Below are 116,844 nucleotides of genomic sequence, written 5' to 3' on the forward strand. Positions count from 1 at the left end.
TTTAATTAATTCCATATTCTTATTAGATGCGTCAACAGCATTTGATAGATACTCTACGGAATGTTTGAATTCTTCGAACTGTTTGGAGTAACTTTTAAGTTCGGCAAAAATTTCCGTTTTTAATTCTTCCATCATCGAGACGAGGAATTCTTTCGTCAGCGTCGTGCTTGTCGCTGCAGTTTTGCTGGCTCCCGTGGATGACGTATTTTTGCCTTTCTTACACGCGTCGCAGAACCAATCTTTTTTAGCTGCATGCGTTTTTTATGTAGTCTGCCTGCGAGGATACGCACTTTATGTGGTATTGTTGTCCACATTCACCCGCACATTTAAGACTTTCAGCATTTTTATCACATGCAACATTGCACACGCTACAGATGTCTGCCATAACTATCGCTTACTTGAAAATAAAATGTATGTGTAAGTTTCTAATCATGGAGCTTATGGAGTTCGAGGGCTTTGTTTCTAATCATGACAGCCTCGCTATATTTAGAAAAATTTAATAATCTTAGGGAAATCTAAGTGATCTGATAAAAGTGTGTTGTGTCAGTTTTCGAACGTGCATTTAAAGTGATATTTTGTATGATTAATAATTTTTAAGTTATCAGTGAGTTAAAATCTGAACTTCAAATACATTAATGAATATATCACTTATTCTAAAATTACGCATCCTACTTATAGTTGTTAAGGTTTTATATTATTATACACTAATAACAAAATAAATTCATAAATCGAATGCATTAGCAAGTTTCAAATATGATTTCCATTTTTTTTTTGCAAAATTATATAAAGATTCACAGAAACGGTTCTTATGCAATATTCAACTTGTTATAGTCACCAGCGGTATTTATAGTGCATTAGCTATAAATAATTTACATTCTTCATATTACAATTTCATATTCGGCTTTAATAATGCTCGGTATAACCCGTGATATATCAGACCGTATATGGTAAGGTTTATTGTAATTGAATTCGAACGCGAACGAAGGAAAGCAGAGTCAACGCAGTCTGTCGACTCGTGAAATTTAAATTTAATGTGCTTTATCCCAGCTCGTCTCCCGAGGTAGTTGGTAAGTACTTGTTCTCAGCAGTTAGTAGTTAATGATCAATCTCCAAATGAGGAATGATAATCGCCAGAGAAGAGAGGCCCAGTCCAGTGTCGTGTAACGGACAAAATCACTAAGAGTGCGATTCATATATCAAATCCACTAATGTTATTTGACGAAGACATCATTGTAAGAAAACGAGTACAATGTTTTACATGCTCCTAATGATTCTAAGGAAGTCATTTTATCCTGTCAATGTACGAGTGAACGTATTAATCCAACTCCTTGAAGTTCACACTGCGGTAAAGCCAGAAACGCACATCCATGGAATAAACACACCAACTCCTAGAATGAAAATATGGTGGTATCTGTAAAACGTCTGAGAACTCTGTGTGCATTATTGACAACCACGTGGTAAATTCTTTGCCTATATTGATAAGTCTGCAAGCTGTTATGGTAGCCCATTATCGAGGTATAAACTAATTATTAGTGTTCTGCCATTTACTCCTGAGGTCTAGTAACATTTAATTCTCGTTGTGCGGGGTTGGTACTCCCATAACATGCAGTTCTTACTTAGCTACAAATTTAGGTTGCTCAGTGAAACCACCATTAGAGTTTAGTAAAATAGCCTTATGAACTTCGGAGTCGAGGTATAGTATGACCACTAAGGATGCAGGGACTTTAAGGATATTGTGTCAACTTATTACACTTCTGGGACTCACATAAATTACAAATAAAGAACAGGCAATTATTATAACAATAGGCACTCACCCCATCATCCCTGTCCTTTCCTGCTTACTTCCTTCCCTCAATTCACTATTTATTAACGTTATCATCAAAGTTTATAAAAATAAAATGTTCCCGACTTAGTCATAGCTTTGTGGATAAAATCTAAACTGCTCCTACTAGATTACAGGTGAACACCTGTGCTGACATTGTTATTTCCTCACGATCCACCGTTGTCATAAAACCCTTCTTAGAAATTACAAAGAAGATAAGATCATCGGTAAAGCCAAATAATTATTTTGAGCCTTTGTTTACCAATCTCCAAGACATGAACTCAACCCAATCTCAGGGCTGAATATTTAAACAAGACTATGGCAATTTCCCTGTTTCGCTCGGTTATTAAAAAACCACTGAAGTTTGACACCACAAATACGTGTAGACACTACCCAAACTAACGCAAAATGGTGCTGTTATAGATATAGTGCTATTGTTTCAATAACTACAACTATTTGTTATTAAAACTATTATAGTGGTATTTTACAAGAAGCTGTTAAATTGGTAATAATTACTTTGTGGCAATTTAATAGCTCATAGTAATTTTAATGTACGTAAACTCTGATTTAGATCTAAATAACATTATTCTACATTTCTAAACAAATCTAAATCTAAACTGTATTAACCATAATTAGACTAAAAGAAAGTTATCATCAAATGCAGGTATATTAAACTTTCACATACACATAAGCCCTTAAACTAGATAACAATTTTTAGTTATTATTGTTTATATAAAAATAAATACTTTTATATATCTCAATATTAACAGCTGCAACAGACTGTATCACGACACTAAGCAACATAGAAGGTTGTGTGTCTTCATATGTTCTTAAAAATTTTCCAGTTGAACCATGACCATCAAATATGTCATCGCCATCCCTGCCATCTGAAATATTACATTGTATTGATACAAACCGTCTAAACAAAGGGGATACTATAGATAAACGTGTAGTATCTTTAACCAACTCACGTAACAGTCACTGGATCCTGCAACCAATAAGGCTTGGAGACAACAGTTTGCCAAAAAGGTAGGAGATTCGCAGTACCTTACTAATTTTCTTTGGTGTATAGCAGAACAATTAAATTTGAAGTTTTGTTTAAAATTAATGTTCCTCTACATTATTGTATAACATTTTGAACTGACCAAATATTTTAATTAGATATAAATCGTTTTATTTATAATAAGCAAAGTTTCAACAAAAGAAATTATAGGAAAAACTACATATATTTGTAAGCAAACCATTTTTTCGTATGTGTTTTTGAAATTTAAAAATCCATATTTAATTTCACACAGGAAAAAATATTAAATAACTACATATCTAAAATATCTAACTTACAACAACAAACCTGTAAAAAGTCATCACAGTGATTCTTCTTTTTTAATTATTTTAAGCAAATGGTATAAGGCAAGACTAACTTGTTCACAACTTGTAAAACATCAAATATTTTCAAAAGGAGATACATATTATTTAAAGAGTTTACTGTTTTTATTTAAATATTCTTTGTTTAAATTTCTTGGAACAGTTTTCATGCTGCACCGGCTCTTAGCATTGTTTGCAAAGCGTTAATCACTACCACTGTCACTTGAATTGTATTCACAGTCTCTGTACAAAATTATTATAATCTTCATAAATATGCAAGTTGTCAAACAACGCAATGTAGAGTTGAGTTTCCAGCTAATGAGAAGTGAAACAGACAATCCAAATCAACATCAGCTAGATTCAAACAAATTAAACAATGTTATTGTTTGTTGAATCTAAAATCTTAGTAACGAACATTCCAACTGTAGCTAGTGGAAATATGACGAACTAAATGAACCGTACCAAATACAAACCACGTGACCAGGTTGTGTGTGTGCCCCAAACTAATATTAACAATAAAAGCATGCGAATTAAGAAATACTTGAGGAGGTAAGGAGGTAAATAAAAATGGAGGTAAAGGAACTTACCACATGAACTATTTTTAGGTTGATTTCGAAAATATTTAAAACACAAATATTCACTTGTCTGCTGTTGATTAGTAAAAGAGTTCTTTTTACCTGTAACAAAATATGTCCAATTTTATTAATTTCATAAACAATTATCAATGTTTCATACGTTGCACAGTTATACTTTAAATAACTTAACTATACAAAACTCCTCGCAATTCAAGTGGCAAAATAAAGGATGTAAAACAGAAATATATGAAATTGTTTACGGAAAATTTGCAAAATAAACACAAAACGTGAAAACGTCATAGGGAATCAAAAAAGGAATTAAAATTAATATATGTTTTTAAAATATTAGTTAGTAAAATTTAGTTAAAATATTACTATCCTTGAATTTCAAAAAAAAAAAAGAAATAGAAAACTGTAATATTTTATAGATTATGTCACACAAAAAATTAATATTAAGTCGAAACACTGTACGTTATACATTCAATAATTATTATATGAATAATATGTCAATTAAAATTAGATTAGTTAAAATATATACATACAAACATTTTAAGAAGAAAGTATGGAGATTTTCTAACAGTATTTTAATGATATAACTAAATAACAGATAATAGTCTAAACAAATAACAAAACCATCAAAGTGTAATGTGTGTTTGAAGAAGCACCACTTATGAAATAGAAGACCATAATCTTCTATTTTCAATAATATAACTAATTGGAAACTTAATGTCTTTATAAACAACATCAAGCTCCATGATGATTCATATCACTCCAAGGGATTTGGCTGAGCGTTAGTTACCATTTTTACATTGGTCTTACTGGTAAACAAGATGGGAAAGAGAAAGTCATAAAATAAACAAAGTTTTTAAGAAACTAAGGAAAATCATATGATATTTTAACGTGTGGCGTAGTAAACATGTCGCTATAGCCTTGAAAGTTTCATGTGTAGTCTCAGCGAATCCTGCATACGTGATACATGTTGTATCGTACTCCCACCTTGTATATGATACTTTTGAAAGAAATATTGTTTAGAAAATTGGTTTTCTTTATTTAAATTTCTTAAGTGAATTCCTGCGAATGAAATTCTTACTCCACCAAATTTATTTTACACTAATATATCCATCCTAACAATCCTTCTCTTTCTCTCTGTGGCTTACAAATATTTTATCATTCATTTTATCATTACAACATTATTACAGTAACTCATGTTTAATCAGCATACCTTGACTTTCCTTGAGTAAAGCCCTGCAAGATAAAAACGAGAATATAACATACTTACCATATCTCTTGAGACGGGTGGTAAGTCTAAGCTGAGATGACAGCTCAAATAGAAACTAGTCTTCTTTGCCTGCAACAAGTACTGTTGCTGAGTTTATATTTTATTAAAAACCGAGTTAGGTTTTATTGGCCAAGAATATTACGTTTTTTTTTTTACTTATGTTTTATGAACTTTGTAAGTAAATTAGTACAACATTAAGGTTTGTCAGACTTGTTATAAACTTGCATTGTTAAGGATCCTAAAGATCCTTCTGGTTATCTTGTCATTATCTGTATGTGTGATAACTTTTGATAGAAATGTCCTAAAAACTTTAAACTCGCTACAAACGATTCCTTAGTTCAATGAAACACTTTATTCATTTTGGACTGAAAAGGATAAAGAACAGCGAGATATAAACAATCAGGAAAAACATTAAAGTCAGTTTGGTATACACTTTCGTAAAGTTATCGATATTATTTAGTTCAATATCGATAAACTAATCAACTAAATTTAGCAACAAACCCTTTTAACCCATTATTTCAACATTTTTGTTTACGTACCGCTCCTGAAAATTCATTAAGTTGCCATATTTAAGTGACACATCGGTTCTTGCTGAACCCAGTACATGCTCTATTGGCAGATTTAACCCATACAGAAATAAACTATCGTGTGGACTCTAGGACCTTTCTATTAAGAGTAGCGTACGGAAGACAGATAGACAACGACACGACGTTAAGAAGGGTCTTAGGGCATCAATAAAATAGATCTATAGAAATCATAGGACTTACATGGTACGTAAGTTGGTTACAAACCCAGGCTGTCAAGACAAATTTCACAAATGAGAAGCAGAACCAACATATTCTTGCTGATAGTGTCAGATAGGACCTGTTGCTATCAGCAACCTCCTGGATGATGCGGTGGGAGTTAATCACCAGGTTCAGGAAATATAGCGTAAAGATACTAAGCAAAGGGAGCTCGAAGAATGAACAGGTATCCCTTACAGCTTCAGTGAGGAAAAAGTGAATCTCGCTGATTTCTTGCAGTGCGGTCTTTGAGTCTTCTGGAACAATACAATACATATACTGGCCGCCCAATTTTTATAAATTACAGGATATGTGTTCCCAATATTCGCAATTAAACTTAATTCTGTATTTGCAAACAGTTTTGGTTTACGTTTTACATTAGGATCATAAGTCCTATAGCAAATACAAACTATATTTTTTCCTGTTGTTACAATATTTCCAAATGTTAAACATTTTATTTCAGTTTTTTCTAATACAACTAGAGATAAAAATAAGGTTAGAGGCTGACAAATTGCCACATAAAGGGAACCAAAAAACAATTTTTTTGGACATAAATTTCCCAAAATATTTTGTAAATAAATCCCCTCTCTCAAACACTTTTTATCATAATTACAAATATTTTCCAGTCAAATAAATCTTTAAGACAATTTTAACGTATGTTTGTTTCAAATATTAAGAGAATCTGTGACATCTACACAATCACACTTACCCACCACATGTACAAGATTGTATTGTGTTAATTTGTGTTATTTTATAGGGTAATAAAAACCTTAATTACAGGTCAGAACTATTCTTTATAGGAATTCACTAGAAATAAGTCCGGGAGGGGGAAGTTGGATGTAATTGGCCCGGGGTTCTCATTTAATACGAGGATCTTCTTACTCCTCTTAGATATATATAGTAGAGGTGCCTCAGGTTTTAGGGGTATCGTATTCGACTAACTAAAGTCAATTTACATATTTGTAATTTCAAAAATGATTAAGTTTGTCTTTATACTACACTTGCATCAATTTATAAATTGTGAGTACTATACATTACTACATTACTATTACTGTATAAAAATTGGCCCGCACCTAAAACAGGTGCAAATGAGATATATACTGTTCATAGTGGAAAACCTGACGAGGCCGTATAAATTACAGGTGGTTCTATGAACATAGAAATTTACAATTTAACTTTATATTCTTACTCTTGATCAAATACTTATATACACATAGAACACTATTACATATTAGGTAACTTGTCTCTGACCTGTGGAGGGATGTTTCACCCTGAACCAGCAAGCCTTGACAAGATCGTTCAATGTCTTGAACCCCCTGGATAACATCTGAACAATTCTAATGAACATCAAGACTAGAGCAAGATCATACAGTTGGATCAAAGAAAACAACGTTATTAAAATGGGATATTTGTAGTTTATCATAATGCTCATTGGCAATATCACACAAATAAACCACAAATAACACATCCTCGTAACAATCACAACCAGCGCGCCTTTAGTGTAGAAGGTGTCGGCCTTTTTTTCAATAAAGCGTATCTCAACCGCAATCAGGTTTCTCACTATTAAATCCAGTTGTCTACTTTTGACCTTGATAACTATTGTCAAAACCATCAAAAAGGACCCGATCACTTCACAGGTACCGTTTACAGTTTTTAAGACCGTTTGTGTACTGAGGATCTTGTTGGGACTCAAGACGTACATAACTATGTAGTACAAGTAGCAGATGATTCCTGAAGTGGCCACTGTCACCATGACAACGGCACATACAGGACTCAGTACGAGTCCTGAACTGTTTACATCCACTGGTAAAACTCCTAAGCGTTTGTGGAGTGGAAAAACCAAGATGGGAACAGTTTGTGGAGTACCTCCTGGTAGTTTGATTCAGCCATCTTGATTATCCTACACCTCTCTGTAATATTTGGTAATGGAAAACTTTACAATGGGACACAAATGCACAATTACACTTGAACCTCCTGTTATTGAACACATCTAACGATATTACACAGATAAACAATGCAAGTACAAATATAACACGATAAATCGAAACTCATTTGTTCTATTGATCGCTTAAAAAAATAAATATAGTCCTCCAATTAGTAGAACCACATTTTACAATACTAATTTCGTGTGTACACGAGAATAATGCAAATATTAACAGTGCATTGATTACGTAATTAGAAGCTTAGTTTATTAGTTGAGTAGAGCTGTCAATTCCATGAAGTTGAAGAGAGTGCCAGTATCAGGAATAATAATCTATTACTTCTTTAAACGGATAATATAACGCGAAATTCTTTAATTACAGGTATTCATTAATAACGTATAACACATTCTATCGATACATAGTATACAACATAATTCTAGTTAACATAAAACTAGTTGAATTTATTACCAATAATGTATGTTAATATAATGTGGTTATAATATAAATTTAAATTGCCAAATAAATGGCACAATGTCATTAAATTCTTAAATGTTTACTAAATAACTCATATTAAATTATTTAAATTTCATTTAATTAGTTAGTACATAGTACATTTCAACTGAAGCGCATTCCACTAATATTTAATTATATGTCAAAGCATAAGTAAATACATTCCTAAACATAATTTATTATATATCAGAATCATTTCCAAATTTTTACTTTTTTACTACTAGGTAGCCACGGCTTTCCTCGCAATTCTTACTTAATAAGCACTTATAATGTAGTATGATGGAGTCCTATATGAGTTTTCGTAATTAGGTAATATTAGGTAGGTAGTTAAGTAACGTAATTAGGTATAAAAAAATGTTTAGGTACTAAATTTTATTTAAGTATTCATGGTTAAGAGAATCAGAGTTTAACCTAATCCTTGTGTCATGTTTTGAACGTGTAGAAGCATTCAAATTAATTATATTTCCAAAGTCAGATCTCAGTCTGCCTTGTACCCCTATCAAGAAAATACAAATACACAGATGTTGGGCACCTATTTCGGTCAAAAAACGTTTTACTTCTAGCCCTTGTTATGTACTTTCGGTCTAAGATATTTCCAGCAACATATTAGAGATTGCTTTGTTGTCACGACGAAGAAACAATACATACATACGTAGGACCGAGAAGCCGTCTTAGGTAAAAAGGTGCCTACCTCCAAGCGTTTAGATTCACTTACGTTACCACAGTTTAATTTACCTTATTGCTCCGATCAAAAAGCTATATACTTAATAGCAGTTACCCGCGGTTTCGCACGCAATTTCGTAGGTTTTGCACCCGTATGACCACTGATGGTTCGAGTTATCTTCAGAAGTTATATTCGAACCAAATTTCCGAAGGCAATGTTGAGGTTTCCTTGTTACCACGATAAATAAAATATATATCACAGACCAGAAAAGCCTACTTATGTCAAAAGAAAACTAAAATTGGTTTTATATCAGTCTTTAAATTTATATTAAAAGTTTTTTAAACATTTTAGAATATTTAGAACTGGAATTGGTACATAAGTTCAAAAGAACAGTCCAGAGAATTTCATATGGCATAGTTCTTCTTGGCTGCTTCAAATATAATCTTCGGAGTCAAATTCTGATCTTCTCATGTTTTAAGACTTTTTTAAGATAGATTAGGACTTTCCTAATCGTTGAAATCTAAAACAGAGTTAAACATTATGGTCACTATTTAGACAATTTACTCACTATAAATGTAAACAAATTGAAAATAATGAACAATGTCAATCCTCAGTCGGATTATGTCTTAGGAAATCTGATCATACATAATTTGTGGAAATCACAGTAACAGTACCTGTATTTGTGAAGCAATCGAAAAAATAAACTCGTATAAATATCTTGGCGTTATTTTAGATTTCCGTTTGAAATGGTCAGACCATATTGAATATCTCAAACAAAAGACCCGAAAGTATATCTTTGCCTTTAAGAACCTTAGGGATATTCTTACTGTTCAAGAAATGAAAATGGTATATTATGCATACGTGCAATCTCTTTTTGCATTTGGGATAATTTCTTGGGGGGCAGCTTATAAATCAAATCTTGATCCTCTTTTTACGGTTCAGAAAAACAATTTTGAAAGTAGCTTTTAAAAAATGTCATAGGTTTTCAACATCCATTTTATTTCAAGAAACTAAAATGTTTTACAATAAGACAACTTTTTATAAAATCTCTTTTAATACACATGTATAAAAATTTAGATGATTTATTTGTAAGAACTCAACACACCCATAACACACGTTATTCTAGATCAACAGGAATTCTACCATTGCAATTAACTAAATCTTATTCTAACACTAACTCATACTATCTTGCTCACGTGCTTTTTATAAATATGAGTAAACAGTTTCCAAATTTTAGTTTTTTCAGTGAAATTTCTACAATTATTTTTAAAAGGAAGGTTAACCAGTGGTTATTATCATTGTCTATTGAGGAGGCCGAGGCAGTGCTGTCTTCGGACTACAGACGGACAGTTTTGACATGTAAACAGCCACCACTCCTATCCCATCATCATTCATTATCAATAACCTATTATAATCTGCGGTGACCCTGCTTAATTACCATTGTTGCTAATATGTATATGTTTTAAAATTAATAATATTTAATGCTTTAAAACAGGTACAAAGCAAAATTACGCGGTTTTTTCCTTTTAATATATTCATTGCATATTCGCATGTGTATGTGCATGCATATGTATATATATATGTATATATGTATGTGTGTGTGTATGTATGTGTGTGGTGTGTAATGGTGTATTATTTTGTACTATATTTATATTCATTTTTTTTATTAATCCAGTCCGTTATTTCTTCAGGCGTGAACAACTCGAGACTGCGCACAGGCATCATAGCCCATGCAGGCTCATTTCCCGAGGACAATGTTTTTTATACATGATGCTATTTTTATGATGTTTATTTTATGTTGTTTATTCTATGATGATTATTTCTTATTCTTTCTTCACATTTCAAAATTGTTCGGTATTGTAACAATCTAGAAATTAACTGTACAGATTGTATTATAATATTGTACATATTTTTGGGAAATAAATCAATTCATCATCATCATCATCATCATGTTTACACAGAACAGTTTATTGCATTTGACACACTCATTGCATTAAAATTACACAACTTTAGAGACCATGATGAAATTTTTCTCTACTTTAAAGACCAGTAAGGTGTAGTCCGGAGGGATTTTTCAAATAATAATTTCCTAAACCTATATTCATACAAGGAACAGTAAGAATGTCCATGTAAAATTTTACCACAATCGGTTGAGCAGCGAGAAAGCCAAACAAACAAACAATAGCACTTTCGTATTTATGATGTTACTAGAATGTAGCTCTTAGAAATCTAATTCCTTTAAAAAAAAACCATCTAAATCCGGTCTGAAATATTCCCAGTACCACAGTTTACCTTGTTGGCCAAATGAAGAAAATAAATATACATAGATAGAGAGGACTATGAAGCCTATTACGAACTAGGAAAAAATCCTAACTACTTTGTATCTACTTCCGGTACAGGGGGAGGAAATCGTTATTGAGTTTTTGCAACACATTAAAATACTCGCATATACGGTTTTGCGTTAATAAAGTCTTGTTGCTCTATGGACTGTAGTCTGGGAAAGAATGGATCCTTGAGACATGTTAGTGTTCATTTCTCTGTTTTCTTATAAACCACTGTTAAAATACCATATCACAATGCCAAGGAAACACACCAAATTGGAGTACCTTACACAGCTTTCTTCATTAATGTTGGTTTGAAAGCACCGTTTCAATATTATTTACATTGCTTTAAAAGTTTTAAATTCACTTCCACAATCTGGAGTAAGATACCGGGTGTCTTAAAAGTCCCACCCCCATATAAACTTTTTTTTATAAATAGAGATAGAGCGATTTACTTTAGGGATTTTTTTATGACAACTGACGAGTTTTTTTATGTATGAAACGTTTTTGGGGGAAGTCAAAATTTTAAAACATAAACCCCTAGCAAATAACACTTTATCTTAAAGGTATTATAAAAAGCAGAATAACAGCGCAAACCAGAGGTCTCTAATGTTACTCTATTAAATTTGGTGGCCAATTAAAGTTTGAATGTTTTATAAAAAACCTCACAGTTTAAATTAAATTTAAAGTTATTGTATGGCAGATCAAACATTCATTGGCTAGTTATTTTGAGAACTTAGGACACAAAATCATAAAGTAAGTTATTATAAGAATCAACAACTATGATTAACATTGCATGTATTAGGTTTGTTTTTGTCTGACCGAAGCCCATTAAGAAGTCCTGGGAAGCTGGGTTTGCCATGTCATCTCTTGGTGTTTACCAGTATGTGAGACACATTAAGACCACTTTGACACAGTAACTGGAGCGATTGTGTCTCACATAGTAACTGATAAACAATAAGAGATGACATGGCAAAACCAGCTATTGGTATTCCTAGTACTTCCTAACTCCTAGTTAATCATGGTTCTTGACCCTTATATAACTATTAACTTTTTATTTGCTGTCTGCATTATACTACTAGTCAGGCACTGTGTAATTTAATGGTTTAAATTTAAACATAATCAGGCCTATTTTTCTCACTTCATTTTGAGTCTCTCTACTGTTAACGTGAGGCGCTCGTTTGGATCGAGCACATGGTAACAGGCAGACAGACAGACATACAGAAATTAAAATATTTGCAGGCCCTCGGATGATAGGCTTCCCTAACGCTCAGCTAACTGTATTTAATTGTTAAGAAATAACACAAGTTATTGATTTTAACGTACCGCTATTCTTAGTGTAGGATGTACTAAATTATTAGCCAGCTTTAATATTCAATGGGAATACAGATGTTACCACCTCGAATCGAAGCAGAGTTTCAATATAGCACAGAATAGCTCTGGAGATCGCGTCACTAATCTCAATCAGACAGCTTGTGTCTCATAACTCTTGTGTCAACAAGGTGGGAAATCGCAGGTCTTTGATTTACTCTCAAGTCGTACCCTCAAGTCACAGTAATGACAGACTCTTTTTGGCAAATGAATCATCCTCCATTCAGTTCATGGTGTGCATAACCGTAATTTTTAACTCAAACCTAACTGAAAACTATATGTTTTGTAAAATATTTCATATGATACTTTTTACTGGTTTGCTGAGCATTAGTGAAACTTGCCATTCAAGGGACTGGACAAAATTGTTTCTGTATACTGTAAGTCCGCACGATATGTCAAGAACGAAATGACACATAGACTTTAAATCGCAATAATGCTTGAAATGCCATTTTAAATCAGTTTCCTATAACTCCTATAACTCCTCTTCAGGAGACGCCAAAAGCAGCCAAGGGTGTTGGTTTTGAATCATTCGCTGACGCCGTTAAGAGCACAGGACACCAGCAGCATGGCAAATATATTAGAAAAACAAAATTTTTTAGGGAACCCACTACTAGTCACCAAAACAAATTGACTGACCTCAAATCGAAATTTAAAAAAAACCAAATTCGAAAAACAAATTTTTAGATAGCTTGACATTTTTGCATCAAAATGCACAAATGGCTACAAACAAGAAAATGGAACTTTCCTCTTGTGCGAAGAGCTTCTTCCCGACGTGCTAGTCATATCCGAACACGGATTTAACAGCAGCAACATTGAACACTTCAACATTCAAAATTACCAATTGGCTAACAAAATGCTGTCGCACCTCAGCCAAAAGGTGGGGGTGTTGCGGTTTTTGCTCGGAACAATCTTTCGTTTACCCCTGTTTCTGTCGAAAGCACAACTGACAAAGACTTAGAAGTCACAGGGGTAAACATTCACAGAAACAACAGCACAATCCAAGTAATTGGAGTATACAGGTCCCCAAACGGAGATGAAAAACAATTCTTTTCCAAATTGAAAAACTTCTGACTGACATGACAAGGAGGGATCGAAAATTTTTATCGTCCATGGGAGATTTTAACATTGATGTCCTAGATATCGATAGTCCCTTGACGAAACATTTCGCTGACCTTGTTGGGGTCTTCGGTCTTGTCTGTTTCATAGACACACCAACAAGGATTACCGGCACTTCAGCGACTGCGATAGATAACATCATATCAAACTTGACTGACCTCCGGGTGTCTGTGATCAACACAGCCATCTCAGACCACTATGGCCAACAGGCCATTGTCAGTGGTCCTCAAACCAGCACGGGACCCAATCATACAAACAACAATCAGAAAACACAAAGCCCTCAAACATTGCTCTTCTAAACTCTTTTCTTTCGAGAGAGAGTTGGAACTGCCTAAATTTTAGAGATCCCGTTTGAATTACAATTCAAAAACTTTGAAGAACACTTTTATTTTCCATCTGAACGTGAGCTGTCCCCTAAAAAACAATCCATCAAAAGGCTACAACTACAAAAATGTGAATGGATTACAAGAGGCATTTTGGTTTCAAGGGAGAAATTACGATTTTACTCTGAAATCAACAAGCACTCGAGTGACGAGGCTTTCAAATTTTTTTTTACAAATTACAAGCGGATTTTATAAAAAGGTGATCAGAGCTGCAAAAGCATATGACGTCACCAAAAAATTGTTCACGTCAAACAATTTTTCAAAAACGGCATGGGCTATCATTAAAAATAAAAGTCCACCAACTGAAAGACAAATTGAGCTTCAGATTGGAAACGATCAAGTCAGCGATGCAGCCAAAGTCGCGGACGCTTTCAATAATTTTTTTGTCTCCGGTTGGTGCTGACCAAGGATTCAGTCCAAAGCAGCATCAGCCACATTCCACTTTGGTACGGAGCCCATCGGCTTCTATGGCTCTGGCTCTTACTACAGAAGAGGAAATTGCCAGAGTGATGAGAGATCTTCCTTCAAAAAAATCAAACGATTTAAATCATGTTTCAATGTGGCTTCTTAAGCAATGTGCATAGCACCTGTTCAGGCCGCTTGAATATTTGATAAATCTCTCTCTCCGCTCAGGAATATTTCCATCCTCTCTGAAAAAAGCCAAAAATCACCCCGATATTCAAAAAAGGTGACCCAAAATTAGTTCAAAATTATCGTCCCATCTCAATTTTACCAGTTTTCAGTAAAGTTTTTGAAAAAGATCTTCCTCAGTCGACTCTTGAATTTTTTGGAAAAACACAACTTACTATCATCAAACCAGTTCGGTTTCCGAAGTGGGAAGTCGACAATAGACGCAGTCGTTGGGCTGGTCGAGATGATAGTAGAAGGAATTGAAAGTCATAGAGACACACTTAGTGTGTTTCTTGACTTATCTAAAGCATTTGACTGCGTTGATCACAACACCCTAATTTCACAGACTGGAGTATTGCGGGATACGAGGAGTGCCACTCTTGTGGCTTGAATCGTATCTCAGTAATAGAACACAATTCGTAAAAAATTTCTGACGTACGGTCGGAGGGGGTGAGCTGGGTTGTGGTGTTCCTCAGGGCTCCATTCTCAGTCCGCTAATCTTCCTATTGTATGTCAACGATGCTGGCTCATCTTTGCACCAAGGACGAATAGTCCAGTATGCCGATGACACGACTCTCTGTTTCAAAGAAAAATCAAACACACAACAAACTTGAAATGACAACATTCACTGAGCTCAACAACCTAATTCAACATTTCAATGAGCTCAATCTTAAAACAAACCCGTCAAAATCGGGTGTTTGTTCAATTTCGTTTGCGGCCGACCGTGTCTGATCAAAGTCCTATAGTGATGTTGGAGGAGACTGAGATCGAAGACGTCTACTCGACTAAATTCCTTGGAATACACCTTGATCAAGGGTTGACATGGGATAGTCATGTACACAACGTTTGTTCAAAATTGTCCTCAGGCATTTATGTTTTGAGGCAGCTATCCAAATATGCCCAACTCAGGTACTGATGACGGCGTACTATGGATTGATATACCCCCACCTGTCATACGGGAGTGGTCTTGTGGGGAGGCTGTGCAAATACACATTTCTCTAGAGTGTTTACACTCCACAAAAAAAAGCCGTTCGAACAATTGCAAAAACTACAATGGAGAGGAGTCGTGCAGACCAGCATTCAGAAAACTTGAAAACTGTTGACATTACCCTGCCTCTACATTCTAGAGACGTCTATGTTTTTCAAGTCAAAATGCAATCTCATCAGAGGTAGTGATATACACTCATATGAGACTAGAGGCAGGGACAACTACCGAACTGGGAGACACAGGACGGTAGTACATGAGCGCTTGCCTTCTCAGGCAGGAGCTCAGTTTGTCAACAAACTGCCAAATTTCATAAAAAGTGCCGCAATGCCTAAGGCATTTAAAACTCGTCTGAAAAGTGCATTGCTCTCAGACGCTTTTTACAATACAGACGAGTTCATGGCACATGTTTGGGTGACCACATAATTGGCTGACTGACGCTGGTGCTAGAGTGGGAAATTCGAATAAATGAGCAGTAGGATGGATGGAATAAATTGTATGTACGAAAGTAACCTAGATGTAATGTATGAATCCAAAATTTTAGCTTATTTTCTTCTTTGACAATTGCTATAACATGTACATGTTCTAAAGCAATTAAAATTATTATTATTATTATTATTATTATTATTATTATTATACTGTGGGTAAATCGTGCGTTAGCAGCCAAATTTACGCCTAAAATGTTTAATGCGTTAATTGTTTACTTCAGCAGGTAAGATAAAAAAAAGGATTGATTGCCCCAAATTAATCATGGCATTTTTAATATCTAAAAATATGAGTTGTATATACATAAAATGATTCCTTAATATATTATTATTCCTGGAGATATCATTTGTATTAAATGATAGAGTCATTTGGTAGAAGCTATTGTATTTTTATTAATCATGCCTTAAATCCAGAATTGCTTTATATTGTTTGTATTTAATCTTCTCATCGCTAACAATCAAGACGCTAAGTCAGCAGATTAGTTAGTGCATGTCTATTAACTGAAACTAATTGGCTATTTTCCAGTTCAAGGAAGTTACCCGAACTTCGGCTGGTAATTAAACATTCGGTCATTGTCCAAGGAGAAATGGGCATAGCTGATTTATTGCGTCGTTATTTTAAACTAACTTCATTCTGAACTGTTATCAAGATTTTATAAAAATATTGATGATAGCGTTGAGGTAAAATCATCAATAAATATGTATTTTTCGGGAACTCCTAAAATTAATAAAACCAAATGTTATAACTTTTTTTATCTAATTGGAATTATGTATTTAACACAAAACTTCATGTTGCTCTTTTTGTTTCAAGTAATTATTCATTCGCAACATTTTATGTACTAAGATGGTATTACAATTTATTTAATCTTACACCATATCATTCTGCATAATTATCAACATCTTAATTATTTTATAAATGTTTTATTAAATAAATAGAAAACTACTGTTCTTTCCCTCAATGTTCTAGCTTAGTCAGATATCTTGTACACCTGCAACTGTACATGGTCTTAACTTAGAAAAATATATCTTAAATTTATTAAATATTTAGAAAGTAAATGTATAGTTCAATGTCGATATAGAGTAAAAATACACTCTATTTTAATCACGCAAATTCATATATGTATAATTTTTTGCATTTGCGCTTTTGGTTTGGAAAACTAAACTACAAGAACAGCTTATCTACTTGTGGATTTCATCTAACAGTAAATTCCTTCAATAGAAATTAAGACTATTTTAAATTATGGTGTGTAAAGTTTGCCGGTTAGACTTTAAAAGCCTATGACTGCTATATAATTAACACTTTCTGTTTTAGAATTCTGCCAAAATACACGATGGTGGATTTCAAGATAACCGCTACTGAAATTTGTGTCCCACTCTCTATAGATAACACATACCAGCCTCTAACTTGTGATTTCATATATTTGTAGGGGTGTCTGGAATTTTTGCCGTACCATAGCAGTTACAGTATCTTTTACAGGTAAGATTGCAAGGAAGCTATGATCACATGACTCCCACTTGAGAAATTCTACCCAAATACATGATGGCGAATTACAATATGTCCGCCGTTGTTGCCATTGATCCTAAAAATGCGCACTTACCTACAGACACGTTATACCAGACATCATTATTCTTAGTATGATTCATAGTCACATTTTTTTTATTTTTTAATCTCTTAGGACCAGAAGCTAAGAAAATTGCACCTAGTCCCATAAGGACCTCCGCGCTCCTTCCAGAAGTGACAGGATATATATTCAGGATGGGTAAGGTTGGAGGTGGGAGCCGCGTCCTGTATAGATTCACAAAGAAAAATTTAGGGCACTAATCTCAAGTCGTGTCCCTTTGGAAGAAGGGAAAGCCATCTCTGTACCAGCCTCTCCAATCAAAGTAGGCGGTGGTGGCACACCTTATGTCTAGGCTGACAAGAACCTTTGACTCTTAGGGAACGAACTCTGCTAACTCCCAACAGTCATCTCCCGCAGTAAACCTATAGAAATACCCTTGCGCCCCAGAATCTCGACTTTTGCTGTTAGTGATTTGCCGCTCCTGGACATGCATAACGTTGCCCAGATTTATGACACATCAGTTTTTGCAGTACCCAGTATTTGTTCAACTGTAAGGTATAAACCAGCCATAAGTGAACCCTCTGGGGATTCTTAGTCACATAGGGACTAACTAACTTCTAACTTTTTTCAAGAGGTTTAGTTTATTTTATTTTTTATGAGTAAATTCGTATGTATATTTTTATGATTTACAAGTTTAGTTTAATTCCGTTTACATTAAAATATGCCCAATCAGAGTCTTTATTTTATTATTGCATTCAGGGATGTCTCCAGACTTCAGACTCAGCCTGTAGTTTGTGAGCATTACGTTAATTTTTAAATGTTCTCATATTCGTGTTGAAAATATTAGTGAAATCCATTTCTATATTGAGTGTCATACAGCAGAACTAGTTTAAACGTTAAAGTTCGTTTATTAAAATAAACATAAACGTCATCCCAAATCTACCATCAGTCGATACGGCAAAGTTATAGAGTTTTCGTCCAAACATTTCTGCCAACTCAAGCAGGGACATGTAACACTAACAATGGCGGACTCGGCCAAACTTTGTTACGGAGCAACACTTTGCGGTCTCATTCTGCTCCAATTCTTCCGCCTGATTGTCTCATTTTGACAAGGAAACTGTTCTCTCAACGAGGCAGACTTGACCGTTATAACTTGTTATCCCAGCATTTCACGGGGCTGTTATTTTCTTTTGTCGAGAGTATATTTAGGCTTCAATTATAATGGTTGTATTGTTTTGAACGATATCACAAGAATTTGATGAAACATTTTCTGTACTATTACTAGCAAACTTACTAGTACATAGAATTAGTGTTATATTTAGTTTGTACTTACCGGATATATGCTATATAACCCCATTAACCAATTAAAAATACATATAATCCTGCTTTGGAAAGAGAAACAACGTCATATAATAAGGTTGTTTAAAAAAAAATGCGAAGTATAGTATCGAAGACAAGAAATTTTGTTAAGTCAATTATTAATATTTTTCAATGTTTTACTACTTACTAAGTGGGAACGGACAATACCGCGTGACGCTTCAAAGGATACGATTTTAAGTTTATAACTCATTTAATTCTAAAATCTATGCTTTATCCCACTAATATTATAAATGCGAAAGTTTGAATGTTTGGATATTTGGATGTTTGGAGGTTTGTCCTCGAATCACGCTGAAACTGCTATACGGATTGTGCTAAAATTTTTAACAGGTTTAGCGTTTGGTCTGAATTAACATTTAGAGTGCTTTTACCACCCATAACACATTCATTTCATCAAATAAAGTCGAATTCAAATTGAAAAATTAGTTTGTTTACATTCGAATGTTATGATAAGAACGAAACGTAATGACGTTTCATAATTCAAATCAAACTGGCACTAAACCGCTGTTGATAGCTATAATTCGACAAACTTTCTGAACCATCTGATTACATTTAAATTTTTTCAATAATAAGTAAACAGTGCTTGATCGGTAGTGTAATGCAGATAGTAAATGAAACATTAATATATAAATTTTACTTCAGATTGCGCCAGTGACGAATTAAAATCATCTAATGCATTAAATACTGTTATAAAACTAACCTTAATGAACAAAGTTATGAATGTTTTCACATAAGTTACTTTAAACTGGTGGGCGTCCTTGACATTATGATATTACATTTAACAGTGGCTTACGGAAAAAACAGAGAAATGAATACTAACATACCTTAACGATTCATTCTTTCCCTGGCTACAGCCCAAAAAACAAGTGTAACGCAAAACTTTAATAACGATTATTTTGGAATGTTGCATAACCTTAATAAGGATTTCCCCCTTATACCGGAAGTACATAAGAAGTAGGTAGGACTTCCCCCTAGGTCGTAATAGGTTTTTCAGTCCTAGCAAACTCAACTATGCCAACACGATTTTGACCAAAATAGATTTCCGAGGACTATATAATCGAACGTATATAGTATTTTAATCGAGGCAATATGGCAAGCAAACCTGTGACATAGTAGGTAAGTGAATTTAAAACGATCTTAAGTAGGCACTTTTTAACCGAAGTAGGCATCTCGATCCTATGTAAGTATATATGTTTTTTCTTCGTCAGAAACAACAAGGCAAACTCTGCTATGGTACTGGAAATATCTTAGACCTGAATATATATGACAAGGACTGGAAATATACGCTTTTTGACCAAAGTAAGTTTCCGAGACCTGTGTGATCCGAGATTTGTGTTTTCTTGATCGGGATTACAAGGCAGATTCAGCTGTGACGTTATGTATATAATTAATTAGAACCAGAAATGCTCCTACACGTGCCCAACATGATATAATAATTAAGTTAAACTCTGATACTATTTACCATGAACTTAATAATATCTACCTGATGTATGCCTTGATGTAGGACTCCCATCATATTACATCATAATTGCTTTTTATAAGGACTTCGGTTCTAAAAATTGAGTGCGAAGCCGCGGGTAACAGCTAGTTTGTTTGTATGTCAGAAGTTATAATTCCATATGATAGTGAACAATTTCTTTTCAAATTTATTTATACTGTGATTTTTGTTGTTATAAAAGTAAATTGAAATTTTTTGCTAACGTTGAGCTGTATTCTATAAACTGACAACTCGATTTTTCTTTAGTAGAAATGAAGCTTCATAGAAAACTCATAGTCACCTTTGTGACTATGAGTTTTCTATGAGTTTTTCATTTCTGTCTCTACAGAAATGATGTTTTCCAGACCCTGTGGAAATAGGCCTTCCTAACGCTCAGCCAATTATTCTCTGAAATCTGTGTACTTTGGAGAGAATTTTGATTCCTTATTGTTGTCTTAATTGTAAAAAGATTATGGATGTGATTTCTCTCTGTTCTCTGTTATATTATTGCTTTGTAGATAGTTTATTATTTATGAATTTAACCCTTACGTACTAAGAGATTTTATAAGCATTTTATTTCGGTATTTATCAGTAAAAGCGACCAGGGTGTATGATAAGCAATCAATATTAAACAGAATGGAAATAACAAAGGTGTCAAAGTTTACTTAAGGTTAAAAAGGACGATAACTGTTCTCTTACACTGCTTCTTCTCTTTTTTCAACATTGATAACAACCATCGTCTAGGCTCACTCTTAGAAATTTCATAGATCGAATAAAAAAATCACTATAACCACCATATTATTAGCCAATATAATCTGAAATAAATGTACTCCAACCTGTACCTATAGAATTTAATAATGGCATTTTGTTTATCTCAATTAATTTACGATAGCAGAATATTACTTACACGATAATTGATATTACAGAACAAACTGACATCAAATAAATTGTTGCCTGAGAACAGATATCGTTACCTCAAACAGATGTGACGCCAATTCTAACATCCCCTACCTTCTACTCCGGGTTGTCGGCAGACATTAGCTGGACATTTGTCATCGAAATGGAGGCTCGTAAAACGTGTCTGTCCCTTCCACCCTAAGGTGATATCATTTTCTTTGATATAGATATGAAACTCCCTTGCAGTAACGACTGATGAAGGTTTTAAAATATGGCTCTAGAGTGTAAAAAACTGCTTTTTTATATGTTAGTAGATAATATGATAGTGTAGTTTACACTCTGGTCTGCTTGATAGTGGCAAGTTGTATGCATATTTACAGCTGCGTTATTGAACCTTTCCTTAATGTGAGGTTTGTCTGTCCACACGATATTTTGAGAACGGACTGATTGCTAGAATTGAAATTTTGCATAAAGTTTTATTACTATATAGGTAGCATCGAGTTGGATGATGGTACATTTCACTCCATGAAAATTGACTGAGCGTCATTGAACATCTTTATTAATGGCAACGAGAAAATTGCATAATATATATATGAATGTTTGTATATATTTTCTTTATAGAATCGTAAACTATTTGACCGATCATTATGAACATTTGTATGTATATGTATTTTTTGACGGAGAAGGTTTATATGCTATGCCTATTGATGTATCTCGCCACCAGGCGGCACTGCGAAAGTTATTAAAAGTTTTTAAAGCGCCTGTACACTATAAACTGCGATTACGAGACAGTTAAGTATATTAAATAGCGAAAAAATATTTGAAGGCGCTAAGCTTTGATGTATATTTGTCTTCAAAATACATTTCTGCTTGAACTTAAAGCTTGAGTGTTAGACCACTTTATAATAAAGTACATGTACGTAGACAATGGCTATAAACATACACTTTTGACAGATTTTCTTGATCGTGGCAACAATACAAACTCTACATCATCGTTGGAAATATAATTCACTTGAACCAGAAGTGCACATACACGGGCTTACGAAAAGCGTGCGAAGCCACGGGAAACACCTAGTTTAAAAATAAATTTCATGCAGTCATTTGAGATTTTAACATACATGGCATAGTAACTCATGCTGCCTAATTAAATGAGCTATTAGGTTTGCACGCAACGCCGGCAAAGCCTATAACGGCTTGTATTGATTATTAATACAAAAAATGTAGATAGTGATTTAGGAATACAAATTTAGTTTAAAATACCCTTTTATATGTACACATATATAAGTTCCTCTTTGGTCTACATTATGTTTCACATATACAATATTATTATTATACTCGTATTATGTGTATGTACAGGGTGCGCCATTGAAACGGGCGATTTGTAGACGAGTCCGGCTGCGTGATGGGAGGGGGGAGAAGTGAAGGTCACCGCTATTCTTGTCCTCCCTACTGGGAAGTTTAGTCGCTATGCAGCGTTGGTCCGGTGAAGAGCGTGCGTTCGCTGTTAAAGCCTTTTAAACTAGCGGTGAAAGTTACGTCGGTGCTCAACGTGCTTTTCGCTGTCATTTCCGCCTGCCTCCTCGTTCTCCTGTGCCATCAGCTCACGCTATTAAAGGCTGGATTCAGAATTTTGAATCGTCAGGTTCAACAACCAAATAAAAGGCGGATCAATGAAAACAGTGCGAACACCTGAGAATGTGAATGCAGTGCGCACAGCAGTGGAAAGAAGTCCACGTCGATCTGCCCGACGCCATAGCACAGCATTAGGGATTTCCTTCACTTCGGTAAGAAGAATTTTGCATAAAGATTTGAATTATCATCCCTACAAATTACAAATTGTGCAAGCTCTAAACGTACAAGATTATGGTGTTCGGTTTGCATTTTTGTGAGCAAATGTTACAGTTGATTGAGGATGAACCAGAGCTCATCCATAATCTTTGGATGAGTGATGAAGCGCACTTTAATCTGAGCGGGTTTGTAAATAAACAAAATTTCCGGTATTGTGCACCATAAAATCCTCAGTCCATGCATGAAAGGCCTCTCCACTCAGCTAAGGTCACTGTGTGGTGTGCGATATCGTCAAGAGGAATAATTGGCCCATATTTCTTTGAGGACGATAATGGGAATGCAATTACAGTTAACTCTCAGCGTTATCTTTATATGCTGCAACACTTTTTTGTTCCTACACTTCAAAACTTTCCAGTGAATGAACAAACGTTTTTCCAACAAGATGGAGCTACCAGTCATACGGCAAGAGTGGTTATGAATGAACTGTCAGCTTTGTTCCCGAATCGTGTTATCAGCAGGAATGGGGACATTTCTTGGCCACCACGATCGCCAGATCTCTCCGCATGCGATTATTTCCTGTGGGGGTTATTTAAAAGCAAAAGTTTTTGAAACCCGACCAGCATCTGTAATGGATCTGAAGCAACGAATTCTTGATGAAGTGAATGCTATTCCTTTGAGAATGCTCCGAGACACTATGGATAACTTTTGTTCAAGACTGGATCAATGTCTAAATTCTAATGGGCATCACTTAAGTGACACAATTTTTAAAAAGTAAACTGTAAATCACGTTTGGGTGAGTTTAAACTAAATTTCCAGTTGTGTAATTTAGATTTTTAGTATTAAATGATTTTTCCAATATGCAGGTCGTCATTACACCTCATTAAAAATCGCCGGTTTGACTGGCTCACCCTGTATATGATTTCTCTATAGTTGTGGAGATTTTCGTAGTTTTAATTTACGTTGACATTATTATTACGTATACTTTATATTTGTATTGTTATTGGTTGTTATTAATACTTGTACTTAAACTACACCAGGGGTTTAAATGCTTTAGAAGATGAATATTAAAAGCTACGCGAGTAAACGGTGTGAGGATTATAGAATTACAAAGATATGTTACCTCTTGTGTTCACCTCGAAACTAATACACTTGTATCGTACACAGTTTAAACTATAGCTTAAATTCTTTGCTTTATCTATTGAATTATTTAAAACCGGATAATATTACATACACAATTAAGTATTACAAGCCTTTCATACCACTTGTATTTGCAGTAATTGTTTGAAGTCAACCAAAGACATAATAATGATTATTACACTTAAACCCTTGTCTGATATTTAAAGAGTGATAAAATAGGACCGAGCTGCTGACAGTGCTGAGTCAGCAACTGCGTGTGCTGAGATGGAAAGAAAGGCAGTCTAAACCAAGCCATAAACTTGAAACTCCTGTAGCCCTTTTTCTAATACTTTTTAAATTTTCAATGTATGAAAACTGAAGTAAAAATCTGAAACATAACATTGATTTAATAACATCATATTAAAGTAGGAGAATTTAATATGGAGCAAATACTTAATCTGAAAAAATTCTCTTTGAAATTCTCGTATGCCATATTAATTAAACTTTGCCTCCCCACACACATAAAATAAACATTTTGAATAGGGTAAAATAACTATAATTCGAAAACTATAAATGCAGTACACTATGTTCTACGTCATTTTACATGTATATGTTTTTGAAAAAGACTTGTCTACATTTAAACCATTTGTATATCTTAAACTGTTTTAGTGTGATGACTAAAAATCATATTTGTATTATCAAATCAAGGGTAAATAGTATTATTAATCATAAATTTAAAAAATAATTAATTTTAAAATGAATTAAAATAATTATAATTAATTATAAATAGTACACGTTCAAACTTATTTCTAGGCCACATGATGTGTGAGCTTAAAACCCTTGAAAAAATAAACATTTCGGAGCAATTCTTCAATTAATATTTAACCGTTTCAAAATGGCGAACCAAAACGTAACAAGATTTATGGTAATAAGTATATTTTATTTTCTATGTTTTTACAGTAAAACCAAAACAAAAAATGTTGACCGCTTAATTTCCAACGAATTTTTTTTTTAAACTACTAGCTATATGAATATATTTCACAATAATTGTTTAACTCCTAAAAATTTAGCTACAATTTAAAAACTACTTATAAGTAAAGAATATATTTTACACGTAAATCATTTACCTATGTCTGACTTATTTTGTGTAATTACTTCATAACTGTTTTTGCTATTAAAAATACGTAAAGTTTATGGCGTTCAAGTTACCAATCATTACTATGCACATTACTATGTTTCTTTAAGATCAGGTTGTGTACCATTGACCATTTACGACTATTTGAAGTTTTTAACAGATTAAGGTTTAATTATTTTACTTTCAAATTTGTATAAAACATTTTATACGAAGCCACAATTTTGTAACGTTTTGTTTTTTTTTCGAAACGGTAAAATCTTTTCGAAAACAGAGGTCGCCAAAATGTGTCCGTCGACTAAAGATTTAAAACAATGTACTATATGTTACAGTTTTGAATTTATAAATATTGAGAAAAGAACCCGGGATCTCCAGTTTCGGCAAACTTTCTTATTTAAATTTAATGAAAATAATTCTATTGTATTCCCAGTATGTGAAGAAGGGGGTAGCATGTTTTCTTTGTTATAGCTCATAGTATAGCTCCTAATGTCCTTTTATTACACCTTAACTGACTCACCCTGTATATAATCGTTTAAAATATCAAATACAGCTTGTAATTTTAAAAAAACTATATTATTTGGATCTTATAAGAATACAAATAATAATCAGTTATCTTAAACATTCATCGAATAAAATTGACCTGCAGCATATTGTCAAAATCTAGGTTTACCCAAAATACATAGCATAGCACGTACACCAATTTTATTAGTAAAGGCAATAAAAACTTTAGATATGAACAATTTACTTTTATTAGATCAGCTAGAAGTTCAAAATTTTTTATTTATAAACTCAATAAAACACCACATCTTGAATTTTACAGTACACTGGAACTTATTTCCGTTCTTATTTTTGGGTATTATCTAAAATCAATCATACAGGTTATTACGTAGTACATATTACGTAGCGTACAAAACATTCTGACACGGCTTTATACATTTTGAACAGCTCTACTTATAATAGTGCCTTCCAATATTTTTCGTGTTATTAATTATCTATTAGGCACTATTACCACATCATTGTTGTTGCTGCATTATTAATATTGTTGTCTTATTGTTAATCATGTTTGTATTGTTGTTAAACATTATAAAATTACTCCTAATTGACATATAGTGCGAAGACTTGGTTTCAAATAATAAAATATTGAAATCAAGGAAGCCTTTTATGTATGAAACCGATCTTGGTTATTTCTGTTTTCAATACATCCAATACGATGTGCGACGCGTAAAATGCGTATTAATTGTATTGAGCTCCAATGGCGTCTTTTTGCAATACGATCCTGTTAATAAAATATCTCTTGTTTGTGTTTCTTTCTCTAATTTAATCGTATCCGTTCTTCTACAAAGGTATTGTTGGTACAAAAATGTTAAACCTTTAACGTAAATAACTTCAACAACAATTGAAACAATACAGTAACAATACCGGTTTGTAAACGTATAAACATAAACATTGTTCTTTATTTCTAAATGGGTTTTCAGTACGAGACATGACTGTATTGTACTGATAACTGTCCAAATAAAATAATAAGTAAAAAATAAAAATGTTATTAAGTTGAGTTTAAGTTAATGTTTATTCAAACATACTCTTACGTCGTAAGATACGTCCCTATACAGTGGGTGTTCTGCGTATTAAACATGAAAAGGGCAATTAAACTGTGGAAATTAAAAATTAATCTGTTGGAAGTTAATTAATCTGTAGTTAAAAGAAAGTTGAGAGTAATTCAAGTTGTAATGGGGCGCTCGACCAATGCCCTGTTTAGTGTTTGTGGAAAAGCTAAAAATGTTAGAATTTATAGAATACGATATAATTATATACTTTTATCGGGTCTTCCTTTTTAGGGTAAATTGAACTTATTTAAAATATAACTTCAAAAGTTTTACGGATTACAGATTTAAATATGTTATTACACTTTTAAACTTGTCCAATTTCTTTTTTAAAATTTGTTTTACAACAGGATATTATTTTCTATGTTTTTTGTAATAATATTTCACTTTTTGTTACATGTTTTATATACTCGTATATAAAAGACCGTAACCTCACAGTTTAAAAGCGCCTGACTTTGGATTTACAGATAATGTAGGTTCTATACCTGTCCATAACTGAGGCATTTTTTTAATCATTATTATGGATCTTGTACTGCACCGGCTCTGCTCATTATTCTGTCCAAGTGGTCCATGAGGATGGCCAGAATAATCTAAAAAGGTAAACGGTATTTAAGCTTTTTTAAAGAAAGCTAAGAATATTATATAACTATTTTATTTGTTCTTAGTTGTACAAACGTATAACTTGTCTGACACTTTAATGATTTTTCTAACAAGAGAGTTTGTATTTCAATGTTACTTGTTGTGTTTGAACATTTCAGTTGGCGATATTGACTTGGTTACTGCAGCGATTAGTTCGTCATAGGGCTAGATGTGACAGACCATCTGATAATACAGATTTCCAAAGTTTGTATTAAAATATTAATATCTCATTTTTGTCCTATGTAAGTGTCCAAAAAACTAAAATTTAAATCAGAAGCCGAGACACAATGTTTATTACCTAAGAACACAAACTGTTTTTTTTTTTTTTTTTTTTCTTGGAATCGATATAAGAGTTTCCCAAAAGACAGAAATAAATCACCACTCGCTCTAGTTTTTGTGAAGGTTGGAATAAAAGATTGCCAAAAGAGTTAATAATCAATACCAAAACAATATTTTTCTCAGGTCTTATTTTTCTTATCAAGAGACTTAAAATTAACCGGAAGGTACATGAATAAATGTTAAATCAGCATTAGATAACAAAATACAGACCCTTTCAGTCTCTTTATATACTTGTCTGAAGGCAATATGTCATTTATCATTTATGTGTCTGATTTTATATTTTAAATATGTCAAACCAAGAAAAATATTATGCGAGAAAATTATTATATCATTTTTTTTTCAAAATTCACATTTTGACCTCCACCATAACCAGCGTAGCTGACAAATATTTATCCTATGAAAAAACCTCTATCGATTTAAAAAAGTTTTTTGATTATACTTTGCAAAAAGATCTAGGTTCCTAGCCTAATTAGTTTAATAGCAATATATTGACTGTAGATGTACCGTACCCACTAAAGAACACTTTGTAAAGTACCGCCAAATTTGTATTCAAGCCACAGGAATTCTCTGTATCTGGTCCCTTATTGAGTGAATGCAAGAGGTGAGTTTTTCGATGGAAATATCTCTCGAATATTATATATTTCTCCGCCTACGTAGTATACAATATACACGTGGTATATACCAATATCCACAACATCTGTTGCTGACAATATCATTTGTTCACTTTATATATTATTTCTTCCAGGTCCTCAAGAGATTGGCTAGCAGTTACTGCCAACCATACTAAACTAGTTTAGAATTTATTATGTAATAAATACCGCCTCTATCTCTCTCTTAATCCTTTACCTCCTAAAAGTGTCATCAATATTCCTTTCTGAAAGGACATTTCCCATCATTATGTGTAACAAAAATAGAACATTATGTTTCAAGGATTGAAATCATCGCTCTTCCTCAGGTTTTAAAACTCCTAATACATGATTTGGGAAGAATGAATCCAAGCGATGTCTCCTTACAGAATCAATAATACACGTCACAGGGACCAGATAAAGGTGGAAGTTGACCTTCTTGGCATCTGACCAATGATCTTCCATCTTTTCTAGAAATAAAACGTCACATGCTTGTGATTTAATTATGGCAAAGAAAAATGTCCATAAACACACTGGATGGTAAAATTATTACTATAGATTTTCTTAAACAATGTTTAACTAATTAGGATATAAAACATAGTTTCGTCATTGAACTGAGACTATATAAATTGTAAAATAATGTCAGACTACCTAATGTGTAATTGAAATATATTAAACTATCCAGGATGGCGGATTCAAGAAAGCTGCCAAAACTAAAAACTAGCAAAACAACAATTAACTTTTATTTTAAAGAATTTTTATATATTCCATACAAAGTAAAATAAATAATCTTCACTAAACAAAGTCTTCTCAAAGATATTTGTTAATCACAAGTTATATCTGTTTGTTGTATGAGTACTTTAGCGATAATAATTAGAGTTATGATTACGAAAATTTCCGGTACGGACAATAAAGTCTAGTGTTTATGGAAAATGTTCTTATCCATTATTTTAATTTTCATCAATATATCACCTGCCTTTCATAATGACATTTCTCAATTATGTAACTTGGACTCTGTCATTTTTCGGATTAATTCATTAAGGATTGTTTGACATATTGACATATGGGTATATGAATATATTGACATTGATACTAATTAACATATTGTGAAACAACATATTCATACAACAGAAATGATTGAGCACCATATATACAACAGCATATTATACAAGCTATAAATTAAATGTTTTTCTTTATATTCTTTATGGGGGCATCGAAACTGAATCTCAAATTTCTAAATCTACTAAATGCAACCACCCTCAAGCAGACTTTTAATATTTATTATTTTCGCTGATCACGGCCCAAAATCTAAGACCCCTATAATTCGGTAAATATATGAAAATATGCATTAAACATTAACTTTATATATACAGTACATACTAAGAGTAAAGAAATGTAATTTGGATAGTCTAATATGTCTACCACTGTTGGGACTAACTTTTGTGGAATGTTTTTATACTTTGTATTCCAAACACAATAAAAACTCTTCTTTATTTTTTTGTCCCGTTGTAACTCAAATTATTGTACATAATTCCTCTTTGACATTACTTTTGTTGGGTACAAAAAAGTTACTTTGATTTTGTACAGCTTTTATAGACAATTAGAAGTTATTCATAAAATATCTGCTATTATTATCGTGTCCACAATGTCAAACTTTTAATACAAAATAAAGACTTACTGAAATAGTTGTCTTGTAACAAAGAGTTTTGGGTCAGGTCTGAATTCAATACAAGAAGTAACCGGATATAAACTTTGATATGAACATATTGTCAAACCTCGCCCCAACATCTGCGCTGTCAAGTTGGCAACTTTGTATATACATAACAATAGAAATCCAGTCAAAATGTGTTAGAGAGATATCTTTCTACAGTGCCAGTATTTTTACGTGTCTCCGCTATTCGTGTATTTTCTTCTATAGCCAGGGAATTTGTGTGAAAAACACTACTTCCACGGCATACTTTTGAAGTGATGTATTTTAATTTTCAGCACAGTATAACGAATTGGGCTTTAAATTCACCGATAATTTCTTGGCTGTTATTATTCGCTGAAAGCATGTAGGACTTTTCTTTAATATTCATGTGATTCTTTTATTTCCCTACTGTAAGGTTTCATATTTTAGGTAGATAGTGGCCGTTTCGAAAATGAAATTTGTTATATCTAAGTTATTACGCATCATTGAGAAAAATTCCAAAATTATTTTAAACTATTTGGCTATTTACTACGACCATTTTTAAGTATATTTTTCAGGGTGTTTTTTGGGGTTTCAAGATGGTTTTGAGAAGTATACAATAGCATAGTATATATATACGAGAACAAAAGGCAACCAAATCGGAGGGAGGCCTTCTAAAAGTTTTCAGGACTGTGTTACCAGATCTCAAAAACCAAAATACAAGAACTTAGAACTTCCCAGTCTCAGGCTCTCATTGATGCTGCTGTATGTAAATCGCTTAACCAACCAGCAGTAACCTTATCTCCCAATGCGGCTTTAGCTTTAATAACCCAGGCAAACTTGTCTAGAGGACAGTATGAAGTGATAAAAAGTTTGATCATGAACTTGGATACAAAATCATTCCTTCTTATAAAAAAGTTCCGGAAGAAAAGGAACATTGCTACCCACCAAATGTAAACATTATTGAGACATCAGCAGAGGTGCGTCTTAAAAGTATGCTGGATCACACAAAAGCAGAATCTTTGAAACTCTTGCATTAAACAGAGATATCTCAGGAAATGTTAGAGGTCTCGCTTTCTCAACTCAAAGTGGGGCTGCGATGGAGCGTCCGGTCAAGCTCAATACAAACAGAGATTTTGAGAGAAAGTGGATAGCAATTCCGATGTACACTTGTTCATTACACCAATGGTTCCATTAGAGATAACTTCAGAAATTTGCATATGGAAAATCCTCGTCATCATCAACAGACTACTGCAGGTGCTTACAATTTCAGTTAATAGCGGAGACGCCAGAACTAATAACAGCAGAAAAGTTGCGGGTTGAAGATGAAATAAAACACATACAAATATACCTCTGGGAGAAAGGTAGAAAATTTTTGACGGAAAGGTGGTCCAGGTGGTCACTGATACATCGTCTGCGAGTAACTGTGTCATTTATGGTGCGAAACCTTCAGAACTAACGACAACTAGCTTCGGGATAGAAACTAGCCAACGATGAAGTTCTCAGACTCGGTATGTCCCCTTTACATGCTCGCATACGGATCATGGAATTTATATTAAAAGTCAGCTACCATCTTGAATTTAAAGCATGGAGATCTTAATTTACAACTAAACAATTTAGGGATGAAAACCAAGAAGAGAGTTCATGACAAATTTATGGAAAAACTTGGATTAAGAGTAGATGAGGTAAAGCAAGGAACTACAACACTAAAACATCATCCTCGCTGTAAAGATCCTTAACTAAGAACTAAATGTTGGTGCAAGTGGTCACTAGCTCTACAAGCGGGTCACATAACGCTGTCCATCCATCAACCTGAACAAGCATTAAAACATCGTGCTCGCTCTAAAGGGACTTAAGTATTCACTAAATGTATGTGCAAGTGGTCACTAGCTCTACAAGCAGGTCACGTAAGGCTGTCCATCCATCAACCTGAACAAGCATTAAAACATCGTTCTCGCTCTAAAGGGACTTAAGTATTCACTAAATGTATTTTTTAGTGGTCGCTAGCGCTACAAGCAGGTCACGTAACGCTGTTCATCCATCAGCCTGAACAAGCATTAAAACATAGTTCTCGCTCTAAAGGGACTTAAGTATTCACTAAATGTATTTTTAAGTGGTCGCTAGCGCTACAAGCAGGTCACGTAACGCTGTTCATCCATCAGCCTGAACAAGCATTAAAACATCGTTCTCACTGTGAAGGGACTTAAGTATTCACTAAATGTATGTGCAAGTGGTCACTTGCTCTACAAGCAGGTCATGTAACGCTGTCCATCCACCAGCCTAAACAAGCATTAAAACATCGTTCTCGCTGTAAAGAGTCTTAACTATTCATTAAATGTAGGTGCAAGTAGTCGGTATCTCTACAAGCAGGTCACGTAACGCTGTCCATCCATCAACCTGAACAAGCATTAGAACATCGTTCTCGCTCTAAAGGGACTTAAGTATTCACTAAATGTATGTGCAAGTGGTCACTGGCTCTACAAAAAGGTCACGTAAGGCTGTCCATCCATCAGACTGAAAAAGCATTAAAAATTCGCCCTCACTTACAAATTCCATATACTTGGGTGAAAAGTCGATGGTATATCTACATCAAGTCATCTAAATGCTGTCCATCCGATCAATCTAAACAAGCATTAAAACATCGTCCTTACTTTGAAGAGGTTTATCAATTCCCTAGACTTGGATGGCAAAGTCATCAGTAGCTCTACAAGCAGGTAACTACACGCTGATCGTCCACCAGCCTTATAAAGCATTAGAACATCATTCACACTTTGAAGAGACACCAATTCCTTCAACGTGGTTGGCAAGGCCTAGGTATCTGTGCAAGCAGATCACGTAGACGCTGTCCATCCACTCAGTCTGAACAAACAATAAACCTTAGTCCTTACTTTGAAGAAACTTACCAATTTTCTAAATGTGAGTTCAAGTGGTCGGTAGCTCGGCAAGCAGATCACGTAGACGCTGTCCATCCACTCATTAAATTATCGACCTCAATTTTGTATTCTAAGAATCAACTCACAAAATCAGCTCAATGTATTTCAGCTTTATTTACACAAAACTGGAATTTAATAATAGCGAAATTCAATTTTTAGTAAACAAAATTGTATGTCACTTATGATTCCATTGACTAATAATGTAAAAATGTTCTTTATTTGTAAATATTAATTAGCCGCTTCTTAACTAATGTACATTTTGATAGGTCTGGTAGCTCGGTTACTGATGCTAGTGGACTATGAATTTGATCTGTACTACTACTTTGTATATTATAAATAGGACTAATAAGTAGTATAAAGCGTAAGTTTGGGAGTTCTCATTGGCGTAATACAACATGTAATATATTTACTTCCAGAAGTAAAGTGGTCAAAACGACACTTATATGTTTCTTTGCTTCCTCTACTGTTGAACATGGAAAAGTAAATGAACTTTGTAGCTTCAGGCAATTTAAGTCATTTGATTAGAAGGTTTTTATCATTCGTCAAAGGATGAAAGTGTTACTAAACACTTTAATTCGTGTTGAAATAACCAATTGCCAAAATATGAAATAAAGCTCTAGAATTTTATAATTTCAGTGGTCCCAAGAAGTTTTTAAAACGTTATTTTAGAGGTTTCTGAAGTACTTGACCATCCTCATCCAAAGTACCAAAGATGGTATAGTGATCCTTAGTTTATACTGGTCAGTTTTAAAAAAAAATAATGTTTCAGTTTCGTCGTGCTGGCCAGGGAAAATTTATTAATTGAAAGAAGAAGTCCACATTAAAAACATATAAACCTTAAGAATCTATATTCGTTTCTATAAAAAAGTTTTATACAATAGGTTTTGTTCCTTTGGACAGTTCTAATCATCTGATGTTATTAGGCTATACACAATTTCAATGAATTGCCATTTTTTTACTAGGTTAAGATAGAAAGTTCTAGTTTCCACTTTTCTTCTTCTTTCATTAAGATCTATAAAATGAGGTGTCACGAGTCTTTACATTTTAAAACTTTGAGCCAACCCCCCCCCCCCCACCCAATTCCATTTTGGAGACAAAGGTAATTGAGGATAGGATATGTCAGGTAATATCGTGGTGCGGTAATTCGGCGCATGCGCCAGTCCACCGATTTGGTGTTGCAGAACAGAAGCAGCGTCTGACTGCCTGTCACACATTGTTGCCACTAAAGCTATATCAGTGTCAGTGTTGCCAATGACAACAGTATTCATACATGTAAACATAATTCTATGTTTACGTGTATTCAATACAATTGGAAGATTTGTTCCAATTATTTTATAATTCAGGTTCACTATTCTTTGAATACCGTTTTTTCATACCTTTCTTTATTAATTAATAATTTTTTCTTCAACCCAAAATTTGCGCCCCTAAAATTTGGCCCCTTGCGCAGATGTCCAGTGAGTCCATTTATAGCCCGGGAACTGCGTGTTGTTATATAATATTTTATTATAAGATTATTATTTCTCTCAGTAATATTTAATTTTAAATCATCATATTTTACTATACATTCTGTAAATATTGACAACGGTATATATATCTTCAATAGTTACTTTTTTACAAAATTAACTTAAGTTAATATTAAAAATATTTATGTATTCACTCATAGATTAATCTAAACATTTTTTCACTGCTTTGAGAGATATTACTTGGTGGATGCGAGTCTCATTTTTATCTGAATGATTTGTGTAACGAAGCCAAGTACACAGTACTGACGTTGGCAATGGACTTAGTTTTTTGGATTTAATATTTGCTGTGTAATTTTCATCATCAAAAAATACAAACAAATAAACATTTATTTAATAATTCAATATTTTTGAACATGGACTGTCAGACAGCAAAGATGACTGAAAAGAGGCTGAAGTGTTGAGCAGATTACCTTATCTGATAGTAGATTGTTATCTGCAGAGCCAAGTAGCTTAGTCAGAAGCTCTCTGGACTCTGATCTACAGTAATAACTGTGGTCTACCATACACTGACCTCAGTTTAAATATCAGTGAAGACCTTTACTCTTTGCTGTTACTGGAATATAAACATAGAACGTGCTCACAGAGAATTCCATCTTCTTAAGGTTGGGACACACATAACCGCACCGCGCCCGACACGTCAGTCGGCCGTATGCTGGCCGTCATACGGTTAAAGAATTGCAGCGCAGTTTTCAACCTGCAAGTCCACACATGTCCGCACCGACACCAGACCGTCGTGGCCGCACCGTGCCCGCACCGTCACCGATATGTTTAGTTTGAATTTTGACGGGCACGGTGCGGTCTACGAGCGGCATCATATGTTGTTTACTGTTGCGTTCTTCTTTTTAAAACTATTTAAGTAGTCTACACGTTCTATTTTAGTGAATTATTTAGTATAGCCTACTAACGCTACATCCTGTGTTCGCGTACAAAATCATATTTATTATTAAAAGTATTACATTTTCTTACCTTAGAGTACACTAGTCATATTTTCTTATTGTGCATATTTTCTTATTACAACAAATTTTAAAACCATGTTGTACCTTAAATGATTTTAAACAACTAAATTCGAATTATGAAAAATCTATAAACATTTTTCATTAATTAAAAAATAACAAGCATGTAATTATTTGCGCGAAAATCTATTTTTCTTTGATGTATTGAAGTTACTTGACAAATTTATTCCGGTATTTTGTAATGGTCATATTTAGAATATTTCTATAACATTTTTTTTATTCTTTTCAGTTCAATAAAGTAAAAATAAAAATATTTTATTTACAATAAGATTTTCAAGCAATAAAAACCCATGTTAAAAATAAATAATAATAATAAATCATTTATTTCCCCATAATAACAAACTGAATATTACAAATAAATATTATTGCCAGTGCTTAGTAATAAAGAAAGAAAGAAAGAAAATATTTATTTCCCAAAAATAAAACATAGTTAATACATAATAAACAATAACAGATATGTATACAATAAAGTCCTTGACCTGCCAGGGTGTCGACCAGAAAAAATATGCTATAAGATTTACACTAAGATAATTGAAGCTCACAAAATTAAAATATTAATATTTACATAGACATCAATATAATCTAAAAGTTTAACTTAACTGTTTTCCTAGAATGTACTAAAATTAAAATAAAAAATAAAAAAACACGTTTTGGTTAACTAACATACTTAAAATACTCTCCCCCAGCTCTAAATAATTCATCTTTTTTTTATATTTTGGGAAATATAATATACCTCTAAAGGCAAGCCTGTGCAGAGGTACATCTTCTACATTGACAAAATATTATAAGTCGAGCATAATAATTAAATAAATAATATAGTAGCTTACTCATTATATAATTAATAGACTACAAATAATGATAGGAAAATATTCTTTTTAGGTGCTGATCATATGTCCCTAACTTTGGCCGTAAAAGTTTAAATGTGTCAAGAAAAAAACTAAAAAAGAAAAAAAAAATGACTTTGTCTGTCTGTAGGTTTTCGTGATTTGAGCAGCGTTTTGTGTGTGTGAGTGTGTGTCGGTTTATGTGTTGGTATGGGTGCATTCTTTACTTAGATAATATTGTATGTAGGTGTAAGTGTACGAATTGTTGTGAATGTTGCTGCAAGGTCGCCACTCAGACTGAAGGCATCCTCGCCACTTGCTCCATCATGCGGCTCTGAGCGGAGACACTCCGCCCGTCAAAGCTCAGTCCATGCATGGAAGGCAGTAATGCGAGGCGCCCCAGCCACAAGTCACGCCTTAGCCCACTACATTGAATAGGTAGTCTATACTGTCTTGTTTGAACAACCAGCTTCTTAGACTGCGTAAAAATAACTTTAAACTTGGTAAAGCTTTTATATTTCCAGGAATAATGTTATATATACGAGGAGCTATAAAATTAAATGTTTTTCTATAAATAATACTATAACATAACGTATTTACAATAGCAGTAAATAACAAATACAAAAAGATGTTTTCTACTTACTTTATTTCTAATTTACTCGTATTTACTTAGAGTAATAAAATATAAAAAAGTAGGTTACATCCTTTTAGATTTTTCTTTCTTTTCTTTAAACTAATAATTAGGCCAATAGATTTACAAAATAATGGAAATTTGGGTACCCCATAAGAGGTACCTGTGCCTGTGTTGGGGATACTATATACAAAAAGGGTAAAAAATAAAAATAGCGGAATCGAGTAAGAATGAAATGATAAAAATGAGTTATTGTAGCTTATGTAGTAAATAATGTAATATTACGTTTCAAAGTTTAAATTTAGTATAACTAGTGTGCTGTATTAAACAAAAAGGATTTATGCATGATTTAAAATTAATTCAAATATTAGGCTTTACACATGTAACATTAAATATTATAGTATAAATAATTATTTTATAATGCTCTAATGTGTCTATTTAAATATTATTATAACTTAGCAGACAAGACTAACCATACACTAATTTATTATCTTAAAACATATACTCAAACAAACATATACATAAACATATACTCAATATCATTTTGACCGATCAACCATACTCTAATTTTTTTAGAAAATATATTTAGGTTTCTACTATTTTTGACTAATTCTGGCAATAAATTATTTGTCCTCGGAGCTATAAAAGAAAAACATTTGGTAAAATCTGTTTTTTGTATGTTCTCCAGTATATATTTTACAAATATTTACTATGTTTTACAAATTATTATAAACGGGCTTGCAACATGGCAAACTCTATAGCTTTTGGGTTTAATACAAAAAAACACCAAATATATTGTTTATAGTGTATTTGACCAAAATTCACTGCAATGAAACACAATGAACAAGAATTATAGGGATAAAAAATATAACCAAGATAAAGATATTTACAAATTTTACATACTAGCTGATTGTACAAAGCTTTACTGAAGCATTGCAATATTTCATTCACCACAGCGATTAATAAAAATAACAACAATGAAATTAACAATTATCTCAAGCAATACTTAATCTTCCGAATATTTTTTAAGTATCTGTCACTTCGAATTCAAAAGAAACATGCTCTAGTACAAACAGTGAGATTGTTGCGCTCGGACTGCATACGGAAATATGTGGCCTCACGGTAACCGAGCCGAGCCCGCACCGACACTCGGCCGACTCACGTGTCGGGCACGGTGCGGTTATGTGTGTCCCAACCTTTAGGCAACTAGGCATTTCAAGTGACCATGGGGACTTAAAATTATGTATAATACTAAAACCACTACTTGACATTGCATCCTGTTTTCGATAAATGCACTATCACTCCCCAGTTGTTTTACTTAACCTAATTAATTATTTTTTAAGTAAAATTACAGCTACTAGTAGCTGGTTTATGAAAATAAAAATTTTAAACAAGATTAATATTAAATTGCTGATTTATAGTAAATATTGAAATGTACTTTCTTAAAATGAATGCAAATTGAATGTTGCCTGCTTACATTGCTGTCCTGCTTAACATTTAAAATATCTTATATTGGATTTGCTGTTCTCAATAATTGAAGATGACAAATAAAAATACGAGTAAAGGTTGGGACACACATATCCGCACCGCGCCCGATACGTGAGTCGGCCGATTGTTGGCCGTCATACGGTGAAAGAATCGCAGCGCAGTATTCAACCTGCAAGTCCACACATGTCCGCACCGACAATCGGCCGACTCACGTGTCGGGCGCGGTGCGGATATGTGTGTCCCAACCTTAAAAAGGAAAAACAAGCCCATTTAATAATTCCATGAGAAACATTTTTACTAGACAGAGAAGTAATCCTATTATATCTAATACATCACTATTGAAAAAGGCAGCAAAAGAAAAACTAAAGGACAACCTGTGGTTGATAAGAGTACTATCTTACAAAAAAAGAAATATTATCATTGTTTCAGATGACACAACGCGGTGCCAAAGAAAGAGCCGACATCGATTTTTGTGTTAGTATCCCACTTTCATTCTTGCTGGTGTGATGTGTGATTGTGACTTGTACCGAATGGACAATACACATGGGGTTGGATACCGCTGAGGTCGTAGTAATGAAAATTCTAAGTTTACATATATGTTTGATATTGGCAAATAAACATAAATATCACCACTTCTAGTTGGTAAAATAAAATAAAGTATTGCCACGTTGCTGCTAAATAGAGTATGAACGAACTAAAATATGATACCTTGGGATGGACCTAAATATTCCAATGTTCTATGGATTGTACCTTCGAAATTTATAATTACTAAAACTTTAAAAATAACTTCCCTTTACGACGAACTCGACTCACAAACGTAGGCGTCAGCATTCTTGGCTCGACAATGCAGCTGTAATCGGAAAAGGGGAAGATTAGTAGACTGGAAGTCTAAAACATGAAGTAATTGGGCTTGAACTCGCCTAAAACAAAATCGCGACAGTATTAGCCATTTATCGAGACAACTTGTAATCATGACAACGTGGTCTCGTCAGAAGGACATCGCCACAAATATTATCCAAGTTGATCTGGCAAATAAAACACATTCAAGGTAAGTTACTTTGCAAGTTATAATTTATTTTACATTACATTTAAATTAGATGTCTCGCATGAAAGGGCTAACTTATGATACGAAAATATAAAGTTTTACTTACGGACAAGGCGCGCGAGATGTAGCTTCGGTAGCAAGGTTCGGCAGCTACAAAGTTCCTGAGAGAAAAAATTAATACGCGTGCCAGTTAGTTTATCAATCCGCCAAGAATTTAGTTCCAAGAACATCGGATGTAACTTATAACCAGTAAGCCAGTGGCGTAATACATACCCCCGCAACCCCCGCAATGCGGGGGGCGCGGCGTGTCAAGGGGCGCCACACGAAGGAATGAAAAAAATAAAAAAAATTATACCGATTTTACCAAATTTCTTAAGGTTGAATATCACTATTTTCATTGTAATTCCTTATAATTTTTTTTGTATAAATGAGCTAGCGAGGAATATCGTAGGCCTATTATCATTTCTTGTTTTAGTTAAACGCCTTCAAAACTAAAGCAGGCAAACTATTTGCTGAACCGCCACGGAAGTGTATTTTAAGGCGCTTTAGGACCGTGTGTGTGAGCGTGGGGGTGTGCGTGCGTGTACTGCCTTGTTTCATGTTGCGACTTGAATACTCCCCTCCCTCCCTCCACACTACCAAGTACCAATTATTGTTAGGTAGTTCCTTCACAGTATACTGTGGTTCCTTGTCACTCAGTCATATATTCATTACTCGTTACGTTTACTGCATTTTCGAAAGTTGTGATTTATTCAGTAGCCTACAACTGTGGTGGCGGTGAAAAGTGTTTGCAAACTACACCTCTTACAGGAAACTTATATTATGGGACGATGTACTAGAAAACTAAATCAATAATTAAACAAAAATGTCTAAAAAACCTAGTGGTGCAGAATACCGAAAGCGGAAGAAGGAGGAGGAAGAAAAAGCAAAAAAACACCAAAAAATTGATCTATTTTTTAAATCTGACATATCTCTTAGTAAAAACAATGACAGTGTAAGGAAACAAATAACTTCCGGTTTAATTTGTGAGTGTAGTGAAATAAGTTCTGACCTACCTACCATCGAGACAGAAAATGGAACATCTACTCAGACCCCACCTGAATTCACAAATAACGAACCAGACGTGAGTCTAGACGTTAAGATAAATAATGATAGCTGTAGCTGTACCGTAGACATTGATAAAAACTGTGTTTTGCATATTGATACTAATGAAATCAGTCAACAACGTGGTGTTTTTAAAACTGACATTGGGCTCTACACTAATGACGGAGTATCCCTCTTAAAAGAAGAAGATAAAACTTTCATTTTGAATTCTGAACCATGTAGGCCCACAGGGCCTTTTCCTAAAGACTCGACAAACAATAGATCTTTTAGCAGTGATTTTTATTACAAAATTGCCAAAACGGGCCAAAAACTAGAACGGTTTTGGCTTTGTTATTCACCTTTATTAAATGGCGTATACTGTGAACCTTGTTGGTTGTTCGCTGACAGAACTGACCCTAAATTTAAAGATGCTTGGTGTAAAGGTCTAATAAATGATTGGCAAGGTTTAAGCAAAAAAATTAAAGAACATGAAACATCTCGTATACACTTAAATTCATGTTTAGCATATAGTACCGTAAAAAAATAGCCAAGATGCAAAATCACTTATTCAAAAGTATGAACCTGAGTATTGTGAGATTCTCAAAAGACTTTTAGATGTAGTAATAACTATGGCTACTTGTAACTTAGCGTTCAGAGGGCATCGGAATGAAAATATTGAAACAGTGGACACTACTTCTGGAAACTTTTTGAATATTATAGATTTGTTGTCACGATACGATCCTCTTCTAAAAAGTCACTTAGAAAACGATCAAAGCAAAGTTAAGTATTTGTCTCCCAAAATCCAAAATGAAATGATCATGTTTGCGTCACAGCATGTTCTGGATGAAGTTGTAAGTGAAATCCAAGCAGCTCCTTTCTTCTCTCTGGTATTAGACACCACTCAAGACGTCTCAAAAACTGATCAACTATCGATAGTAATACGACATGTGGCAGTCCAAAACTACGAAAAACTTGAAATTAAAGAATCATTCTTAGGGTTCATAGCTCTTACAGGCCAAAATTCGGAAAAAAAAATTACTAACGAGGTTTGTAATTTTTTGGAAGAAGAAAACAACATTAAAATTGAAAAGTGTAGAGGCCAGGGTTATGACGGGGCAGCCGTAATGAGTGGAAACTATTCTGGAATCCAATCTAGAATAAAGCAAAAGTCGCCAAATGCAGAGTACGTGCATTGTGCCTCGCATAATTTAAATTTGGTACTCAATGACTCAGTTACTGACATAACAGAAATGATTTTATTTTACGATTTGGTCAATCAAATTTACGTGTTTTTTCGGCGAAAGCCTGCCAAGATGGCAAGCTTTGAGAGAGAAATCTATGGAGCAAAGGGGGTCTATACTTAGCAAGACACTCAAAAGATTGTGTCCGACCCGTTGGTCATCTAGGTACGATTGTTTACTGGCCATAAAGTGTAACTTTGTTTCTGTCTTAAGCTGTTTGACGAATATTATTCTGACTTCTAAAAAGAATAAAGAGGTTTTAGAGGCAACTGGACTCAAAAAACAAATGACGTGTTTTCAATTTGTATTGATGCTTACTTTCCAAAGTAAGGTTTTAGAGAGAATTAATATTACATCTAAAACACTACAAAAAGAGGATGTATCAATTGACGAAGCTACAGCCCTTCTTGGAAAGAGTATGACTGAACTAAAGAGAGCAAGAAATGAGTTTGAAGGTGTTGTTAAAGAAGCTGAAACGCTAGCCAGGGGATGGAATATTGAGTCTTCTCTGCCGACTAAACGATGTAAAAAAGTAAAAAACTTTTTTGACGAACTGACCAACGATGTTGAATTTTCTAATCCATTGCAAGAATTCAAAGTAAAAGTATTTTACAGGAGCTTGGATATAGTTATTGCTCAAATCTCCAGACGTTTTGAGAGCATGGTCAGGATTAACGATCAGTTCATCTTTTTAACTCCAAAGTACCTCACAGAGAAAAGTGATGATGAACTAATTTTTTCAGCCAGGAAGTTTTGTGAGAAGTATGAGGAAGATGTTTCACACGGGTTGGAGACACAAATAGTGTGTTTCAGAAACATTGTTTCGGATGAAATAAAAACAAGAGGATTGAAAAAAGTTAAGGATTTAGCCTCATATTTAATGATAGAAAACGTGACTTTGTCAAGCAGCCTTCCTGATGTCTGCACAGCGATGATGATGTTCTTGACTCTCCCAGTTACGTCAGCGTCAGCGGAAAGGTTCGTAATCACCAAAATATCATAAAAACCCGTACTAACTAAAATTAATTTTTGTGTTAAGAAGAGTTATTATACCCTTTAATTATATACTTGTATTATAACCTGAAAATGGCATATATGTTAACAACATAGTTTTTTAATCTTATATAAATTTTCAGGTCATTTTCTAAACTCAAGCTCATAAAGAATTATTTGAGAAACACTATGACCAATACCAGGCTGAGCGCTTTGGGAGTCTTGAGCATAGAACATGAACGGGCTCGTAGGATCAACTTGAAGATGTTAGCTGAAAAATATTTCAGTTTTAAGAAGAGGAGAGGGTTTAAATAAATGGAAATAATTAACATGTCTACAATTTTTTCTATTTTTATTTTAATGTTTGAGATAGTTTCATTAATAAATAATTATGATGAATAATTCATTTTAAAGTTTTCTTTTCCTTTTTGATCTTTTTACAAAATGTATAAAAATAAACATTGCACAGCACGGGACTATCAACTATTTACACAAATTTAAAGCCACTCTTAAAAAGTAAAGGTTTGTTTTCTATTACAATTTACCGTAAGTAGAGTGAACATCATGAGAATAAAGGTAGACCAGGGGAAGTAGGCTATAATTATAACGATGCGTGTAGGTCAGTAGGAGGAAGGGGGGGGGGGTGTTAGGAGCCGACAGGAGGGGCGCATTTCAGTACGCTTGCGGGGGGGCGCGACTCTGTCTAGTTACGCCACTGCAGTAAGCAGTAGTAACTGGGTTGCGAAAATATATACTATATGAAGTGAAACTAAATAACGGTACAGGACTTGCATTCTCTGCAGTGACAACAGGCGTACTAGACTCCAAGCAGCTTTTCAGTATGTTTGAACCCTTTTCTTTCTCTCCTTTTCTTCTTTCTGTACTTTATTTTTGTTTGTACTAATACCTCCTCCACCTAACGCAGAGGATAGATTCCAATCCTCAAAATGTTGCATTGCACAGTTCACATATCCATGCAACTGCAAACGGCCTGACCCATCCCAGTTCTCATGCTCATGTACTAGTGTTCTCTTGTGCACTACACAACACTGATCATCATCCCTACAATGAAGTGTCAGAGCAGAGCAATAGTGGTGGTGAATGTTCTGGTAATATCCTACAGCTAAATTTTATTAATGTAATACAACCTAATTCTGTTATGTTGTACCATTAAATCTAAAATTAAAAACCCTACATAATACAATACTGCTCAGTCACATGAGGGTATGTTCTTACACTGTGATAGAGTAAGTGATTCTCTTAAGCTAAAGAGTAACTTCTCTAGTATGAGTGGTTCAACCAAAATTCTTCAGAGGATGTGTGCCTGGTTTGCCTGCAAGTTTTTTCTGCAGAAAAATTAAGAAAGATTTTAATCAAAAAAAAAAAATAGTTTGAGTTAATTGATTTAGAGGATTTTAGTTCAGCATTGAATTTTAAGTTTGTTGTATTAAGTTAGTTGAACTGAATATTATAGTAACAAGTCTTTATAGATCTCCTCAGGGCAACATTAACCTGTTTTTCAAGTATTTTGAATTGGCAATGAAAACTGTTTTGAGGGGGGAAAACCCTTGTTGCTGTTTGCGGTGATTTCAACATTGAAATGTCAATAATGGAGTCTCATAATTCAATATAATTTTCAAATTTACTAAGATTTTTTAACCTAGTCCCAATTCATGCTAATTCCTGTACAGATAATATTCTCCTAAACTTTTCTAATAATCTATATGAGGAAAATACAAATACACTTGAACATTCTCCTGTAAATTCATATAAAATAACACTTGATCCAGAACAAGTTCAATGCTGTTTCTTGAGCTCTGTCACTAAAATTTCAAATAACATATCATCTACTAATACTTCATCCTCAGATTTATTAGGTAACAGTCCTGTTTTGCCAGAATCTTCATTGGTAAATAACTAGGCCTAATAATATTGTCGAAGTGGTCTCAATATTGTCTTATTCCAGAAGTATGGATTATTATTGGTTGTCTAATTCCATAGAAAAAAGACAATTCAATAAATAAGGGAGTCATTAGCATTTATTTTAAGTAAATGTCTGAAGACTGGCGACTTTTATGACTCCTGAAAAATATCCAAGGTCAACTCAATTTAAAAAAGAGGTAACAAACTTATGCCCGAGAACTATTGTCCCAATCTTCTCAATCTCTCCATTGTCTCAATCTTCCCAAAAATATTAGTTACTAATGCATGATCAACTTTCATCACAATTTCAGCCAATACAATCTTATTTTGGAATCTCAATTCGGGTTCCAAAAAGGTATTAACTACATCTGCTGTTATGGAAATTATAAATTGCAGTCTTGATGCATTATAAAACGGAAAAAATAACTCTTCCACTGTTGGATTTGAGCAAGGCATTTGATTGTGTTCCCTGTACTTCTATCTTCGATAAATTAAAATTCTGCAGTGTTTCAGAAAACTCATGTAAAATGATTATTTCTTATCTAACCAACAGAAAGCAGTATTTTTCAATTAGGGGTCTAATTTATTTGTTAAAAATGTGGATCTAGGAGTCCCCTAAGGGTCTGTTCTAGATCCTTTTTTTTCTTTACAGTTATTAAAAAGTCTTATAATTGCTTAACACCTGATTTATTCAATAAAATTCCTTTAAAATCAGATCTTAAAAAAATTGTCATATTTTTTGTAAACTAATTAGAAGTTTCTTATTTTCTAACGGCAGTATAGAAGATTTCTTGAATGATTAATTAGTAAATAAAGATTATATGAAATCTTTAACCCTTGCTTGCAATGTATTCTTACTTGTATTTTGTTTTTTAAATTTTGACAGTATTCATTGTTTTATGACACTTTTTATGGTATGTAGGCTTAGTGGCTCTTTGTTAATGACAAACAAAATAATAACTATTGTACTATAAATTTCAATATACTTGTTTAAAGTTGTGGAGTTTTTTCATAATAAAATTGTTTTATAAGTGTATTTCTGTATTAGCCTATTTCAATTTTTTAAATTTAAATTGTCCCTCCACACAGTCTTGGTGTTGGAGTTTTCATCTTTATGTTCACTTACAAGCGTTATTATGTTTTTTATCATTGTTACTTATTCAGCAGCATTGCACTGATCAAACCTGGCATTTAGATTAAGTTATGTTTGTACTGCTGTAATTTTTACGTAACTCTTGTAATGCTTGTTTGAGAAAATAAATATATCATTATTATTATTCAAGGCCACACTATCAAAATACAAAACATAAACACAGATGATACATTGATCATAGGCGAGACTATCAAACATCGAAACATGATGTCATTTCTATAAAACTGGGTATTCATACTATATGGTTGTCTGCATTTCTAGGAAAATTGACAATGTCCATAATGTATGGACATTGGGTACTGAAGGAGTTACAATGCAATACCAAATAATACAAAATATAATAATAAGCATGTCCTTATCAACAACACAAAATAAACTATGTACCAGTCTAAAAGTTAAATAACATGAATGTACACAAATAGCGTATGCGATGTTTACCTATTCTTGAGTTAGAATAAATTTTATACTTTACCAAGAACTGGACAATTGCACTGCCAGTTATATTATTGATTTTCCTCCTCTACCTTGAAAATTACAAATGAACAGAATATTTTATATGGAAAATATTAGGATTATAAAATAAATAATGACTACATATTCAATAAGCTTTATTATTATTTAAGTAACAAACAAGAAATAAATAAGTAAAATAACAAAAAAGATCATTATACAATTAAGTTTACATAAAAGCTAATAAAAGTAGGCATATACTTTATTTTGTTACACTATAATTTTCTTATATTTACAGCTTACTTCTTCTTCTTTCATGTTAACTGCACAACAAAAATCATCTGTCAACAAATACAAATAAGTTAGTGTTGTTTTTTACCACAAAATATAATCCTAAAATGAAATAACATTATTTTAAGTTCTATAATAAACTACACCAAATTTGTTTTAAATCATTTCACATAAAAGAAAGTAGAGTATGCCACACCATGTGTTATGTAACAGGCTTCTAATGAACAATAGGTTGTATGTAAAACAAGCCTTAATAGGTTGTATGTAAAATTTTGTCTATATCATATAAAAATGCCATATGATTGCGCTCAGTATGTTTAAACATTTTTTATTGTGCAAATTTCTCGTTGCCATTGTGGTTATCCATTAGACCAATGTAAAAATGTTCACAAACGCTATGCCAAATCCCTTGGGAAGACATGCACCATCTATTGTACAATAACTAACAGACAGAAATGGCCACAGAGTCAAAAAAAAACCTTAAATTAAAACATACTGTAAGTCAAAATGTACTTTAAATGTTATGCACATTATTAGAACAGAATACCACAAATTCAATCACAAAATAATGATTCTTTGAAAACTGAAGTAAGTTAAATTTGGTTGCAGTAACGATTAAATGTAATTGGTATAAAATAAATCTGAAAAAATTAAACAATTTTTTTTTATTAACTTATAAAAGCTAAAACTATACGCAACAACAAAGGAAATGTAATACTTTTTTGATGCCATCAAAAGAATCAGAAGAAAATCGTAAATTTAATGTAAAGACAAGTAAATACAACACCATTTTATAGTTTTGGGTAAAATAAATTTGAAATCTTTAAACAGACATTCCTGAAAACAATAACAACCTTTGAGAATGACTGAATCACACTATTAAATTCAATTTTAAAAAAAAATTAATTTTGGTTACTGAGAGCTTTGCAAACATAAAAAATAGACGTTACGTTGAAAAACTAATCACTGTACCCAAACCTACTTAAAAATTCAAATGCTAAAAGTATTAAAACCCTTTAAAGTATATCTTTACTTAAATTTATTGTTGCACCTTGCCTTGTTTATTTTAACAGTAAATTCTCAAACTGTTTTCTTTTGCAATTTTGCAGGCTATATGGCTATACAATGTGTCCACAAAGTCATGTCACACATTTAATTGTGTATAGCTAAACTATTATTATTGATTGCAGGTCTATGAAACAGATTTAAATTTAGACAGTTGTTTAAAATGTTTAGTTTTAATTGGTTGAGTCACCCATTGTTGTCATCTAGTATTGAGTGGCTAAAGCCTCGCGCGCACTACGACGGAACGGACGGAAACGACAGAACGGACGACTGGAAATTTTAAGATAGGGTGCGCGCATTAGGACGGAACCGCCGCGCCACGCCAGACTCGTCTTGGGTGTTTGAATCAAGTTCTCAGTCTGTGTTAAAACATTGTCAAAGATGCTTCATTGCTTAGATGAAGAATTAATTATTGTTGCTGCATTCGTAATAGAAGAAGAAGAGGCAGAGAGAAGACGAAGAAAAGCCAGGTTTTGGGTACATAACATAAACACTAAAAGGTTAGCTTTGGGGGAGTTTCATACGTTATTCCCAGATTTGATAGAAGACGATGAAAAGTTTTTTGGATATTTCCGCATGACTCACAGCAAATTTGAAGATCTTCTTATCATTATAAAAGAGAAATTATCACGCAGAAAAACGAAGTTCAGAGCACCAGTTGAAGCTAAAGAGAGATTAGCAATATGTTTGAGGTAAGCTTTTATATTAGTTTATCCAGATTTACTCACTCACACGCATTACCATTGTTATTATTTAATTTCCTTTGGCCAATTATGAACAAACATACCTAATAATTACATATTATTTAATTTTATAAAATTGTATAATGTTGAATTAAATACCTTTAACGCTACAATATGAGTATATTCAAACAAAACTACTATTTATTTATAACTACAATGAATTGCTGCATGCAATAGGTTTCATATGTAGTGAACACAACTGTATATGAAAAATAAAGTTTAAGTAACGTTCTCAGAATAATATTCTGTCATTTCTGAAATAGCAAATAAAATACACAATTAATAATGTATTTCAGTTCAGAACAGTGGTCGGGGATAAAATTAATATAAGAAAGTTAATCTTGTAAGCCAATTACCCTTTTGAATAAATAATTTAAAAAATTGAACCTTACCAATTAAGTTATACATTCTTTAAGTCTTTTTTTACTTCTTCAGTTCAGCGTTTTTTTTATTACTGCTAATAGTAACGGGAAACATTATTTTATAATGTTGGTACTTAGAAGATGAAATAAAAAAATAATTGCCTTTTTAACATAAAAGTTTTATTTATTTTAAACTATTACAAACAAAATGATAAAATACATAACTCAATGAAAGAGTCCAAGTGGTTGTTATGTTATTATGAAAGTGTGTTATTATATGAGTTCAAAGATATGTCCAATATGTTGTACCCAAGTAAACGTTCCTCTGGCGTTGCAGCAGAAGAACTTGACTGTGGTGTAATAAATGACTGTTCGACAGGTTCAGGAGTTGGTCTGTACACAAGATCCATTTCCCTATCACTGACTAGTTGAAATATTTTCTTTTTCATCTCAATTTGGTCTCTTAAAGGAAAGCCCCTAACTGTCTTTTCCATGGATTGAAAAAAAGTTGTAAGAGAGTCAGCCACTTCAACTGTTTTAGGACGCTCAGATATATTATTCAAATAATCTTGCAAGACAGTAGCCGCAGTCTTCGGTTGACCACCATTTCTATTCCGTTTCTTATACATCAATGGTTTCCTAGTTAAGGAAGACGTATTTGAAGAAGAAGTCATTGCTTGGGACACATTTCCTGGTGATAAAGTTGAAGAAGTGTTCATTGGCACAGAATTTGTGGTATTCACAAGCAGTGGGGATGTAGACAGTGACGCAGGATAACTGTCTTCTGTGTCGTTTAACACTTCCTCTTCGTCCTCATCAATGCCACCAGCTTTGTCTTCAGTAGAATTTACGCTGGGAGCGAAGTTGGATGTACGCTGGTCGTCATCAACAAGATAAGGCACTAAAAATGCAAGCTCCTTTTCATATCTGGGAGGTTTTATTTTCTTGGCTGCCTGGCCACTTTTTGTCCTGCGCCGCTGAAGTGCTTTGCGATGGCAGTCTGGTATCTTTACCCAACGTTCCTTGCAGTCTGAACCTGTAACATTACCAAACACTGTAACATGTTTTAACATTATAAATTTATAACATAAAACAAAACAACAAATTATTGTTTCAGATTCCTTGCTACTGGGATGTCCTACCGTGCAATGGCATATTCTTATCGTATGGGCCTAACAACTCTTCGGGAAGTAGTCCATTCAACATGTGCTGTGCTATGGGAATGCTTACAACCGTTAGTTATGCCGGAGCCTACACAAGACATGTGGGAAAAGATAGAAAGCGGATTTCACCAGCAGTGGAATTTTCCTAATGCCATTGGCGCTTTAGATGGAAAACATGTGTTAATAGAAGCACCACATGACAGCGGGGCTGATTTGTTTTGTTACAAAAAGTGCTTCAGCATTGTTTTATTGGCATTAGTAGACGCCGATAAAAAGTTTATATTCGTAGATGTTGGTGGCTATGGGGAAAAAAAACTCTGATGGAGGTATTTTTAGTACTTCGGAATTGGGGAAGAAACTGGAAAATGGAACTTTACGCTTACCATCTTCCAAAGTACTTCCAATGACTGGTGTGCATCTTCCTTATGTCATTATTGGTGATGAAGCTTTTCCTCTTCGAACAAACTTAATGAGGCCTTATTCACGAGACAATGTGCACGGAAAAGATAGAGAAAAAATCTTTAACTACCGCTTGAGCCGAGCTCGGAACGTCGTTGAAAATGCATTTGGCATATTACGTAGTTCGAAGGTTCAGGATTTTCGAAAGAAGATTAGCCCTGTCACAGGATCATCTTTCTTCTGTTGTTCTTGCGGCTTGTTGTTTGCACAACTACTTAAGGGAAGATTCAAGTCATTGGACAGAAAGGGATTTAGCATATACAATCTCACAGGCTGTGTCACTAGCTCCACTGAAAGGTACTGGTGGTTTGGCTGGTAGTGAAGCTATCACAGTAAGAAATATGTTCAGGGATTACTTTTGCTCTGAATTCGGATCAGTTTCGTGGCAAGAAAGAAGAGTTCAAGTGGGCAAGCAACGTGTTTGATTGAGTGAACGTAACACTAAAGGAATGATTGTTTCTAGTTATTTCTACCACTACTGCAAAAACTCATCCACAAAAATATATATGTCAATAAATCTATCCATGTAATCTTATTTCTCAATAAAAGTATTCATAAATTAACTATGTGTTTGTAATAAACCTTAATTTTACAGTGTTTTGAATTTTCTTCTTCTTACTTTATGGTTAGTTCTATTTATGAATTTGATTATTTCATATTTATTTGTTATGTGTGGAATAGTTTTTTTATCTAAAATAATAGGCAATTCTAAGAAAGTTGGAACTTGGAGAAGTAGGTAGAAGAAGAAGAAATATGCAAATATTATTTATTACAAACATCTTTGAACAGTGATAAGCCTATTAAATAATTTAGAATATTATATAAACAAAATTGAGATTATTCAATATGATCATGTACATCATATAAAAATAATAAAATGTATAAAAAAACATACGATCCCGGAAAACCCTTCTTATAGCTAAAACAGAAATGTATTTTTCACCTAAACAAAATCAATTTTTCATTTTAATTTTTTTCTGAAACAATACTTTTTTACCAATTTTTCTATTATTTTCAAAGATATACTTACCAAACTGTAACAATATGTTCTTGGGTCAAATAATCAAGTTCCTTAAACAGAAGTTTGATCAAATCCTTGCAAAACCCTTGCATATGCTACAACGAAAGCTGCGCTTGTTCTATAGTCTCATGTATTTAGTTGGTTTCACAGACTTAACACGAAGTACTGTACTACACAAAAAAGGTATGTGGTATGTTCAAAATCCTATGATGAACATAAAACTATATACTGTATAGGCGTTACAAAGAAGCGTAAACAAACGTTGTCTAAAGTAGCGGTATTTGAGGTTATGTTCGCCGAATTAACAATCAACAAAGTGTCTACAGGAAAATCATTAGTAATTTGCTCTTACCTGCTTGTCCCAGCATTGCACCGATTTCTTCCCAACAATTCTCTTTTCTATTGACGTTAAAGTATTCAGGATGACGCATGTTGTACAGCTCGGTGTAGTTTTGAACAAGAGAAATTAACTTGGAGACATCCATTTTGGCTCAGAAGATATAGCTGGAATAGAGAAAATTTCCTTCCGTTCCGTCTGAGGTGTGTGCGCTTACAACACCGGACGGGACGGACCCGACGTCGCCGACGGAGCCGACGCGCAGAATTTGTTCAAAAGTTCTTTTCCTCAGATAATCTGACTGACGTCCGACGCGTCTCTTCCGTCCCGTCCGTCCAAGTGCGCGCATCTCCATAACAATCAATACTATTCATATTTGAAAAATTCTGTCGTGTCCTTCCGTTCCGTCGTAGTGCGCGCGAGGCTTAACTTGTTTATAAAAACAGTCATCATGGCAACTTTGCAAAGAAATTTTCAGCATATTTTGTATAAGTTTACTTCTGGATTTCAGTACAACCTGAGTATCGTCGATTGTTTCATGAAAATCTGTGTTACTAAAAAGTTTTACAAAAATATTCTAATTATAATTAGTAATGTGATTAATACTATTATTAAGGATCCACCAGAGCTTTCATGGAACCGTATCGTTCCTCATCTGTCTGTGCGATATCTCTAGCTAGAAGTCTTAGAGACTTGAAACTTTGTACATAAACTCATCCTGGTCTAAGGAAGAGCTCTCATGATTTTTAGGTGAAATAGGAAAAGTCCAGTACATTTGTCTGTTCTACATCTTTTATTATGTTCTATTGTAGATGACAGTGTAGAGCAAATGATACACAATATTATCATAGGACAAGCCAATTTACCTGCAAGTCTATCTAGACACAATGGAAGCCAGGCTGTTGGGTCCTGAAGAAGACAAGGTCAACTTGTCCATTTCCTCGTCCGCCTGATTGTTCTTCAGTTCTTGCAGAGTTACAAGCATCTTGTTCCAGTCATCCATCCTCGGCTGACAGAGTTGCTGGACAGAACAATCATATTTTTAACTTGTGTCAGTTGGTGAGGGAGGTCACTAGAATAGGAACAGCTGCTTATTGTGTAAACATGAGGACGTGAAAAATAAAAATAATGAGAAAAATGTAGTACAACACTACTCTAAATGTACTGAAAAGAACAAAAAGTTTATAAATATCTTTATGACCAAAACAACCACTGTAGATATATAATTGTGTATCACAATATTCTTTCTAAATTCTACTTTTTTGAAACAGAAGATCTGAAACACTAATTTTCTTTCTTGAGCTAAATAGTTTTGTGCTTATGAAGGACGGTCCCTAATAGTTTATTACATTTTTATGCTTGAAACAATAAAAGTTCCTTAGCAGTATTATTGCTTATGTATTCTCTCTAATTTCAAATACCTTTTGTCTTTCAAATTTAAATATATGTGATACTTGTGTTCATAGGATTATTTTAAGGTGTACAGTGATATGTTTGATTGCATAACGTCGGTGTTATGTAAAAAGGGCGAATTCACCAAAAGTGTGATTTTCATGTTTTTGCCGATTTGGCTTCCTGGTATTAAGATCTATCGATATGTAAAAACGGCATATCTGTAGAATAGTTCGTTCCCTTGGAAACAGCAAATGATAAAAGGGCGAATATAATATTGGTTGTGTTAAAAAGGCGAATAGTTCTATTCGCCCTTTTTACTTACCGTAAACAGGCAACTGTCACGTAAAAAGAGCGAATAATAAGTGTTAAAAGGGAGAATGAACCAAGTAGTCTTCTGTACACATTATTACAATATTATTAATTAATTACTATTCTATTAATACGATATAATGCCATAACGTTATAATAGTATAATACATGATATATATTAATTAGTTGGTTCTACTTCATTAAATAACACAATTTGTGTTTGTGTTACAATTAAGATTGGCACCACTAAAACTGAAACAGATATTGCTAATAAAAAAAATGTTTCCTGAGCGGATACCTGCAGTCTGAAACTGTACAGTGGTTTAATACTGAAAAGATTTTAATTGTATTTCAATTATAAATTACTTGTGAATTGTAGTGATGCAACTTAAGACTATTTAGGTGAGTACACTTAAAGTTGTGTTAGCTTATCATTAAGTAGAAATGATCAAGTTATTAAAAGAAGCCTAGGTTTGTTAGTTTTTAGGTTAAGACCTATTGTATTTTCCTCTGATCTTATATAATAACTATACAGCCCTCGCCATCAACTTTGTTTGATAATATGGAATAGTTGTCAAACCATCGAACAGATACTCATGAAACAGGCATACTTAACCTCTCTGCATCAACATTAAACTTCATTGATGAATGTTTAAGCAATGAATTATTAACAATAAATGAAATTGATTTGGGCCATTATTTAACATCACCAGGCAATGCTGAGAATTTTGTTGAAAATGACAGCGTTGAAAAAAGCCTGCATGAAGAGACTCTGATTAGACAGGGTTTCATGTGCTATCATTGTTCAATAGTTTTTTAAAACAAAAAAGTGTTAAGACAACACATAACCAAACGACATATGGTTTTAGAAGAATCTGAATCAGAAGATTAAATAAACTTGATTTAAAATGATGAAATACGACTTCAGCAAAAGAAACAGAGAAAAATTAACAATCAAAACAAGGCGACTACTATGAAAAAGCGTCAAGAAAGAAAATGTTTAAGGGTTGCAGGAAAATCGTACGTAAGTGTGAAGGAAAACGTGATAAAAAAGAAAGAAAAACCAATTTTTTCATGCACCAACTGCCCTCTAAAATGTAGTACCAAATTTTCTGAAAACGAAAAGGATGAATTTTTCCTTGCATTTTGGAAAATGGGCGAAGATGACAAGAATCAAGACAGACAACGACAGTATGTAGCAAGCCATGTAGTCGAAGCAGAGCCTGAAAGACGTCGAGTAAATATTATTTCTCGAAAAAAACGCATCCTCCACTATTACTTAGAAAAGGATACCGAGCGTGTACGTATTTGTCGCAAATTCTTTTTCTCAATTTTTTCAATAACTGAAAAGTTTGTAAGAGTCAGTCTAGAAAAAAAGAACGATGTTGGGATTGTGTCAGTAGATGGGAGGGGTAAACAATCATCTGCCAACAAAATTCCTGCATGGATTGAAGAACATGCTCGTAAGCACATCCTCTCATTACAGTGGAATCACACTACTGTAAGAAATCGAGCAATAAGCTTTATTTATAATCTCAGTTAAATATTGAAAAATTGTATACTCTTTATGAGGAAAAATGTAAAGAGGATAACTTAGCAATAACGGTTGAAAATGAAAACTCTGACTCAGAAACTATGAAGTCACTGATAAAGCCTGTGTCAAAATCACAGTACAAGGTTTACTTTTACTCGTATGGTAATCTTAGGTTTCATAAACCTAAAAAAGACCAGTGCAACATCTGCAATCGTTACGAATCATTTATGTTGAAGAGAAAGAAGCCGAGAAAGACCAACATAATAAACATTTGAAAAAACAAAGAGAGAGTTCGTGAAATAAAAAAAGAAAAATCAATGAGTGTAAAGATAGTAATGGGAAAGAACTGTTGCTAATTTTGATCTTCAGGCAGTTCTTGAGTGTCCTAAAGGCCAAGTGTCTTCTATTTTTTATAAAAGAAAACTGGCCATGTATAATTTAACAGTATTTGATCTTACATCCATAGAAGGAACATGCAACTTATGGGATGAGACTGAAGGAAACAAGAGGCTCAACAGAGATAGGAACCTGTATCTTCAATTATATTAAAGACCACCCAAACATAGAAGAATTCTTTTTCTTAAGTGATAGTTGAGGTGGTCAAAACCTAAACCAGTATTTTTCTACTGTACTTTTGCATGCTGTGCGACTAACAAGTTGTCAAGTTATAGATCATGTGTTTTATGAACCAGGCCATTCACAACAAGAGGGTGATGCGATGCACTCTACCATAGAAAGGGCTTAAAAAAACATACAGGTTAATGTGCCTTCTAAATGGGGTATTATTTGCCAGACTGCAAAAAAGACACCGGAACCTTACAAAGTTGTGTATTTTAATCATGAGGCTTTTATTGACTGGACTGAATTAGCAAGCACAAACAAAAATACCCAAAGATATAAAACTGTATCTGGTAAAGTTGTACAATGGAGGAAAATAAAATGGTTCAGGTATTTGAAAAGTAAACCAGGTTCAATTTTTTTAAAGTACGAATGCAATGATGAGCTTTTTCATGAGATAATAATGCAAAGTGTTGGTAGGCCACATCTTTTGAAAGTAGAAAACCTTCCTAAGGCCTACAAAACCCGTCTACCAATATCGGAGCTAAAATATAAAGACCTAATGGATCTCTGTAAATCAAGAGTAGTTCCTGTACACCACCACAAGTTTTTTGAAGAACTTCCTAAAGAAGTTAAAACCACCAGCCGGAGGGACAAAAAAAAAGAAAACATAAGTGCTTCCTTAACGTTTTCCTTTTGGTCTATGTTGTAAATGTTAAGACACTAAAAGACTTTTTCATAATGGTGTAATTGTATGGCTCAATAAATTTGTACTTTTTAAAATCTAATAAAAGGTTTTACTTGTTCTCATTTAAAACTATTTTCACCTTGTACTACTACGTAATAGTAATTCCATTTATAGTCTCAATAAAAACTATATTAATTGTATTATATTATAAAAAGGCAAAAACCCAACTTGGTTTTATTCAGATTTAAGTTTGTAAGAAGGGCGAATAAGCCTACATGATACTAAAAAATATTTTTTATTAATTTAAAAATGTAGCTTATTTAATTGAAACTTTGCAAATAATAAGAAAAATATATTGTTTATTTGAATTTAATATTACACAAGTGTAGAATGCTATTATCTAATTTTTTTATAGGTTCAAATGTTTAAAAACGCTCTCCTGAAAAATGCCTTATTGGTTGATTCGCCCTTTTTACATAACACCGACGATATTAAAATATTGCATTTTTTTTAACTTAATTACTATCATAAATTGTTGTAAAAGTTAGTGGTTTTGAAGGTGTATTTATATATACTTTTACTATACCACTATACTATACCTATGTTTTTTAACCTATTTGCATTTTTTAAATAGTAACCTATATTTTTCAAACCTTTTTAAAATTTTTTCGGGTTTGACAAAATCCAAATTGTCTGAACTAAATGCTACTCTCTGATGATATCCTGAGTTTTCAACAATGCTATTCCTGGGCTATTGCCAGTTTTATTTGCTGCATACAGAGCTGCTCCACAGTCAGTGCAAATGTAGCGTGTTTTTTCCCATCAACTAAGCAGTATCTTAATTTACCTAACTGCTGTTTAGAACCTACTGATTGTCATGTCAGGACCTGATTGATAAACTGAGTCTGCATCCTAATCGCCATCATCTCAGAAAAGTTGAAATCCGGACAAATTTAAAAGTGATAAATGACGTTATCATCATTAAAACCAATTCCTGCCATACCGAATGAACCACATTCAAAATAATAAACATGCAGTAGCAACTTCAAAAACATTATTGTAAAAAAGGAAAACAATAACATTCTGTTTCTTAACGTCCAGGTAAAACTTCACAACGGCTTTTCATGATAGTTTCTTAGTTGACTGTCATAGTGTAAAGTAAATAAACAGCACTACTGTGGATTTGCTGCAGTTTAAATAAATACTACTAGAGACCAATGTGTATCATCTTACAGGCATCATGTATCCAAGCAGCCTTTTGGAATGTGATAACATATGTTGAACGTAAAGTGGGAGCGCGCCCGTGTTGACATGGGCGTGGCAGTCAAGGGATTAATTACAATTATTTTGACTGTAGTGGAAAAACTACACTAAATTTTACTACTATATGAAATAAATAGCTTATTTAGAATATTTTAATATTAATTTTTGTTCGAGACTGAAAATTATTACTGAGACAGGATGTGTTTATTGATAACAGCAGGTTCTATAAATTACCTAATACCCCTTTTAAGGACAAAACTGAGGAAGCTGATGGCTGACAGGCCTAGGGTTTCAACTTTTTGAGTCTGAGTTATAGATAGCGTAGGTATAAAATATGCTGTATCTGACTCTAGCACTTTTTTATCAGTAATGATAACCTAGTGCTGCATCGACTCTCCCCCTTATTTAGTTTGATACCTTGCAGAGGCCAGTGGCCCATGAGGACGGGAAGAAGAAAACTTAAAAGGGGATTGGACTCTCTTTTATATTTATAATAAAAAAAACTAGAAAGGTAATTTCCTTACATTAAATGTATATCTAATTAGATACTCTGTATTATTCTATACTTCCATCTTTTACAGGTATAACTACATGAATGAAACTATATGTGAAACTATTTCACATGACTTGAGACCAAATTACGAATTACGCTAATTTGAGAAGAATAAACATCTGTTGTTACCTCCCCGACATCGTAAAGCCAGATGCGACCAATGTCATCACCACAGGTCACTTGGTTTCCGCTAGGAGTCCAAGACACCTACAAACAACACATTGTTTAATATCAGGCCCAGAAGAGAAATGAACTAGTGCATGAACAAACTGCTGTTTTAGTTAACTAGACTTTTATTAATTTCTGAGTGCCCTAAAAATAATCAAGACGACAACAAAAATGTTAACTTATCTAATATTTCATAAAAACAAAAACTAATTGTATACTTAATATTACAAGTTTTACATAATTATTAAACACAAAACTTTTAGTAGAAACAATGTCAAAAAATATTACATTGAAAAAGTTACATTTACTGCAAAAGGCTAAGATAGGTAATTGCACAAATCTCGTACCTTTTTGAGACAGAACATTGAAATTTTCGCTAAAAAAATCATGATTTAAACATTTAAAACAGCCAAATATTAATGGGAATAAACACGCTATTAGTTTAGAACCAGACGCAAACCTTTTTAGAGGTTAGTCCTAAAACTTTTTACTGAAACTTAATATACGTCCTGATGAACAATGATTAAGATTAAGGAACCAGTAAGCCTTTGTTCTCTTGGCACCAGATATAGAGTTAAACATTAATATAAATAGAATCGGTACAATCAAGGAACCTTGAGGTGGCTCACCTGATTGAGCGCTCGACTACCCTCCACGATGGCAGTGGCTGTGGGCACCTCAGTGTCATTATTGAGGTTCCATAGGTCCAGACGACCTGTAGCATCCACTGCCGCAAACAGTGCCGGGTGTGTAGGCGACCAGGCCACATCGCAAACATAGTCACCATTGTCCTCGAACGAGTATAACGGCTTGTTCTCCTGTGAACAGATCATCCATCATATTCGGTTTTACACAAGAATAGAAATGAGATATCCCACACATTTCTGTGTGTATGTTTTAATGACGATTTAAGACATTGAATGTTTGTTTTAAATCAAAAGCCGCATCTTGATTCAATGTTTATTTTATTGTTGTACTCTAGAAATTTATGAAAGAATGCTAATATAATGTCTGGTTTTGTTCAAATCATTCAACCTAATCAATCATTTGCATGCTTAGGTTTTGATGTAACATGAGATATAAATACTAAAATATAAACAAACACATATCTGCTACTTTGCAAACAATAAACACACTAATAAATTTAACCCCTACCCCTCCCTGTCATCTTATTTCCTGTTGTTTACAGCTCTCAATGTTGGTTTGGTTGGTTTGAGCAGGGAATTTTGTTAATAAAATGGGATTTTTTTCAACAGGATATTAGAATGTTTCTGTTTAAAACGAAGATATTAAACTTGTTCTTCAACAGTAACAGTGAAAACCGAAGACCGACTAACTTCGCCTCAAAAATAAAGACATATTTTATTTAATTTCAAAACGATTCTGATAATAACAAACTGGAAGATTCCATGACTCGTTCTATGTTACAGTGCAGCTAAACCAACCAATTGTTTATTTTGAGCAACAGTCCAACCATTCGTTAGCGGAAATGATGGCCTTGAAATATCTGCGTCATTACACTTCCTAGTATAATGGATCCAATTCAAAAATATTGTATTTTAATTCCAACTCCAAAATGTTTATAAATAATTTACAACTTAGTCGTCAATAGAGATACTATTTACTAAATCCACAAACCTTGAGGTTCCACAATTTAATAGTCCAGTCGAATGAGGAGGTCAGGAAGAGGTGGGAGAGGTCGATGCCCTCCTGGACCTTATGAGTGTCTATTCCTGTAACTGGAGCCTGATGTCCCTCATATGTCTCTGTCACTCCTGCCTTGCTGCCGTGCCGACACGCTGGAAGCAAGATAGTTTGTTACTCAACTTTCCCTCATTCAATGTTTCAGATGAAGAAAGAGGTCGATGACCTAATGGACCTTTAGAGTGTCTATAGCTTTAACTGGAACCTCATTTCTCTCATACGTCTCAGGCACTACTGCCTTGCAGCTGTGGTTACATACTGGAAAACAAGATAGTTTGTTACTCAACTTTTCCTCATAAAATGTTTCAGATGAAGGAAAACCTGAAAGAGGTCAATGCTCCTCTGGACCTTGTGAGTCCCTATCCCTGTAATTGGAGCCTGTTGTATCTCATGTATTAGTCACTCCTGCCTTGGTGTTGCAACAAACTACTCAGGATAGTTAGTTACTCTACTTTCACAGTTTGATGATCTGAACGAATGAGGTTATAACGAGATGAGCAGTTCGATGCTTTTCTGAACCTAGTAAATGTCTATCCCTTTAATTGGAGATTGAGGAGGTGTGAGCAGGATCCCTAAGGAGGGCTGGGAAGCCCTACAGGGTGCTAATGTTCGGGGTGCTAAGATAGACCTAAATGAGGAGGTTGATAAACATTCCTGGAGTGTTGTGCACAGCTGCCCCAGTGCCAGGCCAGACAATGAAGAGTGTAACTTTAAAAAAAGGATCTGATTTATGTATCGGTAGATACATTAGCTGAGTCATTGTACGCCAGGCAAATTTCTAATTTTTTGTTTAATGGAAAAAATTGTCTAGGTACTTCAGAGCAAATTTTCCATTACGAGATGCAACACGCACTCTCTTTTCATCACCTCATCCTTGATCACACATTACTAATAAGGAAAATAGAGAATTCAAAGTCAAATTTGTTTGTTAATTTGCTCACAATTTATCAGAATTTACTTAAATAAATAACATACCTGAGTAGACAGCACCCTCTTCACTGCCAACAACAAAGTTGTTGACGTCATTATGTGGGAACGCCAGACACATGGCAGCAATGGCCTTGCTCTGTCGATGCTGCAGCTCCAGTATCTCCTGCGGCTGTGAGAGCATGTCCAGGGACCATGAGCACAACCGGCCATCTGTGGATACTGAGATGAGGTTGTGGGCATTCTGTGTGCCGACTACACTCAGGCAGTAAACTGGATGCTGCAACATATCACAGGTAGATTCATACAATGGCTTTTGAGATGATAGTTGTGCCTGCAATGATAGCGCTGCAATGATCATTGTGATGAAATGTCAGAAGCACAGCAGCAACAGCCTTATTCTGCTGATACTACAGATCCAGACCTGTCTGTCATTGATGGTTAGGTGGAAATATGTGTTAAGTTGTTTTCATGGTACAAGGTAGCAAGGTATAGAGATAACCATAATCACTGAGGCTGGCTCTACCTCAGAAGTACAGAGTTGAGGCCAAAAACATCGTTCCCTCATCATGTACAATCTCTTGCAGCATGATTCGACCATTACATAGTCCAAGATCTCAAATCTTGGCTGGTGAGAATATTTACCACAAGGGTCTAAATAGTGTTGATTATTTCAGAGTACAAGATCTCAAGTGTTGAGTGCTGAGTATTTTACCACAAGGGATTCCAATGTATTGATCTGATCATTTCACAGCACAAGACTTAAAGTCAAGGACGCTGAGAATAATCACCACAAGAATCTCTGAAGCACTTGTATAAATTTGTTCAGGTACAAAAGATATGACCACCACAGTTATAGGAACTTTGCAAGGTCAGGTATTTTGTCTAACCATCCCCAGTAAAAGGTCAATTTACCTATAATTATTTCTCTTCCCTGTCTTTGCCATTTATACTACTGCCAATATAAAAAACAATTGATTGTGCAGAATTGTCTAGAATTTCCACTATTCTAATGCTAGTGGAGTTGACAACTAATGCTCACCGTGTGTGCAGTAGCTGAAAGTGGGGTGCGCTGGATGGGTGTCCTCTTCTGCACCCTATTATCCCACAGAACCACTTGGCCGGAGAATGTGCCCCCCAGAATTAGGTTGGGGTGGAACCTGCATAAACACAGATGCACTCTTTTAACAAAAATACAATTTTAAGCAGCAATATTTAATTTTGCCTGTTTTATTTGTTATTATTTTCTGTAATACAAATATAGACCAATATAAATTTAAATGAAATACAAACTAATTTTCATTCAAATAAATTAGTTTCCAAAACATCAAAATACAACAAAGAAATCAGGTTTTAATTACACATAAGAACAGGATCTCAGGCAGCTTTGGCGGGACCAGGAAAAACACTCAGTTAGCAAGCAGTTTTTGAAAAAGGACTATTTTTATTCATGAGATTTTCAAATACTAATTTGGATGTTGTGTCAACATCACATTCTGTACATTCCGTGAAAATTGTTACCAGAGATCCCATATATCCTAAAGACTTATTTAAAGCATATAAAAAAGCAATGTAAGTATACAGGGTGTCCAGCAACCATTCGAACAAACTTTGCCACATTGTTCAGCAGGCCAAAACTAACAAATAATGCAATTTAACAGGTGCCCTATTTCGCTTCGTTTAGCGTCTGTCTGTCTGTATGTGTTTTTTGGGAAAAAAATTACTACTCAAAAACCACTTAAGATACAGAATTCAAACTTAACAGTTATGTTAACCTAGTGTTGGTCCTTTTCAGTGAAAAAAATAAAACAAATATCACATTGCATTTCAAAATGGCTGCCGTTCAAAATTTACAAATTGTATTAGCTTTGAAACGGCTAATTTGACAACAAATTCACCAGGATAACTTTTTTTAGCGTATTTTATTACCAATAATTTTTGTTTCAAAAAGATTGAATAACAAATAACTGAGTTACAGCACCAAACGTAAAAACAGGTTAAATCCATGCATTGCAAGTACATACAACAATGTAGTGGATTTTTACGAATAAACTTTTTAAGGTTCTTTATTAAAATAGTGAACAATATTATAACCTAAAATTTAATATTTATTTTTTAAATTTGTTTTAAGGTAAATTTAAAAAAAGTTCTTAACTGTGGTGTACATATCTGAATCTAATATAAATAGTCAGCTATCTAAAATATATTTGTTAAGATAGGAATGTTGATTATCGATCTGGCCGTTGGCGGTTATATGTATGTGACGTAATATGAGACCATACTGTTTAAATAAATCCTATTGGCTACTGAGGTCACGCCACTTCTCCCCGCCAACGTTCCTTACCGTTCCAGCAGCGAGTGTTCTGCCCAGTCCAGTTTTACCCACGGTCCGAGAAACCCGCGTCCTCCCGACCAAGATGTAGTCCAATAGTTTTCCTGAATTGGTGTAATTTTATTACCCAGTATTATTACCACCGGCCACGAACATCACAAATGGCGACGAGGATTTGTGGAAATTAGTATTAGTGCGAAATTCCGAGTGTACATCGCCGCTGGACATCAACAGTGAACACCACGTGCGCGAACAACACGAGGACAGTTTTGATCGAGTGAACATCACAAAATGGCGAGTGAACATCACGGAGATTAACAGTACGAATTTTCTTTAGTTTCAAACCAATTAGTGTGGGAGGAAGTGCAGTGTGCAACCAAATTATTTCAGCTACTAGTTGATGTGGCAAGTACAATTAGACGAACTACCGTTTCCTGTAACTAATATAATGGCGCAAATAGGCGTTATCGGGGAATATGACGGGTCAGTTGAAACCTGGGCGTCATACATCGAACGTTTTGAGCTGTATGTGGACTGTAATAGCATTGACGCGGGTAAAAAGGTCAGTACGCTTTTAACTGTGATAGGGGTAAAAACGTATAGTTTGTTGAGAGACCTGTGCACTCCTAATAAACCGTCGGAAAAGACATTTAATGAACTGGTGCAACTTGTGCAAAAACATTTATTCCCGACTCCTAGCTTCATCGCGGAGCGATATCGTTTTAGTAAGCGAGTACAGTTGGAAGGCGAGTCGGTTGCCGAGTATATTGCAAATTTGAAAAAATGACAACCCATTGTGACTTTGGCGCGTCGCTAAATGATTACTTGAGAGACAGACTGGTGAGTGGCATCAGAAGTGAAAGTGCCAAACAAAAACTTTTATCGGAAGCCTCGTTAACGTTCGAGCAAGCGACCAAAAATAGTGCTTTCAATGGAGCAAGCAGAAAAATCGGCGGCAGCTCTATCAGTCGGAAGACCCGAGCGGATCCATCAGTTGAGCAGCGTGGTGGCCAGGAGGGGGAGATTCGGAAATGGCGCACCGCATTCCCAGACGCATTCCCAGACAGCACGGAGCGACAACGCTGGAGCGGCCTGGAAGGGAGCAGGGGGAACAGCCAAGGTCAGCGGCGGCACGTCACCAGGGCCTTCTGGATGGCAGCGGCGGTCATCGCCAGGTGGCAGTGGCAGTGCGCAATGTTTATGTTGTGGCCTCACAGGGCATTTCCGTTCACAGTGCAGGTTATTAGGTGTGAAGTGTCATTTCTGTGGTAAACAAAACCACATAGCAAAAGTGTGTCGTTCTAAGTTAGCTGGTCGGCAAGGTACAAATGTAAATAGAGATAAGACTAATTTTAGAGATAGTAAAAGCACTGGGAATTCTAAAAATTATCGCAAACATAACTACCTAGAAGGTGTTGATGACAGTAATCAGGTGTCAGGGGACACTGAGCAATTTGTGGAGGATGTAGCCAATTTATTTAGAATGAATGAAAAGGTGACTGACAGGGTCAAGGTAGACCCAATTCAGCTTGATTTAATTGTTAATGGTAAAAGCTTAACGTTTGAGGTTGATACAGGGGCTTCTGTGAGTGTTTGCAGTGAGGAATATTACAATTCTCATTTCCAGATGTGTAAATTAGAACCTAGTAAGTTGACACTCAGCTCTTATACTGATCAACCTATCACACCTGTAGGCAAGATCAAAGTTGAAGTTAATTATAACAAAGTAATGGACTTGTATGTCATCAAGTCCGGTGCTCATCCACTTATAGGTAGGGAATGGTTAAGTGCTCTAGGGGTTGAAATTTCGTTTAAAAATAATGACAGATTATTTGAGATAAGTAAAAACCGATGCCGATAGTTGTCTTGAACTTAAGAACAAGTTGTTCAAAGAATTTCCTAAGGTATTCAGTGACGAGATAGGTTGTTTTAAAGGCGAGCCTGTAAAGTTAACAGTAAAAGAAAACACGGTTCCTAAATATTTCAAACCTAGGCCAATACCTTTTTCCCTGAAAGCCAAGGTTGAAAACGAACTAGCTAGGCTAGTAGATGAGAAAGTGTTTAATACCTGTAAGTAGCTCAGATTGGGGTACGCCCATAGTTCCTGTATTAAAGAAATGTGGTTCAGTCAGGATTTGCGGTGATTTTAAAGTAACCTTGAACCCTTGTTTAGAAGTAGAAAAATTTCCGTTACCAAGAATAGATGAGTTGTTCGCAAACCTGCAAAAAGGCGAGAAGTTTAGTAAGATCGATTTGTGTCAAGCATATACCCAATTAGAGTTAGATCCAGAGTCTCAGAAACTGTGTACCATAAGTACACACAAAGGTTTATTTTGTTATTCCCGTGTTCCTTTTGGCATAACGTCAGCAAGTGCTATTTTTCAAAAGAAAATAGAGCAGACTCTCCAGGGTATAGATCAAATTGCAGTATTTTTAGATGATATTCTAATAACCGCTGAAAATGATAAGGCTCATTATGAGAAGTTAAGAGAAGTGTGTAAGAGGTTGAATGAGAAAGGCTTAACTGTCAAAAAGAGTAAATGTACTTTCTTTGCTAACCAAGTAGAGTATTTGGGGTTTGTCATTGACAAACACGGTTTGCACACCGATCCCAAGAAAGTAGAAGCAAACAAGAACGCACCTATCCCAAAGAATGTCACAGAAATTAAATCGCTAATTGGGCTAATTAACTATTATTCTAAATTTCTTCCAAATTTGTCAAGCATTTTAAGCCCATTGTACAATTTATTAAAGAAAGACGTTTCATTTGATTTCAATAGGCAATGTGTTCAGGCATTTGATAGAGTAAAAGAACTGCTAAGTAGTGAGACTATTTTAGCGCACTATGACGGCAAACTTCCGTTGAAGCTGGCGGTAGACGCGAGTTCTTTTGGACTAGGTGCGGTCCTGAGTGTTGTCACACCAGAAGGTATTGAAAAACCATTAGCATACCAGTCTAGAACGCTAACTAATGCTGAAAAGAACTACTCCCAGATCGATCGAGAGGCTCTAGCAATTGTCTGGGGCGTGAAGAAATTTAACCAATATCTGTATGGTAGGGAATTTACTTTATGTACGGACCACAAACCGCTTCTATCAATATTTGGTCCCCATAAGGGTTTGTCAGTGTTTAGCGCCAGTAGGTTGCAGCGATATAGTTTATTTTTTGTCAGGGTACAAGTTTAATATAGAATATATAAAATCAGCTGATCACGGTAATGCCGACACGTTCAGCAGGCTACCACTGACAATGAAAGAGCCGGAAGTGAGCGACGATGACCACTGGAAGGGCAGTTATTTGCATTGTCTTTTGGAAAGCTCTGTGCCTTTAACTTTTGAGAATGTACAAGCAGAAACGCTAAAAGATCCAATCTTATGCAAAGTTATTGGTTATGTAAGGCACGGGTGGCCCAATAGTATCCCTGGGGATGACAAGGAGTTGTTGCCATATTTTGCAAGGAGGGAAGAGTTGTCTATAGTAAATAATATATTGGTTTGGGGTTACAAAGTAGTAGTGCCTAGCAAAATGAGAAAATATGTGCTGGACGAGCTTCACTCATCCCACATGGGTATAGTCAAAATGAAATCGATAGCTCGTAGTTATGTTTGGTGGCCTAATATTGATGATCAAATTGTGTCCTTGGCAAATAATTGTTTTTCCTGTTTAATGGAGAGAAATAACCCTAGCAAGTGTCAGCTGCATACGTGGCATTATCCATCAAGTCCATGGCAAAGGCTTCACATGGATTATTTAGGTCCGATTAATGGAAAAATGTATCTACTAATTGTTGATGCGTACAGCAAGTGGCTGGAAGTGTTTCCTGTAGCTTCCAATGTAGCCATAAATCATTTAAGAGATTTGTTCAGTAGGTTTGGTCTGCCAGAGACTGTCCACAGTGACAATGGTCCACCATTTTCCTCATTCGAATTTCATAATTTTATGTCAAACAATGGTATCAGACATACTTTGAGTCCTCCATACCATCCCATGAGTAACGGTTTGGCAGAGAACTCTGTCAAATATGCTAAGAATAAGATCAAATGTGCTTTACGTGATAAGAAAGATGTAAATATAGCTTTAAGTAGAATATTGTTTGATTATCGAAATGCTGTTCATGCTACCACCAATGAGACCCCAGCAAAGTTGATGTTTAATAGGCAATTAAGAACTAGGTTAGATTTATTAAGGCCTAACCTGTCAATGACAGTTAGTAAAAGACAAGACAAGCAAAAGGAGTATTTCTCTGGAACTAAAATTAGACTATTTTATCCTGGTCAAAATGTAATTGTTAGGGACTATCGCACCCGTGACAAATGGGTTAGTGCTACGGTAATTAAGCAGATCAGCAATGTTATATACGAAGTTGAATTGACGTCTGGCATTGTGTTCAGACGGCATATTGATCAGATTGTAGCCGTGCAGGGAGAGCCAGCTGATGTAAACAAACAGGTAGAATCAGCTGACGCTTTCGATGACAGTTCCTTTTCCTCCCCGGTCATGACGCCGGTGGTGGGGCGAGAGCCAATAGCAGTGAGTCCCCACTCTCCGCCGAGCGGCCGTGTGGCTCGCTCTCCTCCCCTCTCAGTGTCGTGCCGTTCTAACGGTAAACAAACAGCTGATCGTGGCAACACGTCACCGGCTGCGACGGCAGCGGTCATGCCGCGCCAGCTGTTCCCAGACAACAACAATGATAGACGCTATCCTGTGCGGATTAGAAATCCCGTGGATAGGCTGAACTTGTAAATTATATTGTTTTGTTCTATTTTAGTTTGTTTCATTATATTGTTTTATTTGTCTTAGTTGTGATAACCAAAGCGTTCATACCATTTTGCTTTATTGTAGTTTAAGGAAAATTTATTGATGTCACTGTATTAACGTGTTAATTGAATTTCAACAATGTTTTTTTGTTAAACTATGTAGTGTGTTATTTTGCAGTGTTTTTCAACTTTGGAAGGGAGGAAATGTGGTGTACATATCTGAATCTAATATAAATAGTCAGCTATCTAAAATATATTTGTTAAGATAGGAATGTTGATTATCGATCTGGCCGTTGGCGGTTATATGTATGTGACGTAATATGAGACCATACTGTTTAAATAAATCCTATTGGCTACTGAGGTCACGCCACTTCTCCCCGCCAACGTTCCTTACCGTTCCAGCAGCGAGTGTTCTGCCCAGTCCAGTTTTACCCACGGTCCGAGAAACCCGCGTCCTCCCGACCAAGATGTAGTCCAATAGTTTTCCTGAATTGGTGTAATTTTATTACCCAGTATTATTACCACCGGCCACGAACATCACATTAACCAATTGTGAATCCTGGTTTTTAAATCTTAAAAAAAATGTTAATAGGGCTACGTTATTGTTGGGTAAAGGGTTTTCTTACATGGCAATTGTGTGAAACAGTGTAATTAATTCAATGTGTTTGAAAAATTTTATTGAACATGATATTTTTTATTAAGAAATCAATGATTACATTACTGTAAAACTTTCATAATCGTTGCTCAAAGTGGCGTCCTTGTAACTCGTTGCAGATTCTGAAGCGTCGTAAGCACGATTCGCTCACCCCTTCAAAAGGATTACTGTCTTGAATAACTGCAGCAGCCTCAACAACTCTAGATACTAGATCCATTTCATTCTGTATGGGAGTGGTATACACTAATTGCTTCGTGTGTCCCCACAAGTAAAAATCAATGGGTGTGAGGTCAGGTGACCGTGGAGGCCAAGGGACGGGACCTCCACGTCCAATCAAACGATCTCCATACACTTCATTCAAATGTTGTCTAGCAATCAGGCAAAAGTGGACCGATGCTCCATCGTGTTGGAACCACATTCTTTGTCTAGTTTCAATAGGAACATGTTCCAACAGGTCGGGTGAGATTTCCCTCAAAAAAACTTCATAAGTAGGTCTGTTCAGTCTGTTTGGTATAATGTGTGGCCCAATCAAATATCCGTCTACTATTCCAGTCCAGATATTGACAGAAAATTTGTGCTGAAACTTACGTTGCACAATTTCATGAGGGTTCTCTTCAGCCCATAAATGGCTGTTTCGGCTATTAAATATGCCATCTCGAGTAAATGACGCTTCGTCAGTAAAGAGAACATACATTAAAAAATTGGGTTCATCAACTAATTTGTGAAGGAACCAACAAGAGCAGTCTACCCTGATAGGAAAATCTGCAGGTTCTAAGGCTTTTACTTTCTGATGTCTGTAAGGGCACAAACGTTCTTCATTTAACACTTTCCACACAGAACTTTTGCATACATCCAAATTATGAGCAATAGCGCGAAAGCTGGTGGAGGGGTTTTCTTCTACGAATAATAAAACATCTTCTTCAAAATCAATAGTCCGTACGGATTTTACCCGTTCTACAACATTATTTTTAAAATGTCCAGTTTCCCTAAGATGAATATGAACGGCACTGAAGACGCTATGAACTGGGTGCAGCCTATCTGGAAAGCGCTCTCTGTACAATCTGCTAGCTAATCTGGCATTGCCTCCAGCAAGTCCGTACACAATGTGAATATCAGCATACTCTTCAAAAGTAAAACGGTTCATATCGTACAAGAAACAAAGTAATAAACGAAATTTAAATTAACAGGAAAAACTAACAGGAATTACAAAGACGAACAGAAACATTCAAACAGTGACAATCACGTTCAAAACATAGACTTGCTCAACAATGTCTTGATAGTTTGTTTATTAGTTTTTCTTCATTTAAAACACCTGATTTGGTTGCTGATTGTTGGTCAGCTGTTTTCATGTAATATTATGCTATTGTTTTTTTAAGAGCATTGTGAATAGTTTGTTTCTTTTTTATTTGTGTGTGTGTAACACATTGATTACTGTAAATGGAACAAAAATGATAGTAATTTTTTTTAGGTTATAATAATTGTTCAGTATTTTAATAAAGAACCTTAAAAAGTTTATTCGTAAAAATCCACTATATTGTTGTATGTACTTGCAATGCATGGATTTAACCTGTTTTTTACGTTTGGTGATGTAACTCAGTTATTTGTTATTCAATCTTTTTGAAACAAAAATTGTTGAATTGGTAATAAAATATGCTAAAAAAAGTTATCCTGGTGAATTTGTTGTCAAAGTAGCCGTTTCAAAGCTAATACAATTTGAACATTTTGAACAGCCGCCATTTTGAAATGCAATGAGATATTTGTTTTATTTTTTTCACTGAAAAGGACCAACACTAGGTTAACATAACTGTTAAGTTTGAATTCTGTATCTTAAGTGGTTTTTGAGTAGTAATTTTTTTTCCCAAAAAAACACATACAGACAGACAGACGCTAAACGAAGTGAAATAGGGCACCTGTTATATTGCATTATTTGTTAGTTTTGGCCTGCTGAACAATGTGGCAAAGTTTGTTCGAATGGTTGCTGGACACCCTGTATAAGTGAAGATTGAACAAACATCAAAGATGATTTTGAGGTAATAAGGACTCGTCCATATCCACCTCATAAGACAGTTTTTTATTGTATTAAGAAACATGGCCTAAAACAGTACATTTGTGAACACAAAAATTATTGGTTCAAAGGCAATAGCATCGATAGTTATTGGTAGTTATTTTTCTATCAACGAAGTACAATTTCTTGTACATAATCAAAATTTCTTCTTTTAGGTGATAACAAATATATTCCTACTCTATTTTAAGATCATCTTTGATGTTTGTATGACAACCTCCACAAAATTCTTGTACCACTTATACACTGCTGTTATTTGAACTGCATCATATCCATATATCTTTTCAACATCTTAATGGTTTCAAATGTAATTTATCTAATAAAAAACACATAATTTTCTGTTGGCATGCTGCTCTATAAACGACACTTCAAAACTCAACATTAGCCAAAGCCAACAGCAAATTTTGATGATAGTAATGGAAATATCCCACAGTGCTTGGTGTCGTCATCAGCATTGCTACCAACTACAGAAAGGGAATTTCTCCTTTGTAAACCAGTGCTTTAAATGGGTAATAAGTTTAAAAGCTTTGTAATCCAGCCTAGCATAAAAAATACAAAAAGGTATACTTTTGGGGCTAGTAGTCTAAAAGTACTACTATAGATTTTTAATATGTCCACCAAATTTATTAGGATGAATCCTAGCTCTTATAGAACAAGAAATTTGTATTTTCAGCTATATTCACATAATTATTTAAATAATATATGAGTAAATTCTGGATGTTACACACCTAGCAAATGTTGCAGACATTACAGCTGACTGACAATGGAAGATAAACTCTGGAGTAGTTTTCCTGAATTTGGTGTTCCAGACGAGACATACGCCGTCAGGATCATGGGGAGACTCTGCATTGGTATGGTAACTGGCCAACAGCAGTTCCGGGTGTTGTGGTGACCAGTCCATTGATGTGATGCACCGATTGCGTGACCACCGCTCGTCTGAGAAACAGCGACTCAGGGACAGCTTGCAACCGTGTTTCTCATCTCTGTACACAGTCAATTCAATTAGATTATACTGAAGACACAATAAGATAACAATGTTCCCCTTTGTTCCTATCAACAACTACTTATATTGAGATTGCCTAACCAGTGAAAGCTTGCTGTTGCGCTTTTCATCTTTGAACAGAGGGTAGCTCATATCTTAACTTTTTTCCAGATATTGGATTCCATTGGCCATAGCTCTACTTTCAACACACTACTTGTTTCTTTGGCTCCTTGGATAATTCCAATTAACTAAACCAATGAGCAGCTCCAAATAATATTCATGAGTATAGATATTTCTCTTTTCTTGAAAAATCGAGGTAAACCCCAAGTGATCTCCTTTGGACCACATTTCTTTACTCTAAACAATGAAAAATTTCCTGATTTTGTGCAACATAACTGCATCTAAGCTTATGTTTACTGTCAACTGCCCAACCACTACATAAGACAGAAAAAATTAATGGCTCAGTCTCAGATTGCAGCCAAGCTTCTTTCTCTGGACAGACAGTCCATCCAAACTAACAACATTGTTTGAATATTGTTACAAGTGTTCCCTCTGATATTTGTTATGTTTCCCCACATAAGCCTTGCAGCACTGGATTTAAAATTATATATTACCTCCTAACGTGCAATTAGTTTTAAAAATATTAAAATTAATTTGCTTCAAGTTCTATTTAAAATAAGATTTCCTAAAGCTACAAATTAAGTATACAAATTAAAACTGAATTTTTTAAAGATATTTTTAAAAAGAAGTATATATAGAAAGCAAAATATAGAATTTTCCAAATCGTTGAAAACAGAAAAAACAACCATAATAAAAACACACAAAATAAAAATTACAATAAAAGACAACCTACAGTTGTAAACAATATACATATTATATAACACATGGCATTCAATTCGGCATAAGAACAGAGCTTGTGTGCAGACCTCAAGAATTGCACTATCATCCTCCTCACATGGGAAAACGCACCAGCATAGCGGAAAATTCTTTGTTGCCAAGCAAAGCATTGAGTGGTTAACAATCTCTTCTATTTTCGAAGAAGATGATTTTCACTAAATACTACGTCTAAACTACATGGTGGATGGACGTTTGAAATGTTTAAAAGGTCTTGTATCACACTGGCATAGTGCTGCCGTGTAATGTAAGTTAGACGAGAGCATAACTCTGTACTGGTTGCTCTAAGGAGACAACGTATACTATCACACAATGGTATACATGAAAGACATTAGAACTTCAGGCAATTCCATAGAAAACTTAATTATTGTAAGTTGTCTGCCTCAGACAACCTGATCAAAACGCTTGACTTACCTTACCTGTTTTTATTACGGACATCAGAGGTCCGTACCCTTCTACAAATATTCAACATCATTCCTGTATACTGCGATGTCTCAAATTTTCCCCATACCCTCAACTCATTCAGCAATGGTATTCAGAGGTGCTATCCTTATACTAGAGAAAAGTATAAGATTTCACAATTCTCGCTTAACAAGAATGTCAAGCATGGAAGCACTAACACAATGGAAAAATGACTGACTGACTACAGTCTATGTGAAGTGGCTCCCAATATAAGTGTATTTTACATGTTAAAGCAAACTTCAAGATTGTTAAAGCACTACAGTGATTCTCTTACATCTCCCACAAATATAATTAACAAATCCCTCAGTCGACGTCAATTTCCCTCAGCATTAAAACTGGCAAAAGTGACCCCAATAAATAAAAACGGCAGTAAAACAGAAGTGAATAATTAAAGACTGATTTCAATCATATCAACCTTCTCTAAAGTTTTAGAGAAAGTAGTACTAAAAAAACTTTTGGGCCACTGTGAGGGCTATCACTTAACAGACAAGCAACACAGATTCATTAAAGGAAAATCTACCACTACAGCCTTGATAAACTTAGCTGACTGTGCTTGACAACCTTGAAGAAGTGAAACTTGTAACAACCATTTTCCTAGATTTAAGCAAAGCTTTTGACTGCCTGAAACATGATCTCACACTGTACAAGTTAGAAAAGTTAAGAATCAAAGACACGACTAAAATGTGGTTCAAAAGCTATCTAGAAAACTGGAAACCAATTGTAGAGATAAAACTAACAAGAAATGGGGCTACTGAAGTTACCAGATCAAGATCTCTATCCGTAAAGCGAGGAGTACCTCAGGGGTCATTATTGGGACTAGTATTATTTATACTATTCAAAAATGACTTACCTGAATACCATGAAACTTTCTGCACAACTTTAATCCATGCAGATGACACCACCTTACTCTTGAATGGGAAAAAAGACAGATAATCTTGATGTTAAATGTAACACAGCATTAAACATGGCCTATCAATATTACCACTCAAGTGACCTTGTAGTTAACCCAGAGAAGACAAACCAACTAGCTTTCGGGAGAAGATGCAAAACACAGCATTAAACATGGCCTATCAATATTACCACTGAAAATACCTTGTAGTTAACCCAGAGAAGACAAACCAACTAGCTTTCGGGAGAAGATGCAAAGAGATCCCAGCATATTCTGAAGTGGACAGAAAACTCTGAGTAAAGTTTCTGGGAGTGATTGTTAATGAGAGCCTCTCCTGGTCATAGCATATTGACAATCTCCTGCATAAACTTAATTCTTCACTGTATGTGATAAACCAAATAAAATCAATTACTAATAAACCTACTGCAAAAATTACTTCATTGTTGGAAACAAACCTTAGATATGGACTAGTGGTGTGGGGTGGAATCTCAGCAAGTAATCTCCAGAGAGTATTGGCGTTGCAAAATAGGGTTATAAGAGCCTTGTCAGGGCTAGGCTTAAGGAAAGATGTAGAGAAGCATTTACAAGTCTGAAGATCATGACTGTAGTAAACACCTACAAAAAAGAAGTTTTAATGTATGATGTTGGACAATCTTTGACACAAGGTAGAGATCTTCATGACTACAACACCCGATATAGCAAAAGATAACACCTTCCAGCTCACCAACTTTTCCAATATGAGAAGAACATTGGCATGAAGCTGCATAACCTACTGCAAGAGGAAATAAGATATCTCTCCAGAGGAAGACTGAAGAATGCCCTTATTGATTGGTTAATCAGCAATCCATTCTACTCAGTGGCTGAGTTCCATGAAAGAAAACGATAAACCATTACTTAAACAATTTTGTTTTTGTTTAAATTACCTGACACCATTTCAATACTTAATGTATTTGAAAATAAAGTGATTTTGTATTTGTATTTGGAAGATGCAGTTCTGTGTTCCTCTCTTTGACAGGAAGAAGTGGTACACACTGGCCAAATGTACAGAATTGGCTTTCACTTCTCTCTTGTTTGCTTAGAAGCAAGACTGGAATTGAAAAAGAAACAAGCCTTGTAATTTCAAAGAACTTAAACTCAACTGACCCAGTGTCCTCTCTGTCTGCGCCTCCAGTATAGTCCTTGTAGATGTCCACATCCTCGGCCAGGGCCCGCTCCACTATCGGTGCCGTGTGGTACACAAATCGTTGAAACTCCTCCGACAGTACGATCATCAGTTTCTCTTCCTCACTGAGCTCCCTCACTGTCACAGACAAAATTATGGTCTAACACTGTTACATGTGGTACAAAAGTCTCATAAGTTATAAGTTACAAACTCTTGTTGTCATGCAAATTTTGAAATAACATATCTTCCTTTATTATAGATATCTTATTATTTTTATATCATATTAATTTACTAATAATAAAAACTATTTCTTTTAATAGAGCATTTCTTATAGGAAAAAAAGTAAAAGAATGATTAAGATAAGTTTGAAAATAAATAATATTATAAGAGGTTGTTCAAAACCCTGCCTAGACGTTAATTGCCTTGGCAATTTTAGCTGGTAATTTTGAAAAATGAACCTGTGTGGAAAGGGATGAAGGCGTTGAACACCAACAACAACATTTAAATATCATAGCCATACTACAACATTAAGGTACATAAAAAAAGTAAATTCAAAACAAAATTAGTCTTATTTCAGTTCAAAATGTCAAAAGTTTTGCTATATACAGTTTTTATAAAACTTTTCTCTTTTCAATATATGTATATAAAAAAGCTAAAACTACTTTAAAATTAATACAACATGTTTGTTTCTATAACATTAATCTCTCCTTTAGTTTTAAGAAACAAAACATCTTAATGAGTCTTATAAAATTGAAAGACATTTTTTCCAGAGTAAACTGGTGAAAAATGGGAGTTTTACCTCAAAATTAAATTTACCTTACAGAGAAAACAGTTTTCAGATAGTTGAAGTGAAAAAATAAGTACAACGAGATTCTAAAAGATCCTAGATTTAAACATCGAAATCTTCTTTAATAATAAAATTTTAATAGAACTTAGAAAACTGAGAATTGTAATGATTACTCACCAGCCTTGGGTGGTTCTTTCTTGGCCTCCTGCTCGACGTGCGTGACGGCCGGCTCCATCTCCTTCACCTGCGGCAGACCATGAGGCAGGATCCCGGGTGGCAGCTTGCTGTGGAACCCCTCCAAATGCCGGCAGCGACCCCTCCTCGTCCTCGGCTTGCGGCGAGTCATACGTCAGAACTGTGGGTGAATAAGTAGCCTACCCCCTCCCAACCCCTCCTAACATAGTCCTATACATACGTAGTCTAACCTAGTCCTATAGTACAAGTAGGTAAAATTGATTTGCATTTTAAAACAACTACCAACTAGATTTGCGGTAATCTCACAGTTTTACCAGTGTGTACTACTTTTAAATCATTACTAAGAACACAACCTTATAAACAAAAATAAAAAAATAATCTTATACTGAGAAATTGTTCTTCTACTTAATATTATTAAATATTAATTCTTGAGATAATTGTTGTTACAATATGTTGAACAATGACAATGTAAAAAGTGTTCAAGACAAATGACAATAAATATATTTTTTCACTGTCAAAATTCAAAAAAATTAAATGCTTTATTACCAACTGCTATGTTTCAATATTTTACAATAGCCAAATTCAATATAAAAATACAGTTTAACATTAAAAACTAATTGTGGATACCAAACTTAACACGTAATAAGTCAATTAATTTAAACGTAAGGAAAGTTCTATGTCTAACCAATGTAATTCATATATGTTTATCAATGTTTGTCATATATTTTATTTATAAATTTCCCAAGTATGTTGTAATGCATAAATCACTTAACATTCAAAAAAAAATACAAAAGCAAGAGTAAAAAGAAAAAAATATTATGACATCATCATCTTTTGTTCTCATTTTAAATTTATTAATTCAATATATATTTTAAAATATGATAATATAATTTGGCTTGTAAACACTTTTGCAATTTTTAATTTTGTTTATTGTAGTGTCCAGATTCCTACTCTTGTAATTTTTTGGCTCATAAAAATCTTTAGCGCTCTAAAAGCAGGCAAGACTTCTTAATTGCCTAGAAAAAATTAGTATTTCATGCCATTGTTGATGATAAAGGGGACTAAGTTTCATAAATTTGTTGAATCCAAAAATGACAAAACAGTCAACAGTTTTATACTCATTAACATAATCAGTTATCAAAATTAGTTACCATATCATTGAAATTGTTGGGTTAAATAGACAGCTTGTTACATAGAAAAGGTTGGCACAGATCAAAGTGGTCACGTTCAAGACAAAGACCTCACTCTATCTCCTAAAAGCCACAAAGGAGGTATAAAGAGTTTAAACCGTAATCGGTTTGAATAACTCAAAAAAACAGGATATTCCTAGGACTCAACTTATAATGGAATGCAATGTGAACATACGCTATCCCTATGGGAAACCTACAGAAATAAACCAGGAAAAGATATATTTCTGATAGATCTTGTGGGCAAATTATAAGAGCAAGTTGTTCTTTTAACTATTATAATGGCATATATCTTACTCCTAGAAAATTTTTTTTAATAATAACAAGTGTAAAGTTTCAATTTTATGGTTTAAATCAAATAATAATTAACAACATTTTAATGGATAAATTATATTAAAGAAAGCTCTGTTTTTAATTAGTTATAAAGGGTATCTTTCAAACTATTATAGATAAAAACTAGAAAATTACACAAAGTATATAAATATATACATCAAGTAATTATTTTTATTTATTAAATATAAAAAAATTATTTTATATTTTGAATTATCTTAATCTTAGAACTGACTAAAGTCTTTAGAGACCATCGAAAACAGAATTTACTTTCCAGTGTTTAACAAGTACATCATATTATGATATTGTTATTCAGAAAAAACTAAAGAACTCATATTCATATGAGGTAAGAACTTCTATTAATTTTGTACTCACTTCATTTTAACTAAGAAATGTTGAACAAAATTAGTTTGTTTTTTTATTTGTACCAAAGTTATGTGTTTGGTGGTATAACAATTCCACTACAAAAACAGGATTGATATTATTAAACCACATTTTAATGATTACATCACAAAACATACAAAATGTCCAAAGACCACATACTGGACAAGTCAATAACAACGTCCATTATCTGGTCTGTGCTATTCCAGAGTTATTAACTGTAATATTCTTATTTTTTGAATTTATACCTGAAAAACTGTACCTTCATTGGAATTTTTCAATGCTATATATATATACAAGGGCTGCCAGAAGGTACCCGATATTTAATCACAGCCAAACTTTAGTCTCCTTCAAAGTAGTTTCTATTGGGCATTATATACTTATTCAAACGATCTTCCCACTTTGAGAAACAAGTTGTAAAGTCCCCCTCCGTGACCGCCATCTGTTCCGCTGCCGGATTCAGTTTGACCTCTTTGACTGTCTGAAATCTGGTTCCTAAGAGCAGGAATTTCAATATCGAGAACACTCAGAGGTTACATGGTACCATAAAGACTGTATGGAGGATGTAGCACTTGGCCAAAAACTCATGAACCATGTGAGAGGAATGAGTCAATACATTTTCATGGTGAAACATCCAGTTTCCACTGGCCCTACATTCAGGACATTTTCACCGCACCACATTCCTGAGATGTCTCAAAACTTCCAAAGTGTACTCCTTGTGTTAGTGCAGCATATTCATAGTGGACTATGTCTTTGTAGTAAAAAAATAACGTCATCATGACAACTGATTTTCTCCGAACTTGCCAGGCTTTTTTCGGATAAAGGGTTCTATCTAGGTTTGATTCAGGATGATGATTGGCCTTTGTTTTGGGATCGTAGCCGTAAACCCATGGCCAATCACCGGTGATCACTTTTTTTTTAAATTAAGGTCCAATGTTCATGGTTTCTTACTAGTAATGCGTAATTTAAAAGCACCGCTCCTTTTCATCTCCGATGAGCAATTTTCATGCAAATTTCACAACCACTTTTTCAAATCCAAATTCTTGGACAGAATTTCAACAACGACAGTGTTTGGTATGTCTTAATTTTACTCCAATCATCAAACCGTCAAGTGACTGTTCACTTTGATCGGTAACCACACTCATTAGCAGTTTTTGGGGGGTTTGTGTTGATAAAGGCTGATCAGAATGCTGATCACTATCAATAGAATCATGGCCATTTTGAAAAAGGTTCATGGTTGTCGAGGATATAGCTTCCCTCTAAAAGGCTTGCTAAAGCATTTAAGTCGTCCCTGCACACATTTTTCCAAGTTTGGAACAAACTTGACGCAAATTTCCTATCTTCACATTCCTTAATTATTTAGGAAGAAAATCTGATGAAGGATTTAGAATCATGTGTACTGAACACTGACTTGACAGCCGACTTATTAAACATATGTATGAGAGCTATTCTGCAAGCATGAGGGTACAAAGATAGTGCATGCTGAATCTGATAACAGTAGCTGCCATAGATACAAGTAGTACTCTTTGAATATTGGATATGTTAAATATCAGACGACATTGAATATTTGATACGTTGAATATCGGCTACTTTCCAAACAGCCCTTGTACATTGATGTTTGTCTATATAAATGAGCAGTTCCAAAAATAAGATAAAGTTGCCCACTTACAAGCTCTCACTTTGTATATTGTATGTAATACTGTTACAGGATATATGTTACCGAAATCCAAAACCTAATATATATATAGTTAATTTAAGCTCTCACTTTGTATATTGTATGTAATACTGTTACAGGATATATGTTACCAAAATTCAAAACCTAATATATATATATATATATATATAGTTAATTTATTTATTAGTGCAAAACAAAATCCATACAGTATTGGTGCTGAACACAGGTTAGTTTACACTTATCTGTTACATATTTTCACTTTATAACGAATTTTCAAAAATAATATCACTCAGATTATACAATCCCATGCTGATACCACTTTGAGATAAGAGATTTTGGGAAAAGTGGGAATTTAAGTGTATATTACTTTGTTCAATTAGTTACAGTAAAAAGGAACACATGACTGATATATTAGTTAGAATACAAATAAAATACTTAATACTAAAAGTTGAGAAACCTATATAAGCTTATAAGCTCATGAAGAAAAAAAGTGTTGTGGAAATGTTTTGATTGTGAATACTGAATACTGACTTTCCTGTTTCTTTTAATTTTGATTCATTTAAGACCCTAAAAACACTAACTCTGGTTTTACATATACACATGACTGGCGTTTAAATATGTGAGACACTGACTCAGAAAAACAAAATTATAATCAATCATGCAATATAGAGAAGAATACGTAAACTTTTTAATGCACTGTCAGAATTTACAAGTGTTTGGAAGGCCAGTGTAAGCATCTAAATAAGCAAGGAAACCTAATGTACTTCCTATCATAGTCTGAAACACTATGTACTTATCTTAAAAATGACTTTGATGCATTCAACTTAAACTAGGTATTAAAACGAAATTGGTCTGAATTATCTAGACGTGAAATTGGCTGAACAAACAGTATATATGTTTATATTCCTGATTTTCCCAATTAAATATATATAAATTCTTTATAACTGGATTTTTTTATTCAAATTAGAATAATCACTGAGAAACAAGTTATTTTCATAAAAAATTTCAAATCAAAATTAGAAACATGCTTATGTTTTCAATGACGTGTAAATTGATATATAAGTTTTATTTGTAGACTCAATGTATAGTTACAATTTATAATACAATAACTGTGAAAATTGTATTCATGATAAATATAAAGTTTATAACAAATTGCATACTTAAAATGTTATCTAAATATATCAACCTTAATAGTATCAGGTATTCAATGTAAATTATATTCCTTAAATTTTAATAGTGTACACCAGGCAAAGATCACTAATATTTTCGATAAAAAATGCAAAAGTATATTAAACATATAATTATTTAGAATGTATTATAAGGATGCAAAACTTATTATAATTCGTATTAAATATATTATTAGGAGACTAGTATAAGTAATTGGTATTAAATATCAAAATGTAATAACATTGTGAATATGCAAAATAAAAACTATCATTAAAGCATTCACAAATTGATTTCACTCTTGAATTTATATTTAAGAGCATTAATTATACAATGACAATAAAATCTATTTTCAAATTTATCTTTTATAAGAAGGATTTTTGTTTTTTTTTCTTATAAGCTGTATACATGAGATTTAATTCTGCTGGACATCTCACAACTTGCAATTAAATTTTAATTTTTAAATAATTTAATTATTTTTTCCCATATCTATGTTATATAAATCACTACATAAACAGAATAGTAGCCTACTCAACGTTCATGTTACGGTAGTCATTATGTACAAGATTGTAGAGAATTACAGCTATTATCTGGGTTTGTGCCATAACTTATAACGAGGCTTATTGCTGAATATATTTTTTATTATATGTTCAACAAACTTTCAACAAGATGCATTATGATTTACAACATAATAGCTATGTACACTGTTTTATCTATGGCTAAATATATAGGGTAATGCAAAAGCAATACGCATAAAACTGTTGGTCAGTATTTTACTGTGGATAACCCACAGTTGACGGCACCGCAACAGTTGATTGTACAGCTCATTGACCAAGCAATTGAATAGATGAATCCCAATGTGTTATATATTACTAACCCACGCTTGCTCGATCACCGTAACAAGACAGTCAAAGATAATAGTATTAAGACTAATCATGGGTGAATAAAAATTTAAAAATTCAATAGTAATTTAATAAAGTCAACAGCTCTCGTCCTGATTTTTTGCAAGATATTTAACACTTAGCGAGTGACATTACTTGTTATCCCTTTCGCTCAGAGCTACTTGGGGGTGAATGTTGAGTTCAACTCCATTTCATCTTCTGCTTAGTGCAGCATCTGAAATCTGATACTGTCACAGACTTAGCTCCTGGAATGTGGAGTCCATAACCATGTGAAGGTATCCAAAAACTTCTGTGACAAAGAAGTTTAAAACAAACTCTGCAACTTTTCGACATCAGAAACACCTAGACTACAAAACAAAGTGTAATCTAGATGAAGAGATGTTCTCATATCTCATCAGGTGCACAAACATCACAGTGCACTCAATTGTGCACCTAATGAGACAGTGAAAACACCTACCGTATTCATCTAGATTACATTTCATTTTGTAGTCTAGGTGTCTGATGTTAAAACAATGTAAAGAGTTAATTTTGAGCTACTTCATCACTGACTTATTTTGGACTCTTTCAGACGGACGTGGACGATTCCAGGAGTAAGGTCTGTGACAGCGTCAGATTTCAGATGCTGCACAAAGCAGAAGATGAAATGGAGCTGAAATCAACATGAGCAGCTTGCCAACCCTCACAACATATGTGACCTTTCCAGCAGGCCTGAGTTCTTCTCGCCTGATTATAACATATTAGTTTAAAGCTCTGTGAAAACTGATTGCACATTTATTGAGTCAAATGGGAATGAAAAAATTTAATTATTTACGACAACTTACATCAATGGCTATTATCATTAATTTATGGATGATATCCTTGGCTCAAGCTGTTTTATTTTACTATTCCAAAAATACTAGTTTAGACAGATGATAAACCGTGTTCCTCCATTTGAGAGCTCAATCTACTATCAACAGTTAAAAGGGGCGGAAAATAGATCATAATATGAGGTGTTTCCGAATCCGAATAAGAATCTCTTATGGGATATTCTAAATATCAAAAACATCATTTACTGTTCATAAAATTCCTTTAAAAATCCAGTCCTTTAAAGTTACAGTCTGTTATTAATTTTGATGTTATTTCACACCTTAGTAATTCTGCCAGAGCATCAACGAAGACCAGCTGACTAATAATGAGTCACAGTAATTGTCCAATAGTCGAGACTCAACTTACAACATATAAGCACAACCTGATTTTCTTGGAATGGATGAGATATTTTCTTAAGAAAGAAATCGATTCAGGTGCACTAGTGTTCTTGGAGGTCAAAATGGGAGAGTATCAAAGCATATAAAATATCAAATGATACTTTTTTCTCAAATCATACTTTATCTAGTCTTGACACACTTAAATCCAACCAACAGATACATAAGTAAATTTTAGGTCGGAATCAGCTAATCCACATACAGACCCGGAAAATGGTAATTTATCTCTTTATCTATTTGCCCGATGGTGATACAGCTATGATATATTAATGTGTCAAACAGTTAGTATTAAATGTATCAAGCTAAGAGAAAAAAAATAATGTGAGAAATGATTATCATTTTACAGTTTTAACCCTTTTCATACCCTCCCATATTTACCTCCACCAAAACTAGCGTGACTAGCAATCAATTTAACTCCTTAGGGAAAAGTCCTCTATCAATTCAAGGAAAAATCAGACCGTGTGCATATAAAATGCAAATCGGCTCTTGGCTCCTAGGCAATATCGTAACTTCTTGAACATTTAAATCCACAAAATAAAAATTAATCGAACTGATTTCTAACACCCTTATTAGTAGAAATATTCAGGAATCTTTTTGCGTTCAACTATACTTTAACATAGAATCCTGGTAATATAATAATATTTTATTTATTTTTTAAATAAATATTAAATATTTTTAACATTTTATGAGGTTGGAGTGATTTTAGACTAATCATTTAAAATATAGAGTAAATAGGTTATTGACAATGATGTTTGCCTGGTGGACACGTGTATAGATGGATAGAGAGAGAAGGAAGAGTCCAGATCTGCCTGGGACCTACCTGTGAACTCGTCTTCCCATTCTAAACCCGGATTTAGATTGTACTCGTCTTGAAAGAGAACAAACACCAAAATAACAATCACCATCTGATAACTCAACAACTTAAACTACCCCTGCCTTGCCCTTCACCCTTTGCATCATCAGAGTGTAGCGAATTAATGATGTCTTTCTATGAATTTCATTAATGAAGAGGGATGGTTTGAAAATACAACAAGAACGTTATGAACATTTATAATTTACCATTGTTAAGCGAGACAAACATACTGAAAAGACAATATTCAGAGAATTAAAATCCACACTTTTGTAAAAACCTGTTACGAATCACTAAAAAACTACTGCTATCACTAACACATTATTACTAGTTACTAATAAATAGTTGCAAGATATAGTTTTAATAGATAATAGTTTTACAACACAAAAATGTGTTGTAAATCAATAATAAATTGCCTTGTCTTGCTAAAAAGTAGATTGGAAGAACTCACAAATTGATGTGAGAGTTATTTTATGTCACACAAAATTATTTTGAATCCATTATTGCCTATAAGACTGCACTAAAACCTGTGCATTAAACGAAAACCAAGAAAAAGGTTTAAATTTTTTTTGATAAGTTTGATTTAATAAATTAATAGATTTAATTTTATCATTCTAGAGTAGAAACATTTTTTATAACTTACCAGTAAATAAACATATTGAACCTATTGTAAGTATTAATTTTATAAACATCTCAGAGCATTATGTTTTTCAATAAAAGTAAATTGATTTTACTGTTCTCTCAAAATAAAATCCCTAAGTCCCTTCTAATCTTTGAGAAAATTACAAGATTAAACCAAGAAACCCCAAAGTACGCTAAGATTATCACAAACAATTTTTCAGCACAGACTAAAATCACCCGAGAGCTCTGATGACACAAAGGGTTCTTGCGTTTGCAAGCATTGCAGAGACCCACACACATTTCTCTATCTTAACATAGTCTAAAATGTCATTCAGGGATAAGTTTACATTCCGTTTTAGACCCTCACTGAAACAACCTGGCATAGAAGAGTAGCTAGAGCAAAACACTGCCAATGGATATTCACCACTGATAACCAACAAAAGTAATGTAACACTATATGTAAAAGTAAATTAGAACTAGACACAAGCCAAAAAGTAGCATTTTAAAACAGGAAACGCTTTAAAAATTGTTTGACTGTTTTGTTTGGTTCAATACCTAAATGAAGCTGAAAAACATTGAGTTATTTAATTGCTAAAAATATTTAATCCATTCTTATACTAATAAAGTTGTCACAAACAGGACCGTTAAAAGACGCAATTCTCATATAACAGCAGGCTAGCTCCAAAATAAGCAAAACGAATGCGGTCCATAACAGTAAAAATTTCCAAATATACCGACTCCCATTTTAGCAATAAGGTGAAAAGCAAATCACAAAAACAATGGAATGCTCACTTATCCCACAGCAGTGATGTTAATAAATTAGTCCAGTAGGCTATCCCAAGTTAGTACACTAACATTAGCTTCTATAGTCTTGTCACATTTCATAATTGTTTCCTTAGTATGGGTCAATCAACGTAAGATTACTTCAATAGCCAACCACTTTAACGATAAGTCGGTCCCATTTTATCGGAAGAGGTCAAGCCTCAGAACCAAGAGAATTCAGGTAAAACTTCAAAATAAAAATCTGCTTCCTAGATTTTTTAATGTACGCACCAGTTAAAATGGTGCAATCAATTTTGGGTTTCAAACATTTTTTATATTACGTTCACAGCCTTTTAATATAGCTTCCTAAAGTACAAGAGAAAGTGTAAATTTTGTTGTATCACCACATTAAATTGAAGGCATTCAAAGTAGGAAATATAGGCAATTTTTTATCAGGTTCAAATAAAAACAGCTGAAGATAAAAATGTGAATTTTGTACAGTGTTTTATTTATTTATAGGTTAAGAAAATTCTATCTTTTAATTCAACATACTTTAAGAGAATCGCATGTTTATCATACGTTCTTCAGAACAAAATTAAATGTTTTTACAAATAAAAATTTGAAGACTGTATCAGATTTACTTTTTGAGATGATTATAGAAATATTATTCCTAGGTGAATATTTTATTGTTTGATATTGAATAAATGAGGACAATTTTTCTGCCCATTAATGTGCAGATTACGTATCTAGCAAACCATTTGGATTGTTATTCATTCATAAACTTTGGAACTAACTAAAACTTCAGATGGACATTATAAACAAACCGCTACGAATTCATTTTTACCTGGTGGTTCATAGAAGTACAAAACAATACAATCGAAATGACTATTTTCGGCAAAAACATTTCAGACACTTTGTCTTGCAATTGGAATAAACAATCTGAAATGTGACAAGTGATGCATTATTAGTAAACTTTGTTATGGATGTTATTAATCGCAAAATCAATCACATGCAACAGAATTACAGATGCTACTCTACTAGCGACTAAGCTCTACAGGGGCAATATATACTCTACCAGAGAACACAGTGTTTACAAGATTTTATAAATTAATGGAATTAGTAAAACTCTAAATACAGGGCATCCAAAAACACGTGGACCGGATAAAAGTAGTTAAATGTGTGAAAATCATCATTAAATATTCCTTTAACCATTCAATCTGACTTCAGCAAACCTATTAACCTATTTTTGTGTTACTAATTTCAAAACTGTGATTAGAAGACAACAAATTAACTCGTAAGAATCTAACATCTGTCAGACTGAAAAGTAGAGTAAAAAAATTAAACAATTACTTCAGCTTTAAATCATTGCACTTTTCTCATATTAAATTTCAAGAAACGTTTGCATGGAAGACTTCAAGAAACATTTAAAACAGCCCAGTTAAAAACACCTTGCTACATAACTTTTTAAAACAGACTATAAATACCAGAACAAAGAAAATATGTGAATTGAAAATCTTCAAAAACATAAAGAACAACCCAGTTAAAGAAAGTTAAGAATAAAATTGTATGGTATACGCATGTTAGAATAAATAAAAAACTTTTGATGTAAAGTTTCATGAGGAATTATTCACTAACAATGTCCCCCAAACACAATGTTGTAAAAAATTGAATTACCTTCTTCAAATATTTTTAACCAATTAAAACAAAATAGAGACCATTAGTTTGAAAATATTAAATTATTTAACAAATTAGCTTACCAAATTATAAATATAATATAGCACTCTTAAAAGTTAGAATTAATAAAGATAGACAGAGATAGATTGTAATAATCAGATTTTTTAGTCTATATAAATATTACTTCAAAATTTACTGTTACAATTTTAAGTTAAATTCAAGGTATTTTCTTTCATTTAGTCAATAGTTAAACAACTTTATTCCATTAAAATTGTACAAGGTACAACGATTTGGAATCCTGAGGTTACCACTGAAACACTGTAAACCACAATGTATTGTTTTGATTAAATAAAAATATTCCTCTAGATTTTTCATGTAAGAGTTTTAAAGATACTGTAAACAAAAAAAGTTTTCACTGGTGACTGTCTTGACCAAATAAAATATTTCTTTCATATTCTTCATATCTTTTATCTCACAGTTAAACTGTAATATTATTTTAAGAGAGATACTCAACTCTAAACATGTTTTTCAGATTGTATATATTTTTAATCAACAATATGAAGAGTACACAGATAATTAAATAATGCAAGATAGAATATAAAGTAAAAGGAATATTTTTATTAATTTTCACACATTTTCCATATTTTTTGTTAATGTTTTTTATTCTACCAAAAATCAAAAACCATAAAATCACTATCCAAGTGTTTCACTATGCTACTAAGAAAGATCTGGGCAATATATTTTCGGACTCTGAAATAAAATAGTAATATTATTATTATCTCCAAAAACTGTAATCTGGCAGCCATGTTCAGTTATCTAAATAAAACAGGAACTAACTGACACAAATGTAGTTCCATTGTAATTAAAACCTAAACAATAAATAAGATTTTGGTACTTTGTTTGAAAAAAAACAGTATCAGATGATTTTCTGTTGATTTTAAAGAAATCATTGTTAAGACGATAAAATAGTCAAAAATGTTTAACAAAAATTTTTCAAATGTTACTAAGTACATTAATTTTTTTACAGTATATAATACATCTTTGTTGTGTTAATAGACTTTTGTTGTAAATGGTAGTTTGTTTCAGATGACATATAGGTATTTCTTTTTGTTTACCATTCAATTGATTAATAACTATTAAGATAAATATTTGTCTGCACCTTAATAGCTTTATTTTACTATTATTATATGTTTTAAAACGATATTTCATACTTTAATACCATGATTATGTTATATATAGTTAAAATCACTGTTTAAATTTAAAAAATGTAAATACTTCAAAGAGCTACTTGTACTTATATAAGAGTGTTTTATTTTAAAAGTGACATTATAATTTTTGTTATTTACTTATGTAAAAACACCATACATTAAGATATTATCTCTGTGTCATTTTTCATGTTTATGACTCAAGGTTTCAAACATATGATTGTATTATTTAATATTAACGACAACTTTTTACTAAAATTAAGTAATTCAACACAACATTTAAATAAAATATAACTGAACTCAATACAAATTTCAATCATCCAAATTAACTCTAATAACTTTAAAATGTTTAAATTAAATTAAAAATAGAATAATTAAGTCCTGTTTTGAGCAAATATTTGTTTGCTGAATCATTTTGTTTGACATTTTCAAACAATAAATAGCTGATAATTATTTTCCTTAGCATAAGTTACATACATAAATAATGGTAATTAATCCAGTCTATAAAACATAATCTAAATTCTCACCACCTAGCCCTGTTAGCAGGATTATACTTACAGTTTGTATAATTAACGATACAAAATTATGTATTTTTTACACTTTGACAAACTAATTAACAGTGCATTAAAAATACACATACCAGTGTATTAATACCTCAATAAACTTTATTTACAATCTTCATCCACCAGTCATGCTAATATTTAAAATAATAAAATATGTTATTGTTAAGTTTGAAAAAATATTACTTTACATTTTTTACTATAAAAATAATATAACTTTAAGAATTGTCATATTCAATCAACACATACAAAAATCAACATGAAGCCTAAGCACATCAGATTACTAACTAAACAAACAATAAAATCATTAAAAAAATTATAAAAAAGTAAATAAATTTAGACACAATACATTTACGTTGGAAACAAAACACAAACATGCAATAAATTACTAAATATGAAAAAGAGCTGGAAGAAATCAACAACTTACCGTAATATCCAAAAGCCTGGGCTGCTCCACAGGAAAACAAAACAATCGTTAATACGTTAAGAGACAAAATAGGAGAGAAAATAGAAGCTTAAACACATATAATAGAGCATATAGAAGGACATGTGAACATTCTAAGCTGCAATTGAAATTATTAGCATGTAGGCAAACAGAGAAAATTTAACTTTCAACTTTTCGTTTGCAAAGCTATCAAACTGCCTGTGTCTCAAGTATTTTTTTTCCATCAAAATCACAAACAAAAATATTTCAGTATTGAAAAATTGGACATGTTTCGAAAACATATATTTATGTGTGAATGTTATAGTTACTAGTATTATATTACGATATGTTTACAAAATTATCTACTGGAATTCGTTAGAATTTTAACAAAAATCAAATTAATTAATTTAATTTACTTAATAAAAATGCTGTATTTTGGTACCAGCATTTTGAGAATATTGTATATTCACTATTACCTGACTCAATTTAAATAATTATAGCTGAATTTCACATATTACACTTTAATTCTGTTAAAAACAAGTGGCATAGATGTTAGCTACTATATTGAAGAATAATACAATTGTTATTCATTCATTATTATAATGTTTTGTAACTTACTAACGTTTACTTTTTTTCATGCTCTTGGTTGTATAACTGAAAGAATTGAAAAATTCTCCAACTTACCATCTCAGTGCAATCCTAGGTCTGATTTTCATTTTAACAGACAATATTGTTAGTAAAAATATTAGAAAACTCAACTGGAAAAATACAGTGCACGAGCTTAAAAGCATTTTATTGGGCCTTGTAAACAAAACTTCTTATCATAAATGATAACCAAAAATTGAGCAATTTAGGAATGAAAAAAAAACATGCAGGCTACTAAAAAATTTAAAATATTTTAAAATTACATTCAGTGCTTTCAAGAAAAAGATCAAATGTATTTTGTAAGAAATCTAAATAGAAACTACATAAAGAGCATTATTGTAAAATGATAAAAAAGTAAAATAATTTGTATAGGTCAACATATTTTTATTATGAACAATATTGCCTGTATTAAAAGACCAGAATTGCACTGAGGTTTTATTCTCAATTTGAATAAACATTTAAAGCAATAGTAGTAAATTTTGTATATTTCGGATCATGAGATAGACAAAAATAAACTTTAGTTCTCAGTCTAGGTTGGCATTCACATAAACAAACATACACAAAATGCTAAATAATATTACTTTTAACATTACTACAAAAAAGTAACAAATTTATAAGACCATTTAATGGACATTATCAAAAACTACACCAAAACATTTATTAAATATTAAAAAATAATAGTTTAACGACTTTCCATAAATAAAGTATTTAAAAGCACTTTTAATTTTTTTTATTGAAAAGGTAAGTAATTCTTTTATTTACTTGTAATTATAACTAATTAACACTGCAACTTGTAAGTATAAAGTTGTCTTTTCATTGGTATAACATTCACATATAATGTAATGTTCTTTAACAAAAGTATGTTTATTTATGTGTATACTTAGTAATTATATATATATAAAAATTAATATATATATATATATATAATTATATTTATAAAGAAAGTAATATAATTACAGTACATCACATTCAATTTAATTCATGTTTCTGGTTAAAAAATAATTATTGGTTTATAATGATAACCATAATGGTAGTATCAAATTTTTAGACATTGATTTCTTCTACAACAAGTAAATATTTGTTATGTTATAGAAATATTTGCTATTGTAATACAAACAAAAATAGAGAATAGTGAATTATTTATAAATAATGCATTAAATAAAGCATTAGTGTTTATTTTGGAATAGAGCATTGTGTTAGAGATAAAGAAGTTTTTACTTTAAAATTCTATGTTGAGAAAATTTATACAGATGAAGCAAAGTAAAACTTTCAAAAAGATAAGTCTTTATTGCATATCTCTAATTAGATTAAGAAACATGGCTAAAATATCTACTATTTGTTTACTGTTATAAAAATAAAGATTAAGCTACAAAAAGAAACTAAACAAAGAAACTATGAGAGTAGTTCAAGATTAATTCCAAGAGATCTTTCTACTAAAGTAAATAACTTAAATTAAAATGTTAACTAATAGTAAATTAAACTAAAAGCAAAAATGCCATGCAACCACAACATGCCTATTAATTAAAAAACATTCTATTAATTAATCAATTTCAGATTTATGCATGCAAGAAACTAAGAGAAGGTGGAAAGCTCCTAACATATGCCGAGAGTGATTTCTCAAGGCCCAGTGTTAAGTAAAATTACTATTTATGCAGCAAAGCACTTCTTTTCTTACCTTTCATATAGACCAGTTAGGAGTGTTAAAATATCTCCTCACTGCTTGGAAATATTATTGTGTGTATCATCGGATATTAAATAATTAATTATTAGCTATGCAACTAATACCCAATACTTCCTTTAACGTTATTTAAAGGATATAATGTGATTTTTACGAAAAATTTTTAATTTAGGTAACAATACTATTTATTTTGAATAAATTTAGTGAACTTTTAGCATGTTTTAAGATAGAAATAGTTGAAGAGTAGGATAACTGTAAAAAATCAATAGTCCATCATTTTAAACATTTCTGTTACAATCAATTTCAAAATAAATATAAATCAAAATCAATCTATCTCTACTTTCAATTAGTTAACCTACCCCTTTTAAACTTGTTTCTTTAACTTAAAGTTTTTTTAACTTTAGAATATTTAGTTGAAAAATATGTTTCTTTATATTTTTATTACAATAGTAATGTGTAGTAAAATATAATTTATTGCTCTGGTTCAAAACAGTTTTATATGGATTCCAAGCGGACTGTTTAAGATAAACAAGTACATACTAGCCCAAATAAAGTTTCGATACAGCTCAAATTTGTTAACAGAGTAATTATTATTACTTATTGGTATAGTTTTAAGGAGATGTTCACTAAACTATACTGCTAAAATCATCATAAAAACTCTTTGTGACCACATATGAGACTTACAAACTTATATTAAATCCTGGAACATTCATTTTTGTTTTACTTGCATTTCCGTAATAGTGTTTCCAAAAGTATTGTGTCTTTCTAACATTAAAAATAGCTAACTCTGAAATATATACAGTCAATAATTTAGAAATCCGTGAAACCAAGTTTGAAGTATTTAATAATTTAATAATCTTAAAGCATTGAGAATATTTCTTAACCACCACTTTTCTGCTCCTTTGTATAATATAAACTACAGTGTAATGTTCAATTACTTTTCTTAAACAAAGTTAAGCAAAAGAGAAACTCAAGGAAGCATATTAAGCCTAATTGTTTGATGAACACTGTTCTATATTCTCACTGAAGTAACAGAGATTGATTTCGTGTTAACAACCAAAGTGTGTACAAATTAAAACCTTCTATGGTTGTAAGGTAAGTGAAGAATAAGGTGAAGCGCGCAGTTGAGGTGACAACGATGCCACTCTGTTATTTGATTTCAGTGCTACTTCAGACTTTAATAACAATCCAAATTTTAATTTTTTTCCAGTGGTTCAAACTGTGGCACAGTGGTTACAAACTAAGAATTATACCATGGAACGTTGAAACATCATCAAAACAAATGTGTCTACTGAAAGAAAGGTCATTCTATAACATTACAGTTACACAGTTGTTATTTAATTCATTCTTTTTCAACTTTATATTTTGCCAAGAGCTAGTACATTAACATTCAGGAACCCTATTACACCAACAATTGCAATTCAGTAACACAAAACAGTTAGTAAGTAACTCCAGAATCCATACAAAACGTTTTGATTTTTTTTTAAGATAATCTTTGTAGTATTTGAGTTTATAAACACTTTTATGACAACAGTTGTAAGATGAATGTTACTTCAATACAGTTTTGCTTTTGAAACTTATGATGTTATTTTTGGTATTCATAAATTTTTGTAATATCCCACACAAAACACTCAATTGTGGCCCCACCAACATCGTGTACAGTGAGGAACCGAAGCAGAGGAAGTAAGACAGAGTAATGAAGTGCGATAGAGAGAGAGTGAATGAGAGAAGCGAGATGGAACGACGAAACGCACCTTTCCGTGGCCTCCACCAGTCCTCAAAGTAGCCTTTAAGTGGAGAGGAGGAATCAGATCCTTTTAGTGGCATACACACACACCTTCCAACTCAACTTATCTGATCCATTCTACAATCCTTAAGCCATCCAATATATTATACCGATAGACTACAGTACGTGATCTTATTTGTTTGTGTGTCTGAGAAGTTATTATAATTAAATTATATGGAAGTTGTCCAAAAACATATTCCCATCGTCACCATAAACTTTGTTATGTGTAATTGAAAGTTAAAGGTTGATTTCATCAATGAAATCAGTGTTATAAATTAAACATTATTAGTTATAAAATTACTTTATTTCATAATTGATTTTGTTTTCACCCATTTACTGTAAATATTTAAGATTTTTTACAGAATAATTAATTAGTCATTAAGATAATTTTTGACAATGCTCATCTATAATAAAGTAGTTGGCTGGGTAAATATCAAAAACGATCTCAAATGACAGTCAGTTTTTCCCTAATTGAAGACGGGGGGGGGGGGGAGTTAGGTTGTTTAACAATCTTTAGTTTTGTGTTGTCCACCAACTTATCATACCTCTACTGTTTCCATAAAATCTCTAGTATAAATTCTTTTTTTGAAGTTTGATTTTGACAATAAAACAGGATGTGGATGAAATAGGATTTTTCCAGAAAATTGCCATCTTTCAGTGATACAAAAAAACACACTTTTTGTATCATTGAACGATGGCAAATGTCCAGGAAAATGTTGTTTAGTATTAATTGGCGGACACATTGAAAAAGAATAAGATTCAGCAGCCATAAAACATTTCTTCCATACCGAACTTCGTTTTCTTCATTTCATTATTTAATATCACAGTTATATTTTCTAATTTAATTGTATAAATTTGACTAATTCATTGAAACACAAGATAATTTTAAAATGGGTTCACAAAATATCAGACTTTTTTAAAGTGAATGGTGTTTGAAATTTTTACTTACTGTGTTTGTTATATGATGAGAGATTTTCCAAAACACGCTAACAAATGTTTACCACCCACTTCAACTAATTTATTATAAAGTTTTGCCAAAAATTAAATTGAAAGTGTTAAGGTCAAAAACAATATCCCACCTGAGAATATATCAATCAGAAACAAAAATTCAAATTTTGTTATGTTATTTGGTGTAAACTATCCTTGAATTGTAAAATATTTATTTTAGTTTTAATTATAAATATCTGTTAAAACATTTCCATATAATATAAAAAACACAACCATTGTAATGAAATTTTTAAAGCAAACATTAAAGATTAATTACATAACTAATAATAAAAATTAGAACGTTTATTATTATACTATACATTTTATATTTTTATTTGATTAACATGGCCTTGTAGCCTTAAAACGCACAAAAAAAGAAAACCTGCAAATCAATTAAAAACGCTAACCATAAAAATCCCAGAAGAACCAAGTAAGTTGAGTTGGTGATAAAATTAGTCCAGTTAGAATTAAAAATAGAAAATGGTGCTGAAAAATCAAAAACATCAGTTCACAACTAATTATTTATGAAAGCCACTGATTACAATAAAAACAAGGCAGGAGTGTGCCACACTATATGCTGTAAGAGGCTTCTTCACTAAGGTTGCATGCCAAATTTCAAGTCTATAGCTCATTTCATTCTCGAGATGTCCTGCGGATAGACAGACAGACAACCATACAGAGAGTTTACATTTGTGTAAATATGTCACGAGTTAAAATCTCGTACGATTAGACTGTTTGTTGACAAATTTATCTATTCCGCAATTTTCTTGTTGCCATCATGGTTAACCATGAGACCAATGTAAAAATATTCGCTAATGCTCAGCCAAATCTAAAGGAGTGACATGCACCATCCTCGCACTCAGTGTTCCTCATATAGAAATAAAGCTTCATGCAAAATTACATCTGTAAGTCAGTTCGTTTTCGAAATATCGTGAGGACAGACAGACAGACAGAAACAACATTTTTTCAGACACTCAAGTGATAGGCTTCGCTAATGCTCAGCAATAAGAGAAAAATTAATGCAAAGTTGATTTTATTTAATTTTTCAGCACCAAATTACAAGACTACTGAGATTAAAATCAAACTACAAAGAAACAAATAAAACTCATGAAACAAATCAGTTGTCATTTTGAAATTTTTCATAACTACTAAAAGAATCAACAATGTTAATTTATTCACAACCATGATTTAATTTATCAATTTACGATGTAAAATACATTTTTAAAACAAGACCCATCAAGGTAAAAATGACCAAAACATGGGATTTTGGTAAACAACAACTGACTGGTCCCACACAGTACACAAATACTTTAGCAGAGGACTGAAAAATTCATAGTAGCTAACTAAAGTAACACTCACAAGTACGTCTATTATAAAATATCAACATTGTTATAAACCATTGTATTAAGATTGATTAGTCAACAGCAAAAGAAAACAGTGAAGTTGGTGTAAATAGAGTAGTCAAGAGGTATATACATAGAATGGTCATTAAAAACTGATAATTTTGTTCCCACGGCTGGTGTACAAGAAAACTAGCAGGTACAGATATGTGATTAATCTGCTACTGTCATGACTACAGATGGCAATGTACTGTCATCACATGCTTAACAAACTAAAATTCTCTTTAAATTAAGGAAAACAAAAAATATGTTCATTTTTAGAACCATACAAACCTTTTTTTAGATCTTATGCCCACAAACAGGAGATGCTAGTGAGCATTTGCTTTCTTAAAATTGTTTGATAGTCACAGATTTTGAGAGAGAAAGCTTCTGGTGCATGTGCATGGTAAAACAAGTTCACTTTGGATCTGTTATAGTTTACAGATAGCACATTTTCTTGCTTCCTACCATGCAGTGCTGTGGAATGGAAATAGTAGTGTTTTGAATAACATTGTGAATTTGTTTGTAAAAATAGCATTACTCAGTGACTCACAGTTCTTTTAATAGTGAATTAGACAATGACGGTGTGAATGGTGATTCTGACACTGACCTTAACAATGAAGCCAATTCCGAGTAAAACCCCTTTTATCTCACTAGGCCCTACACTTACAAATATTCAGTTTGATAAACATAATGAAATCATAGTAAGAGCTCTGTGTGAGAGTAGACCATATATTACTTAATGATGACTTGTTGAAATATGCTTATTGTGTCTGATGCAGAAATGGTATCAGTCTACAACCCCTCTTAATTCCCACTTGACCAATAATTCTTCTGCCTACATCACTCAATAGACCAGATGTGAAAATTAAATTCCCATTCACAATTTTAAGACTCTGGTAAATATTACTAGGGTTTTGAAATAGATTAAATACTAATAAGAAATTATTACAGCTATAAAAATTACCAACCTTTACCAACGGTTACCAACCTTACAGTTAGTTGTACATGATTTTACTATACTTATCCACATACTAAGAAGACACCATTCAAAATTCATTCTTAAAACTAAAGAATTAACAATACAAGTTTACTTTGAAATATGCTGTTTTCTAAATAATAAATTCATTTTCATTATTTTCCATATTACTATAGCCTAGAACTGTAAATTGAATATTAACATTAACACATGCCTTCATCAAACCAACTAAGGTCGCGATGTATCATGTTGAATATTCGTGTGTGATAGACCTATCAAATATTATGTGTTCCGTTATTTATTTATTTATTCATTGTGTTTTGTGCTGTGTTCATACATTTTAAACAACGATGACTCCAGATGGATAATGCTCGCTTTAAATATTTATTGACATTAGAAGATGACTCACTAGAAGTCGAAACTAAAATATCCTTATGACTATTGTTTTGAACTGTTTGATTATTAATGTTAATAGTTTATTTTCATATTAACACACTCACTGCGACGCGGGCGGATCCGGCCGCGCCAGACGTCGCACCAGTGCGGAGCGGCCGGATCCGACCTCCTCTACTACTCTGTTCGTTGTAGCCAGTGCGAGCTCAGCTTTTGCTCAGAGACGGTGAATTTTTGTTAGCGTGGTGCGTAGCCATTATAGTACTGCAAACAAGTTACAGTTTTCGCGTTGGACATTTTTAAATTTAATCAATGTGTGTGTAATCCTAGTGTATGTTTTGACTGTGTGTGTTGTGATTATTGTACAGTTATTAGTGAATAAAAATAGATACAGTGTGAATGAACAAACTTCAATTAGGTTAGGTCTGTATGGAGTTTTAGCGGGACTTTCAGTGCGCTGTAGGGAGGGGGAGCGTGAGCCGGGCCAGGTTGTGCAACATTGTATAACTATTTTTCTCGTATTTTGTGCCTGACTGAGTGTTGGTATTTTGTTAGAATGGCATCCACTTCCAGAAATATTGACACTGATAATAATTCTGATAACAGTGACTTTGGAAATGATACTGACGAAACAAGTGCAGGTGAAAATAGCGATAACTCAGACGCTGAGGACGAAACCAGAGTCTATAAACCCAGTTTTGGTCTCCTAACACTGCAGGTCTGCGTGAGTTTCCCTTTACGGAGGAAAATCGGCTAAAAGTTCCTGTACCAGGTAACAACAAACCTATAGATTGGTTTTTTTTTTTAATGTTTGATACAATTCTTTTGGAGAACATCGTGAAAGAAACAAATAGATATGCCAGAGAAGTATTTTTTTAGACCAAATCTGCAGCCCAAATCCCGCATCAACAACTGGCGCAAAGATCTCACTGTGCAAGAACTAAAGATATTTATCGGAATTCTTTTTCACATGGGCACTGTACGTTGTAAAATAGGATAAACGAACTACTGGAAAACAAGCCGATTTTTTAATTTTGGTGTGGTGGTAAGAGAGCAGATGAGCCGTGACCGATTTCTGCTTATTCTAAGGTGCTTCCATTCTGCAGACAATGCCAAGAGTACTGACGACAGACTATATAAAGTTAGTTAGACTATTTTAATTCCAAGATGGATGCCTTGTATTATCCTTGCCGAGAAGCTTTCCCTTGACGAAGGCATGATCGTCTGGAGAGGAAGACTCGTTTTCCAACAGTATATCAAAGGAAAACGTCATAAGTACGGGATCAAGGTATATTCTCTATATGAGCCCCATGGATTAGCAGTAAGATTGACAATCTACACAGGCTCGGATGGTGAGCTATCAGGCCATGGACATGCGACAAAAGTAGTACTTCATCTAATGAGGGGAAAAACTAAACAATGGCCATGCTCTCTTTATGGATAACTACTATAACAGTTTTCCTCTGGCATCAGAACTTCTGTCTCAGAAAACGTACTGCACTGGTACATTGCGGCTTGATAGAAAATATTTACCACACGAGGTGAAGAATGCAAAACTAAAGAAAGGAGAGACAATCGCAGCATATGCGGAAGGGGTAATGGTAGCAAAATGGAAGGACCGAAGAGTTGTTGCATACCTCTCAACAGAGTTTGAAAATACAATGGCAGTAATCGATCAACAGAAGGCAAGTACAGAGAGAAAAGCCCTTGCCAATATTGCAGTACAATGCAAATATGAAAGGGGTAGACAGAAATGACCAACTCATGTCTTATTACCCAATGGAACACAAGTCATTGAGGTGGTACAAGAAAGTGTTCATACACTTTATCCAGATGGTAATGGTCAATGCATATAAACTTCATAATTTTGACAATGAGGACTCAAATCTTAGTTTGTATGACTTTCGCCTTGAAGTAGTAGGGGCCCTCCTTCCTGAAAAAACAGCAAGCAGTTCCGGTCCGCCCCCCGAGAAAAATCCGACGCATGTGCTATCAAAGACCAACAAAAGAGATGCTAATGGAGTCATATCAGGGTCCGCTGTAGAGTATGATGCCTCGAGGAAGGAAGAAAAAATTCCAAGTCAATATATTTTTGTGCTCAGTGCCCTGGCAAACCAGCCTTGTGCCCAGTTGGGTGCTACGAAAAATACCATGCACCAAAGTAAAGAAGAACGTGTCCGAAGGCCTTGTAAATTTAGTGATAGTTATAGTAAAAGTGTAAATAAAACACGTTTTCAAACAGTGTATGCAAAAAACTGCCAAAGTCGTGCGCGCCATGTCCCGCGCGGGTGCTGCGCGGCCGGATCCGACCGCTCACTTGTGACGTCACAACCACCAAGCCAAATGCACTTGAGAGGCTGAAAAACTTCATATTGAGGCTTCTATACGTCTATGGTAAGTAATCACACTACAATAAATTTTCAGCACTGCTAAAAGTATTAATATTTTTTTTTCAGCAGTCAATGTGTTAAATGATTTTTTTAACCTCCTCCTGATTATTTACAATTGACACCTGAAGTACTAAAACACATTGAAGTAAGTGTAATACTATTATTAACAAAAAGATTCAAAACTAGGGTGTTATTGAATTATAAAAAATTAGTATTCATGTTAGTAACAGTCAATCTGTTGAATCATCACTATTTCATTTTTTGTAATACAAAACCTGTACATATGATGTGATCAGTTTACATCAAAAGATCAGTTTCTGTCCTGCTTACGAATGCCATAAATAAATTATTATTTTAAACTTATCACATAATCAATACCCAAGTTGAACTTTTTACTCCTGAAGTAGCATTGTTTTCATTTTATTTTCTGTAATATTAACCAAATCAATGAATTGATCAAATGGTGATTTAAATACCATTTCTACATACCAGTATCTATGCCATCTACTATAATAGTGTGTTTTTTAACACTTACAATTAGTGAAATGAAATTTGGAAATTATTTGTGTGTCAACAAAAACAGGTTTTATGCATATCCAAAATTGTGAAATGTAGATTACATAAGTTTTATTTCTAAATGGTTTATTTTCATTGGGAAATGTTCGGAATGACATTTTCATTAATTACCTGTCAAAACTCCAACAGAGTTATCAAACAACATGTTTGAAAATCTGATTTAAGACAATAAAAGTTAAGTAAAGACAATATAAAGTAAAGAGTTTATGATCATATATAATTTCTATCATTCAAATCTTAATTTAGCACAACCTTATAGTATCATCATTACAATTAGTTTTCTTTCAACTATCCTTCACTATTTCATAGCATTGAGTCAAATGATAAAGGAAATTAAACAAAGTACAGAGACATCTTAAAACCGAAGAGATGCAAATTTTAAATTTCTATAGTACTCAGTAAACGATTGTAACAATTGCTTACATAACTCATTGTTAGACCCCTTATTACATTAAGCCGCTGAGTTGAGGAGCTGATATTGAGTTACACTGCTAAGAATCAAACTACAGTGGCTAGCAGTGCAAACACTTATATAGGACGATTTCATAATGCGCCATACTATAACCTTTCATTTATTGTATTCATTTTGTGAAATCAAAACCCACTCAAGTGCTGATAGAACACAAAATTACGTTATTATTTTGAAGACTACTTCTAGTTACAACCAACTTCACTTCAACAAATAAAAAATTAAAAGATTTAGAAAAATAAAATGAATGAGTAATCAGCCATGTTGAAAGGCTTGTATTACTTTTAATGACATGGATGGATTGTTAAACTATTTTAACCCTTTACGGTTGAAGTGACCCAATTGTGCAGTTTGAGACTCACAGCTTAAGTGAACCGCACCACCCATTTTGTTACGACTCACATAATAGTTTTATTTATTTTGTATCTGTTAATTTTATTTATAAGTAAAAATAATGGAGGAAACTAGTCTTCCTCTAGTCTTCTTCTGCTAGTCCCAAAGGGTCTGGACAACTGTCTTGTCAAACCAACAAAATAAAGTCCAAAGTGTCTGAAATCCTGTTATTATTTCTAATAATCTGAATTGATGATAATAAACTTTAAACAAAGAATGTAAACAGAACTTATTCAGAACATAATTTGGGAGATTTCAATGTAAAATATCTCCAAAATACTGGTTAAACATAACAATTTTGGCTGTCAATTTACAATGGTAGGAGGCAGAAATAAATTTTTTAATACAAAAGTTACTTATCTCTAAGACTCTTCATTAGATGAGTAGAGCACATAAGATAACGTGGTATTTAAAAATGATTAGCTATAGGGCTGTTAGTGTTCTAAAAATTTGAAAATTTATTTTTCGGACTTAATGCTTGAAACACAGTTATGAGGACAATCATTTTAAGTTATTTATTTAAAAAATACTGAACAAATTCTGAACTCAACATGCACATTGAATTAACCCTTCCACCATATCTAAGTCATGTGTTTAAGCCAATAGTTTCAAAACCTATTGAATATCTCAATCTATTTAGATATCTGAAATAACTTAGTACTATAATTGAATTAATTCATAATTAAATTCTTCAAAATTTGTTATTTTGGCATTTGATGCACTTTTGTACACCAAAACCAGTGTCATTGTGGCACTTAAACGGCTAAGCAAAAACAAACAACATTGGTTTGTAGAACTTGCCGGGTAGAAAGCGAGAGGACAAAATGAAGTGGTGCCTTCAAATTCTAGACAGAAAAGCATTGCAATTAATTTGAGCAGAGCCTAAAATGACTGTATCATCCAAACACTGGTCCTTTCAAACGCAGAGGATTAATAATGTTCAGTTTCGTCCAATCCATGTCATCAGTTTATAATAAACACCCATACAACACAACTTATTTTATCCTTTGCACATTTTTGGGTCTAACTTAGATGACTTAGTTTAATCGATGAAAGTATTATCGTAAAAATATAACTTAATTTAACCAAGAACCGTAACCTGATACACAGTCATATATATTTAACCATCTAAATGAACATAAGTGTAAAATTGTTTTAATGATTGATCTGTAACCACAAAAATTCATAGGGTTTCGATCTCTTCAAACAAAATTAACGTAAGCAGATATGGTAAGATAAAATATTGAACATTGGAGCCCCAAAACGAGAGCATTTTTATATGAAATGCAAGTGAATAATTATTTCATTTCATTTCACCAACTAAGACAGGTTAGGGTTCTCAGACACCACTAGTGACAGGACACCTACCGTCTCGCTCGTTGGTTGCTGCCGTTGTCTGCGTCTGCTTCGTGTAGGTCACCATCTCCCGGGGTGGGATACTGGTCGACTGCACGCTCACCACACTCAGCTGGGGTTTCTTGCGACTGGATCACCCACAGTTTTGTTATACGGTTATTGTGTATTTCACAAAGGTCATCATATTCATATAGCATATCGCTTTGATTGAACTAAACAATTTGTCTCAGAGCTAAAACTGACTTGGTTGGAACACCCAAACATGTAGGTCAATAAGCTTAAGTAGAATATTGTTGGTTAACCAGCAGGCTTACCTTAGGCTTATCTTCTAGGGTCTTCTGATTGAAAGAATACAAAATTTTACAAATAACTAGAAACTTCCAATTGCACTGCAATTCTTCTCAACCAGTAGAGAACATTCTCATTATCTGTTCACTTTGATATTGGCTTTACTAACCAAACTGAAAAGCCAACTAGAATGTTCTCTACTGGTTAAGAAATATTGCACTGCAATCGATCATTTCTAATTATGTGTAAAAGATGTATACTGTTATGTGTTTTTTTTTCATCAGTGGACCCTAGAAGATAGTATTCAAAGTAACCCTGCAAATTTTCCTATCAACTAACAACAATTCATGGCTTTCATCCCTATTAATTCTAACCTAAACTAAGTTAAGTTTTGCTAAAATTTGGGAAAGAAGGAGCTTTGATTTGAACTTTAATTCTACTACTTCTTACCTCTACAACTGTTAAACTTTTATACAATCGTTTTCTTGTGTAAACCTTCCCTTGCAGGTTTAAAGAACTGACGACAAGAACTGTGTAGATGTAGTGTTATTGTATGTTATTATAGTACAATGTGTTACATATACTCAGTGAAAGTGCAACCTCTTTGTTTCCGCAATTTGGCAATACTGTACACTTCAAATACAATGTCCATGTGGTCAACAAAGTCCCCAGTTGGTACAAATACTCCATTTATGGTTTTTACGTCTCTATGTTCCCTCCTCTCAAACTTCTTATGTTACTACAAACTTATACAAATTAATATCGCATATAGTTAATTCCATTACTTCTTACTTAAAATGAGAACACTGTGCATAAAGTTAGTTATACAGCAACAAACATCGACATATACAAAGGCAGGGAGGAAGAGTAACAAACAGAATGGTGCTTGTTGACAACATCACTTTCAGGACAACAAATTGCATTATTTTTCTTGATCTTTCTAAAAAAGTGAATGAAAAATTAAACAAGTAAAAATGTAGAAAAGAAAGAGGTATGAAAAGATTGACAACCCAATCCAAACACCTATGTGTGGGTGAAATAGTCTAACCAACTTTAAGAAAAACTAGTGTAACTTACCCGGCCGTGTAGATGGGAACAGTGTTGGTCAGACTGGTATCAGGTGTGGCATTGTTGCTATTGTGTTCAGGAGTTCCTGTTGACGTGACGCTCGGAAGACTTGACAGCACATCTAGAATAACGGAGTGTGATAAAGCAGAGTTCCTGGATTATAGCTCTGCGTGACTTAGCACAGGCATTTATAGCATATCTGTCAGTGTGCTACTGTATTGGCTTGTGTAAGATGTACATGAAATGTGTGGGTGTGTACTACTGTAAAATTCAAAAATATACTTTGAATTTTCAATGGAAGAACGAAAACTAGTTCCAAATTGTATTCTTGAAATGCACATAAAAATTCAAAATTAATAAAATAATAATAATATAATAACAGAATAACACAAAAAAGACAAATGAATACTGAAAAACTTTTAAATGCTGTTATTTATTTCTTATATGGCTTAAGCAACTACTTTTGTATTATGTTTACTTTAGCCATGTTACTTAAAAGAATCTAACACCACTTTTAACAATTTCTTAAAACAGAATACTTTTATTTCCAGAAAGAATATTTAGGCAGTCACAAACCAGATAATTGCACAAAATTATTAAAGTATTTTAATTTTAGGTTGTATCTTTATTAGCCCATCAAATCAAATCAAACAGGTTTCTTTATTAACATTTTCTTGGAGAAAAGTAATAGAGTCAGATTATTTACATACATCAGCAAATATAAAAGCATTGGTTATGGATGTTCTGTTGTTGCGTTATTCCTCCAGTCAAGGAACTCCTTCACAGAATAGATTGATTGTTGCAGCAGCCAATTTTTTGTTAGCAGTCTTCAGGTTTCTTACGGGTAGGGTCTTCAAATGGTCAGGAAGCATGTTGAACAACATAGTGCCTTTGTATGAGGGCTTTTTTTTCGTAAAGGCTGAGGTGATGAGAGTCCAGAAGAAAGTTGTGTCTGTTTCTGGTGTTGTAGTGGTGTTGGTTTGCCAGTCTTGTTTGGTTAGATGTGACAGCGTGCATGATGGTCTCGAGAATATACAAGTGCCACTACAGTCAGGATTTTTTGCTCCTTAAAAGCTTCTTTGCAACTCTCACGACAGTTCAGACCTGTGAGGGCTCTGATCGCTCTCTTTTGTACAACCAGCACTCTATGTAAGTTCTGGGCTGTTGTTCCACCCCAGGCCACCAAGCCATACCTCAAGTGCGGACTCATAACAAGGCAAAGTATGCGATCTTTGCTGTTTGAGAGTCACCTATTTGGTTCATTCTTCTAATGACGTATACACTGCTGCTCAGTTTTTTAATAAGATGGTCTACGTGGGGTGTCCATGAGAGAGTGCTGTCGATGGTTATGCCAAGATATTTGGTTGAGTCAGCAATGGATAGCTGTGGAAGAGGGTCATAGTTGTTTTCTGGATGCAGTGAAAATTAATTGCTGTGTTTTCCTTTCATTCAAAGCCAAATCATTCCTGCCACAGTATTGCTTTGTCATTTCAAAGGCAATGAAACTGAGAATGTCGAGTTGGTCTTTATTTCTGTTGGCAAGAATGAGGGCCGTGTCATCTGCGTAGGAGACTGTTTGGCAGAAGTTGTGCAGGAAGTCAGGGAGGTCATTTGTTAACAGTATGAAGAGGATCGGTCCAAGCACCGACCCCTGGGGTACACCTCTTTTCATTTTCCAATGGTTTAGATTTAACTTTGATGATCGAGTTTTTTACTCTTGCAGGTTAATTCAACCATCTGTTTACGGTTAGTTAAGTAAGTGTTAAACCATTTTGCCTCTTTGCCTGTTACGCCAAGGGTGTGTAGTTTTTCCAATATCAGACTGTGCCCTAAAGCAGTCAAAGGCCTTTGCTTAGGTCCAATAATATAGTGGTGGCTATGGATCCGTTTTCAAGGTGGTCTATCACAGTTTCCACGAGTTGTACAATGGCTGAGGTGGTTGATCTGCCTGGGAGAAATCCATGCTGTCTTGGAGTCAGGAGATTGTTACCTTTAAGATGATCAAGTAGTCTTGTTAATACGACTTTTTCCAAGATTTTAGAGAGAGTAGGGTACCAGTGAGATGGGCCTGTAGCTGCTGATGTCTGTAATTTCTCCATTTTTATATTTTGGATACACCTTTGATGTTTTGAGACCTGATGGGAATGTTCCTTCTTCGAAGGATTTGTTTTATAATGTCTACTATTGGTTCAATAAGTTCAGCTTTGCAAGACTTGATGAGTTTGGCTGAGACTTCATCCTCACCTGCTGAAGTTTTAGGCTTGAAAGAGTCTATGATGGCACTGACTTCTCTTGGGGTCAGTTTTGGTGAGTTTTAGTTTTGCAAGTACTGTCTCGGGTTGGTTTACAGGAACTACTGGTAAAGGAGTGTTAGCTCTATGCTCTTGGAGGGTTTTTTTTCTGCTACTGTTGTGAAATACTTGTTAAAATGGTCAGCTATTTTAAGTGGGTCGGTTTATTTTTTCATTGTGGATTGTAAGAGTTTCTATAGTGTTGTGAATATTTTTCCTCTTCCGTTCCTGATTAATGATTGCCCACAGTGCTTCTTGATTTGTTATCCGCGTCTGCAATGAAAGCGGAGTTTTGTTGTCTCCGGAGTGTCTTTAACTTAAGATCATAGGCTTTTTTCTTAGTTGCTGTGTCTTGTTTGTGAGCTGGAAGGCCTGTGAGTATTTGTTTGCTTAGAGCAGCCAAGTAAGCCTTCTTAAGCTCCTCACTCTCGGCGTCCAGCCAGGGCTTCGTTGAACGTCTTCTCTGTCTAACCTACTGAGTATGGACAAGCTGTGTTAATGGCTTTGCTGAAGGATATTCTGGAAAATGTGATAAGAGTCGTCAACATTTTGCTTTTTGTATTACTTTGGTCCAGTCTTGATCTGCTAGTAGCATTTTTAATTTGTCTAGAGTTCTAGAGTTGATACGACGTTGTTTAGATGGAGGAATTACATTGCAATTTATTGTCATGTCAATAGTACAGACTTGAGCTGTATGATCTGACAGACCTGTAGTCAAAAACTTTAAAGTCAACTTCATTTTCACTTAGGTTAGTGCAGATGATTGTCAATGGAAGTCCGGCTGGTCGGTGTCATTCTTGTAGCTGGTAGATTCAGTCTTACTATATCATAAGCGAGCAATGCCTCTTCTAGTTTCTTTTTTTGCTCATCGTCTCTGAGGCTGTCAACGTTAATATCACCCATGATGATGATTGCCTGGTTCGATGTTAGTGCCTCGTCTAGTTCAGCTGTCAATATTTCAATAGCATCATCAAGCTTGCTGCTTGGTGGTCTATACACACCCAGGATTAGAAGACAGCTTCTATTGGTTATCAGTTTGTAGTGGCTTACTTCACAAATAAGTTCTGTAATCTGGTCAGAGGTTTTTTACCAGAGAGAACTGATCTTCCAGCTCTTGTTTGAACGTATGCTATCACCCCGCCTTTTCTGTGTTTTTTTTCCCTGGTGAAGCCTCCCAGAGTAGCATATCCTGGTATCCTACAAGCAATTAACATTTTCCTTGGTTTAGGCCATGTTGTTCTGTGAGAACCAGTAGGTCGGTGTCTGTGCTGTACAGAAAGTGGGTAAGTCTGTCAATTTTGTTTACAAGGCCATTGATGTTTTGGTGAGATACTTTAAGTTGCTTGTATGCCTGTACGTGAGATTGTTTGCTGGGAGACACGAGTTTACAAAGGTCCTGGATTTGAATGTTTGTTTGAGTTTGGACATCTTTCTTGGGTATAGGTCTAAAAAATGCTTATATGTTGATGTACTTGGTCATACCCATTTTGGCTTTGGTGGAGAATGATCGTTTGGGAAATGAACCTGTGCTTCTGTGATTATATAATTATTGTTGTGAGCAGGGGGGAGTGAGATGTGGTTTGATTGGGTGGAAGAATGTGGAGGTCTTTTGAATTATTCAGTTCTTGAGGATGATTCAGTGTCACACAGGGGTCATTCAGATTTTGTACTGAGTTTCGGCCGGCTCCATTATTTGCCATGAGTGACTTTTCAGGTGAGTCTCCGATTATATGAGAATCTTTCAATTTCTGTACTTTGCAGTGAGACATTAAGAAAATTCTGAGGTAACATCGATCTAGGAAACCGGGAGGAATCAGTGTTTCTGGGTGGGGGAAGATAACAAACTAAGGAGCATAGGTTACAAGGAGGGGATATCAAAGTTTCCAACATTCACGTGACAATTTGAGCTGGATAGATTTACCAACTGCAATTAAAAGTAATTTAGGAGTTTTTCTGTACTTTTTCTGTGTATCACCATCACAATTTCTACCTCCATGGTTAATTTTATTTATTGCCTTTCTTTTGTTATTTCAGTTCTGTTTGCTACTGCCCAACTTATCTAGGCATCTCGACATTGCTTTCCCTGATAAGTTAGATTTGGTTGCGTAGTCATTTACAGAAAGAGTCTTTGTCATTCTCTCTCCTTTGTGGTGTTAGTGAGTGATATTATTCTGCAAATTCGATGTAAAATTTAATGTTGTTAGCATGCTATATTACTTAACAGAAAAGACGTTATGTTGTTTTCTTTTATTTCATAATGTGAATTCTAAATCTTTGTGTATTTCTAAGGTAGTAGTTAGCCGCCATTACCCTGCTATGAAGAATAATATGATTAGGTGACTTGTAATACTTTTAGTTCTCAAGCATTAGTGGCAAGTCTTTTAGAATTTTATATTTTACTGATCAGTACTATCTTAATGGATGTTTATGTTTGTCATCTTCAGTGCTGCCCATGCAACTACCAGGTCTCTTTACAAGATTTTTATAAATGTTTGGCCTCTAAAAAATTTCATTTTTTTTGCTTTTTAAGCAATTCCTTCTTAAATATATATATATATATATATATATATATATATATATATATATATATATATTGTGAAGTGGCTAATGTAAATGTTTGCCCTACTTGCTTTGCCCTATACTCTAACTAAACTGTGAGTAATTTTGATTCAAGGATGAATTTACAACAATACTACTGTGTAAATCTAACATCCTATGTACTTTATCTTTGATGTTCAAAATTATACATGGTCTAGACAATTTAAAGTTTTTTGAAGTTCTCAAATGACAGTTTAATTTCTTATCTTGGAAGGCCAATATATAATTTCTGTTTTGTTGGATTTTATAACCTAATCCATTTTATATTATTTTATCACTTTCCTGTTAATAATCACCAACAAAGCTATTTTAAGGTTTATTTAAAGGTTTCATATACATTTTTATTAATGAAAAACAGTTAAAGAGGAATTCAGCAATACTTCTAAAAACACTTCATGCATTAGAATTAGTCTGTATAGAATGTATCTGAACACACACAAATAATTTTCGAGACATAATATTTCATTTTTAGTTCATTTCAAAATTACATTATTTTGGATTATTTTGAAGCTAGAGCTCTCCAAAGTTTGAAAATTTAACTGCAACTACTTTATATCTGCAGTTTGGCAACAATGGAAAATGGAAACCGTTCTATTCCTTCTCTGTGGTTCATGAAGTGCCCAGTGGGCAAAGAAATATTCTGTCCATGTTCTGACTTCATGTCCTGAGCATCTTCATGACAAGAAGAAGAGGACTGATCTTCCAGTTTGACACAGGTAGTCTGTTCTTCATACCTGAGCAATGCATTGATTCCAAACAGATTAAGCGAAAACTCTATAACAAGGAATTTACAAATATGTAACCAGCGTAAGGTAAAGGTGTGATTATTTCCCAGAAATACCAAAATATAACACATTATTGCATAGTTTGGGTACATTGGCTGGAGGAAATGAATATAAAGGCTACATGAAAATTGTGGAAGATGTGGCAACTGTACAAGGCATTCAAGGACAGGAATTTTGGTGATGCTCTACAAGAGTTACTAACCGAAAGTTTATCACTTGTGCTTTATCAATGACCAAAAGGAGAACTGCTGAAAAATGCCCGCCACCACAAAATAAGATCCCTGATTGTGAGAAAATAAAATTAAAAATTTAAGCGATGAAGGATATAATATGAAATTGCAAAAAAAAAACTAATCAATAACAAGAATTTTCGCATTCAATAAAAAAATTAAACCTGGATTTATCATTGACCCAACTGTATATGTTGAGTATAATGAAAGCAAACCACTTGAAATTATTGAGGAGAAAATAAAATTATGACCACTGATAACAAACTCCTTCAAGAGTAAATATGAGAATAATCCTGCCCGAGCAGCACTCGTTGTGCTCTTTCTAGATGCTAACGATCAAATATTTATTTTATTTTCCGCTAGATTGTAGTTGAATGAATTCTTGCATCCTTATGGACAATCATTCCATTTCGATTTGTTATGTTTGCACACTGGAACCACAACTAATAGCCTGTTTTGTTATTGTTTACATTTTGCCATATGATCAATTTTCGTCACTTCAATGTTCTGCTTACGTGCTATGTATCGTGTTCTCAATGTTTAGTGATTTAACTGTTTATAGTTGTTGAATGAGTTTTTAGTTCCTCCACTACCTCATGAAAAAAGAAAACTTGCGTACTTCAGAAGTAGACTTGGACAGTGATATTGAGATATCAAAAATACTCACTGACACAAAAGTGAATTATAAAAAGTAAACAAAAGGTCATTGTATGCAATTTAAAACAATTTATTTTAATTATCATTTTAAGAATAACAATTATTGAACATAACAGTTTTATCTCATCTCCCAGACAACTAATTCAGGAGCTTGTCATAAAATTATAAAAATGAAAAATGTAAGTGAATTTTTATTATTTTTGTTATTTTACTTCATAATTAAGCAATTCAAAAAAACTGGTTTTCCATGTAAAAAACATTGTTCTGTTTTGAATACAAAAATATTAAAACAGATAAACATAAAGTAATAGAATATTGACAGCTGCTTTTGATTTTTGGTTTTTCTTACTAAAAGAAAATTGTAAGTATATACTAAAAAAATTAAATGAAAAACTAATTTGAGAAAGAAACAAACATTATTGTAGAGCAACCAAATAGACTAAAATGTCCTGAAAATTGACTAATTTATCTGTATCCAAACTCATTCTATTAATATTTTAGAACACACATGCATTTTCGCCAAAATCAATTCAAACATTCAATCCTAGAGATTTTTATGGTTATCCTAGGTTAATTGCTTCCTCAATGGGTTAAACATTCTATTTCCATAATTTTAAGAAATCATCTATGCAATAATAACCAATATATTAAAAGCCAGTAGTCTTCTTATTGTGTTTTTTGCAACTTGCAAGAGTGAGAATACTGAAATTGTATTTAAAGAATTTTTTTTTTTTTATATCAATCTCATATCAGGTATTTGATTTTTGTTATGAATGCATTTTGTGCTTAAATAGAAAAGTAACACATCAAAAACCTCTGTTTCCAATACTAAATAAAAAAAAACCAATGATGTAAAACTCGGACCACAGAAGAAATGACCGAATTGGATAAAGCATACACATATAAAAAAAATAATGGTGTTTACAAATGTATTGTGTCAAAACCCACTAAAAAATTTAAATTGATTCTGCAACCACCTGATAAAGAATTACCTTATGTACAACTTGCCTGTTCTGATATTTCTGCATTTACTAAAAAAACTAAGAAATCAATCAGAAAATTGTTTGTAAGACAATCTCTTTCTGTTTTTTTACAAATACTTGTTCTCTTAAGCACAATGTTCTTTAGATTCGACTCTAGATAATAAATATGAAAGAAAACTTCCATGTAAATTTCATCATGGAGATTAAGAAATAATCTAATCTCCTGCAATTCAGACAGTTTGGTGGCCAAAACTATTATTCAGGCAGGCGCTGTTAGAGAATGGGGAGAATTTAAAGAAACAATGACCAGCCATGTGAATGAATATTCCATACACGCCATGAAAAAAAGAAACACTAAAGGGCTATACCAACCTTTGTGAAGAGGATAATGGAAAGTTAGTTAGAAAAAATCAGACAGCCAACAATAAGGCCAACAATTGGTTGGCGTGTATGGAAGATATTTCTTCTTCCATGCAAAAATGTAGTCTTAATTTAACTTGGAGGGCTCAAATTAAAGTTAATTCCAATGTAAAGAAAAACTGAAAACTCGTCAAATCCACAATCACTCACTCAACTTACTGTGATCTTCAATGACAACTGATTTAGGCTCTGAAAATAAAACCACATTTAACTGACAAAGCATAAAAATAGTAGTTGATATTAAATAAAATTTTAAAATTTTCATATTCAGAAATTTTTTTAGTTGTTATGGTTCAGGTATTCTGGTTAAAATTAACAATACAATACAACCTTGTTGATCTGGATGGGTTTTTACAGAGTGGAGGGAATCAAATTTTTCTTGAATTTTCAGCGTAATTTGTTTCTTCATGAACACAGGTTAACATTCAGAGTAATGCACACAATATAAAAAACTACTGTAATAGTGTTGTATACGCCTAAAAAAGGTTGGTAACTGTAAATTTGGAAGATGTAAATGAATTGCTTAAGATCACAATTAGCATCCGATGACTGACGTATAAATTGTATTAGTAGGTTTTTCTTCAATAGTAAACAGAGGACGGTAAAAATGATTCTGATAATGAAAAACTGGAGGATATCATGACCTATTCTGATGTCATGGCACTGCTCGAAAGACTGATGGTTTATTTTGAGCAACAGTCAAAAATTTCTTTACCAGCAGAAATAATGGCCTTAAAACATCTGAATGACCGTACTTACCAGAGGCATTGTACCAAATTAAATAAAAAGAAATCCCTAAGTTTTTTACTAAACCGTAAATAACGTTACATTTTATTTGTTTTTCCTAATTTATAACTAATCTATGTTAAATTATAAATAAATAAATTAGATCTCTTTTACTATGATATTTGTTAGCAAATAAATTCCTTATTATCTAAAATCTATGGCATTTTTACTGTGTACGCGATTTACCCTTATTCATCCTACTTCTGGTTCCTATTAATTTGAAGATAAACAAGATTGTATTGTACAACTCTCAGATTGCATGATTTTTTTTACTGTTAGTTCCAGCTTGTTATTGCCATTTTGATATAGAATGTAAAACTAAACCTTCTCAAATTCAAATATCTTTGATTTGTTTAATAAAATTTTAGAACAATATACAAGAAAGCCAGTTTTGAAATGTATATTTCACACTGTTCTCTTTATATTTTATTTTTTATAAAATATAAAACTGTCTAATGGCATTGACAAACAATTTAAAACCAACAAACAATTAAATTCGAATTAAAAATAATGAAGCAGTAAAATAAAAATTTTTCCTTAGATGATAAGGAAGGTGTGATAAGCAAAAGCAAGTATGTTCCAATAACTACAGAAACTAGAGGTAAAGGACTTACCAGACACTGGAGCTACTCCTAGAGAAGATAACATCTCATCCAGTTCCTTCCTTTGGTCCTTCTCAACATGAGCAGAGCGAAGGGCAGCTTCCTCAGCCTATAACAGACAAATTTCAGTGTTTATATACCACACAAAGTGGCTCTTTCCAGGATCAACTCTTTATGGTTGTTCAGTATCTTCCTTTGTCAATAACCCCAGGATGTTTCACTTCTGGCTAATTTATACCTTCCAGGTGAATCTACACTTGGTACAGCAAAAACCGATGTGTCACTTAAATCTGGGCAACTCTGGAATGTCTAGGATTGGCACATCACTAATCCCAAATCTCGAGATATTGGGGTGCAAATGTACATTAACCCATTCAAGACTTTGGACGGGCAGTTTCCGTCCCTTCACTTTGCGCCGCCCCAACGACTAAAGACGGGGCCACGCCCGTCCGCTAGACACGACATCGACGTAGTTGAATATATTGCCGATAGATCGCAGAGGCATTCATATTTGCTGCATATTTTGTTCTCAATAGTCTTGTCTATGTTTTTCTTCTTATTCTTTGCTGAAAATCATCTGATATTGCCTCAAATCATCTTGGCAAAACAGCTTTCTTTCGTTTGTAAACAGTCAAGATGCGTCTCGCGACCGGAATGATGTGTTCGTAAATTCTGATGAATTTGCTGATAACGTTGCTAATGTTTTAGATGAAAGTGGTGATGAGGAAAGTGACAGTGAATAAGATGACATGATACATGAAAATAATGAAATGTCTGATGGTACAAACGATGACAGCAGTGATAATGAAAGTGACGATAACCCACCGGCTAGGTCTTATGATTTTGCGTGGAGTGTTGGACCAAATACTGTTAGTACAATACGTTTTACCGGCAATCATGGAATAAATCCTATCATTTCGAGGCAGTTAATAGAAAACTGCACTGAATCAGATGTGTTCAATCACTTCTGTGACGAAACCTTTTGGGCTCAGGTAACCCTTTCGTAGGCCTCCCACTTGTGGAGAATCACCACTGCGCCTTCAAGGAAAGTTTTGGGGGCATTTTATTGAAAAGATACCTCCAACCACCAAAGCCAGGCCCTCAAGAAAATGTAAAGTTTGTGCCTCACAGGGGAAAAGAAGTGAAACAGTGTACCAATGTAAAAAGTGTCATGTTCCACTTCATCTGGAAACATGTTTTGCGGTGTTTCACACCCAAACCAACTTCTAAAGAAGTATAATAAAAATTTGTAAATAGTGTAAATATATGTATATTTAAAAAAACTAACATTTTGTTTTCATACATTAACAAGGAATAACTAAGGTTAATTTATAATACTCATAGCATGTTATACAGTAAGTGTTATGCAAAGTGCACCTGTTCTTACACGAAAGCATGGAAAATATCCAGTTCTGTAGTCCAAAAATTATAGTAATTTATTCAGTCATGAATGGGTTAAGAGGTCTAGTCTACTGCAGGAGATGACTGTTGCGAGTTGTTGGGGCTCCCTAAGTGTTAAAGAGAGTTGCTAGCTTAAACATAAACTGGATGAGCAAATTTGGAAGTAGGGGCTGCCTCCTCCTATTGAGGTCCATAAGGAAGAATTTTGGCCGCTAATCTTAGTCATGTCTCCTTGGAAGAAAGGGAGACCAGCTCTATATCAGCCACTCCAGTCGAAGCGCGCAGGGAGCCCCACTAATCCCAATAGTAACTTCCCGCATATATATACATTGAGAATTAAGAATTTCATGGCTATAACGATATATGAAACATTAGATTTGGACAAGAACTGGCAAAGAAATTAGTGGTGCAGAAAGTTTTTCATAATCGCCACGTGCATGACTATATCACCAGTGTCAAGTCACACAGTATATACTAAAAAAGGATAATTTAAAAATAGTGCATGAAGTGCAGTTCCACCTCAAAAAAAAAACCAGCATTCATAATATGAAGTCATCAAAAACCAAAATAACCTGCAATGCACTGCCAATATGAGAAAAAATTTTATTTAAACAGATGTAAACCTACAAGTTTTAAAACTTATCTTCTTCAGCCATGACATTAACTTCAAAATTAGAAGAATGGAATATGATCATTCTTTTCTAACCATATAGACAAGTCAATCAGCCTAGACTTATCTTGTGTAATCATTAACCACTAAGTTAAAGAACACCAAACAAAATGTTATATAGATTTTTTTTCATTTTTACCAACACTAATACAAATTCCAAAAATGCAATGAAGTGGTAAATAATTCTATCAAAATTGTGTTCTTGTTGTGGTTGAAGATTTGTTTACTTACATCTTTTGCTTCTTTTTCTCTCCGCCTGCGCTCTTTTTCCTCTCTAATCGCTTGTAGTTTCGCTTTCTTCTTCTCCAATTCCGCCTTCCGGTCTGACATGGTGATTTTTCTTTCTCAATCAAACAAATTCACACTAAGCTAAAAATAAACAAAAAAATGCTTTTAATTATCTTTTGAACACAACTTTAAGATGACAAGAATCCGCTCCCCCTCATCACTGGAAATCTATATAAAATAAATCTTAGATCTGGTGCCATAAGAATCATTATGATCATCTATCCAGCACTCTTCAAGCATATTTAAATCACCAAATATACAATGCTTGATCAAAAAGTTTATACTGTAATAGACCTACATTATTTTTCTTGTATGATAATATAACATAGGAAATACAGTAATAAGTTACCATGAGCTGAATGTAAATAATGTTCACATAAGTAAGATTAAATTTGGAATTGTAATAAGCAAACACTCATATAAACGCTGATTTTAACATGGACCAAAGAAGGCCAAGGGGAGTCTGTCATCTAACAAGGTTATGGCCACAGTTTTTTGGGGTGCACAGAGTGTCATGTTTTTGAGAAGGGTTAAAACAATCACTAGCGAGTATTATTCAGAGCTTTTGGAATGATTCAACGTGATTTGAAGCAAAAATGGCAGCATTTGGCAAGGAAGAAAGTGCTGTTCCATCAAAACAATGCATGTACAACACTTGTCGTCACGATGGCAAAAATCCAGAAATTGGGCAACGAACTGCTAACCCATTCAGCATATTCTCCAGATCTAGCCCCCTGCAACTATTTCATGTTTACAAACCTAAAGAAATGGCTGGGCCGGTAGGAGATTTGGGTCAAATGAAGAAGTCATTATTGAATCAAATGCCTAGATTGAGCGCCTTGAGAGAACCTACTATTTGGATGAAATAAAAAATTAGAAAAATGCTGGATTAAATTTATTGAGCTAAAAGGAGATTATATTGAAAAATAAAATGTTTATTTTCCGAACAAAATTTGTTTCATTCAAAAAGTCACTGAATTATCAAACCGCCCTAGTATGTACCCAATAGGCTATACGTAAAACTTCAAACTGACAATTTTTGTTTAGATGGTGCTAATTTGGTCCATTTACAAAATAATAATAATAAATTATATTACTATTAAATTATATAATTAAAATCAATGGGACAGTCTCCTAACAGTTGTAGCCCCCACACTTTTGGCAGATATTTTTTTAAATTAGATATAAAATCAAAGTAATGTTCCAGTTGTAATGAGTGATATCCAAAAGGACCAGATCTCCAGGAGACCTTGATTTTCACATGTTTTGTCTTTTAACTGTCTGGAGAATGCTCCCACACAGTGTGCAACAGCGTAATTTTA

General features: G+C 33.6%; 1 pseudogene; it reads right to left on the bottom strand.

Annotated features, from left to right (window-relative positions):
* Positions 1-46,929: 46,929 nt before the first annotated feature.
* On the bottom strand, positions 46,930-115,592 carry LOC124370470 (annotated as a pseudogene).
* Positions 115,593-116,844: the final 1,252 nt, after the last annotated feature.

The sequence above is a fragment of the Homalodisca vitripennis genome, unplaced genomic scaffold (genome assembly GCF_021130785.1).
Source record: "Homalodisca vitripennis isolate AUS2020 unplaced genomic scaffold, UT_GWSS_2.1 ScUCBcl_211;HRSCAF=1642, whole genome shotgun sequence".
NCBI classification, from domain to species: Eukaryota; Metazoa; Arthropoda; class Insecta; order Hemiptera; family Cicadellidae; genus Homalodisca; species Homalodisca vitripennis.